The following is a 119,382-nucleotide window of genomic DNA, read 5'->3' as shown; positions in this document are numbered from 1 at the left end:
CTTGAGACACCCCGGTCGTTGCTCATTGGCGCATTGGCAGTGGGTTGCCTGTGCATGGACGTCGGCATTTGTATAGAAAGGCGTGCTTTCGGATGACCCTCTCCTTGCACACGACGGCAAACAGCCACCGATTTGTCAGCATCTGTGCGTGTGGTAGATGAGTTCGTGTGGATATGTGTACGTACGCATCTTTAGATGTACACTCCTGTATGCACCGGAGCCTTTGTACGACGGTGGGAGGACTTGTGATGTGTCCATCTCTACGCTTCCATTTCACACATCCTACACACAGGACGCGCTCTTCATTCCAGGCGATGCCGCGAGGGGACATTTCAAAGAAAAGCGTGGGAGTCCCGTCTTTGTGTGAAGAAGGCGAAAGCTTTTAGAAGTTAACTCCTGTCTCCTGCCCGCTGTTCGACTTTACAAGGAAACAACACCAGGACACGATGGCGGCGTGTTCCACAATATATCCTGCAGGCGTGGCTTCTGTCATTAGACTTCTGGTTGTCTGAGTACGGAATGGCGTCTCTAGAGTATATCTGGATTCGTTTGTATATAGGGACGTCTATTTCCGCGCAGTTTTATAACCGCAACATTACGTATGTGGAGACGTGCATTTCAACATGTGTCTCCCGGCACGAAATTTCGTACATGAAGTGTCACGTTTACATGAAAGTCTTTCGATACACGCATGTGTGTTGCCGAGCTCGCACCTCGGGGGAAAGAACTTTTTCCTACGTTTTTTAGCAGTTACACATCGAGGGAGAGGCTTACCGGCTCCTCCAAGCGATCCTTTTTTGTGTGCAGTCCGTGGGGGCCGTGGTAGTAGATCTTTTCAAGGATGACTCGTAAGGGGGTGTTTCCTTTTGGTCAAGTCGTGTGTCTCGGGTTCTGCCAGAGGCCCTGTTTCAGTTCAGATCAGCTGAACCGTAATCACGACAGCAGCTTACCTAGCGGGCAAACTGTGGCGAAACGAAAAGACCCAGATCTGTCGCTCGGGCTCAGACGTCGGTGATTATCCTCAGTGAAACGAGATATTTGCCAGTTGATAACTGACACACGCTTCAGAGGGCAGCAACGGCTGTACGTCTTTCCGTGCTCAAACAGTTCCGTTCCTGCGCCCTTCTGTCTCAGAGATGCGCGAAAGAGCTCTCTCACCGTTTGTGCTTCTCCGCCGAGTCCGGGATCTTATTTGTAAACGGCAGGTGGAACTCTATGGAGGTTCAGGGGGGCCGTCTTCTGTGTATTTTCAAGCACAAAGCACGCCGTAGCAGTATTGCCGTGTTTTGCTGTGCTGTGCGTGGCTAAGTTTGTGTAAGCATGCCAGCGAGCACCGGTAGTCTTCGAATAACGCAAGTCCGTCGCGCGATGCGTGTCTGCTGCCGCCGTTAGTGTGTAGCATGTCCACATGTGTTTCGATACGTGCGCGCCATTGTGTTCTGGAACAGGCATCGCGAGTGGCGGTGCCCATGGAAGGATAAATTTTGTCCAGGTAGATGCTGAAAGGAAGGAGCGAACTCAGTGGTCGTTTGGAAACCTGCGCCACAGCGTTTAATCTTATGTCTCTCGTCCGCTGTCACGGAATCGGGAAATGTGTGTTCACGCACTGAAATGGCCCAGGTCTAACTCTTGACGCTGTGGAGGCACAGCTGATGCCAAACGTGGCGGAGCGTCTTCTCCGGTCAGCAATTCCTTCCAGCTCATAGAGAGAGAAAGGGTTCAGAGCAGCCGCAAAACCTTATCTCAGTAGCTGTCTCCGATACGGGTTGTCATTTTAGTGCGTTTCGCCCCAGGCAGTCAATGCACGGACCGGTAGTCCGAGCGCGCATTCCAGCTCGACAGCGAGTCCCGAGGCACGCTCTTGCAGTCTATGGGCAACTTGGACTCGCCCTCAAGAGCCATTACCCATTTATTTAAAAATCATGTGGACCCTCACTGTGGCCTAACTGACAAGCAAGTTTCACACACTTACAGGCGCCAAGCGGATATGTGCCGAGCAGCGAAAACGCTGCTCGGCACATATCTGCTTTCCCCCTGTGAGAGTGCACTGAAGACGAACTTCTGGATCTCCAGAAGCTGAAATCTCCAGTCTGCCCTCGACAAGTCTTCGGGAAGGCAGCGGCGGCATTAGCAACGAATTTGCGTCGTCCGTGAGGCCGCCCAGTGCAGCATGTGGTTTACGACTTGCGACCTTACAAGCGCTCGTCGGCCGGATTGAACGGGCTAAGAAGATTAGCCAGGCGCTGGGTCAGAGGCTTTAGCGCTCTTCGCACGAGTCTTAGCCGGTTCTGGCACATAACAGAGAATACAACAGCCCCTTACATCGCTCGGTATGCGGTCTGCCGGCCCGAGCGTCCTGGCTTGGAACGCATCTATGTCTGCAAGTGCTGGTACGCCGGGGCCTTCTGAATTCCAGGATACTCTGCCTGCCGACTTCAAATGGAGTGCGAAGCCATAGAAGCGCTTCGAGCATCAGAGTCACGCACTGACAAAAAAAGGGTAATGGAGTGGGCATTTGGACGGTTGGAGCAACTAACGAAACTGCCACTAGAAGTAAACAATACATGAAGCAACTGTATTGGTTACATGTGTTCAGCAAAACACTCATTTTTGGCTTTGTTTGCCCGTTTTCTTCACCTGGAACGATTTCTGTTCTTGATAACTAACGCAGGCACCCCGTAGCAGGGTCTGTGTTTCAGATTCGATCACCGACAATGACTTGTTTATCAAGACCATCACAGCATCGAGGTGATCCACGGATTCATTGTGCGGGACCTGCAGAATGCAAAAACTCGAACTGTCATAAACAGCGGATCAGATGCCTCGTCTTTTCTCACAGAGTCAACTCTGCTTATCTTTGATTACTGGTAGCTGCCCGATAAAACTTCGGTTTACCGCCAGTATGCACCAAGTTATTGACATGTAAGCTGAATCATGGAGGCTGCTTCAACGATCCAAACTAGTAGTGATTTGTCTAACGAGGCGTATCTCTGTGCAACGCAAGTTCATGTACCGCACCGCTGCGGATCGTGCGAAGCTGCTTTTTCTGAAATAGAAGACGTGTTCGAACGGGGCAATTGAAAGTGAACCATCTACACAGTTTGCACGGGTACTCAAAGCAGAACGAGTGCGGTTCGAGCCATATCGATTCGATAAGGCTGTTCGATTTCGCCAAAAGAGAAGGGGTATCTCATTCGTGTAGCGGCAGTTTGCAAACAACTCTGATTCCTACTCTTCTGGGCCACTTCTGGTGGCTATCCGTGCAAAACAGTTTTGCGCCTTGTGTTTTGGTCTTGCGTAGTGAATCAAACCCATCTCTATCCATATCACAACCTGCTATTTTCTCGTCCTGCGCCACAGAAATTTCGGGTGAGCTTACTTGACAAAGGAAAAATATGTAAACTTTCTGCCCAGCTTCAGCGGGCATGTCATCTCCGCCGACTTCCCTGGTAACTCCTTCCGTCATGCGGGTGATGTGCCCCTCTCGTTTTGCGTCTGTCTCGTACCGAAACGGCGATGCTAAACCCGTGTGTCTACCGAGTTCGTCATTGCGTGCTACCTCGCCAGGTTGATTTTTTGCTTCTGCTGAAGGTCTAATAAAGGTCACACTGCACGACCCGAGTAGCGCCGGTCCATTGGTTGGAGGCTGGTCACTACTGGTGCTGCTACCATATTCTGAACACGCGTGCAGCAATGTTGGTCGGCACTCCAGCTGCGAAAAGCAAGTGTATATGAGTGCATGGATCAGACCTTTTGCTGTCAACGAGGGTTTGGGAAAAGAAGGAGTAGAAAGAGCGTATAGCAGATTGCCGCATGCATCCGTGATCTGCACATACCAGCCTGCGACGGATGGTACCAAATCAGGGGAACCTAACTTCGCACATGGCTTCAAGCGAATCAGTCTGGTTTCAGAAGAAGAAGCTGCCATTTCTAAGTGCGGCAGTCTGTGCCACCCCCTGGTCAACTACAGTTTCTCGACAAGCAGTCACGGCTGGGGTTGACAGGTTACAAGTGCTCTCCAGTCTGTGAACCGCCTCTGTCGCCTTCTGCAGCTTTACCTTGACATGCACTTAGGTTCACAGCATTGGCGCGAATACGCTCCTCGGTGAAAACGGTAAAACCAGACTCGCTTAGCTGGGTAACTGAGCCCTTATCGCGGGAGAGTGTCGCGGCGCCCATCGATCACCGGCGAAGCTGAGATGCACCGTATCATGTTCGCTTAGCTGTGAAAAAAGGCGAAAAACATACGAAAGAGTATGCTCACTGCTGTGGAGCGGATTCATTTCGGCCGTCGATGCTTGCGTAGCGACTACCCCGACTCTGAGCAGAAACGTGAGACTTGCACCTCCGAGGAACCCCTGCGAGACAGTCACAGGGATCGTCTTATACAAGAAGGCTTAGAGCGTAACACCGTGAAAGGACATCTGGGCCAAAACCCCCGGACTTCTGCAGTCTTCAGGCCCCCCCCACAGAACTCGTGTAGAAGCAAGCCCTGTTTCTGTTTCAGGTGGCTGCTCTGCATTCCAACAGAGATTGAGCAGTCTGCCTTGACTCAAGTGAGAAACGGTTCCAACGGAGCAACCGCGCGAGCGTAGCGGGTGAGCCGTATAGTGAAGCTCAAGCACGACATAAATCTGCCCTCCCGCTAGTCCCTCTATTGACAGACACTAAGTGGAATGTGCCAGCTTTGGCTTTTTGCAGGGCGGCAAACTCCACACCTGCAACAACCAGCGGGAGTGCTCCGCGGTTCCGTCGTGCAGATCGTGTGGCCTCTTCGTGGCGCCTCTACCCCGTCGCCCCCAGTAGCGAAATTCCAGGCACACACACACCGGAGTGCAAGACTTTCAAGAATCCAAGAAGTAAAAAACATGCCTGCTCCGAACCTCCACGGAACCCCACTACCATTTACTGCAGACGCCGCGCAGGGCTGGGCCGAGCCTTCGCATGCGCGTGACCTCGACGGCCAGGTTCGCCGCGGAGTGCGCCACGACGAGCACAGTTCTCAAAACACCTATCGACTTTATTGTACTTTGCCTCCCTTAACGAGGGTTTCAACCTGACGCATCGGCCCCGAGCTTGTTGGTGGTTTGTCTAAATCTTCATAGTGGCGTCAGCCAGGTTTGACTAGCAGCGTCGTGAAGGACGAGCAGCGGCGTCGAGTGGCCTAGTTAAGCCGTGCGCACCGGCATCCACCCAACTTTTGTCCAAGCCGACCTTTGTTTTGAACTGTTTTCCTTGTTTTTGCCCTTTCAAGCCCACTTTTATAGAACGGGCTAGTTACCCAGAGTACGATGTATGCCGGAGACATTGGAACGGTGGAGTGACCGTAAGCTCCCTTAAATTCGTGAGTTCCGCATGCGGACAGAGCTCGAATCCACAGTCACTCGGCGGCCATGGGAAAAAGTTGGCCAACCACCCAGCTGACCCTTTTCCCTTTTGGCGATATGAATGATTGAGATGAAAGTAACTCAGCTCTTTCACTTCTCGCTTGCATAGTAGGTTTTATCCACTGTTCTGCTGATATAGTACGAAGAGAATGACGTCGCGTCGCTCCTCGGCTGTCGCCGTCAAATCTGTTGGGGAAAGCGGCAACAGACAACTTGCCATCGCCGGCTCCAGCAGCACACCGGCCTTTCTAGCCATTGACTCTTTCATCCGGTTTTTCCTGGGACATGCTTATCCCCTTTTTTACGGAGAATGAGTTGCCTAGAGATTTCGCCGTGGACAGCGTGCAACGATTCTAGACTATCATCCGCCTTGCCACTCATCCAACTTCACCGGCCCCGCTACAAGCGAGTCACCCCCGATCCAGTGATTCCCGTATCACGCTTTTCGAGAGCTTTTGTTCTCAGCATGCCACGATCGCTAGGGTCCGTCCACGCTGGTGCTCGCCTATTTTTTCCCTGTGCGTATGTTCTTCGACGGACTGCTTGCGACTCGACCGAGATGCCTCACGGAATCGTCTCGTCCTCTCCAATGTCGCATCTAGCCTTTGGACAAAAATGAGCTCTGGATCGGGGGGTCAATCTGGGCCTGGGCACGTGTCTGGTGCCTCGGCCGCGGAGACTTCACGCACGATAGGAGGCGAGTCGGCATTCCTGCCAAAGAGCAGGTGCGAACCTGTCAGCGGCGAATCTTCAGAATGGTCATCGGAGGATGAAAGCGCTCCTCCTTCGCCGCCCTTCAAGAGCGCGGTCACCTACGTCGGCACAAACTGTGATGGAAGTTGCCTTCTGATCGGAACGACGGAGGGGTTCCTTGTGTGGACCGTCCAGCCACTCCGGTGTATGTACACCTGCGCGTGTGGCCCAGTAACTCTGGTGGAAATGCTTCTCCGCACGAGTCTCGTTGCCATAGTCGGTGAGCCTTCACTTCAACACGTGTGCATACCGAGTGGACTACAAAAAAGACTCTTGTGTTTCTTTTGTCTGCTATCGTGGACGGGGGGCTGTTCCGTTACTAAAACAATTCATCGGCATTGATGTTTCATAAGCATCTCCACAACATAAATACTAAAAGTGCATGCCTGATGAGAGTCCGTTCCTTGAATACGCTTTTCAAGGAAACCATGTTACCTTTCAGATACGCCTTGCTCAGGAAAAAATAGTTTGGAGTGTCACTCTGGTCCACATATTTGGGGGGGGGGGGGGGGCTTCCTGCTGGGTCCAACCGGGCGCGTAAAAGTCTTCCTTTCTCTCTGTTCCTCCGGTCGTCGCTCCGCTCCGTTTCTCTTCTTCCGCTCCCTCCTTCGGCTGCCTTTCTTCGCCAACGCACGGCAATCACTTCAGGTGCATAGGCGTGTTAGAATGTCCCTGTGCGTGGATGTGACACGTGTCTCATCGAAAGCAAAGTTCTCGTCTGTTTACTCTACATTTCTGAGGCATACTCCGTGCAGTGACCTATCCTCGCTCTTGCTTCCGTGCTTGCGTCTCCTTGGCCGCAAGTTGCCACCGCATGCTAGCGGGATCGGAATTGATTTTCCGGCCGGTAGCCTTCTCTCTTCAAAGCACCTCCCCTGAATCTCCTCGTTTCACAGTGTCCCCCTCAGCACTGCCATGCGAACTCCAGTGGTGCCGGGGCAGTACGTTTCCCTGTTTGTATGTGCAGGGAGCGGACTGTCGCCGACCTCAAGCCGTCGGCTCTTGACCCTTTTCAACTGCCGCGTCACCCCGCCCTCAGCTTCGTCGCTGTCGCCTCCCTGTAGCTCATGTGCACTTATGCCCGGGGAAAGCAGCTTGGGCATGGAGGCCGTTAAGGCGTCTCTGGTTCTCCCAGACGCGGTTGCTGCGCTGCGTTTGACGCCAGAGCGTCTGGTGGTCTTCCTCCACCGAGAAATCCACTTTTTTGCTCTACAAAGTCTAGAGCTTCTCCACATCGTTCGGCGCGACCAGCTCTTCATTCTGGAGCCGCTCCCGGCCCCGCACCTGCAGCACCAGTCGCCAGCAGAGAAGGCCGTGGACTTCTTCCGTCCCGCCGCTCTCGCCACTAAGGCCCTCGCGGAGACAGTGGTGCAGGCGATCGCCTCGACGGAGACAACTGAGGGCTACTATGGGAAGCTCTCCAGAGAAGAACAGGAAGAAGAAGACGAGGAGGACGACGAAGGCGAACTGTGGGGTCCTGGACTGAAGCCTGCAGTTGTGGTGGGGTGCCCCAGACGGTCAGGAGACAGGACACACCCTGGAGAAAATGAGCGGTCGAGTCGACGCGCAAGAGAGGGGATCCACGACCAAGCCGAAGAAAAATCCAGAAGAAAGAAAGCAGTTGAAGCTGCCACCGAAGCAGCAGGCGGAGGAAAAGGGGGGCGCGAAGGAGACGCTGTCTGTGCAGTCTGCTGGACTCCTCAACACAGCTTCTTGGCCGTCCCCGGTGCAAAGAGACGGTAAGACAGGGACAGGCGTTCGACAGCCTAGCAGAGAAAAACACGTGCTTCTTTCCTCAACACATTGCTTCCAGATGCAGAGGAGTTGCCAGTGCTCAGCCAGGGCTCAAAACTGAGGTTTCGCCCCGGATTCGGCGTCCATATATATATATATATATCTGCCCGTGTCATAAACATGGGTACATACGCGTCGTGAGTATGCTCAGGAAGAGCGTCTCCAGCGTCGCTGCAGTGAGTCTGAGACCCGCCTTTGCAGCCAATGATGTCCCTGCACATGCGCTGTTCTTGCCCATACACAAATATTTACAGGTGCATATAGCGACTCATGTACCGGCATGGACACACGACCGGTTTTTAGTCAGCCTCCCGAAGGTTGGAGGCATCCCGCCGGTCCCCGTTCTTTCGAGCGTTTCAGGCCTCTGCATGCGAATCAAAAACTCTAGAGGTCTCTCCGTGGGAGTGGCGAGTCCGCTGTATTCACTCGGTGCGCTTTTCTCTTTTCCACATCCCGCCAGGTCATCAGGGACTTCCTCTTCCACTCCACTGCGTTGCGATGCGACGACGCGGCTGCCGTCTGTGGCGTCTTTGTCAGCTGCGGCCGAGCCCTCTTTTCTCTCGTCCACCTTCCCGTCTTTTTCGGCGTCGCCTCCGGGGGTTGTCTTCCTTTTCGATCTCTCTTCGCTTCGCTGTCTAGGCTGGCGCACAGCTCACAGGCACCGCCTCACTGCGATGAACTTCCACGAGTCGGGGTCGCGACTGGCGACGCTCTCCTCCAGAGTAAGCAGACCGCATTCGCTTCGTGAAACAGCTTACCCTTTTCCAGAGCCCAAGCGGCTCTAGGCGACCCCACAGAAACCGATCAGCCACTCATATACGCATGCGTGTGTGAGCATCAGGAACGTAGAACGCGCTTTTGGAGACTGTTTAGAAAGGCCCTTTGCGAAAATAGGCTGGTGAACGTACGCTTGAAAAGATTCAGGTCGGCGTAGGGTTCATCTGACCGGTACCAGCAGACCGGTCGAGTGTACGTACACCGGGATAAGGCTGAGTTTTCTGTGATGCGGCTGGCTCCCGTTTTCACTCCAGAGTGCGTTTTCGTCCACGCGTTTCCGAATGCCTAGACGTTCGGCCGTCCCTTGGTTGGGCCTGCCTTTTCGGCCCACCTCTCGCTTGTTTCATCTAGCATCAATGGTCTCTATCTCCTGTCCTTTTTTCTCTCTCGGCTTTTGAAATCTTCAAATCTTCGACGCAGGCGACGCTTGCGCGGGTCTTTTCCGTCCCTGATTTGACTGCGATCGCGACTTTGCGTTTGAGTCGGCCCTCGCCACAAGGCTCCATCTCGCTTCCTCTGAAGAAGAGCGTCAAAGAGTCTTCTCATCGTCCACGCCAACTCCGCGCCGGCCGCCGAATCGAGTACACACTTTCCACTCTTTCTGTCTCCTGCTCGTCCTCTTCGCCTTCTTCGCCCTCGTCTTTCGCTTCTTCGCCGCGATCTCCAGACGCGTACAGCTCGTCTGCCTTGTTTCCGCAAAAAGGACGAGACAGCGGCCCGCAGCTTGTGGAAACGGACACGTTGCCTTCACCGGTGAGTTCTCACCCTTCTACGCCGTCTCTGGCAGGTCGCCCCGCTTCAGGCTTCGCGACGCCTCTCAGTGCGCGTTTCCTCTCCCCTCGAAGTTCTTCTGTACCTTCAGCGTCTGGGGAAACCGCCATCGGCCGCGACAAGGATCTGCTCTTTCAGGACGCGCCGGCATTGGGAGTTCCGCCGCCATCCACTTCCCGTTCTTCTGCCTCTTCCTACACTTCTTCCTCGACGCTTTCTTCTCCCGTGCATCCTCCTCCCTGCGCGTCGTCTCACTATTCTTCGTCGTGTTCCTCTTCTTCGTCTTCCCCCGCTTCTTCCTCTTCTTCCTCTTCTTCCGCGTCTTCGTCTTCTTCCGCGTCTTCAACTTCTTCCTCTTCTTCCTCTTCTGCCGCTTCCTTTTCGTCTTCCGCCTCTTCTCCGTCTCGTTTTTCTTCCTCTTCTTCCACTGGCATTCCGGTGTATGGGAAGTCGAAGCGGAAGAACGGACGAAGAGACAACCGCGCCGCTTCTCTGCGCCTCGCGGAGGCGGCAGCCACGGTAACCATCAAGCGAAACAGAGACAGAGAGACGACCGAGACGGACGAGAGTAAAGACGAAAACCAGAGGAAGGCCGCAGATGCGATTTCGAGCGAAGACGCAAAGGTTGAAGGGACAGTGCGGAGCGAAGAGAGGAGAGAGACAGAAGGCGCTGCCTCAGAAAGCCTGCTAGGAGCCTCTTGTTCGGCAACGCTTTCTAAGGAAGCGTGCAGCCACGTTGAGCAACAGCGAATTCGAAAGGGGAACACCAAGAAGAAACAGAAGGCGAAAGAAGCCCGGGGGAACCAAGGCGCAGAGGAGAAGTTGCAAACCATGGGGACGGCTGAACAAGCATGCGAGGAGGCGAATTCAGGAGAGGGCGACATACCACTGGGAACCGTCGAGACGCTCAGTTCGGGAGCGAAACAAAAGATGTCAGAACGCGGTGAGTCTCCAGAATCACCAGACCTTCCTCGCGAGGGCGTTACCTCGCCTCGGGGAGCTGTTGCCGTTACCGACAGTCCATCGACGCCTCTGCACGAGGCGACGGAGGGCGCGTCGCGTCTCCCTCTCCTCCCGGCCAAAGTTTCCTCGGCTGCCTCGCCTTCGCGTCCTTCTGCCGCCTGTCCTTCTCGGTTGATACCACCGAGTGCGCTTCAGCACGCGGCAGTGGACCTTGAGACGGAGGCGGCGGCCGCAGGAGCCGAGACAGGGAGATACACCCCAAAGCTCGATACGCGAGACAGGCTTCTTGCCGCCTCTGCGCCCGTTTCAGCCTCCAACGGCCCTCCACTCGCGTCAGCCGTGTTTCCTTCTTCGCCTCTAATGCATTCCCACGCGTTCGCTGCCTCGCGGTTCGCCGTCGACGCTTCTCTGGAAGGGACTCGAGGCGAGGAGAAAACGCGATCTATCCCAGCCTCTTCTTCCGTGTCGCTTCCGTCCTCTCCCTCTTTTTCCGTCTCTTCCACGAGACGCCGGAGTTTTCCGGTGTCTCGCTCGGCTTCCTGGGCGTTTGCGTGCAGCCGCCGGCGCTCTGGAGGCGAGCGCAGCCTCGCGTGGCCTCGCAGCTCGCCACGGGGCGTCGGCCGCATTCCGGCCTCTCGAGGCGAGCGCCTTCTCGCGTGCTCGCTTCTCTCCACGCATCCGTTTTTGCCCCTCACCCAGGAAACGTACGCCTCGAACGCGGCGAGCGACTCTGCCTGGAGAGACGACCCCGGCGAGAGGCGCGACGAAGAGGAGACGGAGACAGGAGACACCGGCGACGGGGACCGAAGCGGGGCCGAGGGCGCAGTGGTGCAGAGAGAGTGCACGGAAAGCGCCTGGGCGGAAGAAACGGAAAGTCGTTCGAGGGAGAGGCGACACAGTCTGTCTGAGATCTCGCAGATAGGCGACGAGCCAGAGAACGCACAGGAAGAATGGCGGCTGCTGCAGGCGTCGTCCAGTGAGTACAAGGAAGGCGAAGAGGGGGAAGACGAGGGAGGAGAAGAGGGAGAGGAGGAAGAGAGAGGGAAGCAGGAGGGTGGAAGGAACCGTCTCTTCCAGGACGACGGACGCGAGAAGGAAGAAGTGTTCCTCTATGCAGACGAAGGTTCGGTGCCTTCGCTTGGGGCGGGTGGAGAATCTCAGACGGAGAAGGCCGAGGGGACCAACGACAAGGAAGACGAAAACGGACGAGCGAAAGATTTGAGACTTCAGGCAAGAGGCGCATCGCCCGCACACCGGGAAGACCTCTCCGGTTCTCACGCAGCGAAACAAAGAGAAGCGACGGAAGAACGAGACGAAGAGAGAGAGGAGCGAGAAGCAAAAGGAAGGAGAGACGAACGGAACGCACATTCTGACTGGAGTTGCGTTGGAGACGCTGACAGCGAGGCGAGGACTGCCGAAGGAGATCGAGTCGGCGAGAGCGAGGAAGGGACGAGGGGAAACGTGGAAAGAGCGCCAGGAAGAGAACCTCTGGCGGGGACGTGTTCTCGAGAAGACGCTTCGCAGGAAGATGCGCCTACGGAAGACGCGGCTTTTTATACACTTTTGCCGTCGCCGAAGAAAGAGAACAAAAGACACGAGAAGGGGCGACGGCGGCGAAACGCGACAGGGCGTGGAGTCTTCCCGTCTTCCCTTTCGGCTTCTGCTTCTTCTGCGCTCGGCGCCTCTTGTTCTCGCGACCTCCTTTCGGCTTCTGCTTCTTCTGCGCTCGGCGCCTCTTGTTCGCGCCACCCCCTTTCGGCTGAGAGCGCTGCAAAGGCAGAGGAGAAACGCCCGAGTGGAGATGCGGCAAACGGACAAGAGGACGAGCCCGCACACGTTCTGGGCTCTTCCGCGACTACAGCCGCAGGCACCCATTTCGCCTCGTTCTATATCCTAGGCGAGCCGAGCGGGTTCGATCTGCACAGCGGGGCTGCATGCGCTGTTTCGAGCGGCTCCGGAGAGCTGGAAGGCGTCGAACCGTCGCGAGGCATTTCAGATGCAGAAGAATTCGCCGAGGGAATCCTCCCTTCCATATTTGTCTTGGATGCGTCAGGCAGCCCGAACCCTCCGAATCAGACAGCGCGACAAACCTGTCCCAATCTTCCCCCTTTCTCTTTCTCTTCTTCCTCTTCTTCCTCCTCTGCCGCTTCTTCCTCTTCTTCTGCCGCTTCTTCCTCTTCTTCTGCCGCTTGTTCCTCTTCTTCTGCCGCTTCTTCCTCTTCTTCTGCCGCTTGTTCCTCTTCTTCTGCCGCTTCTTCCTCTTCTTGCGCGTCTTCCGCTTCTCTGTCTAATGCAGAGGAACTGTCCGCGTGGTCAGCTGTGCATGCAGCCCCTTCTGCGTTCCGAGAAAGACGAGGCGCTACCGACGAAGACGGGAAGCAAGAAGACGCGCGAGAAGGTCGACAAGCCGAGCGAGAACACGCGCGCGTGGCTGAACGCGTCGTGGTTGGCTGCATGCGACCTCTTCCAGGCAGGAAGGGAACTGAGGACGGAGATGGAAAAAAGGGGGACAAAAGAGACGCAACGCCAGAGCCGCGAAGTGTGGGAGTAGAGAGGAAGGACATTAGATTCAGCAGCAGTCCTCGCGAGACACACATCCTCGGCGCCTCTGAGGGCTGGGATGATGCCTGTGTTCTTCGTGAGAAAGACGCTTTCGCCCGGGAGCACGGCGAGGAGAGCCGCAGCGACGCCCCAGAAGGAAAGGACACAAAAGGAGGAGAAAAGGGGGAAGGCGCGGAGCCCGCGGGGAGAGGAGCGGCGCTGGCTCGCGCCGGTGCTCGCGGCGACTCACACAGGAGAGGGGACACCGACCCAGACGAGTGGATGGTGCTAGGGCGACGCAGAGAGAAGAGAAACGACAGAGAGCGCGAGAAACGCGAAGACGACCAGTGGTGGGGTGTCATGGCAGCCCATCCTCACACAGAAGAGCAGAGACACTCTGTCCCAGTCAAGGAGACAGAAGTTCACGCCTACGGAGGGGTGTATCGGAGGCGCGTTGAAGACGGGCGCGAGAGGAGAAAGCGCCGAGCAGACACGCCTCCAGAAGAAACGAACGACCCTGCGCAGTCTGCGCTGGAAGCCGTGGAGCAGGAACAAGAGGAAAGGCTCTTGTCAGACGGTCAGTCGGAAGCAGGCGCTCAAGAACGAACAGGCGGAGAGAGAAGATGCAGCAAATGCCGGCGACAAGTCGCGATCTTGATCAACCAGGAAGCCTGCTTAGCAGCTGCAGTTGCTTACGACAGAGAGCGAGGGCCGAGACTTCCACACCTTGCGTTTGATGCCGCAGGCTCGATGCTCACAGCGACAGGTGAGTCGCCAGGAGGAACAGAGGCCGCAGAAGGACACGGAGAGAAAGACACAAAGAACGAAGGACAGGGACAAAATGACGAGAGAGGGTCAAGAGTGGGAGAGGGCCAGAGATCACGGCCACGAAGAGCGATGAGGGAAAGAAATCTGCAATTCGTTCTGTGCCTCTTTCTGTACATGTTGCTTTCTGTGTGTCTGTCTGTTTTCTAGGTGGCGACGGGTTTGTATACGTTTTCCAGCTGCCTTCAGCTTCCACATCTTCTGGCTCTCGCCATTCAGGTGTCCATACACCGCAGGGTGCTGCTGTGTCGTCTTTCGCTCCACGCACGCCGGAACCTGACAGTCGCGTTTTTTCGTGTCCCACGCAGCCTGACCCCTCTCTCTCGTCGCGAGGTGGTGGGCGCTTCCGCAACGCGACGCCATCGTCTTACCAACTTTCTGCACAAGCGATGAGTGTCATCGGGGAACGGCACCACGCAGTTTCGTCTTCCTCTGCGGCCTTCGCGTCTTGCTCTTCTTCTGTGGAGGTTGCGACGCAGCACGGCGACGAAGGGGAGAGACGCAGAGGTCGACGAGAGGCAGGCTCGCTGGCGACGGCTATCGGAAGTTACGCCACGGTAAGGGGGAAGGAAGAGGGAAGGAGTTGAGCGGGGGCTGTTTAAAAGGAGAAAAGAGAAAAGGAGACGGTGAAGACGTGGAGCGGAGACGTGGAAGTTGCCGAGGCCGAGGCGAGACGTGAGCGCGACGCCACGCAAGACAAAGGGCGAGACAGAGAGAGCCAGGGAGAAGGGTACTGAGAGAAAGCGTTTACGGGACGACACGAACGGAAGACGAAGAACTCCAACCTCAAGACCTTGACGCGAAAACAGGAAGTCATTTGTCGTGTCTCCTGTCTCTGCAGTCTGCTGTCTCGTCCCTTCTCTCCTTCTTCGTTCCGGGGGGCGAGGCACTGGTGGAGGCTCAGAGCTGCTGCTTCTACCTCGAACTGCCTCGCTTCAACAATCGCCTGTAAGGAACACACCGCCGTCGAAGATTCCTCTTTCTCTTTCTGTCTCCTCGCCTCCAATACGGTTTTGCAGCGCATGTGTTTCGTTGTTTCTATGGAGACACATTCTGTGCATGACGGGAATCCAAACAGATATGCATACGTGTATGTATATGTAGGACAGCGCGAGCGGTAGAGAGCAAAATAGATATCTAAATATGTACACCGGCAGTTGTGTGTGTATGGGCAAGTACATATATATGTGGATAGAGACATATGTAGTCAAGCGTGTCGACGGATAGACAAGATTTGCAGCTAGAGATGTAGCGACGAACATAAGCAGACACGTATTCTGGACTCTTTTGGACTCAGCAGCAACTGCCTTCTGTAACAGACATTCAGCCTCTTCAAGACTACGCTGGCGGTATTGCTCCCACTGAAGGACGGTATACACATGCACATATTTATACATGTATATTGCCACAAATAAGACAATAAGACACTTGCACTTCAATACACGAATAAATTTGCACCTATGTACATACGCATCTGTTTCACCCACGATGAACAGGTGTATACATTTTAGCTTTTGTATTTCCATGCAGATATGTTGATCTCTGCGATGACGGGTATATCTCCGAGTTTGGACACTCCGCACTTTGTTTGTCATCGCCCTTTTTTGTGATCGTGAGAAGATCTCTGGTCGGTGTTTTTGCTTGTAAAAGCGGAGGATCCCACTTGGAGAAAAATGCAAGCGTTCAAGTGTCGGTTTGCATGTGACGCTCAGCTCGCGCCAATGCGTGGCCGTTCTCCTCGGTGCCGACCCCACATCTCCCCAGGAACTGTGTCCTCGCCCTTCTCGAAGTGTCTCCTCTGTCCCCGCGGGTGTCTCCTCGGGCCTCCCGGGAGAGAGAAGCATCCAGGTGAGAAGGAAGAGAGATATGGACTTCAAAGTCTGGAACGTTTGGAGAAGACGCACCTCGTGTGGGGCACAGTAACTTCAACTCAGCCTGGAAGAAGAGACGTATGCAGCGAAACTTCCCCCGGTCCTCTGAGGGCGTCTCTCTCGAAATGTAGATCAGCGCGGGCGCTGCGATCTTGATTTGCGCAAGAGGCTTCGAGCCTTCTCCGCGTGGCGTGATTCGGTTGAAGAATGGATTCCCGACTTGCTTTTGGTGACCATATGTCCTAGTGTCTAGACAGCAAGGTTCCGTCTTTTTTTGCTCTTTCGTTTCTCAAGGTTCTTCTCTCGTTTCGATCTCTCCTTTGTGCCTCCCAGGTGCTCGTGGCGACATACTCGGGTTGCGCGTACCTTTACGAATACACTTCCCATAGCGAAAAAAACACGCATGCAGTTCCTGCCGCTTCAGCAACATCGACAGTAACGTCTTTCCCCTCGGAATCCACACTTGCCTCTCACCCACCTGCGAAAATATCCTTTCTGGAGAGCGCATTCGTAGGGCGGAAGACTGCCGGAAGCTGTTGCGCCCGGTAGGTCCGGAGAAGACAAGGAGAGAAAAGAAGAGAGACGGAAGGAAGGAGAAAGGAAAGAACGAACCACAGAAGACAAAAAGACAGGAGCCCGTTCGAAGGAAGCGGAGAAAGGAGGGAAGAGCGGCAGGCAGAGACCGTGACAAGCAGCGGTGGACGAGGCGGCGAAGGAAACGAGACAGAGATTGGTGCACAATAGAGAATGAGAGAGAAACTGCGTGTGAAATGTGAAATGTGTCTCGCGTGTTGTGTGTATTTTCGACAGGATGAGACGAGAAGTCCTTCTCCAGAGCTGCGACGCAGGGCTCTTCGACGATGTCTGCACGTAGCTTTCCTTACGTGCAGTTTCTTGGATACTATCCGATCTACTTCTTGTCAAGTTCATCTTAAAACTCCATATATCTATATATATCCATAAATATATATATATATATATATCCATAAATATATCCAGATGATGATAACTACATACACGTGCTTGGTATCAAATAGCGACACATAAGTATTACGCATACACAAGCATACAAATATATGTATATGTAGAAAGTGTGTTTAGAGGTGCGATTTCTTTCTGTCCATGTCTCCATCTGTTTGTGTTCCTGTGCGCCGCCTCGAAAGATCCTGTTCACGAGGGGTTATCAAAAGAAACGTTTCTCGGACGCGCGTGAAAGAGACCGCGACCGTGAGAGAACGAAAAAGAACACATGCTGAAGGCCGCAAGGAGGGAAGGCAGGACCAGAGAGTGTTTTTTTCTCGTGTGCGTAGACAGCGCGATTGTACTGGCCTCCAAACGGTTTTTGTTGGGTGGAAAAAGTGTCTGGCGGTGCCGAAAGTCGACGCAGGGAGCGCCTTCAAATGGTGCCTCTCCGGCTGTCTTTCGCCGTTCTTTCCTCCCGCTTTACGTTTTCCCTGCCTCCGTCTCTCCGGTTTCTTCCTGTCCCTTCCTGTTCTCTGTTCTTTCGTCTTCCCACCGCCGTCGCTGTGATGCGAGATACTTCTTTCGCGCTGTCCCTAGTTCTCTGCTAATTTACGGCCTCAACAAACGCGTCCACGAGCTGAACGGACGCGTCTTGTCTTTCTCGTTCTGACGCCACCGGCTCTCTTGCGCAGCACCCAGGGAGAGCGAAGAACGCGGCGCAGAGCCGCGAGGTCTCATAAGACCCGACGCCTTCTCTACGCCTCGTCTTTTTTCTGACGCGTTGCCCCGCAGAAGGCGAGGCGAGACACTCGCTCGCAAGGTTACCGTCCGCGCGCCGTGGCCGCTACGGAGGGCCTTTGGCGCACTGCATGCGAGAGACTGTTTGACAACACGGTTTCTTTACGGACAGGAACAAGAGCCGAAACAGAAAGAGCCAGAGGGGCAAAAAAGGGAAGCAGAAACGAGCACGAACCGGCGACACGCCAGCGCGCGCAGACAGCGCCGGAGAGCCGCGCGAGTGCCGCATTTCCAAAGAATTGGACCGAGAGGAGCTGAGACAGGAGAGAGGAAAGAGATCAGAGCTTAGGAGAGGAAAACAGTCGAGAAGAGAGAGACGAACGCGTGGTCGAAAAGCCAGAGAGACAGAGACCAGAGGCCAGACGAAGACAACCGGAGAACACGAGACGGGAAGACGCCGAAAACGGCTCTTCTTTTCGCGTTTTCTCTTTTCAGCCAGACTCGAGGCCCGTCGTCTGCTGCACGAGGGCCTTCTGCTTCGACTTGCGCAGTGCCGGTTTCTCTTCCTCCATTTCCTGAAAAGACGCAAATGACCACACAGGCGCACAAAGAGCGCAGGCGGAGAAATACACCCCAAACGACGAGACGACAGAACGGGGCATCGCCACTGCTTTCCTGTCTCTCGCGGGTGACCGTTGCCTCCATTCGTTTTCGCGCTGTGCCTGAGCGTGCTTGTCTCAGGAGACTGACCATACTCGCATTCGAGTAGTTGGTTTCTCTCGCTGCCCATACGAGGTATAATTCATTTATTACGCCTAGGCCATAACTGATGTGGAAGAACCTTATTGTAGGATATTGAAATCCAGCAGTTTTAGCTGAAACTACGCGCGTTCTCTCTCCTCGCTAGGTGTCTCGCGCGTACCGCATCTTCGTCCTCTTCGACGAGAGCCTCCTCTTTCTCGGCTTCGGCGATCTTTGCTCTCCGTCTCTCCTCTTCTCTGCGAATCTGTCCCTCGCGCAACAGTAGCTTCTCGCTCTTCTCCAGCTCGTTGTAGTCTTTCTCTTCGTTTCGCTCGTTCGCAGCCAGCATCCGCTGCATGTAGAAACGCTCCTTCCTCGCTTGTTTGATCTCGTCCACGCGTTTCATCGCCTTAATCGTCTTCACGTACAAGTCTCTGTCGTATCGAACCGGCGTGTTGCGCTTCTGCTCAAACTCAAACGTCGCGTCAACCGCCAATTCTTTGCCTAGGAGAAGAAGCACACACAAGGGGGAAGAACTAGAAAGGCATTCATATATACATACCATATATATATCTATATATATCAAGAGAGAGGTTGTCGACGGAAACCCGCACACAAAACAAAAGGTTCGGGCCGCGCCTCTTCCTGCGCCTCTCTTTCTCTCGTCTCTGTTCCTCTTCCTAATCGTCTTTTCCTGTTGCTTCTTCTCTGCTCCCTCCTCTGTATTTTCAGGTCTTCACCTCTTCCAGGTTCCCATCTTCCCTCTTCTTCTCCTGCCTCTTATTCTCCTCGTGCTCCTTTTCTCCCTCGTCCTCGTCTCCGTCTCCTCCTGCCGCACATGCTCCGCTTTCCCTGTGTCTTCTTTGCCTCGCTCTCGCTGTGTGATCTTCTGTTTCTCCCTATCTTCTCGCTCTCCCGGCTCACCTGCAGCCTTGCGGTACGCCTTTGTCCACTTGAACTTTCGCGGGTTGTGCTTCGCTTTGAAATGTTTGTGGCATTTGGAGCGGCAAAAACGAAACATCTTCGCGTCGCTCCGCACGAAGACCACCCCGTGGCCTGTGCGCAAAAGGCGGGAGGCGCGGCAGAAACGCGCGAGTATAACGAAACGCACCCGCAGACGTAAAAACACAGATATACACATAGAGGGGGACGCAAAGGACAAACACATCTTGAGAGACCTCAAAGTGCCCTAAAATGTGTGGCCAGGCCTACAAAAGAAAAATAGATATGTTTTTGTGAAAACGTACGGTTGTCATTCCCGTCAGAAGGCAGGCGATACAAAGGGATAGACCTACGTTGCATTGCGCGTGCACTCGCGCGCAGCAGTGGTACAAAACAAAACCTCAATGAAGAGACAAAGGGGCATGAATTCACAGAAAGATACATACACAAAAATGTATTTATACATATAAATATATACGCTTGCATCTACATATAAAATGATACATATACACAGAAATGTATACGGGTTTACGTAAAGATATATATATATATATATATAGACACATATACAGAGAGGCATATACCAAGATGCACGCACAAAGCGTTGCATGTGAATGTAGCTAGAGCGGGATAGATATAGGGAGGAACAGAGAGCTCATGAGACGAAAAACAGAGGTTTGCGTACGTGCATGCAAATCTAATAAGCATAGACCCAAGATCGATTCGCAACTCGCTGCACAGAGGCATGTAGGCAGGAAACGGAGCAGGAACCTAAGGAAGCGGATCTTTTCTACGAGACAAGTATGGATACTTGACAACATGTAAAAGAAGAAGTGAACTCGCTGAGAGATGGAGGCCGAGCGTGCAATTACTTTGCGAAAGAGATTGAGGGAGAGGAAGAGGAACGCACCGAAAGAAAGAGAAACACATAGGAGGAAAGCGAAAGGAAGAGAGACGAGTAAAGACGGAGATAGAAGAAGAGCTTCGACATGGACCAGGTTTCTTGGGAAAGGGACAAAAGGACAGTCCAGATACAGAGCTGACAGAGAAAGGCGCGCTTGTGTCTCTGCAACGGAAGCCGCCCGTACACGTACCGGGGTAGATGTTAGATGAGCAGAACCAGCACTTTTCAATTCTCATTTTGTCGACGGAGAAAAAGACTTATTGTTTGGGCGCTCTCCCCTGCCGTCTGCCGAGATGAGGACTCCTGGTCCACAGAGGAGCACAGATTTCGTCCCGATGAAGAGAAGAGAGAAAGGGAAAACGAGGCCCGTAAAAAGCCCAGGAAACCGTGAAATGTCCATATATATATGACAGAAGATATAGAAATGTACAGGAAACGTCGACCGCTTATTTTCAGTGTCTGTTCACAAAACGGGTTTAGAGAGGCGGATGGACATGCGCACGTCGACATGGAAGTCAGCGTTCGTGTTGCGCATGGGAGAAAGGCATTTTCACAAGCCCAACGAAGGCGCCTTTTGAAAAGTGAAGATGTCTCCGAAACACGAGAACGACCGCGAGAAAGGAGCGATTTAACACTGTTGAGTGTTTGAAAGTCGGGAACGCAGTGGCAAGAGAACACAGGGCGGCAAGCATGCCCCACAGAGTGACGGATCCGGTCGCCTGTCCTTCTCTGGACCCTCGCTTTTTCCTCACAGACGAGCGTCTCGTTCTCTAAAAAAAACGAGAAAACGCACACTTTCACTGCTTTTCTCGCCCTGTGACCCGAGACTCGGCGCGAAGAGAACCGCGCAAATCGTGGGCCCACAGCGAGAGCGGAAGGCGAAACGGCCGTCAGTGCCGCGAAACGAGAGGCTGGCCCGCGGAAGTGAACTGCGGTCTGTACCGACCAAGAAAGGCTGAGCACGACGAACCCGTTTTGTCTTTGTGGAGCAAATCATCGCTCGAACGAGAAAAGAAGGATTCGCGAGATTCGTCGGAAAAAGCGACGGTGCCAGCTCTTGGGGGCTGCCGGTAAAAGCTCGTGGAAACGCGGAGACACAAAGAAAGGGAGATCCTCGCGCTCGCGCAAGTCTCGTCAACGCTGAGCCAGCTGTCCGCGAGAAACGGACAGAACGGAGGAGGGCGGTCCCTCCAGCCTTACAACTCTCTTTGCTTTCGGATAAACGCGTTGCGGCAGAACACACAAAGAAAACCGTCCGTTTTCCTGAGAACTTTCCGCAATTTTTTGCTGGAATTCCAGCGCCCCCGCGTTTGCGGCGCCGTGCGTCGGATGTACGTACAGCTGGCACACCCTCCCGCACAGACAGCGCGGACGAACGCGAGCGAGAAGTTGAAATTCGCCGCTGCCACAAGACAAAAACGCCGGGAAAGGGACGAAAGAGGATCTGCGATGGGTAAGGTGGATCCGGATCTCTCGAGCTGATATTCGGAGACTAACCTGTCACGAGGGGTTCATCCTTCGGCGCTCTCCGATTGTGCATTGATGTCCGGAAATGTGTGCACCTGCGAGACACGCAGAATTCGTCGCACGAACGACGCTCGCGTCTTCTCTGAGAGCTTCCGCTGTGCGGAGGTCTCCAAGTTCTTCGCGTTTCCCCTTTTTTCCACCGCGTGCGCGCCGAAAAACAGGCAACCCCCTGAGCCTCGTGCCGACACAGCGCTGGCCATCTGCCACCGTCCGCTCTCCGTGTTCAGGCTCGTGAGCGATAAAGACCACTTCGAGAAAAAGGAACGAAGCACGGATACGAAGAGAACGGAAAAGAAATACTAGCTCGTAACCGTCCCAAGAAAGGAAGCGAAGGAAAACACCCAAACGCCTCAAACGCAAGACCCCGAGACGGGCCTATATATATATATATATATATATATATATATGCGTATGTATGAATGTATATATGCATATGGATGTGTATATGTATATACATTTTTATATATGTGGTATATGAATGCGTGTATCAGTCGATGGAGAAGGATTTGGAGACAGATCTGGTAAACTTGCAATGGACATTTGTTTCATGCGGCGTACAGAGCTTCTCTGCTTTTTACTTTTTACACCCGTCTGGAAGATGAGCGGAGGGAAGCGCGTCTCAGAGAGGTGAACAGAGAGCAATAGATCCGGACTGAACGAAATAACTCCCAGTGCGCTTTTCTCGACAGAGATGTATACCCTGCAGATCTCGCTATTTTGTGGAGGGTTTGTTACAGGGGAAACGTGTTGGGACTAAGTATCTGACTTAACGCAAAACATGGCAGCTGTGGTGTGTCATGAAGAGACGATCTGGGAGGACCAGGTCGTCTCCACTCCCCTCGCCTCGCCTTCTGCTCCCGCGTCGTCATCTTCCCCTCTTGCGACTTCCACACCTTACTCCCCTCATTCGACGAACGGGTGCCCGCCTGAGAGACAGTTGCCATCATCACGTTCCGACATCTCTTTCTTTCCGAAATCGCTTCGACATTCCTCTGCCGCTCTGCCTCCTTCCTGCTTCCCTTCTTCCTCTTCTTCCAGCTCTTCGTCATCTTCCTCTTCTTCTACTCAACGTCCCACACGACAGAGGAGACAGTCTCTGACGCCGTCTTCTTCCCTTCGTCTCCTTCCTCGTGCTCCTCCGCCTGTCGTTCCTCCCGGCCGTGGCTGTTCCCCTCCTCAGCCAGAAGACGTGTGCGCGTACTCTCCGTCTCGTTCTTCTCGGTCGCAATGTCTCTCGTCTGAAGCTGGGCCAGGCGGCCTAATTCAAGCCCCAAAACCGAGCACGCATGCGGATTGCCCGAATCTGGGGGTTGTGCCGGCTCTGGCGCGCGGAACTCAGGCTGCGAGGGAGCGGACACTCGGAGGCGCACCGAGAGTAGCCCTCGAGGTCGGAGGAGACGAAGCGCAAAAGAGAGAAGCGCGGGCGGAGACGGGAGACCCGGCGCAGCGGGAGAGAGACGAGGAAGGGACGGTGTTCGAAGGCGAGAGAGGCGAGGGCGAACAAAGCGTCGAGGGAGACAAAGGAGCGCGCGGGCCGAGCTGTCGAGACACCCGGCGTGCGTTTGGAGACAGCGAAACCGAGCGAGCGAGGAAGGAAGACTTTGGAGAGTTTGCCATTCCATTCTCTCGGAGCAGAACCCCCTCGTCGCCTTCTTCGACGCACTCGCCTCAACCTCGCGTTTCTCCCCCTTCCTTTTCGCATTCTTCTCTCCCTCCGTCCTCTTCCCCTGCGGACTCTCCAGATCTCCTCTCTTGGGCGCAGAGGCTGCATGCGCAGCTGCGCGAGGCGGACCCTCTCGAGTCTCTGCCTTTTTTGCGTCTCTCTGGAAACGTGGATTTCTCTCCAGAGAACACGGAGCAGGCGACGCCCAGCGCCTCAACGGAGACACGAGAAGGCAGTCGCGCCACGGAGGGAAGAGGCAGACGGCCGGAAGCGCCAGAGGCGGTCCCCCCAGCTCTGCTGGAGACGGTCGAGGCCTTGGTGCACGAGCTTGAGAGAGAAAAAAGGTAACACATCAGCTAGTTTCGGTCCCCTCCTTCCAGTAGGACAGCACAATTCCCTGTTTCTCCTTCCACAGCCTAGGACATGAGCGCGCCTCTCTGGTCAACTCGATTACGGGCGGACGCGTGACTCACTCTCGACGCGCGTTTCAGCGCGGGGCAGCGAACGGCTAAAGCGTCAAGGAGCCTTGGAGCGCTCATTCGGCCTCGCAGGGTGTATCTTCTCTCCTGCGTTTCCCCTCGTTTTCAGCATGCACTGGGACCAGGAAGACTTTTTCTTTCGACGCGCGAGCGACTGGCGTTGTCAGCAGGAGACCCTGGCTGCTGTGGCCGAGGCCGAGAGAGAAGAGAGACGGAAGCGACGAGCTGCCGAGAGTTCCGCCCTCAAAGTAAGCGCGCTTGCTCGCGAACAAACAAGCCGGATCTTCTCCCTTTCAGCAGGCGCATCGCTGCTTCCTGGGGTCCCGTCCTCTGCTGGCTTCGCTTGCTTAACCAGTTTTCTTTCTTGTCTTCGTCGCCATCCTCGTTCTCGGTAATCTGTTCTCTCCCGCTTCTGTGCCTCCCTCTCTGTCTTCCATTTCTTTCCTCTCCCTCTGTCTCCGTTTCCTTCCCCACTGAGTGCTTCTCTCCATCTCTTTCTCTCCAGGCTGCTGAAGCAAATCGCGATGCTTTGCGGCGGCTGCAGCGCCTGCATGCAGTCGCGTCTGAGAAGAACCGGGCCCTGACGGGGATCGTGCAGAGGCTTCAGGTGGCTCTGAGGAAGAAAGAACTGCAGTGTGACACGTGAGTGCGCGGTTTTGAAAATGCTCCAAGAACGCAACAGCAAGTGGAAAGCGGCCTGGCGTCTTGTCACTTTTACGCGCTTCATCTGTCTCACTGGAAAGAGGCTCATGCACATATGTAAATAGCTCTTTCTGCATGTTCCTACACCTACAGGTATGTATGTATGTGTATATGCATATAGTTATACGTGTATATTTGAATCTGCATGTTTTTGTGCGTGGACGAGGCATGCTGTACAGGCAGAATTGGACAATATTGCGCAGCGTAGTCGAGAGGGCCTCTTTCCTTGTCATGTCTTTGCACAGTGTTTCTGTGGAGCTCTGGGCGGGGAGGCATCGACTGGATTTCCTGCTGCCGGAACCGCCTTCTGTGTAGATAGGGGCTTTGCCCAAGCCTTCGTGGCAGTTGGCGAAGCGCCCAGCAGCCGAAAAAGTCGTGCGCGCGCGATGTCGGTCTCGCGTGCCCCACGAGCGTGCGGCACTCGGCTGGTCTCTCTCTCTCGCAGGCCAGAGACGCAACAGTGCGCATGCGTCCGTTTTCGAAGACCGTGAAATCCCTTCCTGTGTAGATACACCGCCACCAGGGTTTTTGCGGCACCCCGATCGAGTGAACTCGCGCGCGGTGTCTCCGTCGACTGTGGGCCTTGCTTTTCAGACTGGCAACGGCTCTTCGAAAGCTCCTGCCGATGCCTCCTCAGCAACGCGCTCGGCAACTCACGCCCAGCTTCGCGATCACTTCCCCCCTCGGTCGGCGGCCTTCGACAACCCCCTGCCGCTCGTGGAACCTCCCGCCTCCTGGGTCCGTCCTGGGGCCCACCCGAGAGGGGGACTGCAGGACTCTGTCTCTGCCGTCTCCGTCTCAGTTGCCTTCTCCGTCTCCTTTTTCGCCGTGCTGCTCGGCGGCCTCAGCCGTGTGTTGTGGGCGGCCGCGGAACTGCTCGGCTCGGCGAGGCGAGGAAATGCAATCGGAGAGGATACGCGGGTTGGAGGAAGCTCTGGAAGTTTGTTTTGCGCGGGAGACAGAGCTCGTTCGCTTTGCCCGCGAACAGAGAGAACGCGTGAAGGTGCTCGAGGCGCAGCTGCAGGAGACTCAGAAACAGACGCAAGAAGAGAGGAGGGAGACAGGCGCGCGTGGAGAGAAGGGAGCGGGGTCGCTCACCGGCGAAGGGGACAAGCGGGGGGCCGCGAAGAGCGCATGCGGTTTAGAGAGCGAAGTGAGCACGCGATGCACGAGTCGGTGTACGAGTGCCTCGACGCCCGCCTCTCTAGTTCCGGGTGGAACGGCAAAGGACAGAGACAAAGAGGGGAGGCGCGAGAGTCCCGTTTTCCCCTCAGTTTCTCAGGCAAGCACACCAAGGGAGGAACCAGAGCGCGACGGCGTTGGGGAGGCAGAAGGGGAGGGCGACGAGCGGCGAGTGTTTGGAGTTTCGGGCGGAGAGAACAGCACGCGATCAAAGACCGAGAGAAGGGAATGGCGCGAGGGGTGCGCAGAGACACGCAGACACAGGGACGAGACGCAAGTAGAAGGGGACAGTGGAGGCGGGAGCGAGAGGCGGGGGAAGAAGAGTGGGGCGGACGCAGAGAGACAGACCCTCTTTCCCGGATGCCGCCGTCGGGAGGAGGCGAAGGAAAGGCTGGGGAACAGCCGTGAGGAAAAAGAGGAGAATGACCAGATGCGTGGCGTTTTGTCGGATCTTCGTGCCTTGGACTCCGACGAAAAGGCTTCTCGTGTCCAGAAGGCGAGGCCGGAAGAGCGGAGACGAACAGGACACTGCGCGGCGTCCACCGCGTCAGTCGGCAGCGGAGATGAAGGAAGGGGCTTTTTCTCTGACCCTTTTTGTCACGACTCTTCGTTTTCCTCTTCTCTCTCGATCTCGGCTGTCCCTGTCCGACCTTCGCCTCCGCCGGCGACTTCTCCGTTTCTCGCCGCGCCGACGGCAACCGTCCCCCGCCCGCAAGATGCAGAGAAAGACAGAAGAGAAACAGACGAGGCCTTCGACGCGTCCAAGCACGAACCTCTCTTCTCTTTCCTCGACGCTCTTTCGAGCTTAAGGACAGGAGAGATCTCGACGAGCGTGCATGGGTCTGTCACTCCACGTGCGATGACCCCTCAGTTGGGCACTTCAACTTGTGCAGGGGACGGCGCCGTCCGTTGCCGTGGTCTCTGCGATTCGCGCGCCTCCCCGTCCTTCAGCGAAAGAAATTGCCTCCGCATGCATCCCGAGACGTCTCTGATTCCAGAGTCTTCTGTGGGACAGGAGACCTCGTTCTCAAGACAGGCGAGCCAAGGTGCTCCGCCCTCATCCGGGGGGTGTCTTCCCGAACGCAGTCAGTTGTCGGCGTTGGGTTCCTCTCTCCGTTCGAAGTTCACTGTTCGCGTCGAGGACCCGAGACACAGTGCCTCCGGTTCTTTTCCTTCATTTGTGTTTCGAGGAGAGTTCTCTCGAAGCGACGAACGCGTCTCTCCAGTAGGGGATTTTCCACCGGCGCAGATCCCCGAAAGGGGCGAGACGGTTCAGGCAGATCTCGCCGCCAGCCCGCTCTCCAGGCTGTCTGAGGGCTCCGATTTTCCCTGGTCTCGTGGAATGGGAGACGCGTCGCCGAGTCCGTTCAAAAAGAGGGGTAGAAGGGAGAGAGGCCGGGCTCTCAGTTTCGTTCCTTCCCCGTCTCCGAGCCCCGTCTCGCCGTTCAGCAAAGCCAGCAGCCCCACGAGCAGTGTGGGAGCACGATGGAGCTCAACCAGCCTCTTCTCCGCAAGCAGCAGCTCCGGAGGCGGCCCGGGCCTCCGTTAGGAGGGACGGAGCGCGAAACTTGAGAAGAAACACGAAAGGGTGTGAAACGGAAGTCCTTCGGGACCGCAGCGGGGGAAAGAGGGAAGGTGTAACGCGCAGAGAAAGCAGGATGTTGTGGGCGAGGGAGGCGCGGCGTTGATGTTCCTCAGCTTAGATGTCGAGAGCCGAGTTCCTCAGCGTGCCTGTCCATTTCCACCAAATACTTTCGAGCGAGGCTCCGGGTGTTTACTGTGTCGCAGTTGATGTACGGGGGACCGCGTGGCTTTTACGTCAACCCCCGTTTTCAACAGGCAAAGTGTGTCATCCTGTCAGCATGCGCCTTTTTTAAAAAGTTTTTTTCTTGTGAAGCGGGGAACCGTGTATTGAAGTTTGGGGAGTTTCAAGGTCAACGGTAGCCCGTATGCAAATGTGGGCAACAGAACTCGAGACGGGAGGCCTTCCTTTAGTTTCCAGTAAATGGGTGGGGTATTTGCGGGATAAAGCCAGCGCGGTGCGTTGTCCAGCAGTGGAGAACACGGGAACACTCACAGACTTCGTCACACGTCGGAGACCGGTACCTTCGATCCCAGAGACGCGTGGGAGACTAGACAGCCAAGTCTAAAAAAAATTAAGAGAGAAGGCAGCCACTCCACGGCCTCTCTCCTGACGGTTTTCTGTCACGTAGGTTGTTAGCACAGCAAGAAGCTTTTTCTGGGTCACAGTGCAGCTAGACGAAATCTAGGCGACTCGACGAAGAGCATTCACAACTTTGGAGTTCGAACAGAGGCAGTCACTCCCGACACGTCTACGACGGCCTTCGAGACCCGCTGGAATCGCGCCTGTTGCCCATGCCTGGTTTCTCCTTGGCACGGCACGCGCTTCGTCTTCGGAAACCTCTTAGGAGCTGTTTTGGCGCTTGTTACGGCCGTGACTTAACGCCAGAGACAGCTAACTTGAACGTAATGCGAGACGCACTGCCTCGCGTGGTGTACCGCCGCCTACCTCTCAGCCCTCCTGCAAGGCTTCCGACGAGAGGCCGCGCCGTCCAGCACTACACATTGTATCCAGTTCGTTCGCCCGTTTCCAGCGACATGCGGTGGGCTGCAGCGATCGACCGTTTAACGCTAGGCTGAAGGGCGTAACGGTGCTCTTCACCGGACGTTTATGTGTTACACAGCTTGCATACTACGTCGCCAGGCTCCGTCCCGTTGCTCCCGCGCGCACCCAGTTCGGCTGTCTCCAACGTCCATTCGCGAGAAAGAGCTTACGCTTATTGTCGAGAAGCGCGGCAGGAGTTACAGGCGAAAAACAACGTGGGTTGCTGGAGCAACGGCTCTCGACTCGGCGCTAGCCAGCCTCTGCATGAGCTCGAGCAAGACATTGACGGTGACGATCTCTGCATCCCTGCACACCTCCGGTGGTGTGACCGGAGGGACAGTTCCTCTCCAGTTTCGGGTTCCGTTGGTTTTCCTGGAGTTTAAAAGAGCATATGAGTGCCAAGCAAACGCGTTGAAGCTTGTTTTTTCGAGCTAGTGCGCCGCAACTCCGGCCGACCTGCGGCACCGACTATAGTCCGGTAAACAGTGGGTTGCGTTGCAAACCACCGTTCGGTAGCTGAAGCCCCGTTGTTTTGCCCGGCCTCTCCGCTTGGTGCCGTTTTGTGGAACGGTCTTGCAGCAGCCCACTTTCGACACAACACTGACGCGGAGGATCGTTTTTGGCCAGTCGGGTGGGCTGAAAGTGGTGAACGTGTATCGGTAAAGGACATCCAGCTTACTCCCGCCAAGACACCACCTCGCGCATTCATCGAAGGTACTGTTTCAGCAGAGGTTCGTCGTAAAGTGTACGCCTCTCAACCTGGCCTCACACTGGCTTTTTTCTGGCTTTGTCGTCTTTTAGCTGCAAATACACGCCAAACACCGAGGCTGGATCGGCCCCTTACTGCTCAGTCGGATTTTTGATCCTGGCGCGCCTCCCGTTGGAAGGACCCCTGGATCCTGTGTTGTTGCCTTGCTATTGGCCGCCATCACGTCTGTTTTACCGAAAACCCCGCGGCCGGCAGAGGCCGTCTGTTGCTGTAATTATTCTTTCGGCTGACGCATTTTTGTTCGAGAATGCATCGCAAAGAAGGCGGCGGATCTGTGTCGGTGCGTGAGTCGACGTGTTTACTGCCTGGGTGTGTCCGCCGATTTCCTCTCCGGTCACACTGCTGCGCCCGCCAGCGTTTTGCCCGGCCGTCTGGCAAAGCGTTGCGGTGCTGTCCACATCAGAGCATCAGAGAGCCAAAGGCTGTTTGCGTCTCTTACAGATTGGTCTGATGCAGAACCATTCTTCACGTTTCCTCTCTGGGTTCTGCTGCGTCGTCTCAGTCTATCGTCAGCCAGCTAATTGAGCTGCCATGCCCCGTGGTGTTTTTCGAAAACGAACCCGTACCGGTCGTTCCGTTGTGTAGTTCCGCAGTAACGACACAGGATATCATTTGGGCACTTGTCTCTTGTTGGGGTGCCTCCGTAGCCACGCTTACGTGGTGTCTGTCTTTCCCAACCAGGACCATCCATCTTCGACAACCTCAACTCGAACACGAGGCTTCTCGTCTGTCTACTGGCTACCCACATTCTCCATAGACCGGATACTTTGCCTAGTGAGGTAGTCCGGGGGCTCTTAGCGTCCGTCCCTTCCTCGTCGGAAACGACTTGTTCTGGGAAGGCCGTGCGCTTTCTCGCTTTGCTGACCCAACCATTCTTTTCTTGCTGGGCCTCTGCCCTCTTGGATTCCTCCTCTCCTCCCTCTTCTTTGTGTCCCTGCTTCAGTTTGAGTGGATCGCGCCCGGTCCTCCAGGACGCACGCCTGTTTTTAAGAGCGTTCGGGAGGCGGCCGCAGCGTCGTCGCAGGCGTTTCGGGGCCTCACTCTCAAAACGGGAAGCGCCCCGTCGGTCTGTGTCTTTTGAATTCTCAAGATGATTATGGAACACGACCAGGAGAAACTGCTGGACGAGGCGTCCGCAGTTGTCAAGGAGCAGGCGCGCTACATGAAACGCGCAATTGTACGTACACCCCACAGGCAGACTGCTTGCGGCATCTCGGGAATGTGGCTGCGTTTTCCTCTGGATCCAATGTCTCGCGTACCCCATTTCCGTTCCGCTCTCCAGTGAAGTCGCGCCGAGAGGCATTCCCAGTGACCTACATGATTCTGTTCCTCTAAAATGCCAGGCGCTTCAAAAGGGGTGTGCGTTTCGAACCGGTCGGCGGGTACGGGGTTGTCGGGGTGTGCAGAAGTTCCGTCAGACCAAAGGCCGCGTCGGTGCCTCTTTGAGACTCTCTAAGCAGGACATTCACAGCTCGCCGGCCACGTATTGGCTACTGAGACTCCCGTCGTGAGGCGTGCGCGCCGCTTGCCGTGGGTTAGCCAGCGAACTGCGGACGCCGCGGAAAGAGAGTCCAAATGCCCGGAACGGGTGGTTTCGCGACAGTGGAAGGCTTCATGGAATTTGCGCACAGAACCGCAGTGAAGGTTCAGAAACAACCTGCGTCGACTCCGCTCTCCGGTGCGTCCCCGTGTGTGTTTGTACAGGACAGCGATAACCTGCGCGAGGCGCTAAAGCACGCCTCCAACATGATATGCGAGCTGCGCACGTCGCTCCTCTCGCCGAAGACCTACTACGAACTGTGTAAGCTGGGAAGTTCTGCAGACCTCGCCCCACTGGCGAGACCGCCTGCCAGAGGGGGTTTCTCCCCTCTTCCCGAGTGGCTGAGAGTGAACCGTTCCGTACCGGACCCTGTCGTCTCCAGAGAGGTGACCTTCAGGAGTTCGCCGCTGTCTGGGCTTCGGAGGATCTGAGGCATTTGCAACTTTTTCCTGCCGAGTTTCCCATGTGGTGCGGGAATTGTATAGTATCGCTGTTCCTCACGAATTCGTGCTGGTGGTCAACGGGAGTTGGTCTTCCTCGAGTCCCTCGTTCCCTTACTGACAGCACGGCGACGGCGCTAGGGCAGCGGTTGTGGGCTTTTGTCTTCTTTTAGACATGCTCGTCTTCCACGAGCTCCAACACCTCTCCGCCTTCTTTTCGGACAAGTCGCGCCACAACAGAAAGATGTCCGAGCTGTACGAGTCCGTTCAGCACGCAGGGAACATCATTCCGCGTCTGTATCTCCTCATCACTGTCGGCGCAAGCTACATCAAATCGCGTGAAGCGCCTGCATGCGACATTCTGCGAGACATGACGGAACTCTGCAAGGGCGTCCAACACCCGATGCGCGGCCTCTTTCTTCGCTTCTACCTCACGCAGATGTGCAAAGACAAACTTCCCGACGTGGGCTCCGAATACGAAAGGTACGGCTCTCGCCGGTTCGCCGTCAAAGTCGTCCTTTCTGCGCTGAGCAACAGCCGCGTCGGAATCCGTGCTGGTCGTTTTTCTGGTCGTGTCGCTTGGTTCCGCCTTGATCGTCCCTCTTTTCGTGCTCTCCGCCTCTCCGTGCGGTGTGCGTCCATGTGCACCAAGTCCCCGAAAAATTACGCCACGGAGTGTTTTTTGACCTTGCTTTTTTCGGTTTCTTCTGGCGGCCGCCGAGCCTCCTGGTTTCGAGTCCAGGCGACAAGTTCTTCCGGGTCGTCTCGCTTTTTCTCTCTGTTTTCCTGACGCTCTTTAGCTCTGACGCTGGCGCACCTTGTTTCTCTGCATCCTCTCTGCGTGGTTCCTCAGAGAAGGCGCAGGAACGATGAACGACGCGTTCGCGTTCCTGCTCACAAACTTCACAGAAGCCGCGCGCCTGTGGGTTCGCCTTCAACACCAAGGGAGTGCGCGTGAACGTCAAAAGCGAGAAAAGGAGCGGCACGACCTCCGCGTCCTCGTGGGGTCCACGCTCGTCCGCATGGCCCAGCTGGACGGAATGAGCGTGGAATTCTACAAGGAGGAAGCGCTGCCTCGCCTGCTGGAGCAAGTCGTCGGCTGTCGAGACGGCATGGCTCAGCAATACCTCCTCGACTGCATCATTCAGGTCTTCTCCGACGAATGTCACTTGCAGACGTTGGACCCTTTTCTCCAGGCGTGCCTGAACGTTCAGCCCACGGGTAAGACGCGCGCAAGGCGCTCTCGCAGCGAAGGCACACTGCGGTTCTGTGATCGAAAGACGTGAGGTGGCGGCTCTGGGAAAACGACGCGCGGGCTCTGTGGTGCTTCCTTGTACAGTCGACCTAAAGGCCATCTTCGTCAATCTGCTCAACCGTCTTGCGAACTTTGTCCAGTCGGAGCCCGAGGTGAGAAAGGAATGGGTGCTCATCTTGCGGCTCTGAAATTCCGAGTAGCATGCTTATGCAAGAGGCGCCTTGCCGCCAAAAACCCGCGTCAGGCAACGCACCTTTCACACCACGAAAGCTCGATGCTGGCGCGCGAGTCTGCAACTCCCTTCTTGCTTTTGCGCCCTGCCATGGCCACGCAACGCGGTCGGCACGGTGGTGCATGTGGCTGCGCAGGGTGCGCAAGCCCTCAAATTGCACGTGCGGCCACTGCCTCTTTCCTCCTCTCGGTGCCCCGTTGTGTCTTTTGTCGCGACGCGGTCTGTCTCCGTCTCCTTTCCGTCAAAACGGGGCGCACACGGTTATCCTTTTCTATCCGTCAGCGTCCAGCCTCCTGTATCTCTCTTTCGTAGAAGTGGCGGCAGCCTCGGCTGTTCTACCTTCCCCTTTTTTCCTTCGCACTTTTGTCCGGCTGCTCCCCACGCGCGCCATGTTCGCTCTTTTGCCTGTCTGTCCTCCCTGTTGCAGAGTGTGCCTGCAGACGTGGACGTTTTCGCTCTCTTCCGGCGGTACATTCTCGAGCTTCAGGACCGCTACCTGCTTTCTCTCTCTGAGTCTAGTGCGCCTGAACCGAACGGCCTGAAAGGCGTCGCGAATTCGCTTGAGTCTGGCAGGCAAACGTCCACAGACTTAACGGCCCTTTTGGAGCTCCAAATGGCGTTTCTCTCCTTCACACTCACTCTTTTCCCTGACCGGGTTGAGCACGTCGACGGCATTCTCGCCTCCACGGCGCTGCTGCTGTCTCGGTGTCTGCCCGAGAAGAGAGAAGGCGGCCGCGAGGACCGAAACGGTGACCAGCCGCGCCTGTCCCCGGCCGGTGTCGAGGCCGTCGTCGAGCTCCTTTCCTCTCCCTTACGCACGCTCTCCTTGTCCGTTCTCGAATTGGACCACTTCCCTTGCCTCATGGGGTATCTCGACTTTGACACGAGGAAACAGGGTACGCGGTTCTTCAGCGAGACTGAACGGGTCAACCCCGGATCCGCGAGGAGGGAGGAGAACCAGACGAGGAAGGGGAGGCGACGCCCTTCTCGGGGGGTTGTGTCCCTCCCCGCGCGCTCTCGCGGCTTCGCGAAACGTGCCTAACGCGGATTTTTGCGGCCCCCGCTTCTTTGCATGCAGTCGCGGTCTCCATGGTGTCTGCGGTGCTCGGCTCGAATGTCGCGCTGGACCAACCGTCGGCGTTAACGCGGTTCCTGGACTTCATTTCCCCCCTCGTTCTGGATGCCCCAGACACACCGCTGGACGAAGAGGAAGGCAGCGCCTCCTCGTCCTTCAGTGCTGAGCAGCAGAACGTCAGCAAGCTCGTTCACCTCATTCACAACCCCGACACCGACCTCCACTTTGCTCTTCTGTGTATTGCGAGGGAAAAATTCGGCGAAGGTAAAAGCAAAGGAGAAAGGCGCTCTTCTCCAGTGAAGAAGGGAAACGCACAGCCAAGAGAACAAAGAGACTCTCGCGCTCCACCACGTTCTGTCTGGGGAACTCGTAGCGACACAGAAAATTCAAAAGACATGGATCGGCATTTGGAGAGATATCGAGACGTGGTTGTGAACTGAGCGCGGGCTCGTCGGACCGGTGGGCAGATAGACAGACACAAAGGGATGTGCGTAGTGATCTGTCTCGAGTCTAGCATTTGCGGATAGCGGTCGGCGTTCGCGGCTTTTCAGAGATATGCTAGGCGCGGCGTGTCATGGCAGATGCCTACGTTTTCGGCGACGCGCGTTCGGCGTTGCTCCGCTGTAAAGCGCACCAGTGCTCTGACGAGTTCGTCCTCTCCTCTCCACCCCTGTTCCTCCGCTTGTTTCCTTTCTGGCCCGTTGCGTTTTTCTTCGCTGTCGCGACTTTGCAGTCCTCTTTCTCTTCCCTCTCCATCTTGCCGCGGGCTTTTTGTTCCCGCGTCCCTCACCTGTCGATCGTTTTCTCGGTTCTTTCCTTTTGTCGTGCGCTAAGGTGGTTTGAGGCGTCTGCGGTACACTCTCCCGCCCCTCGTCATTGCGGCGCTTCAGCTGGTGCCGCGCATTCTCGACCGTGCCGAAGAGCACCAACGCGGAGACTCAGATCTGCCCGCCCCGACTGTCTCCGCCAAGAAAGTTTTCCAGTTCGTCCATGGATCCTGCACGCAGCTTGTTCAGTGCAACGCCCAGGTAGGCTCTGTCTTCTGCACTCCCTCGCTCAACGCTTCCTCTTTCCTTCGGGACGTGTCTGTGCCACTGTGCAAAGAGAGAAGCATACCTGTCAAAGTCGTCATGCATGGCAATCGATCAATATCCAAACATGCATGCATGAAGAAGAGGTCTAGCCAACATGTGGACGCCTCCATGCAGGCAGATACTCGTGACGAGTCCTGTATGGACGGAAGTTGACTTATGTAGATTTCGAGGTGATCCTGGGCCTCCAGTTGGCTGTCCTAGGTGTTTTCCATTCGCGGCATCTCTCTTAGGTTTCCCTTTCGCTCTCGCGGCACCACACCTGTCTTTGGTCACTAGCCACAAAAAACACTGGTTCTCTCCGCCCGCCTCTTTTTGGTATACCCGTATCCCTTTTTTGGACATCTCGCATTCTTTCCTCCAGAGCCTGATTCCGTCTTTCCTGCCGCTCGCGTTTCCTCCCTTCTCTCTTTATCCTGTCCCGTTTCTGACTCCGTCTCGGCTGTCTTTTCTCTCTGCTGCATCTCGTTCTCCCCTTGACAGTCCATCAACATCCCTTCCCACCTGTTTCTCTCCCTTTTCTTCTTCACTTTTTCTCCCCTTCACTTTTTCTTCCCTTCACTTTTTCTTCCGTTCACTTTTTTTCTCTCTGTATGTGTGTCGCCATGTCTCTGCTAGGCAGCGCTTCGTCTCTTCCTCATGGCAGCGATCGTAGCCGACGGTGCAAATCTGCGTTTCCCCGGCTCCTACGAGGCGATTACGTACGAGTACCTGACGCAAGCCCTCGTGTGTTACGAAGAAGAAATCTCCGACAGCAAGTCCCAGTTCAATTTAATCTCGGAATTTGTGGGGTCTGTCGTCGGTCACATCCACACCCTGGAAAAAGAAAACTACGAAAATATCAGCGCAAAAATTACACAGCACGCGGCCAAGCTGCTCAAGAGGCCCGATCAGTGCCGAGCGATCCTCACGTGCTCGCACCTCTTCTGGAACAACGTAAGTCGCTCGTGTCCCACTTCACGATGTATTTTCTGGCTTCTTCGATACTTTTTGAAGATGCCTGGAAATCCTCTGTGCGGCCCTAAAACGTTTTCGGAGTCTTGTTTGACAGTTCCTTTTGCGTGTGTCGACACACTCATCTCGGGCACCGACTGAGAATAGCGAGTCCGTTTCTCGAACGGTAGAGTTTCGGCCATCCCGCTTTGTTCTCTCTTCGTCTCTCACGAGCTGATAATTTGCGTTCTGTGAGTCCTATCAAGTGTTGCCTTTTTAAACTTGACGGGCATCCATCGAGAAAGAGGCGTATACCGATATCTGCATATATCTTTCCGTAGCGTTTTACTTTGTCGTCTGCAGTTCCCCGGCAGACCGTCGAGACGGTCGTAGGGGTGCGGCACCTACTTTTTGTCCCGCTGTCACGCGGTGTTTCGCGTTCTCTGTTCTTTTGTTCTTTCTGTGCGCCCTGAGAGCCGAGAAGAATGCGACGCCGTAGTTGTTACAGGAACCCCGCGTCTCTCTGGTCTTTTTCGTAGGAAAGCGTTCGCGACTCTCGAAGGGTCCTGGAGTGTCTGCAAAAGTGCTTGAAAATTGCCGACATTGCCGTCCAGTCCTCCACCTCCCATGTTTGTTTGTTTACCGATATTCTGGACAAATACATCTATTACTATGAGCGGGACAACCACGAGGTAAGGACTAAAAGCTCTGGGCGCTCGTTTCCTTTCTTCCCGTTCCCGATGTCTCCACCGAGATAGAGAGAGCGTATCGACTTCAAATGTTCGCACACATAAGATTCATATATATATATATATATATATATACATGTGTGCACAGCTGTCTCAAGTTGCAAGTACGAAGGGACTAAAAGTGTTTGAGTCTTTCGTACTTTATTTAGTTATGTTTCGCTCAGTCGCTTGGCAAAGGCTGTGTATGCATGTGTGAACCCGATGGTATCTGCGCAACTTCCTAAATCCTGATTCGTGCCAAAGTGTGAATATGGGTAAACATATTTATCACAACGTCTGCACGTGAAGCGAAAAACGCGTCTGACGGAAAGGCCACGTTCCCGGAAGGCTTTCTTCCCATTTTTGAAGAGAGGGCCAGGGACACGCAGAGACTCGGGACCAGTCGAGGAGAGAAATTGCGCTGTGTTGCTCGGCATTCTTCAGGTGACTGTGGACTTCATTCAGAACCTCCTCGCGCTTTGTGCAGAACATGTCAACTTCGCCCTACAAGGTCAGGATCCTGTCGGCGCCGGAAACGCACCTGTGTTACTCCCTTGCGACTGAGAGACGCTTAATTTGTATCGTGCGACATATATTTAGGCTCTCGCGTGTGTCGACGTCTGCAGGCCGTGCGTAATCGTTGCGGGGTTTTTCAGAGCAAAGTTCGAGTGTTCCTTGTAGCGTCGATACCTCTATATCACTTTTGGTTTGGGGGCCGTACTCGGTCGCCGCGGTTTGTGGCAGAGAACAGAAGCACATCTGAGCCCGTGTACTAAACGGCGGCCGGATGAGTCTCCGTTTGCTTGTCCGGCGCGCTCGAGGTAACCGTGAAACGGTTTGATGTGTCGTATCTCCTCTTGTCTTTTCCAAGCGTCTCCATGTTTTTACTGGCCTGGGGAGGATCTTCACGTAGCTAGATGTGTGGAGACTGATGCGTGCCAATGCGTAACAAGGGGGTTAGAGAGACAGACAGGAAGACATGCAGATACAAGCAGATGGTCCACGTCGGCGGGCAGCGCATTCAAAAGCATATGTATATGTATGTATGTATGTATGTATGTATGTATATATATATATATATATATATATATAAACAGGGGCATAGATACATGGATAGGCAGAAGGACGCGGTCGAAGAGTCCAGGTACCCAAGCATATCAGTTTGATAGCTTGACTGTGGATGCGGCAGTGAGCGGTGGAACGAGCGCTAGATCCATCTGGGGGCGTGGGCGGCTCTTCCTTTGCGAATGGCGCTGACTCACTTCTCTCGCGATTGGAATGTCTCTGTCGTCGCAGAGGTCGGCCAGGAAGAGGCTCTCGCGAGTTTCCACAACACAGTGCGCTACTTGAAGCGGAAGAAGGAGACGGAAGGCGCCAAATGGAGAGGTGAGGCGTTCCGGACGGTGTGGAATTCTGTGGAGAAAAGGCGCGGCCTTCAACTGAACCCTAAGGTCCGTGTGCATGGCCTGAAAAGTGATCACAGATGAGTGCAGGTAGAGCGGACGATGCAACGCAGAGATAGCTTGCTGCTGCGAGGTTCGGGCAATGGTTTTCAAGTTGACAGTGGCATTAGCTTAGAGGGATCAGCTTTAAAACGCTGACGAAAAAGTTTCCGTTTCTGCGCATCTAAACTTGTGACCCCTCGACCCTGTGCAAGTCCCGAACGTGGAGTCCGCGGGTCCGGTGTCTCGGGTGGATTCCAAGCGCACTTTCGCACGCCGACGGTGCGTTGACTTCTTGTCGCTTCTCTGCAGGCCTCACTGGACTGAACGAAATCAAGGTTTCAACGTCCTAAGCAGAAAGATGCGGGTCAAGAAAGATGCAGTGCGATGTTGATACAGCGACTCGCTCGCGTGGTGTCGACTTGCTCTTTCGCTGTGTCTCCGGGATGTCTTTTCGGGTTCTCGGCGCCTTTGTTGATCAGGTGTCTCGTTTTTTTTTCGCTGGGGAGGATTCGCGCATTTTCGAACACAAGTGTTTCACTGACGAGACACCTGGTGAAAAGTGAAAGAGAAGGGACTGCCGGGACTCCCGGCGCGACATTTTGGAAGATGCGAAAGCTCTATACCTGCTTTGTCTTTCGTAAAAGAATAAAGTGTCTCTTGGCGAGTGCATGCAGGCACCATTTTCTTCCCGGGTGTGACACTGTCTCGGAGATCCAGCGGCATCTGGCGCGACTGGGGTTCGACATGCGCTGCCGTTTCACCTCGAAGAATCAGAAGACTCAGTGTTTCTAAATAGACCTCAGGGCTCGTTTTTCCCTCTCTACTGTAACCTTCCCATCGAACGCCGCCCCTGTGCGGTGTTCGCCGTAAGTACTTCAGTTCGTCGACCTCTCCTTGTCTCTCCTCGTCTTTCCTCTGCTCTTTCTTTCCTCTTTCTCGTCCCCCTGTCTCCTCCTCTGCGGCTCTGCTGTGTACCTATCATGTTACGTCTGAATAACGAGAACGGCCCGTGCTTCCAACTATTAGCCGGTAGCGACCTACACGTTTGTACCGCTGTTCGAGGTCATGGATATGATGCCAATGTGAGCGCAGCGGGAAATACACCTGCTTGGCAGCAGTGACACGCACAGAAAGATTCCCCAGGAATTTTATCGTCCTCGCTCCCCAGGAAATATCGTTCTCACACAGGTGGAAGAATTTCTGTCCGCACCCAACAGATGGGCCTTTGATTTCCTCATACTCGCAGAAGCTGTCTACTTTGGTCAGAACGTAGGATGCACAGTAGAAGAAAGGACAGTGAGAACTGGAGAAGCAGGGAGGGCGCATAATGCCACCCAACCAAGTCGCCGCTCCAGCCCCCCCTACCGGCCCTCCTCCCCGAACTGCAGGCGACTAGTAGTACAGGCATGTAGACAGATTTTGAATTCGTGACTTAGAAGGCGGCGCACATTCTTCTCGACAGCCACTGAGCAAGGGCCCCTGATCACATTTCCGGATTTGTCATCCACGGGGGCGCATACATCTCAGCAGGACAACGAAGTCAGTGGGCTGCCATCCGTTTTCAGAAGCGTGTGGGGCTGCTAGAGGTATCAAGAAAGCGAAGCTTCCTGTGTCTGCAAGAATAATGGTGACTACTGTCACTTTGGTCCAAATCTGTGTCAAGTGGTGATTAGGTCCTCTTGGCGACAACCCCGATGGACAGCATACATGCCTCCTGCCGATTTGCCTGACAACCATGCGTAGTCAACTAGGTTGTAGTGGAGCCACGCACCGCTTTTCATGCTAAATATATGAAACCAAGGTGAGAATATAAAAGCGTCGGGTAAAAAAACGGGTTTCCCTCTTCAAATTCCCCCCGAGAAACGAACCTGATTGCTAGCGGTGATGTGCCTGAAATGACGCTCGCCCATCGAAGCTCGCCAGAAAGGAGGGTCAGTGATTTTTCGAGTGTTTGTTCACAGTTTCTCACGCATGACGGAAAAATTTCATACTCAGCCAATTCCAATGCACAAATGGGAACAATGTGACAAGAGAGAGAGGCGCGAGAAGACAGTAGTAATAGTCATCCCGAATGGCTTCAACAGCGGACCGGCCTTCTTGTTCCCCCTCATGTACTGGCCTAGTATTCGTTTCCGCCGTACTACCCCAGTCAAGCTTAGATATGACCATGGCGTACAAGCAAGTCACAAAAATGAAACCTGCAAAAAGCAGAAGAAACGCTCCCGTGGCGGCAACCATGCCAGGATCAAGGATAGGTAGGGAAGGTTCAGCTGCCGCGACGCTAGCGAGATCGAGAGCGTCGTCAGGACGGTCCGCCCCCTGGTGCAAGTAGAACTTCGCACCATCCTTATCGTGTGCTCTTCCTTTCTCTGTTGAGCGAAACTGCCAGGGAGGGAGCTCGTCTGCTCCCCTCTCGCAAAGACGCCACTTCTCCTGCGTCTTCTTTAATCCGCCTCTGCTCTCGGCCTTTCGGAAACGCCTTTCGGGCGCGCTCTCTGGAGGAAGAGAAAACTGTCCGGTGTTCACACACGAGCATCCGGAACACCGAGATGAACAAAAGCCTCGGCCCGCATCGGCAGAAAAAACAAATGCGGTCACCTCGTTCGTCCTCGGAAGACAGTGGCCGCACAGGACCTGTCTGGAGGGATCCGGGTCACTGCGAGGGGAGTCCGTTTGGACTGCTCTCTCGCGTGTCCCCTTCATTATTGTCTTGCAAAAAACGGAAATCGCAAGAGTAAACAACCACGACACAAGAATTCCTGGGGACACGAAAATCTGGAAGTCGTCATCGACTACCACCGCCGCCACCGGACACGTCAGTGCTGAAGCGGTCGCCAGGCGCCACAGCAAGACGAAAACACATTACATAACTTCGATTGCACGCGTCACATGCACAGGTGCTAAAACGGTGTTTTTTCTATTTGGGGGTAGAAGAGAGAGGACTTGGTTACATCGACCCAATTGACAAAACGGTAGCGAACCGCATGTGCATGCAGTTTGCTGGCATTCATCCAGAATTGGGACGAGGCGGCTTAGCTAGCTAAAAAACATGCGCAAAGAGTGCCATGGAGAATGCAGCAAGATATTTATTTGCGTCGTTTCTCTTTCTTGTCGTTCTTGCTTCTGTTCTTTGCCTTTCTAGCGTCCTTGCTTCCTGCGTTTTTCCGTTAGCCTGTTACAGCTTAGTGGGTTCGGCAGTAGTAGTATAGTACCACTGCGCGCCACTGCCAGTATTGAGGGTCTGTCTCAGACGGGCCTTTCTGCAGTTGAGAGAAGAGAACGTAGGAGTCTTTCTGAGCTACAGATGTTTCGCCAACTGCAGCAGCTCTCGAGACTTTTCGACCAAATTGCTGTTGTGAAGACTCGGTCCAATTCAACCTTGAGGAGATAGATGGTCGGACGGTTGGACCGGATATTCTTGGGTCAACAGCGAAACGAACAGATGGGGGGGCTTCACATTTTAAAAGGCTACCAGTCATGCATTGAGTGACAAGCAGAGGTATTGGGCCCTCTGTCGTAGGTGAAGCAGCCTCATCGAGTATCTGTCAGTTGTGTCACGCTGTCGCGCGACGTACGCTGACTGTTGTTGCCCCTGGAGTTCCCCATAAAAGGCCATTCATAGTATGGGAAACGCAGGCCGTATCACACCGATCACAGAAAAACCGTCTGGATTTCTACCGTCTGGCTTATTCTGGCCGTACAGCATCAGCCATGACTTTTGGTAGCCGACAAGTATCACGGATGTCTTGTAGTGCCAGCGACATGGCCGAGCCTATGGGGATGCGCATCAGCTAGGACGTTCCGTAAGTACTAAGGTAAGCGGGCAGGTTAAGTACGACTTTTAGCAAGGCCAGTCTTAGAGTTTTATTCATCAGCTACTAACGGGGCCTGCCTGAGTTGATACCGCTGGTAGTGTGTTATTGAAATGCATGCCACGGCCAGCAAACCACTCCAAGAGCGGCAGCAACGCTGAGTTCCCTTGCAGGAGATATACTTCAGTGTAACGAGTTGAATGTGACTCTTGTTCCTGTTTCAAGTGAGTATCTATGCGTATCCTACATCTAACCCCGTTTTCGGGCCGTCTCTAGTCCACCGTGGAACTAACACTACCACATGGATCGTAAGTCTTCACGACTGCATTGACCATTCGTCGTCTCTTCAGTGGTTCCAATAAATCTGCCCGTGTCTCGTCCTTCCAGTAGTTAACAAAGGCCACAGGCGCTGTCACCTCCGATGGCTAGATCAAGTATGCTGGCTCAAGCAGTTGTCTTCCCGGTCAAGCGAATTCGAAGGGAAGCAGGTCAAACGACTGCAACAACACCCGTGTGCCTGTCGATCGCCCTTTCGACCCGTGTTCTGATCTCGCGACGCGGAACGCGCTCGACAGTTTATTGCCTCGAAAATGTATCGTGGCTCCGAGCGTAGTCTGAAAGGCTGCAATGAAATTCAGAATCAACGCCATATGTTGCCATTCTTAATACAGTGGCAGTGGAGAACATCCATCCCGCTGGGCATTCAGGGTGTGTGCAGATGCAGTGTTGGTGGCAGCCAAACGAGTCAGGCCAAATGAAGTCAAGAAAGGGGTAAGCTTCAGGCTCTCCGTGTGTTTTCTGCAACTGTAGTTGAGTGATTTGTTCTGTCGATGGCCCTGCGTGGCAGCGGCGGGTAACCCCGCGTGTTGACCTTTCGCCACATACCCGCAAAACGTCCCCTTTGGAAGAGCTTCTGCCTGAAAACTCCTGCTCTTCGTTTGGAACGCCATGGTGAACACGTAAGAACGTCAAATATAACGGTATGCTCCTGAATATAACGGTACAAGCTGTAAACAAAGGACTCCTCAACTTAAACTGAGGAGTCAAATAGGTACAAACCGTACAAGGATTAATTGTGTCCAGCTGTGCATCTGAGTTGATACTCGGTTATATATTTCAGACGCTAACTTCTCGGACCAATTTTGACTTATTAAACCAGAATGGGATCATAAAAGTCCTATGTATGGTAAGATTGAGCGTGGACTATCGATTGAAACAATGTGCTCCAACGCTAGTCCGTGCAAGGTTTGTCGCAAGTGTGACACTGTCTCGTGCACCTGAGCGGTTTGAGGGATGGCGAGTTAGCAATGAGATAGGTCAGTTGGCAGGCGCCATCGTTGCTGCCTTGTCAAACTTTGCATGTGCTTGTTATGTGGCTTAGCAATTGCAGCAGGCCTGCTGCCCAAAGTTAACGCTTAAGAAAACCCTACGATGACGAAGTTGCGGGATAAAGCATACCCGAAGAGAGACAGCGAAACGGGAGTGGCCAAGCAAGTGAACAATTTACGTGTTATACTGGCTACCGAGCAGCGTGCATAGGGCAACACGTCTCGGGCAAAAATGCCCCAGATGCAAGTCGAGGCCTCTTAAGGTGAAGATAGCGAAGGCAAGTTCGTCAGGACCTGTCTCAAGAGAAGAACGGGAAACCGGATGAACGCTGCTGTAAACACAATAGTCCAGAAAGCCGACCGTGAATCGGACAGTGGCCGTGGCCAGGGAGGTTGCAACCGGAGACCCCAAGAAGCCTCACCCCAGTGAAGAGAATCGGGGGCGACAAGCAAATCAATCGCTGCCAATAAAATCGAGATACCATGGTACCGACTCCCGTCCTGCCGCACACAAGGAAGCAGGACCTAGGATCGGCTGCTTCACCCCAGTCCATTTGATGGTGTGTCGTTGCGTCGCTGCCTCTGGTCCCTCATTTCTGCCTCTGTGGCATGTTTATAGTATCCGTCGTTGCTGCAAATTTACTTTCGCAGAATTGCAGCTCGCGTTCTAAGGTTGCAGCCCGCCTGCTAGTGATGCAGAGAGCATGGTGTGCCGACACCGAACAGCCGAAGTCGGTACATACGATTGTGTATTTTTGCATCACGGTCCCCTCAGTGCCCCCACTCGTCACGGGTACGGCACCAGAGCCCCAAGAAAGGGTCATGTGACCAATATATTTTGTTGTCGGCACGCCCACGGTATGCTGCGATTTGCCGTTCGGGAGGCTAAGTCGCACACTCACAATGTGCTGGCCAAGCCCTGTGCTGCCCTAGCGATAGCGTTGCTGTCGGAGTAAATTAGTTTTCCTACTAAAACGAACTCGACCGGGCGTGAACCAAAGCCATAGCTGCATACAGATTTCGAAACTAAAAAAACCATATCGTTGCCTAACTTTCGTATAAGACCGACCCCTTTTCATATTCATGCCTTTGGCGCTAGCAAAGCCCTCTCCACGGGTGGTCCTACTTCTTTTTCCCTTCGAGTCGGTGATACTGCCAGGCGTCAGAACATCGTGTCACGGTCGGTGTGCAACGTTGCCAGAAAGGTTCAGTTTTACAATGTCATGGGTTTGATCCACAGCACACACCCCTTGTTGGTGTGGCATCACACAAACGGGGGAGAGACGGAAGGCCTGAAAGAAACACCACCCGCTCAAGAGAGTTCCCCGACGAGGAAACGTATCAATCGAATTGGCTGAGGTCGTGTCAGACTTGAATGCTATCATCTAGGCTATGGCCGGGCCCAAGAGCTACTACCAAAATGCAAGGTACCTGGCACAAAGCACCAGTGCTCGGTTGTCGACATCCCCCCCTTCGGGACAGAACGGCGCAGGCTTTCAGGAGCGTTTCATCCGTAATCAGCCACTGGACGCCTCGGGCGAGGCGCTCCGGATCACCTCATAACCGATTGTGACGAGAAATAATAATAGTTCCCGTGTATAAGCCGCGGCTTATACTCGCGACTTGGAAGGGTATTTTACCCAGGGTAACTGCAGACCCATCGACGTGGTACATTCGGCAAAACATCGAGCATACAACACCTTTTGTGGATCTGCGCTCTTCTATATGTGTCTGTTGGGTTCCTGCGCTAGAGAAACTTGTCTGTCGTTTTCCAATATTTTTGTTGTCCATACTTTCTCTCCGTGGTCCCCAGCCAAGCAGCAGCCGCCACCCAACTAGGGCTGGCTCCCCTAGTGCCTCCATACGTCACCCCCCTCTTTTTTCCTGAATTTTTTGCGGCGGCAGAAACGCCCTTTTTTGCAAGAAAGGTGTCTCGCTAATGTCAGCGAGAGAGCAACCAAAGAATAAACGTTTCACAGAAAGTGGCAATTCTGAAACGCCCCCATAGCACGGGAGTTGGTGGTTGCCGGGGCTAATCGGGACCAGCTGTCAAGTGATGCTCGTCATGTATGTGTCCGTTTTGTTGGTAAGCGTAGGCGGACTCGGCGTTTCGTTTTACACACTCTTTATTCAACAGTCTGAGACCGTTGTTACCTGCTGGCCTTTCTGTTCTGTCCTTTTCATACGGTTTCCTGCGTTTGTTGTACATGTAGAGCGGGCATGATCTCGTGATCTGCACCAGATCACGCTGCCGATCCCTGCCCCTGTTGCACTGTCTTGTTACGCATATCTGCGTTTTTCTTTCGATTTTTCCTACACACGACTGTTCATTTATAAGAGGCTTTCCGAGGCAGGGGGAGATCCTCTTAAAAGCACGCGGTTTTGTAGAGACTAAAGCAACTTGTTGAATTCCCCGGCCGGGGTTCTCACGGGCGCCTCCTATCAGGTCTATTGCCATGTCGTTCCCTTTGGAGACTTTCTTCTCCATATGTCGTCTATCGGATGCCCAGCCTTTTTGTGCTCGTCGTCGTCAAGCAGTTTCATGGTCGTCTCTACATCTTGTCTGTGTTCCTCGCTATCCTTCGGCGTCGCCTTGCTAGCGTTCCCACCTCATCATGGTGGCTTCATCAAGGGCGCCTTGCAGAGTCCCACACGGGCAGAAGAAGGCAATGGCATAACTCACAATCGTTTTAGGTATGTAGTTTAGTGAAGCAACCGGCTGTCACGAGAATGAACCAGAACATTTTTCGTCCTCGCTGATCGTATTCGAACCAGCGGAGGCCCACTGTTTTTGTTTTCCGGTGAAGCTTCCACTTCCTAACCGCCACTTTTGCGGTGCATACGTCTGACAAATATCGATGGTGGAGCCGCGCCACGAAACGCACAAGACGATGCTGGCCGGACCGATCCATTCAGTCTGCTGTGGCGGGTCTGACCTGTGAGCATGTTTCTTCTCAATGGACAGAGGTATTGAGGACATGAAAGACGTTCCTTTTTGGCGAACTCGGTCGAGGATTCTTCTCTGTCTGTTTTCCAACCTTCCTCTTCGATTCGCATGAAAACAGCCCATACGATGGATCAACTACAGTGTCCACCCCTCGTTTGTTCCAAGTTAATGCCTCTTCCCGGTCACCCTCCTTCCGCCTCGTCCACGTGTCATGCGTCTTCTCTGTATGCTGCGGGCCTCGTCGAGGGCTCGCTAGGCGGAAGTTCCTCAGCTGGCGCTGAAGGAAAGGCCTCGTCTTCCCGAGCCGCCGATGGTTCCTCGTCGTCCGCTCTTTTGAATGGCGAAGCATCCATGATGACTGCAGCGGCGCCCTCGCCCTTTGCTCCGACAGCGTCTTTGTCGGTTTTTTGTGAAGCTAGCCAAAATGCAGTTGAAACGGCTCCGCAGCTCACCGTCGCAGACTGGAGCGGCGGGCGTTCCGCCCAAGCGTCCAGCGCGACTCTGCAGCCTCCCGCCTCAAACTCCGCATCGGCAGCCGTCCAGTCTGCTGCAGGAAGACGAAGAGGCAGGAGCCCTGGTCGTGCCTTGCCGCCCTCGAGCTCGCCAGTGGCGGGTGCGTTCCATCAGCCGCTGCAGCGTGAGATCGTTCTCATGCACCGCCTGACTCAGGAGCAATTCCAGCAACGCCTTGCAGATGTGAGACGGTATCGGCGGACGCTGCAAGTCATAAATTTTCGAAATACCGTCTTCCCCTCTGCCTACTCGGCTGCACTCTTCCTCTCCGCCGCCGAGAAAGCGCCTCAACTTACTAAGGTCCTCATGTACTACTTTGATAGCCTGCCTCCGGCTCAGTACCGCGTCTTCTGCTACGGACTCGCGCGCTGTCGACACATACGACACGTGGACGCCAATGCGACGGGCGCGTCGGGCCTCTCAGCTTGGAGAACGCTTCTGCTGCTGAACAGACTCAAGACGTTTCCGGATATCAGGCATGTGACGCTTTCGGGGAACGAGCTGGAGTCTTTCCGAGGCGGGAGGCGACGGTTCCCGCCTGCGAGCAAGGCTGCGGGAGAGTTGTCTCGGGCTTCGAGCGATTCCGAGGACTTGGATGAGGAGGAGAGACAAGAGGAGGAGAGCGAATGGGCGCGAGACTCAGACTACGCCGTTGCAGATGAAGCAGAGGACGCAGATGGAAAGACGCGGGAAGACAAGAGGGACAAGGCTTCCGAGCAGGAGATTGACGTGTGCTCGGCCCAAAATGCACACCAGTCGAAAGATAAGAGGCAGGCCAGTCGTGCGCCTGGCACGGGAAAGGCAGAGATCAAGAGGAGCCGGACTGTGCCAGGAGAAAGGGGAAAAGGCACGCAAAAGAAACCACCCGTCGAGCTCGCATCGGGGGATGACACGGAGCTACCCACGAAGACGAAACTCGTTGAGCATACCGCTTCGGAGGCGTGCTTGGACAGGGCATCATCTTCGGTTGAGGAAAGCGAAGTCACAAACTCCCGCGACGTCGATGAAGATTTGGAGGTCGCCGCGAAACAGCTACTCGCGCAGGTCCTGGCGGACGTGCGCGCAGGTCGAAGGGCGGTGCGGCGACGAAGGCATTTCCCACGCACAGATGAGAAGAGCGAACACTGCTCCATCCCGACGAGGCTCGACGAGAGGGAGACGAGCTCGCTGTCTCCGGCGGTAAGCTTCATCGGCGAAGAGAACGAGACACGTGCAGTGTACGCCCTCCGCGACTTGATGGTAGGCGGCGTCGTCTGCCTGCAAATCAAGGAGTGCGCGCTGGCCCAGCAGTCCCAACTCTCTGTCTGGGTCCTCAACTCCTGCCATCTTCTTCGCCTTCGCCAGTTCGACCTCGGGAAAGGCGACAGGTCTCTTGCGCTCGTCCTGCCTGACGAGAAAGATCCCCCCACAAACGATGAAGTAAGGAGCGGGAACGGGACACGGCGCCAGGGGAGACAAAAGGACAGTTCCTCTCACAGAAGAAAGAGGGTTCGTGTGGAGCGATAGAATCAGCGGTTGGTTTAAACTCAGGGGGCGGCGATCCACCTTCCGACGCCAAGCACCGAAATGGTAGAATGCAGCCGGCACTTCAACTGTATCACGGCCCGATACCATGCGGCCCTTTTTTCAGTCTGGCGCCGCGTGATCCGCATTCTATTATTCGTAGAGTATCCATAGCGATGCGGCTACCCTCATGTACACATGAATCTGCATGTGTATCCAAAGTCTCCCATAAACACAAGGAACATACATGTATATATATATATATATATATATATAGCGTGTGTATAGTGTACTGGGGGGTATACTCTTTGGCGTGGTACGCTGTTGTTTGTTGCGAAGGCACAGGAGCTCCTTCCTTCCCTACACAGTCCAAAGCAGCCCCTCGGGATGTTCTCATATCTCGCGTCGGTCTCCCACTGCTCGCGCATCTGCCTGATGTTTTGCCCGAGCTCTCCCTTGAGGCCATCTCCCTACACGATTCTATGTAGCACTCGCCGACGAAGACTGCGTCTTCGCTGTGTCGGCAGCACGCCTGCACTTCCTGTGTGCGTCTCGTGGGTGGTGTTTTCCGAGACGTGCGGTTCTTCTCAAGACACACCATGTTTTTTGTTTCGTTTCTCTTCTTTCGGGCTGCCAACTATTTTACGTGTTTTGTGCTGATTCGCTGACCGTTTCTGTGTATCTTCACTCAGCTCCTTCGGCGAATCTGCCGGATGTCACGCCAGCTCTGGACTCAGCGGAAGCAGTCGAGCGACATTCTCACGCCCTTCCACGGTCAGTCTCCCTACCCTCGGCAACAAGCACGGCGCTTTGTATTGGATATGTGTTTTTTCCTTGTTCCCGTGTTTGCTCGGTGTTGACTGTCCCCTGTTCGTCTCCGTGATTCGGCGACGTGTTTCACTTTATCCTCCGTTGTATCCGTTCTGTCTCGTTCTGCCGCTACTTCTCTCGTGCTCTCTGCCTACGTTCTCGGCCCTCACGGCATACGTTGCTCTTCTCTTTCGCCTCTCGCAAACAGTCGCCCTTTGCATGTTCTCATGGGTTCGTCTCTATTTTGATGGGTCCGAGTCGTCGTTCTGTTCGCCTTGTTTTCCGTTCCGTTTTCTTCTCTGTTTCGTCTCGCAAACCTGTGTAGTTGTGCTCGCCGCTTTACGGCTCAAATTCCGGACGCAGTTCTTCGCGGGCTGGGCGGAAGTTCACGGAGGCATGAGGGCCGCTCTTCGTGTGTTCTGTGGCTTTTTTGTCTGCAGCTGTCGACGACTGGCAGGAAACAATGCTCCCTTACTTTTGGCTGTACGCGCTGCTGGACTGCATGCTCCTCTACGCTCACAACCACCCTTCATCTTCCGTCACCCCGTCTTCTTCGTCTGGTCCCTCTCTTCCTGGTTCTGATAAATCTGGTGAATCTCGCCTCTCATCGAGAGGAGACGGTCCTAGTCTGCCTTTTGCAGGTGCCTCGTACGCCTCAAAGTTGAAGTACCCCCACCTTCTTCGACAGCCACGTAAGTATCGCCTGTTTTCGTCATCCTCGCCTTCTTCCTATGTTTGCTTCCCTTTTTCTTCTAAGACTGCGGGCAGTATACCAAAGCAGTCTGAGGTTTCAGTTCGAGGCTGCGTAGCGAACACGAGAAGCGAAGGCAGGTGTTGCTTTCGCGATGTTGTCTACTCCCTTTTTCACATATCTCTTCTTTATACGTCTGCCGTTGTTTTTCGCTCCTTGCGTCTTCTTTGGTCACCTGTCTCCCCAGCCTCGTTCGCCCTCGCCACGTCCATTTCTTTATCTGTCTCTTTTTCTGCTGCGTTTCGCCTGCTTCCCGCATATGCTTTCATCTTGCCTTGGTGGAAGGTGAAGTTCTCTCCACCTGTTTCTGTCCTTTGCGTCTTTCTTCCTCGTGCCATTGCCTCTCCGCCGCAAACATCCTCCGTTGGTTTTTTCTTCTGCCGCGTGCCTCCCCCTCTTGGCTCTCCTCAGTTGTCCGTGTCTGGATGCCCCCGCAAGAGCCCCTCCAAGGGAGCGGCACGACTTTGAAGCTTCCCCCTGGATCGTCCGCCTTCTGGTGAGATCTTTGCAAGTGGTGCATGGAGTAGACTTTCTGTGCAGACAGTTCGCTCGTGTGACAGTTTCTGAGGACCTGTGCGCCTACACGGAGGCGTTCACTCGTTTTCGGGAGACATGCTTGTCGACTGGCACGAACGGTGAACGAAAGGTCGAGTGGTCCGCAACTCGATATTTTGTTTCAGCATTCTTTAGTGGAAATATTTTTCTTAGGGTCGAGCAACAGGCGCGTCTAGACACGTTTCCTCGAGTGCCTACAGCTCGAATCAACAGAAGAGCGTCTCTTGCTGCTGACATGGACTGTCCCCTGCAGGCTCCTATGACGCAAAACTGCGTATGTTCCCCGGCATGAATGCATGCCCATGTCTCGACTTTTCCCCTGGTATCGTGTTCGTCCACTACGCAGTTTGCTCCATTTGTCTTTTTTTTACACTGGGAGCTATCTTTTGTTGTCGTGTCCATCCTGTGCATGTGTGTGTGTGTGCAGTTACGCCTTGCTTGTGGGGCGCGTGGGCGACCGTTGTCTCGTGCGGTGGTTGTCTCGCCGTCAATTCAGTGAATACTTGGAGAAGGATCAGCTGGCGTGTAAAGAGAGTCTGGCTTTCCCATTTCACGGACGGGACGCATCGACTTCTTCCTCGACTCGAGCCACAAATGGTTCGCCTTCCTCCGCCTCTTCTGCTTCGTCTGACCTTGCTGCGGTCTTCTCGCGCTACACAGCGTTGAACCCGTTTCCGCCTCTCTGCCCTGTGTGTGTTCCCCTGTCGTCTTCCTCTTCTTGCCCGTCCTCTGACGGCTCGTTCGCGCCAGGTGTCTCCGCAGGTGGAGCCCATCAGTCGCAAGTCCCTCGCGGGCGCACTTCGTCCCGGCTAGCTGCGGTTGCGGCGGCGGGGGCGCTGCACGGCGCCGCGTCGGCCTCGTCCTTGTATTCGGGCGGTCCGGAGAACTCTCCACAGATGCGGCGAAAGAGAGAGTTGGAATCGTTTTTTGGCCGATTCGATGCAGCCGTGCCTGTCTCGCGAGTGGAGCCTGCAGCCTTTGCCTGGGACTGGATCCAGGGCCCCTCCGAGGAGAAACCAGACGCCGAGGACGCGCGAGACGAGCGGCAGGGAGCAGAAGGCTCCAGTTTTGACCGCGAGGAGCTAGTCACCAGTGCGAACAGGTCCAGTTCGACACCTCTCAAGAGCAAGGACGGCGCGAAGGACGACCCTGAAGGCAGAGAGAGAGGTGACATGCCTCCGATAAAGACCGAATTCGTGGGCAAAGAAGGCTCAGACAAACGAGACGACAAAAGGCAAAGGGGCGTCGCCAAGGGAGGGGAAGAACGAAAAAGCGAAGAAGGAATCGGCGTCGGATCGTGGGTCGAGGTGGATGTTGGAGGCGAAGAAGATGCGAGCAAACCGTTTGTGACTGCTATCGGAGTCGTCTGCCAAGTAAGCCGTCAAGTGTGCGAGCGAGAGAGAGGCCGTCTAGTTTCAGACGCGCTTCCTGCGCCGCAGCTTCATTTGTCCTCGTGCTGACCGGCGAGGACACCTAGCGCGTGCCGCGCATGCGTCTCGATTTTGCCTTTTTTCCAAGGCCACCGCGTGACTTGCCGCACTCGCACGTCCAGCCCGCATGCACCGCTATGCCCTCTGTCCCTGGATGCCAGTGCTGCCTCGGTGCGGGGTCGTGCCTGTCTGTGTTCAGTCGCCTGGCGGTGGCTGCGGTCTTCTGTGGTGGTTCACGCCCATTTTGCTTGCTGCCGGTGTATTTGTTTTCGTTGGCGGTGTGGCGTCAGCCTCGCTTTTGACATACCTCGTGCTAGTTCTACGTTTCCGTGGGAAAGCCAGCCTCGTGTCCAATGTCCACTCCTCTCCCTTCAGATCGACCAAGCGCCCGTGGGGACGCCGCCTTTGACGCTGCCGCCCTGGCAGGCCCCCAGTTGCGCCTTCAATCCGCAGGTTGGCCTCGCGGTGGCTGCGTCGCGTTATTCGAGCTGCGGTCGTTCCACCTCAGGCGCGCATCGGAGTCTGCTGACCGGCCGTCTCCGCATCAGTTTGCTTCACACGAAGCCTGCACAGACCGGGGCTGCGCCTTCGCAGGTGGGCAAGGGCGCGTCCTCTCGGACAACTGCCAACCCCGTGGGGAAGCACGCGGCCTCTGGAGGGGGCGGAAAGGGATGTGACGCAGGCCGCCTCGTGACTGTCTCTTTCAACCGCGTTCGCCCCCTACAGGTCCTCATGGCTCCTAAGGACGCCTGGACTCTCTCTGCTGTCCGACAACAAATAGCAAAGGTGAAGGACGACGCTGAACAACACGGAGCTGAAAAACGGATCTGGGGATTTGGCGGCGCCCTTGGATCCTGCGTGCTTCTCCCCAAAGAGTGGGGGATCGACGCCGCAGAGCGGGACTTCGGTAGGTCCTCTCTGCCTGTGGAAACTGTGTTCTGTCGCGGAGCAATCCGAGGGCGTGCACAACACTGGCGGGAACCGTCGCGTGTAGTGGGCGTGACAGTCTCTGAGACAGGATTATTTATAAGCTTTTTCTGGGAAGTATCTACTGTTTCTTGAAGTGCCCACCTTCTGACGCACACATGCACACTGGTCGTGTTTTCGGTAGTGTATCTCGTCGGTTCATGTGGGTGTCGTGACGACGCGACTTGCCAGCTAGGCTCTTGCCGAGAGAGGCAGGTCAACAGCTGCTTGATATACTGCGAGCTAGAAGGCGGGAGATGCGTGAGAGGACGGCCACCGGTGTCGCAGCAGCCGGAGAATCACAGGGGCGGGTTCAGGAGCTTTAGCAGAACTGGGAGAGGTTCTTCGTTTGTTTGAATCTACAGTTTTACCCTTGTCCCTTCTTCCGCAGGTGCCTCTCGGGCGTTCCCTGTTGCGTTGAGTCATTCGTCCAAAGCTTCCGGCCAAAGTTGTCCGGAGACTCCACCAGCGGCTCCACTGGTTCTCCACTCCAAACTTCTCCACCTTTTAGAGGCCGATCGACTGGAGTTTGTCCAGAAGGCCATGCAGCACCCACGCCAGCTAATTGTACACTTTGGCTTGGGCACTCCGTCGGTTCCAGCCTCCAGTCCTTCCTCAGCAATTCATAGCCGCCGGGGGCATGGAGGCTCGAGTCAGCGAGGCGGGGGTAGTGGGGCCTCTGCGGCCTGTGGACCGTCGTCTGCGGCCTCTCGTACGTCTTCGGAGACATCACAAGAAGCGTCTCCTCGTCTCGGGTCTTCTACCGCTGACAAGGGTTCGACAGACTCTTCTCAAACATCCAGCCTTTCGACTGGAGTCGGAGTGAACCCGAACTCTGGGCTCATGGCAAGTGGTGCCGCGACGGTGATATGCGCAGCCAGGGGAGAGAGTTCCCAGGCTGGAGAAGAGAGAAAGGGGACGGCATCGACTGTAGGCGGCCACCATGGAAACACGGTTAGTGCAGGTTGGAATGCACACATGAAGCACTTGTCACATGACACGATTCCTGGGTTTAGGCGCCTGGATTATACGCCTTTTCTCTCACCTCCCTCTCCGCAGGCTGGCTTCTTCACACTTCTAGATGGCCGCGGTGGCGCTATCCAGAGTCACACCGGCCAAGGGAAGGCGAGAGCCGAGGTCCCAGCTTCTCTTTCCTCGGAGAAGACTTCGGGGGAAGGAGCAGATCGCAAAACGCAGGGACAGTCCTTACAGGGTGTCGATTCAGGCTCAGCATCTCAAGCTGCGTCACAGTGCCCCTCAGTCGGGGAGGGAGCATCGGCGGGGCGCTCTGCCTCTTCACGCCGCCCCTCCAGTCCTCAGCAGTATGAGGTCTTTGACCCAGACAGCGCGTGCCGACAGGATTCGCTTTTCGCAGCATGCAACGGTTCAGCGGCCGAGGCGCCGCCGCCGGACCGGAAATCGGGGCCGCCAAGTTTCGGGGCGCCAGGCCCTGGGACGTCTCCTCAGGGGGTCTCCTCTGCAGGCCAGAAGAAACGGTCCACGGGCGGGACGTCGAAAGAGGCAAAGGGAGGACTCGGAGGTTCGAAGACGACCGCGTCTTCGCAGGGAGGGAAGGCTGCGCAAAACAAGCGTTCGCGATTGGCGTACTCTCCCACGACCGCTGGGAAAGCGCGCTCTGTGGGAAGCGACAAGTCGATGTCGCCGCCTCCTTTTCGGCTCGACAGAGAGCGCTCGCCGTCGCCAATCGACGGCGCGACCTGCAGTTTACGCAGTCAACAGGTGGTGTTTCTCGGCGGCAGTTTATCGGACGCTATGCAAATCGACAGCTGCGCAGCGGCGGACGCTTCCGTCTTTCCTTCTTGTTCCACATCTGTGTTGCAGAGGGGTCTCTCTCGATCTGGAGAGCGGTCCGCTGTGTCGAGCGTCGCCGCCCGCTCCGAGGCCTGGGTGCCTTGCTCGAAGGACCGAGGCGGAAGTAGACTTGCTGGAGCGAAGGTAGGAGAGAAATCTGGGAAAGGTGCAAAGAGAGGACGGGAGGCGAAAGCAGAGCGGCCGGGGTCACCTCGAGCGCGATCTCTTGACAGTTCGGGCGCAAATCTGGTGCTTTGTGTGGTCATTTCCGACGACGAAACGGCCGGGAGGAAAAAGCTGTTTACGGGAGAGAGTGACAGAAAGGCGAAGCCAGGTCCGGAGCTGGGTTTGGAGCTCTCCAGACAGGGAACGCAAGGCAAAACGCGCGGAGGAGATATCTCTGCTTCTTCCGGGTGTCTGCCGACGCAGGTGATGGCTCGAGGCCCTCTGGCGGGACGTTTCCACTTGGCAGCTGGCGAGGGCGAGGAGGCCAGGACAACACGCACGATCCCTGGGCGACGGAGAAGAACTCACTTGGAAACTGCAGAGGGGAAAAGGCGAAAGATAGACGAGGTGAGAAGAGAACAGGACGCCGACGAGGCACAGCTGCTATGGCGCCTGTCGCTCCCGTGTCCCGTTCTCTCACCGAGAGAGGAGGAAGGGGAGGTGCGTCTCTCTGGGATTGACATCGGTGAGGAAGGAAGCCGCACCGAACTGTATGCGTTGGACCAGGCCATACGCCATACCTCTGCGGAAGGCTCCTCGCAGGTTTCTCGACACGCAATTGTCCAGGACGCGTCGTCAACTTCGACGAGCCGTGAATCTTCGCCGGCGTCTTCGCGGTCGTGCTCGCCTCCAGCTTCTCCTGTTGCTGTGTCGTGTGGGGCTCACGCGCCCTTCACGCTCCACCTATCGCGTGGAACGCCTGAATCTTTCACGAAGGACTGTCTGTCGTCTCCCGTCTTGGCTGAGAATCCCCTGCTGCCCCCGGCTCGGCAGCCGCTCGCTGCGGCGGAGTGGCAACTCATTAAGAACGCTTTGCATTTACTGCGAGGGCGCGGGGTATGCGGTCTAATTTGTGAGGCAGGGGGACCACGTCTGTCTCCGCGTGTGCAGGAAGAAACAGAGCAGCACATCTGTCTCCCGCTAACCGCAGATGTGTGGCACGTCGACGAGGACCGGAGCGATAGCGTTCACTCCGCTACGGCTACGAACGGAGTCGCGCGGGATTGCATTATGGGAGGCGAAGGGGTCTCAAGCAACAGTCTTCAGGCGCGGCCAGAGGGAGAAGGATCGGTTCTCTCCGAAAACCGCAGGCCGTCCAACGATCGCCGTTCAGGTGCGGAAGAGGCCATGGCGCGTTCTGAGGAGCTTCCTAGGGAGCGACCAGCCCGGCCCTGTTTCTGGCGGTTGAATGATGACTCTCTGAATCAACTCCGGTGTTTCTTGGAGTTTTCCGTCAGTCGTCGACAGTTCCGAATGCTCCAGGAAGAGCATTTCTCGTCGTGTCCTGCGGCTGTCAAACGGCGGCCTTCGCAGCACACACCAGGACAGCAAAGCCCTCTGTTTTCCTGTTCCTCACACGACGCAGCTGGCATCCCACAGAACCCCTCGACAAGCTCTGAGGGAGACGCCCTCCCTTCTTCTCGAGAACTCGGTGAGAGAACAAATGGAAATGGTGCCGTTTTTCCTCGCTCGTCTTCGGCCGCGTCTGTGTCTCCTCAAGGAGAGGCGATGCTGAACGGCTCGGCTTGTCGGGCTCCGGAAAACCGTGGGGGTCTGCGGCAAGAATCTGCCACATGCATCTGCTTGGACTGCTGTACGTGCTGCGTGTCCGATCGGGCGTCGCAGCGCCACGAATCTTCAGATATCCTCGGACCTTTACTGGTTGCGGTGTCGCCGCGTCCTCCAGTCGCTTCTCGAAGAGACAAGAGTAAGTCCAGCAGATTCTCAGGCGAACGTCCGCCGCCTCCGGAGTCCGCCCCAGCTCGCGCCGCAGTGATGCGAAGTTCGAGGGCCGGGACGGAGACGGCGTCAGGTGTACCGGGGTTGGAGAGTGGCGTGTCAGGGACCGAGACGGCGGGTGGAGACACTTCGCTGGGGACAGGCTTCAGCGGGGGACCTACGGGCAATCCGGGGGGCGGCGCCGTGTCTCGCGAAGGCTCTTCAACAACGGCAACGGCAGAGGGGACGGCGACTTCGGGAGCGGGAAAGAAAAGAGGGCGAGGAAAAGGAAACGCAGGGACCGGCGGACACAGTCACGGATGGAAATCGAGTTGGGATCGCGTCGGAGGGGTCAGTGGGGAATATCGCAGCGACACCCAGGACATCTACCGCCGTTATGCCGAGGCTATTCTGGAGCAGCAGGCTCGAAGGCGTAGGCGACAGCTGAAGTGTGACGGCCGGCTGGGGTCTTTCGGCTGGCGGCGTGACCAGTTTTTGCGGCAGCTCAGAGAAGGAGGAATACGAGACGACGTCACTGATGCCGAGGCCGTTGAAGGGGAACACGAGGAACCGCACGAAACGGACGGTGTCAGTTATCTGGGCGAATCAGTGGAAGATCGTTTGTACCGCGTCATGTGTCACCTTGCGGAGTCAGGCGACCTCTGGGGAACGCACCGAGGTCGGGAAAACCGACGCTTCGGAGTCGCTCCAGGCTCGTCAGATCCCACTGCTAGCGGAGCGGGAGGTGACCCGAGTGCCAGCTATTTCGTGGGAAGAAGGGACATGCGGCGTCCCTGGGAAAGTGCAGAAGTCGGGCTGTTCGTTTCAGGTGATGACATGAGCGGTCTAGACACAGAAAAAGACGAAGAGGATCCAACTGTGCAACGCCGGCTGCGGCGAGAACGCCGAGCTGCAGCGAATGAGGCAGCAGCTGCGGCAGCCGCTACCGAGGACGGACCGCCGGGTTCTGGAGCTGGTGGCTCGGTTAGTGCCCGTGGCGGTTCCGTTCCTTCCCCTCAGGATCATTCTCGGCAAAACAGGTCTTCGTCTGCGACAGCAGGAGGTACGGCTAAAAAAATACCGACAAGCAATCGCCGAGTCGGGAAATCCCGAAAGGCATCGGGAAGCCCATCGGAAACTCCCTTGCCTACTGTCAACTTGCCTCCGATTGCAAGTTTGTCAGAGGCGTATGCTGCAGAGCAGCCGTGTCCTGTTCACCTGGAAGAAGTGATGGACGCTGCGATCCCTTCCGTGGACGGGGACGGCAGCCGTCGGCGTGAAGATCTGCTGACGTCCTCGGGGTCTCCGAACGCGCCTCCTCTCGGCGCTGAGTCCTGTCGGGCCCGACAAGGGCGCGAGTCTCAGCAACAAGGTGTGTGCGGACCGTCTAGTGCTTCCTTTACTTCCAGTGATCAGGCGTGTGCTCAACAGGGAGTGCATCGAAGGCCGTCGCGAGAGCCAGTCCACCTCGGAACAAGTTCAGGAATCCCAGGGTCCGCCTCCCAGGCTGGCGCACCGAGTGGCAGTCAGGCCAGTGATGGGTGGAGTACTCGGACGAACAAACGGACGACTGGAGATGGGGATCGTCAAGCAGAACAGGATGGATTTCTGACATCGCCTGAAGTGGAGGCTGCGACACAGGATCCACAGATTCCGTCCGAAGCACTCGGAAGAGCCTCGCAAGCGACGTCAGACAATGCTTTCTCGAGCGACAGCGAGTCATCTGTCAGCACTGGTGGACCGGCAGCAGCATCTGAAGGGGGATCCATCAGTGAGACCGTCGACGTTTCGTCACCCGCTGCGGTCGGCAGCCCGAGAACAGACGGCGAAGGCAACGGGGAGAGTCAGGGACCTCGAACGGAAGTTCCCTGTGTGTGGAAGCCGGCAAACTCGTGCGGGAAAGGCACGCGCGAGCCCTTGGAGGCAGGAAGTCTCTCTGGAGATCAGAACAGTTTGTCCCCTGAACACAGGAGCTCACGGGAATTAAGAACTCAAGAGACGCCGCCACGAGAGTCGGTGCAACCCACCGCCGCTCAGTCGTCTTCTCGAAGAGAACACGACGGGAGTCGACAAGGGGCGCGGCGGGATCTGTCGCCTGCTGCGGGTGTTGCGCCGCCTCATGTCAGAGTGTCTTCGTCTTCCCCACGTTCTGTAGGCCGAGAAGGAAATGGAGCAGACTCTGCGACAGGTCACCGTGCGTCGACGCCCGCGCGGCGCACTCAACTGTACGAGTCGCGGCTTCACGGTTCAGGTTCCCCCGTCGGCTCCAGGTCCGGGCATGCGAGTCCTCGCAGGCAGGCGACAGCAGGGGGGACCCAGCACGCGAAACTTGGGAAGGGCGCGACAGGAGCGGTGGACCATGCCATTACGTTGGGCAGTCTTCAGTTGCAGTTGCAGCACGTGCAGCATCAGCAGCATCAACTCGCGAAGTATCGAGAACAGTTTCAACAGCATATCGCGCAGCAGCAGCTCGTTCACCTCCGGCAGTGGGTGCGGCACCCAGCTGCGCCTGCCTACTACGCGGTTCACGGTTTTCCACGCCACGGGCCGGTCTTCGCCACTCAGGCTGCGTTCGGCAGTGGGGGCGGGGGTGGGTGGGGAGCGGGAGGAGCCTCGTTGCACTACTCTCCAGTGCAGGTGCTGCAGTGCGTGTCGGATTCGGCGCCTGCGCTAGCCAGCACAAGGTGCGTTCCTCGATCGCAAGCAGGTCCAGAACTTGTTGGTGTCCACGCGACGACGCCGCTGCCAGCCGACGCTGGGCCCCTGACTGTCGCTGTGGCGGATGTCCGCGCTTCGGCTGTGCCGACCGTTCGAAAAATCGAGCTTCGACCTGTGCAGGCGCCCGAAGGTCCGTGCCCACCCGGAGCACTAGGAAGCGCGGCAGCAAGTCCTGTAGGTGTATCAAAGGCAGTCTCGGTTATCGATCAACGCTCCTCTCTTGGCAGGGAAAGAGACCCTCGAGGAATGGAAAACGAGATGTCCCCCGCCTTTGCGGAGGTGGGACGCCGAGCCGCTGCAGGGATGAACGGGACTCATGGAACCGCGGCTTTGGATGGAGAACGCCTGCCAGAGAGAGGGTACGCTGTGGAACAAGTCATCGACTTGACCGAAGACGAGTGAGAACAAAACGTCCTCGGCGTTCATGGGACAATGGTAAACGTAAGTGCGCAAGTCACGGGAGAAAGGGGCGCAGTGCGTTCCTAACCATTCGTGGCATCTCTGCATCTGAAGATGGGGCTCCTAGTTCAACCCGGAAAGTCTCGGAGCAAAAAAACGGAGCGATGCTGTGGATCCACTTTCCGAGCCGTTCCTCTCGTATGTTCAGCGCTTGTCCGGGTGGTACTTTGCCTGTTTCGAGCATCAGGTTCCTCAGGAGTTTGCAACAGGCACATGTTTGTGACGTGGAAGCCCAAGCATTCTTCGCGGGCGTCCGGTGTTACTACCGTGCTCCTTTGAGAGAATCTGGCATTCGCAAGAAAACAAACGCGGCTCGAAAACGGGCGCGAGGATCCTTGCAGTGTTCGCAGGTCTGCTACATGTGTATCTGAGCCGCGAACGAAACGCCACGGAAACGCCTTTATTTCCCGGTCGCCGATGAAAGGACGCTTTTATCTGAATTGATTTTTCCGGTGCTGAGCACACGCTGTACACGAGACGAGACGGCAGAGGTTGGTCTGACACCGTGATGCTCCAATTCCTAAGCTTCGGTGCGTGGAACAGGCAAAACAGGCGATCGCATCTGATGGAAGAGAGAGGGGCTTCTGTGTTCGCGCAGTCTCAGCACAAGAAGTGGCTACGTTAGTCCTAGTTGAGTTGACGCATAGAGATGTGGATTGGTAGACGTCAAGATACGCGATGACTTAGATCACCAGATCCGCTTGGCAGATACACAGGAAAACGACAAAAAGTAGATGTCCCTTGGTGTCCATATTTGGTCCTTCCTCATCTGCACGGTGTACAAATTGTAGCTCCTTTAACGCAGTGAAACAAAAAGCTTATGACATTCTTCATCGGGGGCGAGCCGTAGCCTCCACCCACTGCCGCACTATGTCGCCAAGCACCGTGGGCAAAAGTCGCACATCCTGGACGACGGCATAAAACGGAAACGGGAAGTCATCCAGCCAAGGCACCACGCGTATGTCAGTCCCCTCTTGAATGACTTGCTTCATGTCGTAGATACTTGTGTTTCGCTCTCCACTCCGTCTGCTTTGCGCTGATCCATCTCCGCCGGTACCCTTTTTGGTGCCGTCTGCAGTCGGCGAGTCGGCGACTGCCGGTGTGGCAGCCGGATTGTCAATGATCAAGACGAGCGGGATGTATCCTCGAGAGATAGCCATGTTAACCCACTTGGCTGCATATCCTTTGTTGAAGCGGCCATCCGTTAAAATCAAAATCATGCTTAGAGCACCGTCACCACCGCCCTCTCCGCCGGTGTCTCCCTCCAGCAAGCTCACAGCCAGCTTAAGAACATCCGCCACCGCTCGGTCGTGGCTATCTTTTGTCTCTTCCATAAACGTGAAGGTCTGGGCAATGCGTGCTCCATCAGTACCGCCCACTTCCGTCGACAGAGGCACAACAACCTCCGGTGCTTTGCCGCCGAACGCGCACACGCCGATCTGTCCAACCTGAACACATGAATACGAGCATCCCATATGCGCAGCCTGTATTTCTCTCGAAAAATAACGATCTTCATAGATGTCCCCATCGGAGTGATTCTCTAGAATATGCATATATACATATGCATATGTATATATATATATATATATATATATATATTGTCAGCGTCGGTGCAGCCCGAAGTATGACTCGACGGTGCACGGAAGTCCAAGTAGGGCCGCCGCACTCCTAGGCGTGCACCCTGTCAACAATGTTGCCAGTCTTGTCCTGACCCAACTCGGTGGAAACAGCGACGCCTTCGCTTGCAGTATGCTTGTGCTCTTTCTGGGTGTAAAGCGCACAGTCAGATCGTGTTGGAAATATTCACAGGGGCGCAGGGCTGTGTGGATGACGCCGACTCTGCGCTTCGCAGCTAATAATAGAGTCACCACAGCCCGCAGACGCCGATTATGAAGTCATCCCGCCCGTTGCCCTCAGGCCTCCTAAATTACCTGAAGAAGGCTGAAGGCGCTGCACAGTGTCGCGAGAGCTTCCAGCGCTTTCCGCGCTACGCGACCTTCCATCATGCTGCGCGAATTGTCACCCGCGACGACGATGCGGTAGTTGCGCTTGGTCTTCTTCCGACGCCGCAGCCAAATCTTGTCTTGCTGGTATTCGCTTGCAATGAATGCAAGCACCCGACGCATGTGCAGCTTTTTTCCTGAGCAAACAACAAGGCGAGAACAGACTGCGGCACGACTCCTCACACGCTACCATTTTCGAGACATATGCCGTGGCCTAGCAAACAGCAATTACCACTTGACACCACGGGGTTTCTCCAGCAGAGAGTCGGCACCGGCGTCTCAGTCGCAAACGGCGGTGTGAGCAAAGTCTGGCAAAGTCTGTCGCGGGCCCCCTCCCTCGAAAGCCACCCGGTGACACTGCACAGAGTTGTTCTATCCCGATGGTGGTACGCGCGTCCCTCCCTGGTGTTCCAAGCCGCTCCGGGCGCCTTGTCTCGCAACAACTACGTGTCAGCCATTCCGTGGAAACTCCCACGCGAGCACATCCGACGAAGAACGGGCAGACAAGACAGAGAGACTGATTCCCCTCTCCCTCTGGCTCAGTGAGAAAGATGCAAGACGTTGAGAAGGCTATGAGGTCGACACATTCGACACACCGTCAGGCATGCTCACCGGAACGATACCCCCCTTCCCAGCCTCCCGCACGCGTCGGCTCCAGGGCCAGTCTGAGAGCCTCGCAGAGCGAGGCTGCTGCGGGGGCAGTGGCTGTCTTGTGAAGTTGCCAAAGCTCTGCATGCACACAACCGGGAAAGGAATTGCACACAAGACCCCATCGCCACAGAAGCCGTTGACTTTGACGGAGGTTTGCATCAGCACGCTGGAGGGAAAACCCTAACGCCAGTTTAAGACACCGAGGCAAATGCAAAACTCGTGTTGTGCTTCCCTTTCATGTTCTCCAGTGGCATTAAAAGCAGCTTCTGTGTGACAGTCCTGGCGCGGTTCAAGCGACAGTGTTGCCGCGTTGAGCACTACCGTCGCCAGCGTTCCTTTTCCGTGCACACCTCATCTGTCCCGCTTGAGAAGAGGGCAGTTTCCGGCTTTTTGAAAACGTGTAGTGAAGCCAAGCTACGGAGTCATGCGCCACTCACCCTGTGCCTCTTCGTCGGTCAGTCTCCCCCGGACACCGTCGAGTTCCTTGCTTCCAGCTTCATCGTCATTTTCCTGGTTCTCAGTCTCTTCCTCTGCGTCTCCAACAGCGTTGCCCTCGACCTGCTCCTGGCGTTCTTGAACAGGTTGCGACTGAGTCACCGTAGGCTCACCGTCCCCGTCGCTTCTGGGCTGGAGCTCCTCAAGCAGCGCCTCCGGCGACCTGTCGTCCTGGCGGTCTTCCCTTCCACGCTCCTCAACCGATTCATCTTTCTGTTCCCTTTTAGGTCCGTCGTCGTCTTCAGGATGCTCCGCACCGGGTGCGACGGGGCCAGATGCCTTGCGTATATCCGGTGGCTCCGGATCACCTGGCGATGCCGGTTCTGCAGCAACGCACAGGCAGTGGACAGTCGACGTGAGATGGCAAATAGCGAACACAGGTGCTACTGCAAACGCTTCGTCCGTGTCTCGCTGTCGAACCACAGCCAGCGAGCGAGTCCCGCTCCTCATGACAAGAGGCTTCTACGAGGAGTTCGTATCCGCCAACGCCTTGCCTTTGCATCTATCTCTGGATACGAGTAAGCGGGCGGTGTTGCAAATGGGTGACGGACCTTCCAACTACGTGTCAGAAGAGATGAGTTCCAGAGATCCTGCAGAGGTTACCTGTACCCCTGCGAGAGCACCTGGAACTCCATTCAGCTCGTCGTCTTCCCCCTGCCGTTCAGATACCATTGGGAGAAAAAAAAGTTACAGCGAGGCGACCTCAAACGGGAAACACGAAATTGCTCGGATGTGCGCCGCCCAAACCCTTGTTCCGACCCGCTAACTGTGAGCCCGCACTCACTTTCTGTCAGGGAGTCGCCCTCTACACCTTCGTCAGCCTGGTCCTCCGCCATGCCTTCATTCTGCTGCTCCCTGAGCACACCGTGGGAAAACGGCAGAAAGCGAGAACCCTGTTTAAAATGTATTAATGGGAGAATGGCGGCAACACGCTAGCAAAAGAGGCTAGCGAACAACCTATGCGATCGCCGTAAGTCAGCTTGCAGATTGGCCGTGACAAAAAAGACGTCACTAAGGGTTCAGGAGGTGTCCCACGATTCGTGTTGAGTACTGAAAACGTTATTCGGTCTTGCAAATTTCTCGTCAGAGGGGTCATACCGGCGAGTTTGCTTGGAAACGCTGTCTTGCAAGTTTGTACTCTCGGCCAGTCCCTCCATCTCCCCTTGGTCGTCCTTTTCACAGAGTGCACCCTGTTCCGCTCGCATAGGCTCCTGCGCGTCCTCACGACCCGCTGGCGAGGCATCTTCGTCTTCATTCTCTCCCTCTTCCAGGCAAGGGCTTTCGGGTGTGCTGTCTTGTTGCTCGGCGAGTCGCACCCGCTCCAGCCACCGATGGATTTCCTTGCTGCCGCCTTCCAATGGGTTTGCTGGCAAAGACGGATGCTGAAGAGACGCAGACGTTGAAGGCGATGCGTCCGAATTCCGGGACGTGCTCGCCGTTTGCAAATTCTCTGTGTCCTTCTCGGCTCCAGCAGCGGCCTCAGTCGATGCTGCATCTGCGCCACGCGTCGCCGGCGCTTCGGAGGCCTCAGACTGCTGAATGGCACTGTGACGCAAGAAGAGCGCAGTCGGCACGAGATACAACAGCGGCGTTAACACAGCTCAGCCGAGAAGAGCAAGACAAGCTACGCAGGAACCTGCCTTCTCGCCGGCGTCTCTACTGGCTTCAATCAAGTGGGGTGTCATCCAGACAGCTCCGCAACAACAGATAGAGCGTGGGTCTCGCACGCAGACACCAAGTCTATCGAGACGCACAGGTACGCAAAGTTCCTTCTCGTGAGCGCCGAGCGGGACTTCAAACGCGAAAGGAGTGTCTGCAGTCTAATGTCAGACCTTTTTCTCACCTATCCTGGCCCTCGACCCCGAACGCTGCCTCCTGAGACGGTCGCGGAGCCGACTCTGGCTGCTCGGTTTCTTCTGGAGGAGGCTCGTCGTCAGGCTGGAGGCCCTCAGGCGCTAACAGACCTGCATGCACAACGGTGCACCCCACGTTGATCAGGATCAAGTTGAGAACCGCAAGGCACCGCCACAAACAGCTACGGGAGGTTGGGGGCGCAGGCAACACTGCCTCGCAACCCCACGACCACTCAGAAGCCCGACTCAGAGCAAACGTTTCCACACGTCTCCACATCCGCCCAATGATTCCCACAGATGGGCACAACAGCTACAGCTCTGTCACTATGCTCGCGCCAACCTTCGCGATGACCTCGGGATTTGGACACGCGCATGACGTCCTGTCACCGCATGCAGTCACCACGCTAAGGCACACACTAGCCAACATGGCGGCGGCCTCAGCGGCGGGTTTCTTCAACGGCACCATGGTTGTTCCTTTCCATGCAAACGAGTCGGCGGTGCACGGCAAAGTTCGGCTCTCGAGAAGCACGCATACGTCACTTGTGCGCTGGAATGGATGCATGCAGAAGGCCTGTGGCATGGATGTACGAGACGCGAACTAGTCCACAAGATCCACGATCCTCAATATCTGCACAGAACCAGACTGCCAGCCTGCCGCGTCCGCAGCGCTGACTCTTTGAAACGCTCAAAGGGTGCCCACGCATAAATGCATGCCGGCGGGCGCCACGCTGTTTCAGCTAACAATAGCAGCTCGAGTCGACATGCGTATGACTCTTGCCCAGCGACAAAATGCTGGCGACCCAAATCTCCAACCCCATCCCTGTCCACCGTTCATCCGGGGCTTTCCTGCGGACATCTCTTGCATGCGACCGCACCGCACAAGCATGCACAAGCGAAAGCGAGACGAACACGTGGGCCCGCTGCGATTCCGGTGAGACCCTCTACCGGTCGTGGGTGTGCATCCCGCTGGCCTGCCACTGCCACAGAGAAACGAAGACGTGTAAGATAGATACTTGCAACAGTCGCGCTTGGCCTCAGCAACAGGAAAAGACAGGTCCCGCTGTCTTTCCTCCCTCTCGAGTGCAAGGAACCGTCATTAGTATGTTCCCGTCTCCTCAGAGAAGACGTATCCTCTGCCAAGGAAACGGAAACACTCAGCGGCCTCTTGTGTTTCCTCCTCGGCAGGCGACTTGAAGCACCGGTACACCGTCCTCTCTTGCCGCGTCTACATGGGCAAGGCCTCACAAACTGCCAGGGTGACGCCTCCGTAGGTCACCCCCGGATACGTCCTTCCACCGGCATCGGGCCCATCAGGACGCTGCGATCAGGCTCGTGTCGTGCGGAAACTTTCCCGGTAAATTAAAGTTATAAAGCCAACTTGAACCTTTTTCCAGGAGTCGGTCATCTGCCCGCGCACGCCCAACACCCGAGAGACGTGCTTCTAAAAGCGCATCTTCGGTGCCAACCGTCACCTCCGCACTTACCCTGGTGATGGGGATCCTGCTTGTCCGCGTTTGCGTCGTCTTCTGCATCCGCGCCTTGCTCTCCTGAGTCTTCCTCTCCTGCGTCGCCTGGGTCAGCCTCTGGCTCGTTGCGTCCTGTGTCGCCTTGATCACAGCTCGTAGTTTGGGCCTGAGACTCTTCGCCCTCGGCGCCGTCGACGGCTTCCGAGTCCTGAGGCTCGGCTTCTCCTTCAGCATCGGACTCCTCGCCCGCGTCGCAGACCAAGTCCGCATCGACGTCCAGATCCTCCTGCTGGCCAGTTTCGCCTTGCGCCTCTGACCCGCGATGGTTCATTTCACCGGCTTGCTGTTCCGCTGCCTCGTCGCAACTCTCCGACTCGTCTGCATTGTCTTGTTCTTCCTCGATGTCGCCCTCTCCGCCCGCGTCCTGATCTTCGGATTTTTGAGGGAGCTCATCCTTGCCAAGGCCCTCCTGGTCATCGGGAGCCTCTTCCTCTTTGTCGCCCTGGCCGCCTTCAATCTTGACCTTATAATCTTGCGTCTCCTCTTCGCCTTCCTCTGTCTGGTCAGCATCGCCCGACGAGACCTCCTGCAAAATGGCACGCACACAGGATGCGTCGGAAACGGCGCTTCAAACCACAGTTAAAAAACAGTGAGAGCAGAGCAGCCCCTCAAGCGCCAACCGCCAGCCTTCAATCCTCCACATTGGCGCGCGTCGTCCTGAAATGTCTCAGCAACGGCGCTGGGAACTGTTCAGTGGCTCTTCCCTCTAGTTAGACGTAAGGTATCTGCCACTCTTCCAACACGTCAGCGAAGAGTTCTTCATCGAATCGTCAACGCACCTGATCGTCTGCTTCCTCGTCCAACGGCATGTCTTTCTTCCCGTCTTCCTTGTTGTCTGGGTCTTGCTTCCGCCTGCCTTCTGGCGTCTCGTCTGCCGCCTGGAGTTCGGTCTCTCCCTCCTTTTCCCCACCTTCGGCCTCAATTTGTTCGCTCTTCCCCTTCTTGCGCTCGTTATTGGCTGGTTCATCGCTGTCGTTGTCCTCCTCGTCACTGCCTTTCCCTTCCCACCTCTTGTTCTCCAACTGGCCTCCTTCATCTAGGTCCACGTCACCCTCTTTCATTTCGACGTCTTCCTGCTCCTCTTCGCCTTTCCGTTGCCTCCCCTCGCGTTCGTCATCTTCACGTGGTTTCGCAGTTTCCGCTCCGTCGAAGTCAAAAGAGACTTCCATGGCGTCATCCTGCACACACACCAGTGCAGCGAAAGAGCGAAACCCATGACACAAAGCGGAGCGTGATGAAGAAAAGGGAAACGCGGTTGCACTTCGGGGCCTGCGGGGGTCAGTGGGAGAGCCATTCTAAGGAAGCGCAGCAGACAGTCCCCTCTCGCTTAAACGAGGAACCGAGTGGTTCTGTCGTCCTGTCCTCCGCGAACTTGCCTTATCCTTCTTGTCGCCATTCTCCTTGGTGTCGCGTTGTTCGTTCTCGTCTCCGCCCTTCTCGCCGTCAAACTGCCACTCGTCTTCCAGCTGGTCCGTCACATCCTTCTCGCCTGTCCCGTCGCCCAGTCCTGTGCCAGCAACCCATTCGTCCCTCTGTCCATTTGTCGCTTCTTCTTCCTCGCCCTTGACGTCGAGGTTTCCCAAGCCACGCTCCATGAGAAGCTGCATTTGTTGCGCCGCAGCCAGACCGATTCGACTCGTCCCCTCCAAGCAGTCAAAGGCGACCAGGACGAGTGCGAGTCCCCTCAAGACCGCCTGGCATGCCAACTTCACGGCCGCCCCGCGTTCTTCTGCACAGCCGTCCGTAGCAGTGGGCCGGGCTGCGAGCGACGATACGGGGGGAAGGTCGAGGGAAAAGGCCTGAAGAGCGGAAGCAAGCTCCTCGAAAGGGAACGCCTCCTCTAGAGACGGGACAGGAAAACGCTCCAGGACAGGATGAGTCTGAGACGATACGCCGCCAAACAGGGATGTATCCACCGTCGACGCGGCACCGGCTTTCCCAGACGTCCCTAGAATTCCCCCCAGGCGTTCCATCAGAGCTCTGCAAGCATCGAGCTCGTAGGGAGCGCACGCCTCTGCGTGGGTATCATAGGCGAGAAGGGGAGCCTCAATCCAAGCTCGCTGCTGTTTAAGGCAATCGACGAGGCCGCTCAAAGCAACAGACGGGAGGTCGGCCGCAAGAGCCGTGTTGGTCGCCTCATGAAGCAGGCGCTGTTCCACGGCGACGCAGCGCTGTCGCAACTCTCGCAACAGAGACACCCGGACACGCACAGCGCCAATGGGGGGATCAGGCGTTTCCTGCGAGACTTGGCAGCGGGCCCGAAGCACGTCTTTTGCGGCGGTTCTTCCCTCAGCCATGTATCGAGTCACTCTCCACTCAGGCGACTGCAGGAGGAGTTGCTGCGTGTTCCTTGCTGCGTCCACACAGTCCTGTAGAAGGACATGTGAGTCCTGAAGTCGCCGACGTTCCGCCTCCCACTCTCCCCTCTCGACCGGTCCATCAACAGTCTCCACGGCATTCTCATCCAGTTCCCACGGCTGTCCACCGCAGAGCGCGTTCGGTATGCTCGATCCACTTCGGTCGCTCTTCATGGCACGTGCGTCAGTCCCTTGTCCTGTTTCCCGTCCCTCTCCTTGATTCTGGCCTTCCCCTGTTCGCGCTGATGGTGCACAGTCCCTGTAGCGCCCAGCCTCTTCAGGAGAGAGGAGAATCAGTCTGCACTGCTCCAACGCCTCTCTGGTGCGTTCCAGTGCCTCCAGAAGGCGTTCGAAGGCTTCCCTAGTGAGCGCCACGGTCGGCCCCGCACAGCTCACTTCAAGAAAATCGATCGCGCGCTGCAAGCCCGCGGCGGCTGTCCAGCAACGGCGCCGCTGCTGACTTTGTTGAAGGAGTAAAGAGGCTAGCAGACCTAGGAGAAGCGGACGGTCCTGGACCACATCCCGGTGAGGAGTCGAGAGTCGGAGGAGTTGCCAGAATACTTGCAATTGCGGGTACCAGTGTCTGGAAGCTGACTTCCAGGTTGGGACGAGGAGACTGGGAAGTAAGGCCACGGAGAAGTTTCGGTGTCCCTGAGCGGTGACCTTGTCGAGTGAGAAAGGTGGCGCCTTGTCACTGGGAGACTTTGGGGAGAAAGCGAGACGCGCACCAGCACGCGCGGTAGGATCGACAGCCTCAAGGAAGCAGCCGCTGGTCAGCGGATGTGGAGACGCAGAAGGAAGCCCCGTGTCGTCCGAAAGCGCCAGGACTACCAGCGACGAAGACGCTGCCGTCCTTAAGACAGGCACCTTCAAGGTAGACTGTAGAGATTGTTTAAACGTCAAGTACATCCGCTGCAGTTGCTGTCGACTAATGGGAGGCTCTGCGGCACTCGCAGCCTCCTCTTCAGTTTCACGGCCGGCGCCTGCGGCTGCAGCAGTTTCAAGACCGTCTCGAGCTCGAGAGAACTCGGATGACAAGGCTGCAAACTCATGCGCGAGATCTGTCATCGTCGTATCTACCAGCGCAGCGCCGCCAAACAGTTGGACAATGAAAGGGTCCGATGAAAGCGACGGCCTCAGAGAATTCGAGGCTGGATCGACCTGGTTGGAGCGGCCACTCTGGACGCCGAAGTCAGTTCGGAACACGTCCGAGAAAAGCGGAACGGTGCGAACCACATCTGCGAGGGCGGTACCAAGACGGGAAGTCTGCTCCGGAGACGAGTCCATCTCGTCGGCGGCGTGAGTTCCAGGGGTAAGGACAGTCTCAAGCGGTTGATTCAAAACAAACGTCACGATTCTGCCGAGAACAGCTGCAGCGGCAGGCGTCGCCAACACTGTGGGACCCGCCGCCAGAATGACAGTTTCCTCAAATTTCTTAATAGCCTTTCGCAGCTCGTAGTGAGTCCGGTGAATGGATCTGGCGAACGAACAAAGCACAGACAAAAACGACCGCATACCGGCGTAGTCTTTTCGGCCAAGGGTGGCGCAAACAGGGCTCCGCCTTCCACATCGAAAGTGGTATGCCGGACCTGGCAAAGAGAATCCCACCGGTCGAGCTTCCGTAGTTGGAGCTATCTTTCAAATAAAATGTGACTCTAAACCCCGCTAAATTTCCTGACTGCGACTGTTTTACCATCACCGTCGTGCCTACAGTCCCGCTCACACTTGGACCGAAATCGTCTGTCGCTGGACAATCGCTGATACAGAAAGGTGCTGCAGACTGCATACCAGTGTCTGCCTGTGGTTCATGCCAGAAAAAGAGTCTGTCAGGCAAACGCCACTCACGGCAAACTAGTGGTAACGCTGTACAGCTTGTACACAGATGGAGCTTGGCCAGATTTATAGATAGATAGATAGATAGATAGATAGATAGATCTGTACTAGACTCAACTACACATGGCGAATGTACTTTACAGGGATTTGCCATTATCGACTATGCGAAGATCCCTTGTGAAGCTGGGGGAGAAAACAAAGCCGTGCGCAATAACCCTTCTGCTATGCGAACTTCCACTCCATTTTCAAACCGTTATCTACGTTCACACGTCCGCTTACTCTTTCATGGCCACGCGGTTGTTGATGTCCCAGCGTGTGAGCTTCACCAATTCGTGGACTCTGCGATCCATCTCCTTGCGCGCTCGTCGCAGTTCCGCTTCCACTGCAACTGTCCACCCCGAAGCAACAGTGAAGCGGGCCAGGTGCTGCAGCAGCGCCCCAGAAATCATCTCCTTCGACATCTCGAGTTCGCAGTCCGTTCTTTGAGGCGTATCCGAAGCTTTGCTCTGCACTGCGGGGCAGTCGGAGACATTCTGTGGAACTGTGTTGCCCGTCTCTGCTCCAAATGTTCCCTTTCGGGCCGGGCGTTGCTGGCGGACAGCGCCGTCCCGTAGGTAACACAGATCCCGGCGCATGGCTCCGCAAACCTCCAGCATTTTAACGCGAGTCTCCCACTGGCCGAGAGACGCAGAGCGAAGAAACTGGAGAAGAAGTTCGAGAAGAGCGCCCGCACCGGCTTTTTGGTGGAGAAGCTGCGCGGCAATCGCTGCTGGAGATCTATCCTGCGACTCAGATGCCTTCACAGCGTCGTCGCCGGATTCGGAATCGTGTGATGGATCGCATGCGGCTTCTGCACACCACAAAAACGGCATCCACTGAACGGCCACGTGGCTTTCTTTCTGCTCCCGGAATTCGCGCAGGAAACGCCACTCCTGGAGTTGACGCTGACGCAGCAACACCACTTGTCGCTGTACTGCTGCTACGGCTGCTTCCCATCTTCGGAACAACATCCGCGACACCAAGAGTCTCGAAGGCGCTTCGGCTTTCTCGGGTGTCGCGGTCTGCGGTGTTTCACTTTGATCTTTTTTAGTCGCAGACGCCTCAGGCACGCCGCTGCGCCCTGCCTCGTTGGCCAGTCGCTGCCGCTCTTCCTTCTCTGTCTCCGTAAGGTCTCGCAGTTCCCAATCCGGACACTTTTGCTCAATCAGCATGGCAATGTGGTAGGGATCTATCGACTGTCGCCAGGTTTCCGCTCGATCGAGGAGGCCCTCGAGCATGTTCACTGCTATGGCGGGAGGCGTTCGCAGAAGTGAGAGATTCGCGATCTTTTCCACCAGAGCCAGGACAGATTCGAGAGCAGGGTGTTCTTCAACGACATGGAGGAAAAGCCGCGCAACTGTGTCCAGCCTTTCTACGGCTGGCCACAGAGCACGAAGGAGGCTGGGATGCCCCGACGCGTAGAACGAGCATGCAGCGGACAGTTCGCCGCGGAGGCCTTTCTTCGATCCCCACGAAGAGCCGCCCGACAGAAGCTGTGAAAACCGCAGTTTCCGCGCGCGTTCACGTTCACGTTGACGTCGCTCCAGCGCCAGCTGCCGCTCGACCGCTTCTGGCGTAGGCGCCGCCAGAGTCGATTGACTGCCGTCGCCCGTCGCATCCGCTTGGGAGGCCTGCGCCGAATCCGTGTTCTGCAGGGTTTCTTCCTCCACGGCGAGGTCCTTGTCGAACTCGCCGTGCTCGTCCAGAAGGTCGTCGTGAAGGAGTTCCTGCAGCTGCCGTTCTTCGCGCTCGAGCTCGCACGGAGAAGACGGAAGCAGCAGAGAGGCGACCCGGAGAATGAGGGCAAGCAGAGACGGCCCAGATTCAGAGTCCAAGGCAGCCGGAATGCGGACAGCCGGCAGGGGCTCCCCGGTGTGGGAAGTGAGCGTCAGGAGAAAGGGTGCTGCCGAGGTCGGTGCACGCGCCGTCGCCCGTTTACTAACCATCGACAGACAGAGCGCGCCAATCATTGCTGTCCGCCCGGAATGCAGCCTTTCGTCGTGATCTGCGACACCGGGGGCCTTGGCGCCGCGCCCATTCCTTGTCCCTGAGCGGTCCGCCAGCTCGTCGGCCACGAGGCTAATCTGCTCTCCCTCAACTTCCATCAGTTGCTGCCACAGCTCTGCAGCTCTCGCGTCGAAACGCTTACTGCTGTTCTCCTGGTCGCTTCCCTGTTGTGAATCGCCGGTCTCGACAGCCTCGGTCGTGTCACACCACTGCGTGTACTGTGTCCCGCCGCTCCCGTCACCCTCTCCATTTTCCAAGTTGTCGCTAGCTGCCTCATCCTTTGGCGCACCTGTGAGTTCGTCCTCCCCTGACGGGAAAAGTTCTTCGACTTCCTCTCGCACCGCGCTCTGTCTCGCGGCTTTCAGAGCTCCACGCCGTCCAGCGACGGTCGCAGGAGTACCCTCGGGCACAGCGGAACGGTCCTCAACAAGTTCAGCTAAACGGGCGAGGACATCCGCCCTGCTCGTCCCCTGGTTTTCCTCCGCCTGTGCCCGATGCCGCAAAGCGATTTGGTGATCTGCTAGCTGTCTTAGAGCCCGCAGAAGACAGCGCCGTTGCGCTGCGGTACAGCCGTCTCGATACTGTGTAGCCACAAACGTATACACAGGCCACATGCCGGAGGCGTCCTTGGGGGTAGCATCGGCACTCCTGCTTCCCATGTCGACGCGAACCGGCTCACAGGTTGACTGCGCCGAGGCTCCGTTATCCGCGGATGCCCTCTCGCGATGCACCAGCCACAAAGCCTGCTGCAGCAGAGGGATACCTGATGAATCACGCTTCCGGTCGAGTCCATGCTTGGGCCCCTCAGCGTCAGACACGGAGACGAGATCTGAAGCGTCGCGGATGCCTGGATCCACCTGCGTTGTCTCTGACCCGCACTGAACAAGAATGGGAAACACTGTCTCGGCACGGGCGCCCGGCACCTGTAAGGGCACTCGGCCAAAGTCAATCGTTGCGCAGCACCGATGCGTCATCGCCACAGGAGTCAAACCTGGTACCAAAGCTGCCGCAGCACCGCTGCCGTCTTGCATGGAAAGCTCCCCAGAAAATGCCTCAGAAGCCGCGTGTCCCTCGATATCCTCACCCTGGGCCCGGACCCCAGTTGCCACTGCAGCTTGTGTCGACGGAGGGGGGACAGGAAGCAACCGCCCGATGGGAGACGGCGCCGCAGTGCGCAGCAAACAACTCGTCAAGACAACCTCCTGAAGACCGTGGAGGAAGAAGAAGAGGGAAAATGCGAGTCGGTGCGGGAGGTGTTGAACCGGATGTTTGGAACGTAAAGACGCGATGAAGGACAGGCACGTCGAACTGAGCCCTCCAACAGCAGACATGAAAGAATGAAGAGCGTCAACGGAGGGAGGTTGCAGTAGGGAGCCTGTGTTGAAGGGGCGTAGCTTTCCTCCACTGTGAGACTCCGGAACCAAAAACGGCTCAAGGAAATTGAGAGGCAGCGCCGCCAGCCTGTAAACAGTCACACAGCAAGAACCAAACAAGACAGAATGGGGGCATGACCAGTTCAGCCAGCGCGAAATCGATCACGCGGGAAGTGGAATCAACGCGCTATCCCTCTCGGCATCTAGCGGCGATTTCTGAATCGTCCAACCCTCGCCTTTCCCAGTGCATTGCGTGCCACGCCAAGCAGCACTCGAGGACGCCTTTGCACGAACTATCTGGGAGCATACGAACGCAACCGCTTGATGTGTGCATGCCGACGGGCCGCAAAACACAGAATCGGGAGGGCAAGAGAGACACCAATCAAGTGGGTCGTCACCTGCGGATCATCATTCTTGAGGAGAGCGTTTCGCACGATGACAAGTTCTCTAATCACAGCCACTCGGGAGTCGTCAACATCAGGCCAGCCTGGGTACAGGGTCAAAGCTGAGGTTCGGCACTTACGTCTCTGGTGACAAGGAAGTAAGGAGAAAGGTTTCTGCCTTCTTCTGCATCGCTTCCGTGTCCTGGTCACGTACAGCGGCGGCATCTCGAAACGCTGAGATGACGCAGTCGGTTGCTTCAGCTTGTCCAAAATAACTGCCGCGTTTGGCTTGTTCACTTCCCTCCCACGTCCCCGGCACGTAGTCCACTTCCATCGCAGTGGCCCGTGATGTCCCGTCTGCACGCACGACGTCCTCTGTCATGGTGGCATCCCGGAGACCGCCAGTCTGGCCGGTCAGGCAAAGTGAACTCTCCACCTCAGGGCAACACCGCAGCTCTATCAACCTCAAAATGTCGTGTGGAACCTCAAGCATTTCTCCCATTAAACTGCCGCTTTTAATCTTCTGGTCCAGCTCGGCAACGAAACGCTGCATACGTCGTTGTTCTTGACGCAAGACAGCCGTTGCTGCAGTGTGTGGAGAGTCGGACCCGACGCAAGCGTCGCTTCTGGGTGTGCTCGGCGCCCCCCCAACGCCTTTTTCCTTGCCTGCAGAGTCCCCTCGTGGGTGGTCGGGATGCATGGACTCCAGGCCTGCTGTCTCCACTTCCGGAGGTGCATTCACTCCGGCAACAAGCAGACCCATGAGCCGCCAAGCCTCCATGGTTGCGTTCACTTGCAGAATGTCTCTATCCGCCTCGTCAGCTAGCTTCTGCATCGAGCAACGCTCCCTCAGCGCCTTGGCTGATCCTGCAACCGCCGCATGCGCTCCCCACAAGCCTAGCGTCACTCCTAGGACTCCGCGCCAATATCCGCCCTCGTGTCCATCGGTCGGCAGCCCTCGATCGCTCTCTGTGTCGCAAGGGGCGACCAATGCGGCAAGAAGATTCGCAGTTGCGCCAGCATAGCGCCTAGCGTTCGCTGCTAACTGCTCCTCTGGAAACGCTTCCTCTGGCAGCTTCACGCGGCGCACTACGGGCGTCGAGGCACCAAAGGACGCTGGTGCCTGATTTGGAGAGTGGCCGGCGTCCCCTGCCGCCAGCAATCTCAGGTACCTTGAGGTCTCACGGGCGTCCAGCATGCTCGGGCTTCGGTGCCGACTAGAAGCACGCGGCGGTTCTGGACAGCCTCGTTGTGGTGCGTTTACCTTCTGCATGATCAATTCGGTCGTCTGGTTGCACAACGCTGCTGTGGAGCAGCCCCGGTGCCGCGACCCTTCCATACTCTCCTCCAGACTCTCTGCCGAACGCGAATGGCCAGGCCGCTGATCAGCATCCTCCGTTTGCACTTTCTCAATATTCTCCGGCGCTGAGGACGCAAGTGCCGTGAAGAATCCAAGAAGGGTTAGCCATCTGGCCTTTTCTTTCGTCACATCATCCAGCGGCTCCTGAAGTTTCGGCTCGATAGTCGCCAGCGTGTGGGAGACGTTCCGAGGTGCAGACGAGCTGCCTTCCTTCTTGTAGGCGTTCGACTCCAAGCTCCGGAGGCCGCGTTTTGCCCCGGAAATCGCTCGTTTATTGGCCTGCGTCGCAAACCAGTGCAGTTGGCGTCTCAGCCGAAGAGCGGCGGCAACCAAATGCCGAGCGCTTGCAACAGTGGCGTGCTCCAGCATCTCGGAGCACATTTCGAAGGTGTAACCTGTCCACGACGCGCTGTCTAGCATGGCGGGGACTGAGGCCGCCACCTCAAGGTGGGAAAGGTGAAGGCGCCCGTCGTTCACGGCCGGCAGAGCGGCTGCAGCCGCGGCTGGGAAACCGCTTCCTGCCGCCGTTTTTTCAGGGGCGAGTGTCAGGGCACCACTGATCGGATTGCCTTCCCTGTTGGTATCCTCTAGGAAATTGGAGATGCGACCGGCAAGATCCGCAACTGCCTCAAGGGTCCGAACCGGCAAAAGGCCAACCTGAAGCAGCTTGGCAGATTCTCTGCCCGCTTCATCTCCGTCTGCCTCGCTCCGAGGTTTACAGCCACCAACGCCATCCACCATCATCTGTGACGGGTTCCCGCGCACGCTTCCTGAGACCTCAGCGGCGAACGACGCGACATCAAAAAGCGCAGCCAGTGTGCATGAAATCGCTTCCAGACCCAGTCCTGTCGCGTCAGCAACGCACCGCCTTCCTTGTGAAGTCTGCTGGTGCCTTCTACGGGGAGCCGAACTCTTCGCTCCTGAGTCAGCGCGCAACTCGCTTTTCCTTAAAGGGGCCTTCGCTTCCAGTTCCCAGCAGAAAGATACAAATGCCGACGAGCCTTCCACTAACGCTGGCGGGAAACAATCTCGGATGCCCGTCGTCCACTGTTCACCCTCGTTTCCTATCTCCATTGCGAGCTTCGGCATGCCCAATCCTCGTGCTCTTCTTCCCGAACCGCTGCACCCAGTTGATTGGAAGAACAAGGGCGCGACAAGTTGAAGATGCTGGACAAGCTCCTGGGTGAGACTAGCGACTGGGGCAGCGCCACTCCCTGTTGAGGTGTAGGAACACGTGTCATTGGCGCATGCTTCCTCGTTTCTGAGCTCTTTCCCTGATTCACCTGCCAAAGCGAGTGCGCCAGCGCGCCAAAGCAGCCACGCATGCTGCAGAACCGCGAGTCGGGTGTGCAGCCGCGTGATTCGCGCCACGGCAGGGCAGCCGCCTTCGGCCCAGGGGGAACTATTGACGCCCGCTGTAACAAGGATCTGGCTATCAGCGGACAACTCGAGCGCCTGGCCGTGTCCACGGATTCCACCCTGGTCGCGTGACCGCGCCAGCAGCAAATACCCAAGGAGCTGCCGCTCGATGTTTCGCGCACGAATTACCTGCCCCTGCTCGTAACACGCGCCAGACGCTCTCAGTAAAGCGCCAAACGACACTGCATACTTGAGGAAACGAGGCGTAGGAGAGGAGAAGAGGTCGTGCAAGGACGCTCGAGTGGATACGGAGGCCTGGCCGCGATCACCGATCGGGGCATTCTCGCCTACGCAGGCGGCTCTGTCCATCGCTGGCCTGCTCACGCGTTGAAGAAAGGAAACCAAAGATGGCAAAGTAGGTGCGGAGTGCGCGAACGCCTCGACGGCCTGCATCGCCAAGTCAAAGCTATACGGTTCCGAGCTGCTGGATGGTGCCAGTGACGCAGAATCAGGAAGTGCCGCGGAGACTGACGACGCCATCACGGCTGCCTGTTGCAGAGCACGAAGCAGCCACGAAGCAAGGGAATGCACAGGCGGCTGCATGCGACAAGTCAGGAAGACTGACGCCACGTGATTCGACGTCCTCATGCTGTTGAAGTCTGTGGTCCTCCGGCATGAAGAATGAAGCTCCAGGTTCGCAAGAGAGGTCCCTCTTCGGTCAGGCTGAATACTCCACTCGCGCGCAGTCTTCTGTGGGCAACCGGCCAGCGACGCCTGCTCTCCTGAATGAATGTAAGTCCAACGGCCGACCCCCGCCAGCTCTCCGAGAGTTAACACTGACTGTCGCAGGATAGCGTCGGAAAAGGCATGTGGGCATACATCCATCACGTGGAGCACAGATGGAATCAGGCTGCGTAGCAGCAGAGCGACTGCGGGTTTAGCGGCTGCCCACGCTTCGTTGGCCCACTTGGCGTCCGCCGTCCTGCTGACGACTTCCTTCCTTTTGTCACGAAGCAACATCCCTTCTTGGATACCAAGGCTGTGGGCATCCAAGCGCGACGACCCGCACGGGACCGCGGCACGGCGTGAGTCGACGGCTGCTTCGAGGTTAGGGTCTCTACGGCTCGCCCACGGACAGGTCGCCACGAGGTCGCTGAACGGATAGGCTTTGAGGAGGTGCTCGAGGAGGTGGATGAGGCAAACAAATGACTCTGTCAGTACGGCCAGACCCGCAGTGTGCTTCCGAATCGCATCACGCATTTGCAGCCCGCTCCCATCAAGTCGCCGAGCATCAAGAGTGACAACGGAGCAACGGCGAGGGTTTGTAAAGTGCACGGTAATTTCTGAAACCAAGTGGTCATACGCCCGCATAAGTGCATCGTGTAACGAAAGGAGAAACGCCGGCGTCACGAGAGAGAAAACAGCATCTGCATGTCCTGCAAAGCTCTCCGCATTCTCGTGGTGGGAATACCGTTTCATCTCCCAGTGAAAAGGTATTCCAGTCGCTTGCATGTGCGACAGAAGCAATACGCAAAACGCTGGCCCTCGTCGAGTTCCTGAAGCGCAAGCGCCTTTGCCGACGCCCTGGCTCCCTGGTTCAGGACACACTGCTGCCTTTATCTGGCTTTCCGGGTATGATTCCATTTCTGTTCCATTGCTTGGCCCCGCGGTACGCCCAAAGACAGGTGGGGTGTCGGAAATGCCGCAAAAAGCAGAAAACCTAGGGGAGAGAAATTTTGTTGCCCAAGCATCAAGATCTGTCCGCGTTTTAGCTTCAACAAGTTGCCGAGAGGCGACTAATCGAGCAGGCAACAGCAGGGAGCGGAATGCCGCCTCGAAAGCTTGTAACAGGCTGCGAAGGAGACGCATTTCCTCTACAGATGTAGCAAGCGCATTGTCGCTTTCGCCACTGGCTGGCAGCGTCATCCCCGCTCCTTGGTCAACCGCGGTGTGCTTGTTGTCAGGCATTTCTCCGACATACGTTCTTGGTCTTGTTCGAGACTTAGCTTCGCGAGACTCTACACCCTGAGCTGCCGCTTCGTGCGACACATTCCAGCACGCGAGTGTTTTGTACGCTTCCAACACTGGCGGGAGGCCACTGACTAGTCCTCGCGAGACGGGAACCTCATCCCCCTGAAGGCGCTGACGAAGTACAGACATTGCAGTGAAGGCCCTGCCTGCGGTTTCGACGCTGCCCGACAGAGCCTCGACAGATGCGAGCAGGTACTCCTCTGACAAGGCATCGACAAGAGACGTGAAAGAGTGCAGAGCCGCTCCAGATTCTGCCTCTTCCTGCGGCCTCTCCGACCCACTGTCGATGCGTTCCCGTTTCCCACGGGCGCGACCGCGTGGGGTCTGGGGAGACAACGGCCCATCGCCCCCTGGACTGACACCGACCCGACCTGCACCCTGGGCCAGATTTGTCCTCGTGTGGGGCTCGCTGTACGCAGTGCAGACTGCGGACAAGAACGAAAGACGCTGCAACAGCTCCGCTTTTGACGCGGAGTGAGCAACGATCATCTGAAGCGCTATGGCGACGTCGCCTAGGGTCGCGCCGTCCGTCTGGAAGCTTCGGCGGGAGTGCAGGAGGGCCAGAAGCAGCGCTGCCTCAGTGCGGATCTGCGTCGCAGGTCCAGTTGGCATGTACCCAAGAGTGGCTGTCGCTGAGGATGTTGTGCAGAGGTATTGGAGGGCCGGCTGGAGAAGGCTGTGCGAGGAACCCGGAAGCATGATGCCGGCGGAACTGTCCGCGTGGAATGCCGCACGCGATCCCTGCCGCGAGGCCAGGTTTTGAGAAGCAGTGGCGTGCGGGCCTTGCCTTTCGACGCCGGGCAGCCCAATCCGAAGCCCAGCACAAGCCGCCTGTGACTCGAGAGACGCTTGAAGAAGCAGCAAAAGAACCAGCCTCCAAACGGGACCATCGCCAAAGACATCGGCATACCTCCACAAGAATGAGGTGAAGAGTTGATTGAAATCGATGGAGTTCAGGAAAGGGTCGGAAGCCGAGCACGTCCCGTGGTCTTCGGCAACATCGTCAGCAACAAGCGTGGAGTTGTCGCAAGAATCCTTCTGGTCCGCCTCTGCCAACCGACAAGTAGAAAGGTACGTTTGACACCAGCCCTGCAGACAACCCCACGTCGCCCGGGTTCGCGCCTTCTTTCCAGAACTTGATTGCTGCACCATCTCTGCCAGTCTTCGGAGCCCTTCAGCAAGGATAGGCTCCGCAAACCCTTCGCGTAGATGTTGCAAAAACCTCCGGACGGATTGTTCCTTCTCACTTGAGCCATGTACCGTGGCTCCCCATTCGTCGTCCGTGACGCTGAGAGATTCGCCCGCCTGCAAAGAGTCGCCCTCGGTGGTGTACCCGTAGATGGTGCCCGACGACCTTGAAGTGAGTTCCCTACGTGCCAGCTTCAGGAACATCTGAATCTCATTGCCTGCCAGCTTCTCCATGAGACCAATAAGTCTAGCGTGTGTTCCGCCCATAGCAGCCGCGAGCAAATACGTCCCCTTGTCGCACCCGTCAAACTCTGCAACAGCGATTCTCGTTGCATCCATGTGTCCTGCCGCATCACAAATCTCGCCTGGGATGTTGTCGCCCCGGTGCTGGACTCTGCTCCAGTCCAGGAACTTTCCTAGAAGTCTCAAAGTAACAACTGCGGACCCCGACTGACCCGGCTTCCAACCCGGATCGGTGGCGAACCCGACAGAAGGAGGTGCCATACTTGCCTCCAGCAACGGCTGAACCCAGGCTGAACCGCATCTCGTCAAGAAGCCGGCAGAGCAAACTCTCTGGGTGGCGCTGTGTTCGTAGCTTTCTGCGGGGAAGTCGTCGTCGGCGCGCGAGGCTCTATCCCGTCCATCAAACCGAAGAAGCGCTTTCACGAACCGACGGAAAGCTGATGTCGCATCGCCGCTAAGCTGCCTCGGTATCGTCGGTGACTGCTTGAGTATGGAAACGTCTTTGCACGTCTGAGTGCGGCTGTCACCAAGGGAATAAGTCAGGGCGAGAGCATCACTTGTCCCGGCATCTGCGGTCGTCTCGACATCTTTGCCCTCTATGACGTCCGTAACTCCCTTGTAACCTTGCGTGGCGGCGCCTGCTGCTGACTGAACGAAAACTTCCAAGCAACGGTTCCTGAGCGCGTTTGAGAGAGCCTTCGCCCGTTCGGTCTCGGCTGTCAAGAAAATACGGAATTGCGAATGAGGCCGCAACCGACGAGGCCGTCCTGACTCAGTAAGAAGCAGCTCGCCATTTTCTTCCAGCAGGGCGTTCAGCCGATCTAAGACAGCTGGTGGACAAAGGTGTGCATCACGGAGCAGCATCCAGCTCCCCCGTTCAACCGCCGTCACTAGTGGGCTATCTTGCCACTTGAACCTCTGCGAACCGCCTTCCGCTGCACCAGTGGACGGTTTCGACCTAGATGCCATCAGCTTCACGAGACGTCGATTTAGACGCTTTGCGTCCAGTCCTAGGCAGCGAAGACTACCCCACACACAGCTACCTCGCCCTGGGGACAGCTGAAGGCCCTCTGAGGCAGGGCGTTTCGGAGCTAATCCAGAGGCCTTCATCACAATCCGCAGTACGTTTCGGCATGCCTCACCAAGAGATGTGAACCCGTCCCCTCCTTGCTGCTGAGCATCCCGGCCGTTGTCGGTTACACTCGTCCTAGTAAAGCCTCTGACGAATTCCAGTCGTGCTCGACCCGCCTGCAGAGTGCTCAGAGTCTGCTCTACGTCGGCAGGCCACACCTCTTCCTCTGGAGAAGTAGTACACTGCTGAATAAATCCCAGGGCAAGAGAATCAACCTGGGCAGCAATCTCAAGCAACTCTCCGAAATCGTCTACATTTTGGAAAGCACCGAAAAGATCTGAAGAGTCCATCGTGGGCGAAAGCCGCATCTCACACAGCGGCTCACGAAGGGCGCTGGCTAGCCAGCGAACGACACTCGACTTTCCTGAGAGCAGAGGGATACCACATACGAAGAGAAAGGCAAGCACGGGGTGAGGTGAAGCGAGAAGTCGACTCACAAATGGCGACGCGGCTGACGTGGTAACAAAACACTTGGTTTACACATTATGCAACCAGCATTTGACTTCTTCCGCCTTCGACTAGCATAAACTCGCGGGATCGCTGGGCCTACAGGCCTCGCTTGTTACACTGTCCTTGGCCACCTGCACTTCAGTAGTTAGTCGTACGCATGACTCGTCGAGCAAATCTAGCCATCATAAACGCCTACGGGGCCCAGCACCCTTCATGTGGTTCGCGAAAAAGGAGACAAACGCCCAGTATTCCTTTGAGTCTACCCGCACTGCGCTCACCGCTTCCCGGATCGCCGACTAGCAGAACAGGCCACTGCGCTTTGACCGCGCAGGCCACAGCGCCGATGAGCGCTCTCTGAGAATCGAGGAGCACCACCATGGTGTCGTTGGAAGGTGCGGCAGCCGGAGGCTCCGCTGCTTCAGTGGCGGCTTCCGATCGAGAACGTCCACCCTCGGCGTCTCTACATGAGGCCGCCGCCACAGGTAGGGCCATCTCGCCTATCCACAAATTGCCGCCACTGCCGTCGAAGCGCAAGAACTCCAAGAAACCCTGGTTCCCCCTAGCGCTAGCAGCTGTTGCTGCAGCGCTCGAGCCGAATGACAGGCGCTGACGCGACATGTCGCCCACCACTGACTGGGTCACACTTCCTCCTTCGAACAAACGGCGTCCCCAGTAATTCCACCACTCAAGCCGTTCGCCATTTGAAAACCGGTCGCTGTCTTGGGCTGCACCGTCTGCTGCTTTCTGCACCCTGCCTGGGTGGATCCCTGCCATTTCAAAACACTGTTGAAGACAGGCAGATGCGGCGTCAACATCTCTCTTGCAGCGAAGCCGGGAGAGGAGTGTGACGGCAATGGCGACACGGAAGTCCCGAGAAGGAAGCTGCACAGAAGAGACCAATAAAACAGCAGATTCCACAAGATTGTCAGCAAACCAGTAGCTGAAACACCATTGTCAACGATGACGAGAAAAAGTGGGAAACCCGCCTTACTGCGATCCGTTCTGCACGCACCTACTCTGCACCATCTGTGCACTTTTGTGTCACCAATAGTGAATGCCGAAGCTCGCCGGCGGTCAGTGGCTAATATCTTCAAGAATTCGCTCGATTTCGGCAATTTACATATGGTCACACGCGGACTAAGGCCTTGTCTTCCCACGAACGTAGCCGGAGTGGACATAATTGCACCAGAGTTAATGCTCCAACCCAAACGACCCCATTCCAAAGCGGGTTGTCATAAAGGTACCCTTCCCAGCTACTCGATCCGCCGACGCCCCTTACTCCTTGTGAAATAAGGCGCATCACTTTGACGACATCCCGGACGTTCCATTCCCATTCTTCTCGGCCCTGAAAGGCTCCGGCCCACGACACTCCTCGAAGCGCCAGCACCGATTGAACGACGCATGAAGAGAAGACCGTAGACGTCCTCTCCAGATCTGACAAAGCACCGTTCTGGCGGATTTTGATGATGTTCGATGCGATCGCCCTGAGATCGCTCGGTCCCAAGTCGTCTACCGACAGCTTGTAGAATCGATTCAAGAACGACTGTGGCAGGCCTTTTCGGCCGCTCACTCCCCTGGTCTGCGGCGCACGATTAAAATTCGTTTTCCAACCAATTTTCTCCTCCCCCGGCAGCTCAGCTTCCACATTGTTGTATTCTTCGGCACCTGCGCGCCCATCGGCGGAGGCGCTGTCCATCCCTTCCTGCCACGTCTTGCCAGACTCCATTCGTGCTGCCGCAGGGTTTTGTGTTGCGAACAGACAAAACGATGGAGGGGCAATGAGCGGCGCTGGAGAGCTCGGAAGGAACAGGCAACGCCGATGGTCCAGGAGCGAATTCAGGCCCTCCAGCGTCGCTTGGCTTGCCAAGTTGATCTCATCGAGCAAAATCCAGTCTCCGTTCCGCACCGCACGCGTCAGCACCCCATCAACCCACCTGCAGCCAAGGCAAACGACACGAACCGCAGCGAAGATATTTGGCAGATACAGCGGCTCGCCGTCTGCTGGAACGTGGCTAGCACCTGAGGAGCACGAAAGACTTTGTTGCAGATGCGAGCTGTCTTACCGGAACTGTGAAGAGGTGTCGGTTTTGGTGCTATCCGAGTCTGCCCCACCCTCGCGCTCGCGTGAGGTATCCTGGTTTTCAGCAGTAGCTTTCGCAGCATTTTCGCTAACTTCCGCTGGCTCTGACGGCTCCTTTCGATCTTCGTCCTCAGAACCGCAGGGGACGAACATTCCGACTAAATCACTCAGCTCTGAATCTTCGCTCATATTCATGCGTACAAGACGACGTCCACACAGTGCTGCAAGCATTCCCAGAGCAAAGGTCTTTCCAGCTCCGGGAGGTCCCTCCAGTAACACAGCATGTCGCCCAGTCGCGGAGCGCCGCACCGGATGGCGTGGCACTGCCTCGTCCTCTGCAGTCTCCCTCCTATCGTCGTCTAGCGGTGCCTGAACGTCTCCTTGCACCAACAAAAGGCATCGCAAAAGTTTCCCCAGGGTCACAATAGTCGCCGGTGACCTAATGACGAAACCAGCTCGCTCTGCGACTTCAGCACTGGATTCGCGCGCTGTCGCGGCGGCCTCACAAGCTGAAAGTCCCGATTTGTGCTCAGTCAACTGATCCGCAGCCGCGCCTTCGCGGGTTCTCTGGGTACAGGACAGAGGCGTCTCCACCTTGGCGTTGTGCTTCCCTGGCAGCCGGAACGGGCCAACAGCGAGACTGCTGAGCCACCGCTTCGGCACCCCGCTTGGCAACGGGTCTTGGTGTGAGTTCCCCTCAGCCATTTCTCGCAGTGCCCGCCTCGCCCACTCAAAGCCGTCTTCTCCAAACGAATCGACGACCTGTCTCCAGGAAAGCGTCAGGGCGCCTCTCTGACGAAGCGCGATTATCGAGGACAAGAGCACCTCCCTGCCGGCACCTCGAGAGGAAGACGTCTTGGTACCGGACAGCGCCGTTTCCTTCAGCGTGCGAAGCGGGGTCGCCTCTTCAATGTCCGTCACCCCCAGAAACGCCTGAAGCTTCGCCGCTTCTATCAGGAGCACCACCAGGATGGCCCGACGTGCCAGTTTCTGACTTCCCTGGCTTACGATGCGCGTCTCAATTGTCCGCTGAGGGTCACAGTCTCCGTCCACAGCGTCTCGCGCCACCGGTTCACCGTCACAAGGCTTCCCTCCGTGCAACAGGAGCATCTCCAAATCCACCAATTCATTCCTGCTAACACGCACTTCGTTGCCAACTCCAAGACCATCTAAAAGGGTCGTGCACCCTCCGTGTACAAATCCCTCAATTAACGCCCACGCCGAAGCTTGAGTGACCAGGTGCGCGGCGGAACTCCTGCCATCGGCACTCGCTCCAACTACCATGGCGCGCTCCCTCTCCCTGTCCAACGACTCGAGAAGTCGGGTCTGTTGACTCACGAACGCGTCCATGAAAGACACCCAGCTTAAAATATCACGCACCGACGTGCCTCGCTGAGCGTGGCGACCGAACCATGCCAATACCTTGAGCACCGCCGACGACACAGCCGTCAAACAAGCTTCTGTACGGCAGTCCTCGTCAGAGACAACCGTCACCCCCGTGCAGCTTGTTGCGTTGTCCGTCTGTTTCTGAGGTAGCCTTGCAGACGGCGATAGCGCCATACTTCCATTGGCCTCTTGGCTGATCCCCTTCTTGGCATTAGCTCCCTCGTCGGCAGCGAGTCGCGTCTCTAATTGGGCAAGCTTTCGGATCACGAAGTCGCACGCCGTCGATAAGAGTCGACGGTTAACGAGGGCTACGGCGTCCTCGGACTCAAAGTCAAAAGAAGGAACATAGATTTCAGTCAGTCTGTTCCGGAGAGCTGGAGACAATTCTCGCTTGCCGAAGTCGCCCCCAGGATTCATAGTCGCGAAGAACCTGAAACCTGGGGCAGCCTTGATAATCTCTACATCTCCACCTTTCTCGCTGAGCACGATTTCTCTGGAGTCTTCCAGGAGACAGTTCAGCCTCTCGAGTACCGCATCCTGAGCGAGAGATATTTCATCCAGAAGAAACATTTGGCCTTGTTTCATCGCCCTCACGATCGGGCCATCTTCCCACTCGAAAACCTGCTGCGTCCTGCGTACAGCCGCAAGCCACTGTGTGCAAGCTCTCATCACGGCGTCGACGTAGACGCGACATTTTTCACGATCGCTGTCCGTTTCAGAACTCGCGTTTTCCTCTTTGTCTGCCAGATCTTTACCGTCTGAGTGTCCACTTGGTGCAGCACTCAGACGAGCGAGGCAGCCTGGGCGTGTCCCGGCCTGTTCGCTCAAAGAGTGCGGGGGCTCTGCCGTTCCGGAGCTGTCGAGTTTCTCGGTCGCGACGTCCAATTCCGAGCCTACTGCCCGTTCTCTCCGTCGCTTCGCCTTTCTCCTGTTTCTGCTCGCTTGTTTGCTGCCAGCATCTTCGGCTTCCTCGTTCTCCATGTTTTGCCACTGCCTCGTACTGACGTCCTTCCCACTGCCGTTCTTGTCCTGACCCTCGGTAGCGTTCGCGGTCGATGTCTCAGGATCTCGGCTTCCTCTCTGCTGGTGACGCGGCGCGGCCATATTGCAGACGGACACCGCTTTGGTCTCATTCGTCCCGGTAACTTTGGTCTCATTCGTCCCGGTAACTAAGGAGCGTCTGAGCGCCGCCTTGATTGCCCGACATATCATTTCTGCACATCTGACCCAGTCCCCTCCAGCAGCGCTCACGGCTGCTCCGACAGCTTTAGCCGAGCCACCCAGGAACCGGAAGGCGTCAGCGGTGTGCGCGGCAGCTGACTTCCTGAATGCTGCCGGGAGACTCGACGGCGATGCATGTGAGACAGGACTTTCGGCGATGTCACATGTAACATCCTTTTCGCAGCTGAACGTCAGCAAACGTTTCAAGATACTTCTGCCCTGTCGCTCCTCCTCCTCCGCGCGTCGAACTCTCTCCCTGCCAATTGGCTTCATGCCTCCGAGCAAATCTGCCGCTTCCATTTGCAAATAGCAGTTAAACATGCTCATCAGATTAGTGTCCTTGTTCGCATCCTCGGGGCTGTGTACAGCCTGGTCAGGAGCTGAGTCCGCCCCCGCCTCGCGGCACTTCGCAAACTCCGCAGCTGCACTCGCTCGGTGACCCTCGACCCACGCTACCAGCTCACACGTTGCAGTCTTCCCTCCGCCAGTCTCGCCAACTAAAAGTGCGGGTTCATCGAATGCAACACAGCGAAGCAGGAGGGCTAAGAGGCGGCACGAACTTTCTGTGAAGACGAAGGGAAAGCACGGAGGCAGCCGCGATTCAGTGCTACGATGGTTTCCACTACTGCCCCCCCCGTTTCCATTCGTTTCGGAAGAACCGGGCAGTGCTCCAAGCTCCTTCCGAGGCGTCTGTCCTGAAACTGTCGCCGGCTCGCGCGTTGTCGTGCATTTGTTCGAGGAGTCTTCAGACGCGGATAACACACCAGCAATTTTTTTCTCTAACCGCGTGCGGAATCGCGAAACGTAAGGGTCTGCTGTGTAGTCGACGGAAAGGCGCTTCGGGTGGCGAGCGGTCGACTTGAGACAATGGCGCTCAATGGCCTCCTGCACCATCTCTCGCTCATCTTGGTTACGCAAACGCTCCCCTATCAGGATCCACCCCTCCACCGCCACTTCTTCCATGGACGAAGGAGCCGGCAGCGAGGCATGCGCTGCGACAGCCTCCGACTGTTTCGTTTCAGAAGCGAGTTGTCCCTTGATGCGATTTGGCATAGCCGCAGCACTGCCTTTCACGCAGCCCCGCTCCCTGTCTGATCCGGATTCGGCGAAAGTAAACGGAGAGTTCCCGACTCGGCGACCCCACCGAAGAAGGTCGCGAATCGTCATGAAACTGTGAGATCCGGAGAAAACCTGCGCATGAAAAGGGACGCAGAGCATCGAGAAAAATCTGGGGCGGCTGCCAAGGTGCTTCCGAAGAAACGCAGCAACAGTTCGTAGGTTTGCTCTTTTGACTGTTCAGAAGGCCCAGGCCGCACGCGGCGTGGGCGTGCCGCTTCAGGGTCAGTGGCGCATGCTCAGCTACGGTAGCTATAACGGGCAGGAGTCACGCACCTTCAAGGCAGTCCCGCTAGAAGCATCATCAAGTACCTTCGCTCACTCACCTTCCTACAACGATCACAGAGGCGTCACCGAGACTCACGCCACACTAAGTGATTTGCACAGATCTTGAACGCACACCCTCCATGTGAACATTCTCCTGATGAGTGACGGCTATCAAACAGCAGACACGCTTAGCCGATGCCATGTTTCGAAGCACGAATCGGCTTGTATCACGATCCACATACTCAAGGCGTGCGAATCGGTAGTTTGCATTCGATCAATCGAATCACGGTCCACAGAGTGATTCGTATACCGACTCATCAGAGACCAAGAGGAGAGCAAATCCGAACTCTCTGCCCACGATGGGCGCACTGCATCAAATCGTTATGGTGCCCTAAGACGTTCAAACACGCACGACCAGGCAACAGACCAGAGCTGCACTTACAGAGCTGCGGGAACGCTTGGTCGCAAGTTCCGTGTACGTCCGTAGAATCGCCTGAGCCCGCGAGAGAGGTAGTTTGCACCGATGTTGCAGCATAACGAGGAGGTCGGAGGCTGGGAAGTCGGTGAAGAAAAGCTCAACGAAGCGATTTCGGAAGGCTCGCGACAAATTCTTACGACCGCCGTACTGTCCCAAGCAGGACGGATTTTGCGTGGCGAACAGCTGGAAGTCTGCGTGCGCCTTTACCGTCGTGTTCGTCTCGGGGATAAACAGTTCACGATTGTCATCGAGCAAACGGTTCAACCCTGAAGGTATTTGGAGACATAACCCGCACGCTAACGCTGTGGGCTCGCAGATAAATCACTTGCTCATGCCTTCTACACCAGTGAACATGGCAAATTCAGACCGTCGAATGGGCGCAGCTTCGCCCCTGCAGAGCAGTGTCTCCTACCGTCTCCCTCCGCTCACTGTCCGAAGGGTTCATGGTACGGTTGTACAGAACCTTGGTGAAGCACAGCTGCTTGATAGCTGGAACGTACCTTCGAGAACCTCGCTGGGCGCGAGATTCAGCTCGTCGATTACAACCCAGGAACCTTCCCTGGCCGCCTTGACAAGAGGGCCCTCCTCGAAGACGATGTCTCCCTTCTCGCCACACACGTACTGTCCCGTGTACTCCTGAACATCCGTGTGCTCATGATTATTGATTCGCAGGAACGCGTGACCTGTCAGCTTAGCCAGGAACGACACAACTGTCGTCTTCCCCGCAGATGTTGGCCCTTCGAGAAGAAGAGCCGACCGGCTACCGGAGAGATGCCGAGCAAGTGTCCGCAGCTGCGCTCGAACGGAAGGCGTCACGACGTAGCGTTCATGAGCCCCGTCGACGTCGATGGGCAGCGGGCCTGCGCCGCAAGAACACAAGTTGCACGCGGTCGCACGTTGCCGCATAGCTGCCACGCGGGGTTCTTAACGCGTGCATATTCAGACTGGCTCGCTGCAGTGCTGTGCCGATAAGCCAGAACTGAACACAAGTGGCCTTCGTTTTATGCTGGGCATGAAAGTGTGGTGAACTCCACTCTTTGGCTCACACGGCGGTCCACAGCTTATCAAACAGGTACGCCTCCCGCGGCCATCCAACCGAGGCATCCAGAGAGGTGAAGCGTGTTTTCTAGCCCTATCCAGCAACAGATGCGCTTCGCTATGAGGCAGCGAAGCCTCTGCAGGACTTCAAATGCACGAACGCTGCAATGGTAATATCTAAACGTACCAGCTTTAATAAGATACCCCTCGACCTTGACATACTCCACCTTGCGGCCGTCACTGGACATGACCAATGTCACGTCAGCCCGCCCAGCCAGACTTGTATCTTTTTCCCTCGGTTTCGCCGCCCGAGATTCAGAACTTTTAGTGCCAGCGCTGCCCAGTGTGGACTGCAACAGTTCCTCTACGACCCTGACGCTGCTAGACGCAAGCGGCGTGGCGAAGGCCGACAGCACACCGTCAGAGAGCGCCACATGAAGCGGAGACGGCGACACAGGCCTTCGCACCGTTGCAACGCAGTGCTTCAGTGCGCGGACAAGTGTCCGGACGGAAAAGGACGGAGGTCGCCGAGAGCCATCCAAGATCTGGTAGTCGGACGCAAGCTTACGCAGCTGTAGGTACACCTGGGCAAGCGAGCGAGAGGGCGGATGTGGAGCAAGAGGAACTAGGTAGCTGTCGACGATTGCAACCACGTCCTCGATTTGCGTGATCTCGTCGACGTAGAGCTCAGTGAACCGGTTACGGAAATCAAACGGAAGCTCCTTTTTGCCTGTAGCAGCGCTTGTCGGGCCCTCAATAATGGGTCCCCCCTTCCCTGTTGCATTCCTGTTTCTGATGGGCGAAGCTATCGATGTCCCAGACGGACTGGACACGCTGCTAATACGCGGCGGATTCATACAAGCAAAGAGCCGGAAGTTCGGGTGGCGCTGAACGGGAGCCCGGCTGCTGTCTTCCAGTACCAGAAAGGGTTCTTTGGGATCATCTAGGATTCCCAAGAGACGCTGCAAAACATCTGCTGGCGCCAGATTTATTTCATCAAGAAGCAGCCACTTGCCCGTTCGGATCGCATCGACGAGCAGACCTTCACGAAGACTGAAACGAATTGGGGACCTCATCCCATGCGTTTTTCCGCCTCCAATATTGCTTGGCGTTGAGCTCGAAGACGTGGGCGTGCCCGCCAAGGGTGACGCGTCTGTCTTGAGACCCACTGAAACGAGATACGAAGAGAGCGACAGTGGAGTCGGCGCACTTTCCCCGACTACCTCTGGGTCACGTAGCAACCGCTCGCATTGATTCGCGAGTTTCTGCCAGCGGATGGATGCAACAGCCGCGATGGTATCTTCGCCATGCTGACGGTCGCGGTCGGCATGGGCCACCTCTGCGGTCGCGCCGCCAATGTGCATCAGCCCTTGCCTCTTGTCCTCTATCTTCAATTTTAGTCCCTTCGTCGGTCTCCTTTTCCCTCCTTCCCGAGACGAAGGACCGCCAGCCACTGCCCCGTTACCATCAAATGAATCTTTCGATGCTCTCGCCACGGCTATAATGAGTTCCAGAACTGCAAGGAATGCTCTGCGATGCAACAGCCGCTGTCCGTTAACCAGCAACTGCGGCATCTCCAGCTTGCCATACTGTCGTTGTGGGTCATCACTACTCCCTCGGATGTCGTTCTCGCTGTCATGTTTCGCCAATGTCTTTTTCTTTTTCCTCTTCTCTGTGGGAGTTGCATCGCGTTCAAGATTCTCCTCGCTCCCTCGACAGTCTTGCGCACCAACTGGCATCAAACCCGTTCTAGCTTGCGTTTGCAAAAGCGATATGCATTCTTGCCACACTTCTTTGATTTGCCGTGCGGGATCTTCAACAGGTCGCCACGACCCAATAAGATCCGCGGCCTCGCTTTGCTCGCTGAAGTTGTAGACAACGAGTTCATTGCCGGTCAGCGCTCCAACGTAGGACACTAGAGCTGTCTTCCCGCATCCCGTGTCTCCTACCAGCAGCAGCGGTTCGCCGTGAGCGAGAGCACCAGCGACCTGCTGCAGGAGACGCAGCTGCGAATGCGTTGGAGAGTACGGGGAGCCAATGGAACCGGTCCTAGCAACGGTTTCCTGCGTTGATGTGACACTGTCGTTGCCCAGCCGAGCCTCTGTCGAGTTCAGCACGCTGCGAGTCGGCGCCGCCAAATTTGGCCGCTCGCTGTGTGACAGGCGCGAGGACACAGATCCTCGGTGGCTACACTTGGACGCCGACTCCCCCGAAGACGAGTTTGCCGAGGTCACCCGCATCAGCGTGTAAGGCCCCACGACCACATGATCCGGTTTCAGCTGAACAGATGGGACCTCCTCCTCGAGCAGGTAGGCGACGAGGCTCCGGTCCAGATGCCACACAGCCCCAAAACGAGCCGCAACTTCAAGGCGATCCTTTGCATTCCCTATGCAGGAAAACAGAGTCGCCACGGCCGCCCGGAGTACCCGTAACCGAACTGCCTCCGTCAAGTGATTGCCTGAAAATGCACCCTGTGCCGATGGGGCGATAGCCTGCGCTTCGATCTCCAGTCGTCTGCAGAGCTTCAGGAGGTCGCGTAGCTGAGGCAGCCGCCCTCCAGCGGCGCGGTAGAACTCGGTCGTCCTTTGGCGCTCCGTTGCCCAGTACTCGTCGCTTGGCATCGCCGTCCCGGGCGAGGCACTCGCGGTGCCGTAACACGACGCCTGGACTGCTGCAACAACGCGCGCAGCGATCGGGTTTACAGCCGGGAATGACTTTTCGATGATGCGAAGAATGTCAGCCTTCGTCGGATGAGGTACATGTAACGTGATCCATGGCCTCAGCAAAGGAGGTGTTTCTGGTGCTGAGCGAAAGAGCTGGAGCAGGACCGCCTTCGCGTTTCCCCGGCCACCAGGAGCACCATCTTGAGTTGCGCATGCAAGGGTTGATGTTCGGGGGCACCTCTCCATTTTTCGAGATGCTGGAGTCGCGCCATCAAGTTCTCCAGCAGGAACCCCCCCCAGAGGCCCACTGCTTCCTCCATCAAAGCTAGAAGCGGGCGGCAGCTGGTGAGAGAATGTGGCTGGGGAGCGTAGTGCCTGGAGAAAGGCCGAAAGGCCGCCAGTTCCCACCACCTCATTAGGCGTAATGGTGGCGAATAGAGCAAACCTGGGATGTGCTTGCACTACGCGATGCTGCTCGTCGATCACCAACCGTCCTTCCGTGGCGACGTTGGCCAGGAGTGTCAGCACGTTCGTCGAAAGCCTTTGAACTTGTTCGAAAATGCACCAGCGGCCCTCTGCTACGCAGCGAGTAAGCAAACCATCCTGCCATGTGAAAAGACTCCCGCCGCCCCTGCTGCATACCCAGGAGCCTAAAGGTACACACATCATACCAGGGATGCATTATTTTACGGGACAACTTTCCATGGAAAAACGGGTGAATTCCTTACTGAAGACGCTGCTGAAAATCTACACTATTGCTACTTCTCTACGGTCTGCTCGGCCTATTCCCCCACCCGCCGATCATTCGCCCACGGAAACCCGATGGCACAGCACGCCGTCAGAGCCACCCTCTACTTCAAGACACGCTCGTGACGGGCACCACCTCGCCAGCTTTTCATGGATGCTCATGAGAAAGAATCTGCTCACGCTGCGAGTGTCTAGTGATCTCCAGGGAAACAGAGATTGCAGCTTCCAAGACTAGACATGCCAAGTAAACTGCACCGCGAAGCGAGACCAATCTGTGACGTTTCCATGCACTGCAACAAACGACGCCTGCCGACCGCGAACCTCGGACACGCCGAATCCCAGTGGTTTGCTGTGAACAATTAATGAATCGTCTGCGGGCATCAGATAACTTCAGCACTCCCACACTGGGCCAGTCCGACGGAGATGGTACTAGGTCTCCACTTACCGACAAGAGTCTTGGCATCCGTCTGATCATCCAGGAAAAATGGAACAGGCGGCTGCGGCTGTCCCACAATATCTGCAACCCAACGAATGAGCGACGTTTTCCCAGATCCCGAGGGCCCGTGAATGAGAATAGCAGGTCGTGAACGCCCTTGCGCGTCTTGACCGGCGACGCAGCAACAACGCAGTTTGTCGACCAGTAGCCGGGCTGTGAGCGTAGACACCAAGGGTAAAAAGGTTGTCGTTGGTGAACTAGTCGACGGTTTCCTAGTCAAGAGCTCTGCTTCTGGCGACCCGTGGAGGCTCTTCGTGTCCTCGTTTCCGCCGGCCAAAGACAACGAGGAGGACCAAAGAAGACGCTCGAACATGGCAGTGAACTCTGCGGCATCGGCAAAGCCTGTTGTCGCCAGAGAGGCGGCGCGTCCAAGAACAGGGGTCCGTGCAAGCGCCCGTCGTTCCAGGAACGAGGAGAGGAAAATCAACGAGGGGAACATGCACCCATGCAGCGCACTGCATGCGTCGTCGAATACCGGAATGGCATCGCCTGCCACTCCGAAGAACAGCTCAGCCTCTCTGAAGAAATCAATATCGGGGCCATTGGGCTCAGTGCCCACATTTGATTGACGACCGTGAGGTTTCTCAATAGCAGCGCTGAGCAGGCGTTTGGACTCCTCACTAGTCCGTACCGATTCGTAGCCAAAGTCGCTCGTGGCCAAACTATCGTCTGCGCCTGTTTCTGAATGACACACTCCAGAGCTGCGGAGGCGAACATGGCCCGTATCCTTAACTTTCAACAGCGATAGGAGACAACGTGAAGCCAAGAACGCGAGCAGCGGATCTCGGGAACTCCGCAGAGCTCGGCAGATTTCAAAAAGGACGGGCGACAAACGCAGCTGCGCTCGTAGACTAATTGCTTGAACCCCGTCCCCGAGTCCCTTGGACATCGTTTGGTCCCGGGTTTTCGTTTCCGCCCCCGTGTGGGTACGATTCGCCGCAGTCGCGTCATGGCCGCCTCGACCCAAGAGAAGTCGTCTGATAGCAATTAGGCACTGTCTAGCCCAGAAATGATCCCGCTCTGTCAGTGAGCCATCGTGCACGGCCTGCGAGCCGCCGCAGGCCTCCGTCCTCTTGGGCGTGCTCGCGCAACCCCTTGCACGACCTCCGGAGGCGGCACCCTCGCTCTTCACAGGGACAGCACCGCTTTGCTCCGCCTCGTCTGTTTTCGCGTGCTGGACAGGGCAGAAAGAACTGAGGAGCCTCCTGATTGCATCCTCTGGATCCGTGACACGGCACGTCCAGTCGGCCGACAAAAATCGCGTCGGCACTCCGCTCCGCTTTCTGCTGTCAGTTTCGAGGGGCTCCTCGTCATTCGGTATGCCTGTCAATGTAACTAACAGCGTTCGGCCGAGGTAATCGGCCGCAGCAGTGCCCAGCAGCCGATCGGAAAGCAGGCGAGCAGCTAGGATGGACAGGCAAGCCCAGCGAGTCTCTTGTGAATCCTCGTCTTCGTCTTGAGTAATATAGGGAGAAGTTGCGTCGAATGCGGAGACACAGCTGTCTGCCTGCATCTTTAACCTTTTCATGCACTCGGAGGTCTGCTCAGGCGGCTTCCCACATTCCGCCTGAGCAGAGTATTTACAGCTTGGGAACGAACCGCACCTCTGGGGCGGCAGGCTTGTTCCTTTTTTCTTCGCAGACGCATCTTTTTCCGTCAGGGAAGCCGGAACGTTTTCACGGCCAACACAGGGGTTGCGCCAGAATGGAGACTTCGAGAGAAGAAGCGAAGCAGCGATGACAGTGGAAAGCCTCGGGCAGTAGCGGACTGCTGCTTCAGATGTTACCGGGCTGAGAAGGAGGTCACGTAAACAGGTCAGGAATTCCGTCTCGACGGGAGAGATTGACAACGAATGAGAAGAAAGGGGCGAAGCCCCTACCGCGTTTTGACGGGGGGACGACCCCCCTGACTCCAAGCACCTCATCAGCGCGTGAAGCCGCGCGTAACAACGATGCGTGTAAAACTTGACATGTTCTGGTAGTCGGCTGAAACATGAGTCTTGAATGTCGGCGCATCCCGACCCGACGGTTGTCGGGTACGGTTCAAACGAAGGGTGAAGGCTCCCAGCACTCAAAGGCGCTGGATGCAAAGGATTCTCACCCGCCGCCGCATCGGGAGGATACGGCGCACTTTCACACGAGGACTCGGCTGGTGAAAGGGCACAACCCTTCTGCCGCTTCCGCGCGACACCGGAAGCTGTCTCCGCAGAGTCAGCGTCTGGCCCTCTCGCCAAGTTTCCATCTTCAACGGGTCTTCCCTCACTGCCTCGTTGTCGTCCCAGCCTCCTGGTGGTTTTTGAGCCGCCTACTCGGAGCTGGTCGGAAACGTCTTGGAGAAGGGCGCGAACGAGGGGGAGAAGAGCCGCTGCGGTGCCCGCAGCAGCGCTGAAAGCGTCGGAGGCCATGGGTCTTCTCCACTTCCGAGGCTCCCGAAAGGTATCTGACACAAGGTGAACCAGTCAAAAAGAAGTTGTAGACCTAAGACCACCCCCGAGTAAGCAGACCACGCAGGGAAGCCACAAGAAACGCGCCGCGGCAAAGGGAAACGAACGGAAACAGAGAAGTAACTGGTTTTCTGCGGGTAATCCGCCAGTACGCTCAGGACGTCGCACGTGCTCCCCGCCAAAGTGAAGGAAACAAACGCGGCAGAACAAACACAAAGTGCGCTCTCTCGGCGCGGCACAGACAGGTCCACGTGATGCGTTTCGGAGACGTCTACCAGCAGAAACTCGAACTCCAAAACTCCCATACGTCGAGGACGAGAAAGACAAAACGAGTGGGGTCTCAAGGAGAGACGATTCCCGAGTAGGCGGCCGAGTAAGAGCAGTGTATCCCCAGGCTCCCCAGACGCAATGCAGAGATGCAAGGCGCACTCGAGGCAGCCGCACTGGACGCTCGAGCTGAGAAAGCGGCGCCCAGGGAGTCGACGCCGGTGGCCAGTGCAGAAAAGGAAGGCTAGGGTGTTTCACGTAGTGCAAGAAACAGGAAAAAAGACGCAATTGTGGGAAAAGGGTCATCGGGAAAAAACGGAGGGAGGAGTCACAGCTGGGGTAGCCGGTGGCCAGAAGGCTCATGCCGGCACGTGTGAGCTTCGAAGGAAAAAATTTCGTGAGACAGTCGAACTCAGTAGCAAGAGGATAAAGACGACAAGAGAGCCGGATCAACTTCCATCTGGTGTTTCTGTGTGGAATTGTTCTGCTCTTTTATGATGAGAATCGCTGTCATCCCGCACTGTGGGGCGGTCAAGTGTGACAACCAGCGGCGAAAGCTGTTTCCTTCTCCATGCACAACTTGCCAGAGTTGAACAACAAGGCCAGATTAGTACTGGGAAAGCCTACGTGCGCTTGGGCGAAAAATGGCGTTAATTGACGACTCTTTCTCACGCTTCCCTGCTGTCAGCGTTGTCGTCAGAAGAGGGACTCGAGTGTCGATGCTAGCATGAATGCATGCCAGCATGCAATTCGGGGACTTTTGAAAGGATCCGTCCGCGAAAGAGAAAATACCTTTCTCGTTCTTTGGTATTCTTCCCTAAAGCTAGTCGACATCAATGGAATCACCTGTAGTTAGGCTAAAAGGTCAGATCCCGGCCAATCCAGTTTTTTCCTGCTAGGTCGGTTCAACTTTTCTGCCGCCCTGGTTTACGTAGCCACCTCGCGCAGCTTGTCTAATCTCCGGTTCAACAACGTGTGAGAAGACACAGGACCGTGCCCTGGCTGTTTCTGTCACTACACAGTGATAGAATAAATTGATCCATTTTGAGAGGCCTCTGCATTGCCACGCGTCGAAAGGCTCTTACTCTCATCAAAACTTTATCCCTTGGCTTCTCTCGCCCTTCGGTTCTCTCGCTGGATTGAACAAACTTTGTTTCGACGCGCCTCTCGGTATTACTTGTGTTGCCAACAACTGGATGAGTGACGAAACCGTCCCTATGCACCGGTTCACGTCGATCTGTATTCGTTTACCCTTCGTTCTGCCTCTTTCTCGACAAGGAAATGTCTCAGGATTACCTTGGGTTTTCCCTTCCCTCAAATGGCGACTGCCTCGAAAGCTGGGCAGAAGCATGCGGTCGAGGAAATGCCACATCTCCTTGCTGTACTAGGTGCATGAGTCTTGGCGCTGATTTCAAAGAAAATGGTGCATGCGGAACAAACGCCCAGTGTCTACTTCCTGGCCTCTTTGCCACAGGCATGTACGCCCTCGTAGAGGCTGAGGGCACTCGCAAAGGCGGCCTTGCCTTTTTTTGTGCCTTTCGCGAAACCAACCAGGAAGAGAGCGAGAGCAGAGAAAATCAGAAGGATGACCCAACACATCAAGCGACGTCGCAAGCTTCAGCGGGGCTGCCGACCCAGCACCAATCCCGAAGTCGCTGCAGTGTTCCTGATGCACTTCAAAGCCGGTCGACGGACAAAGACGTAGTTCCCTCGGATGAATGCATTACTGTCCATCAAGTCGGCACTGCGGACGTCGGGGCAGGCATTCTGGATATCAGGTGGCTAACCAAGGCCAGGACGCCGCTCACAACCACCACTGGCGAGCAAGCGGACCAAGCAATTCGTTCTCGAACATGGCTCCCGTCATTCGCATCTGACGGAGCATCGAGGCGCGGAAGCGATGAGGTGGGCGTTTTTTGCAAGGAATGGCCAGTGCAGCGATACAGAATGAGACTGGATCCATTTAACTGTGTTGAGCTGGACTCTCTACAGGAGGGCAGTGATCGAATCGCAGTCCGCCGTCACCTGTACACTCGTCGCCCAAGCATGCCTCTGTTTCTTGTGTTTTCACGCCCGCTTCCATGTCACTGGTTGGATTCGCTACCAACAGGATGCTCTTGTGTGTGTATGTCCAGGCTCTACCCACAACTCCGCAGTTCTCTGATTCTTGCTCCTCCGTGCTCGCGGCCATCGGGTCGGACCGAGCTCTCCATATTCTACAAGTCTTCCTTCACGGTTCGTCAGCTCCAACCACAAATCCCAACGATGCGTTTTTGCGCAACTCCTCTAACGAACGCATTTCTCCAACCTTGGAAGAAGCTGTGCTGCAAAATCCGGGCGATGTCCTAAATCAGCACTCGCGTGAGCCATGCCAGAAAAGTGGGCTAACCCTACCGGAATGTCGCTGCGCACGTCTTGCGCGGATAGTGTTGCCGGAGGCGGATGCTTCCGCGACTCTAGCCAGTGGTGCAGTCATTGGCGTTGGGATGGACAGCTTAGCAGACGACGGCAGGTAGGTTGCTTCGTGAAAGGGAGCCTACACGGATTTCATTCCTGGGAGTTCCGGTTTGTACTGCTGCTTTTCAAATGTATGCTGAGTTGTGGTATATGTCGCTGTCGACAAACTCAGGCTCTAGTTAGCGGTAGGTCGTAAAGGGGCAAGATGAAAGAGGCGAAACGGCGCCACGTCAGTCCCATTCGATATCTGTGTCTCATTTCGGACGGGCCATACGCATGGGCCGCCGTCACTGGAAAGAAGACATCGCTTCCCGTTCTTTTAAAGTGTCTTCTACTGTCTCAATCATTTGATTTTCCCTCCTAGGTAGCACCAATCACGTTAGAAGGATACTGTTCCCTGCGTGTTGCAGTCGAGCACGTTTCAGCCCCCCCCCCCCCCGTCACTGCTCAGAACACGTGCTGGAGTTTTCGAATCCATGATCGATTTTCACTAGAGCAGCATGGCAGCAGACAAATTGCTCTTGTACAGGCTTCTCGCGGCGTGCTGTTCTGACGGCCAAGTTAGCGTCATCAAGGATCTGGAGCACCTCGATGCTTCTTGGTGAGATTTACGCCTCGAGACTACGTGTGTTTCTTGCGTTCACGTTCCGGCGTGGTCCGCTATTTCCCCATCGTCTCCTGACGTTTACTCTGGTTCTCTTTCCGTGAAAGGTGTTCGTAGTACTAGTAGTGAAGCTTTTGTGTCAGTCACCCTGATTCCTGGGTGCTTCCACCTAGCGGACCTGCACAACGACAGCCCGCCTATCCGTTTCCTAGACTATCGATTTAACGTGCGGTCACTGTCCTATATTGAGGCATTTAGACTCTTTGGCACCGCAGCCACCTACAGCGCTCTGTTTTCCGGCCTTCACACTTCACTTTTTGTCAATATCACAGCGTACGCATTGTTTCCGTAGAGTCAAATGGAGAGTTCGTCGGTCGCGTTGTTGTTGTTTTTAGGAAGGCACACGATGCGGAGACGTGGTGCGTCTCCTTCGACCCTCACGAGCAGGGCAAGATTCTGGCAACCGGTGAGCATTCAGTTTCACTCGATTAATGAGGCAGGCCTATACGCAAGAGTCTCCTTGTGGTTAAAAACTACCTACTGTAGTCAGCGGAACGTCAGTAGATTCAATTACATGCAGTCGAATACACCTCTACTCGAGTCAGATCGTGGACGAAAGTGGCATGAGATATCCGCCAGAGTTGGTTGCAGCTCTGACTGCTTTATCACTTCTTGTGACGCGGTTGAATTCTGTGAGGCTACGAGGGCCTGCTACCGTGGCCATAGCAAAGCCTTAAGCTGTGCGCGAAAGTCGCTAACGACCCGGGCGTTTGAGTCACTGAAGATATCGATCTCCACCAGTGTCCGACAGTGCCAATCTCACCGGTCGGTTGCCGTGGCGTCTCTCACATGAACAGGCAGATGGTAGTGGGTGACCACCCACCATGCGAAACCAAGATGCATGTCGATATACACTGTCAAAGCTTTGTGATATGATACGGTTGTGACGATGCAGGCTTGGAAACCTGTCTTCAGCGGGCACCGCATGTGCCCAACGTTACCACTGCCGCATCGTTCTCAAATGTTCAGCACACATACCCAACGCGAAAGGCTCAACAAGTGGTCTGGATGTAGTGCATCCATGCAAGGATCGGTTTTAGTGTCCAGTGTTTTGTCTGATCTGGCAGGTGCTGATGACTGTGCAATCCGTTTGTGGGACCTACGATGCAGAGAGTCCACAACGATCGAAATCAATCACAGCGAAGACGTAACTTCAGCTTTGGCGATGGAGAACCGGCGCAGCCACACAATGGGTGTAACGTCAGTAACTTTTTCTCCTGACGATCCAAATTGGTTACTAACCGGCAGGTAATGCATGCTTATGTGTCCGCGTGTCTGATATTCGTGTGAGACGCGCTATTTGGCTACTCTGTGTCATAATCGCATCATTGCTTTTTTGTGCGATTTGGTGTTTCGAAAGAGAGAATCTATGAGGGGGAACCGAAAGGCATGCTGACACGTGCGACTATTGCGGGCGGAATAGAATTCAACTTGGGTGTTGCTGCAGCGAGCGAACTCTCCGCGAACAAAACATGACAGCAATTTTGTTTCTCCGAAGGCCAATAAGCGATTTTCCTCAGACCCTGTTCAGACGTACGCTTTGTGCTTCTGCAGCTACGACGAGACAGTTCGTATTTTTGACCGTCGGCAACTCCGCTACCCTCTGAACTCCTTCCGTGTTTCTGGAGGAGTCTGGCGCCTCAAGTGGCACACAGCAGAGATGCTGGCGGATCGATTGCTGCTTGTGGCGGCATGTCATGGTGGTAGTGAACTCTGGCGCATTGGTGACGCGCAATCAGGTATTGCTCGACGTTTCGTCGTCTAACTAGAGGCTACGACAGTAGGCTAAGAGACTCCAAGTGACTCGGGGGATGATAGATACCAGGCTCCAACATCATTCCAAAAACAAATTGCCTCATATGCGTGCAGCAAATTAGCGAGTCGTCTTCTCAGGTGTAGCATAGCAGTAAAGACGCCCTTCGAGTTCTCTCTCCATTCAGACGCCGGCAAACTCAATCTGTGCAGTGGAATATGGCCTTGTTGTGCTGCAGATATTGAGAGGCTTGGAGTCTTCTCCGGACACCAATCTATGACTTACGGCATATCAGCCCTATCGATTAGAACCCTTCAGCGCCAGAGTGTGCGACGGTGGCCGGTAGCTAATTGTCTGCCTGGCCGCGCTGTTCGCCCTTTTGTGTCCTCCCATGCCAGACAGCAACTAAGTGGCAGTATTTTTTTGTCTTGCAGTTTTTATGACCGTCTCCTAGCTATTTGGTAGTATGGGCCGTATGTATCCGCGGCATGAGCCGCTAACGCTGGGTCTGGTTTCACGAGATAAAGGGCTATAAATCTCAAAGGATGTTCAACCAGAGTGGCAAATGTCAACGCCACTCTCTTGGGGTGACGGTCGGGTAATTGGTATCCAGTGAGAAGTATATCACAGGACCAGAGAAGGTCCGTGAGTGGTCCTCTGCTCAATGAGGACGTGGGGTGGCTCTGATGTGACGTCTCCAGTCATTTAGTGGCAGTGCTCCGTTGAGAAATGTAAGCAATGGATGAAGTACATCACTGTCTGTAGTTTTAAAATGTTGTTTGATTCCTATTGAATTCCTAAGTAGTAGGATTCCCTCATAATCAAGAACATATCACGCAGCTAGTCGTAGCTTCCACTCTGAGGACGAGCGTTGTGTGACCGGAGACGCCAACAGCAACGTTCCTATCGATCTCGAACACACACTTCTGCACTCTCCCGTGGGCCGGCCTTTAACATACAATCCATTGTCACTTCCGTTTCTTTTGTCCGGCTTCCAATACGGCAGCTGTTTTGTGTCTCATAGTATCGAATGTGCTGTCACCTCTTTGAACTCCCCCTTATCGGCGTCGGAGCCGGTAGTTAACAGTCTGCGGGCGTTCATTTCACCGCGTGTGCGAACGAGGGTATTCTGTCAGGACGGTAACCACACTTTTTCTTCTTCTGCACATCACTGATAGTCACTGCCGGTTGCTGTCTCGTTTATTTTTAAGGAAACAGAAAACTATCGAACATCATGGTGTCAACCGTTTAAGCGACGAGCCACATGTTCGGTTAAAAAGCAAATGAGCAAGCGACGTCATGGACGTATTGACAAGGCGGACGAGCCCGGTGGCCCACAAACTGCCCTGGCCTGAGCATGTTTCCTGTCTGCTCCGCAATTAGGATGCCCGGCCCATGCACGAGTATCACTACAGACGTACTGGAGATCCCCTCTTATGGGGATCCAACTGCAGGGGATAGTCAGGTAGTGCAAATATCCATTGTAATGTCGAAGTACTGTGTGGAGGTGCAATTTCAAATGAAATTTTGCCACACCCGTGGCAATCCCCTCTCGGACAGGCCGGTTGACAAACACGAGAAAATCAAGACAATAGTTTTTTGGGTTTGGCTGGACTATTAGGTGATGACCAGCTCAGACCGACACCAGGGTGAGCCACACAAAAAACGCTGTGACTCAAGCGCGGAGTTATATAAATGATATTAGCGCAAGGAAAGAACCGCACGCCTCTGTCCAACACTGAGTCGCTAACTCAAGTGCAGTGAACAGCTTAGACCTGCGAGCGGTTTGGTTAACCGGGCCTGCTATGGGGACGCATGCAAATCCGTCTGCACATTTACCTAAAATGTTAGACTGGTTGAACTCGTCTGCGGAAAAGCCTCTAACGTTGTAGGTACATAAGGTAAAAAAGGTAGACAACTGAAGGCCACGGCCGCATTTATTGCCAAGCTGAACTGTGGCCCGTCCCCAACCGGGATTCCCGCAATAACGGAAAAGTGAACCACAAGCCAGGTTGGCAGGCATTGAATCAAGAAAGTTGTGGTGTTGCTGGTACTCACGGTATTTCCAGGGCACTTTCCTAATCGTTCGAATCCCAACAGCGTTGTGAAGTTGGAGAAGGATCGCGAGAGCACCGCATATACAGCCAGTTCGCAGACTACAACAAGGCGCGAATGCTGAATAAGCAGTGGTAGCGTCACTCTCCGCCACATCTGAATTTTCTTGTTGTTAAACCTCACGTCGCTGTATGTCAACACGCCGATGCATCACTTAATGTGTTGTCCTGACGGACACAGGCATGCAGGTCACCAAGCGTCTAGGTCGTGCGTCAATCCAGAAGAAACTCGAGTCGCTGACCTGAAATCCTTCCTCTGTCTTTATTTCACGAGGTCACAAAATTATCCTATCCATCTCTCGACCGTTTGCTACAGCTACAGCTGTAGCTCGACGGTCTCAGACAATGGCTAAATTCCAGTTCGGCGGGACCTGAAGCCAATTGTAATACAGTACCCCAATTACCAAGCTGAGTGTAGTCAAAATATCGAAAATGTGCATATGCTTTATCTCCGCAACCGCCAGAGGGACGAAAAAAATGATTGCCTCTGCTAGTTCAACCAGATAGTCCGTCACATTGTTGCCGACGGTGCTATTTATGGTTTGTTCCTGTACCACACTATGGTCACGAACACTCGAGGCGACCTGCCGAGCATTGTCGCGTCGACACACCTGGGTCCGAATTTTTCATCACTAAACAGCGCCACGGATTTTTCCTAGTCAAAAATGTTCTACTGCCTTTCTGCGGCCAGAAACCTTGGCTGGGATTGTATAGCTTTGTAGCACTTTTTAACCAACAGGTTGACTTTTGTTTTCCTGGACCCAGGTCTCTTCCTGTACGATTCGCCAACAACTGGGCTTAACCAATATTTCCGACCGGCGTAGAAGTAACGGGAGGGGATACATCGTATATTGGATATATCCACAGTGTCCGCCGCTGGTGAGATCTTCTACATTTGTCTGGTTTAGCCTAGATTACTGTCTGAACCAATAACAATGTCGTGTGACGTTGGAATTTACGGTCTTGCAGTAATGGGCCTCGGCCTGTCTCTGAACCTCGCGAGTCGGGGCATAAGAGTCTCTGTGTGCAATCGTACTTCTACAAAGATAGACGTAGCGCTGAAAAGGGCGAAGGAAGAGAATCTTGGAGAAAGTATTTATGGAGCGCGGACGCTGAACGACTTTGTGAGTCACTAGTTTCCATCCAGCCTAAGCTGACAACGTATGCTGAACAACAATAATGATCTGTCATTCTCAGTCTGTTGCTACAACTGTTGGCTTGTTGCTCAGGTAGACTCGCTGAAAACGCCGCGACGAATTATTATGGTTATCGAGGTAAGGTATCTATTTTGACCCTCTAAGACGAAAAGTGTCCACGGTGTCCTACTTTTTTTTGTACGACTCGCAGGCAGGAGCTCCAGTCGATGCGCTCATCAACCACCTGCTCCCTAAGCTGGACAGAGGTGACTGCCTAGTGGATGCAGGAAATGAATTCTTTGAGCTGTCCGAAAAACGGGAACAGCGGTGTGCTTCAAAAGGCGTCCTGTAAGTAACTCGTCTGCAAATTCCGTAGATGTCCGCTTATGCCCATGGTTGCTTTGTTCTGTCCAATGCCTTCTCTATCTCGCAGGTTTATGGACGTTGGTCTGTGTGCTGGAGAGGAAGGTGCCCGCTCTGGACCTCCACTGACACCTGGTGGAAGCCAGGAGGCATGGAGCCTGATGGAGCCTATTTTCGTTCAGCTCGCAGGAAAGATTGACTCGTCAAAGAACATTCCTCCTCCAGGTGCTCTCACCGTCAATGACGGGGAGAGGCAAAACGCATGCGTCACTCATCTAGGTCCATGCGGCGCTGGGCATTACGTCAAAATGGTCCACAACGGCATAATGTATGGCGATATGCAACTCATTGCAGAGGTAGGACATCTTCGTATCCCCTCTCGCCGTACGAACGTTTTATACGGTGGTGTTGTATTTCGATTGCACATTCCTCTCAGGCCCACCAACTCCTCAAATACGGCTTCGGGCTGAGCAACGAAGAACTCCATGACACATATAAAAAGTGGAATGAAGGCGAACTTCATTCCTATCTCATTGGCATTACAGCCAGTATTGTCCGCAAGAAGGATAGCTTTACCGGAGGTGAGGTATTGCCTCTCATCAAGATGTTCGCTTGGAAGCTCTCGTCATGTAAACTGTTGGTTTAGTAAAAGCATAGAGTCAGTCCTGTAGTAAGGTATAAGATAGTAGCGAATCTAGGACGACTGTCTTCTTGGGTCTGTTTCGTATTCTTGTTCATATTCACATAACTCGAGTACTGTATAGATGGCGTTATAGTTGTTTATCTACCGTTTGGATGTCTGGTTTATTTTTATACCTACTTACTATAGCCACTGCTTTCCTCGGATCCCCCCCGTAAGAGCATCTTATCTGTTTCCTCAACCAGCAGCAAGGTGTGTGTTTTGATTTGACTATTTTTTACAGGTTATCTCTTGGATCTCATAGCCGACACAGCCGGATCAAAAGGAACAGGCAAATGGACCATGCAACAAGCAGCGGACTTGGGTGTGGCTGTGCCGACAATTACAGCTGCCCTGGATATGCGATATATATGTTCAAACCTGCCTCTACGGCAGGAGATGGGCTCCGTTTACTCCGACAACTGGCCTTCGATTCAGAAATCCGCACATTCCACGAGGGAAAAGGATATCGGTAAGATACCAGCTGCTCTTTTGATGGAGAAGTCGCATATATCACAGTCATAGTATGCATCTTGTCTTTGCTGCCCGTGCACATTTTTGTTACCATGTTGCAGAGAACATCAGAAGAGCATTGGTTTGTGGAAGAATCTGCTGCTTCGCTGAAGGCATGCACCTCTTGCATGTTATCTCCCGCGAAAAAGGATGGGCGCTAGATTTGTCTGAGGTGTCACGAATTTGGCAAGGTAAGACGCGATGGACAGCAATTTTTTCCAGTTTTACAGATTTCCCCTTCTGCCACGTCCGAAAAATGGTTGATTACATGGTGGTACGATTTTTGTTGGTGTATGGCTTTCTATTATTCAGCTGGTTGCGTGATCGAGTGTGACTTCCTGAAAGTCATGCAACACGCTTTCCTGAAGAACCCCAACTTGGAAAACATCCTCCTCTCTGAAGAGTAAGTCCACGTTTCCCTTTTATTTTGTCGCTCTCGCGACATTTTGTAGACTGGACTGCTTCCATCCGTCAATATGTTTCTACAGGATAAGTGGCACGATCCAAAGATACCTGCCTGCATTGCAAGAAGTTATCAGCTTATCTTTGGGAAAAGGAACCTCCCATCGGGATGCACCGTCTGTCAAAACTACCCTTCCTCTTCCCGCGCACTCTGCTTCGTACAACTACCTGGCCTCGAGTTGCGGCCTCCGCCTTTCAATGAATCTCGTCCAGGCTCAGCGTGATTGTTTTGGTGCCCATCACTTCAAGAGAACCGATCGAGAAGGAAAATATCATGTTGACGACTGGGAGGCTTAAGTGGATTTGTTACTGCGTTTTTCCATTATATAACCTATACTTCAGAGAGCTTGGAATCGGAATCTTGAGTGAGAGAGTGGAGTGCATCCGAACGTATCAGAAACAGCCGAAGTAGTGCGGGTGTCGTCTTTCAAGATATGCTGCTTTCGTAAAGTTCTCAATCAGTTTTCGTTGGCTATGGAATCACCGTTTTTATCACCAGACTAACTTCGTAAACCGTTTATGGCCCACGAAGGCGATGTGTGACCGGGTCTCAGACTGTGTCACATTGGATTTCATCGACCACTACGTCATCGGCGCACTGGGCGGCCTTGGGGGGTGATTGTTAAATGAAAATACCTGAAAAGGAAAAAAGGGAGGATGCACTGTCGAAAATAGAGGGAGCTGTATCGCTCGCACCCTTCCATGTCAGCTGGAAGTCCAAAGCATTGCGCCGTTAGTAGGCATACACGCACATACTTTTTTCACGAAGAAAACCATTCGTGACCTGCAAGGGACCCTGCATTGTTCAGATATTCAAATCCCATCTCAATCAGAACCATCAAAATTTATAGACATCTGTAGGCGCCTTGCGTCTGCCCTGCCAAATCCTGTGTCTGGGTACTGCCTTATACAAGTTCTTCAGTGCCTAGAGTCAGGCCATGCAACCTTTCCCACGCGAGGGCTTCTCGATATCATCACAGAGTGTTTGTTGTACCCACGTACATTTTCCTCCAAATCGACATGAGCGGAACTGCATTCTAGATGTCGGGTCGTATCATAAAGGATCAGAACTCAAACACAACTTATGTTAGGATATAGCACTATTGCCCTCACTTGACCCAGCGTCCTTTTGCATTTTATACGATCGAAAATGGTAATGTCATATGGAGCATATCCGTCCCCAGCACGATAAATCGTTGAAAACTCGTAGTCCCTGTCTGGTTATTTGCCTCTGTCAGATTGATTGTCCCATCGACAATCTCCATTATATTTTCTTAATGTTACACCGTTCACGATTTCTGGTACGTTCGTCCTACTCTAACAAGGATAAGCGAAGTCAGCTAAGAACGAAACAACAACGAGTCTGTAGCTTCAGTTGTTCTCTGATTAGTCTTTCCCACCCTTGGACTTATGAGTCTTATTACTGGGCGCACAGCTTTCTGGGTATCCAATACAATCTTCAGTATTGAATTGCATAGCTGTTGGCTTCTCCTATGCATGATGGAACGCTTGGAAATGCACAAACTAAAGGATAATCGTCATGTGACCGCACAATAGTATCTGTATGCGTCATAGACAGACATACTGGGGCTAAACTCGTAGTCCAAGATGTGGAGGTAAATGAAAATTGGATGCAGAAGGTAATGTTTACAACCCTAGAAGCACGACCTAAATTGTGGAAATCACTTTAACAAGACACATGCATGTCAAAGTTGCCGATTTACAGGCGGGGGCTATGTTGCTGTCGGGCTGACCTACACCAGTTTTCTTTCCGCCACCCATCCTATATATGCTACACAAGGCTCGTGTTCTGTTCAGTTACACTCATTAACCTGGGACTCGACCGTGGCGCCAGAGCATATTTAAGTGAATGCGCCGGCAGCTGGTGAGGCCTACGGGGGATCTCCGGTTACCAGGCATTTGAGCAGTTTGGTGATTTGCTATCCAGCACCGATCGGCTCCAACACATGCTTGGCCATGTTGTTGTAGCCGTGCCATCGCCAGCGAGCGAACAGTGAAGAACTGTTTATTCATTCCACCTCGTCGCGTTTTGTCTCACGCTGTTTGTTGCTTAAGGCATCCAGGCAAGCAGCTAACGAGCTAACAATCGTGTCTTGTCCTGTTTTTTGTAGCAGCGTCCCTGGTGTGACTTCCGTCGGACTTTGGGGAAGCTCTATGAATATTTCTGACAGCCAGCGCACTTTATGAGGGAGCGCAACACCCTGAAAGATTACGACATCATCATGAGCACGACAACCATTAGGTTTCAGCTCTTTGGCAGGGGGCTGCGAGTTGAACCGTTGAACTGCTTCGGATATAATGTTAGTGGCACAATAATGGGTGACTACATAGCTTCTTCTCTTTCATAGAAACTCACGCTCGCACTGCTCCTTGAGCTTAATCGCATTGCATTTGTGTCAGAGGCACGCAGTAGCAGGGTAAAGGAGAGTCATAGGGGCTGAGATATTCCCAATCAGTAGCGCTGTCGGATAGCATTCGATTTCCACCATGCCAAGCTTCCAGAAAGTCAGGGGTACGACTTATCCCTGTTAAGGTTTCCGTCGGCCGCTGCGGCCTCACTTGCGGCAAGGTTCTTCTTGCGTGCTTGCTGCCCGAACTCCTCCATCAATTTGACAAGCAAGTTTTGCTGGAGATATGCTGAAGCTGAGCATACCAGGTAAGATATACACGTAATATGAAGAGCAACAGATAGGCTCTATCGGAGCCCAGCTAGGTACTTTGACCGGTGACATGGAACCACATGTCTACCTCTCGAATGACACCCCTCGACGGAGGTAAAGCATACTTCAGTACAGGGACCTCGCAAGGAGCGTTCTTCCAACTTTGCAACTTGTCTGCCCTATGGGAAACCCCGCCGAATGCGCTGAAATTTGCAACTAACTTTTTCTTCCGGGAGTGAGCCAGCTGCTGTGTTGAGTAGACACTGTATATCGGAAAAAGACAGAGCTGTCACACTCTAATGCGCCTCAGTGAGAGTTCGGGATCGGTATATACGTGATGAAAATGCATCAGCATCATGCGAACCTGTCAAAATTCTCAGAGCTGGGAAAAAAACACAGGAGGATTAGAAGCTGGAAGATGGGATCGTTATTAAGCACCAGGTAGCCCTGGACACTGGATCCATGAGCGTGAACTTGGTACTTCTGATGAATATATTAACACGATTTTGCCCCAATTCTATTCTGCCATGAGCACTCACATCTTGTTACTATAAAAACCGTTTCCGTTTGCCACGGGAAGAACGAGAGAGAGTTTACTTCTAAATGCATTTTTACGTTCTGGCGCTTTGGCACCAGTTGGCGATGCAGCAGATCATTCGTCGGTGTGAATACCTTGTTCAATCATCATGGGGACCCGTTACACTATATAGTCCACGTGACTTCTGGTACCATGAGGATATACTAACAGCGAGAACTGAAGTATGTTTCAAAGAAAAGAGATGCTTAGCCGGGAACTGTCTCGAAATTGAAGAACGCGATAGATCGCCGTCACGGCACAGTCGTGTCCTGCTGGTTTGACAACGCAGCTGGCCACGTTCTGCCGTCTGCTTGTCGACGCACTTGTTTCTCACGACAAACCTCATGTCTGTTTATTCTAGCTCCCTTAGGCGCCAGCAATCTTTTCTGCATCACTGCCTATGAGCGACCATATTCCATAATGTCAGTAAGAGCAGCACCACCAGGTTGGCACAGCACACCCAAACACTGTTTTTTCAAGTCTGAGGTAAAACAGAGTTGAGAGCCCTATGCAGCGAACGAGCGTTTGACAGGGGAGCTTGACAGCCAGAATCTGAGCATGGTAAAATAATTTGCACAGCACGCATGCGTCACAGCCACTCCGTATAGTCGCCATGTAAAGTTGCTACCACAACCCCTCCTGTATTCGTGATTACTGCAGACGACGTGCCTAAGACGTATGACTTGATCAGCTTAAGCGAGGAGTTTTCGTCTGTGCTTCTGGCTTTTGCTGAAGCAGCTTGGGCCCCCCCCCCTTTGCGTGGTTGTTCTAAGGTCAACATGCACCATTCCCACAACAGAAAAACACTTGCGGAGACTAGGTTGCTCAATGCTGTGGATGAAGCGAGATAACGATTTTTTCAGAGGATAGACTCTGTCTTCTAAGGTATGCTTCATGAAGCTCAGTTCATGTCTTCTGCCACCAACTGATTGATGACAACGTCGATTCCTCCCTCGAAACTGAAACTGCTTCGGCTAACCCCCACGTTATTTACTTGACTTTCCGCCACCCGGTTAGGAGGACGACCGACCCTCGCGCAGACAACCATCCTCCAGGGTCCCAAAACCTGAGAGGGCAAAGGTCGACTGGGGCCTCCATGCAAGCTACTTAAAATGTTGGAGGGTGTGGAGGCCTATTGGCCAACCTCCGCAGCGTGTCACTGTCTCCTTCCATAACGGATGTCATCCCAACCATCGCGCACTTCACGGGCCTGAGTCTTATCGTGTATGGTAAGCAAGGCTTTGCCCCGGTATGCCCCTTTTAGATCCTCCTACGACCACCAAAAACTCTAAGACCTTAGATGTCCTGCCTCATGACGTAAGCAAATCTGCTCTTAACCGGCAGTGCCTTGATTTAGGCAGCAAAGAGCGAAGTCTTGTGAAGGCTCTGCTGTACGGGATGGACTTTATCGCCTTTGAGATCCACGTATCTTCTCCCGTACACTGAGGTTCCTTTTCCGCGTCCATCTCAAGGCGTTGTGAGAGCTGTGTGCTTGCTGCAGCGAGCGAATAAGAGTAACAGATGCTGGCTTGTGGCGCTGCACCTTCGGCAGGATCCCTAGACAGGCTGCATTCCGGACCCACCACCGATCGCAGTCATCGTTACTTAAAGAAAGGCGAATATCGGTGACCCGTTCGGTTCGTCACATTCGAGTTTCGCCTAGGGGTATATACAGCGAAGTCACGATTTTGATCCAAATCGAGCTGAACAGAGGTATTCCGAGTCTCCGGTATGGAGATGACCATAGCGTCCCTGCGACCAGTCAAGAACATGAGCCGCTCATATGTTTCCGGCCCAAGACGTTAAACGGGCCCAGTTAGCACGTCTCCGCATCGCTGTGCTTTCGCATGTCGCAAATCAGCTAACAGAGGTAAATTGAATTTTGACGTCTTACAGTGTCTCATTCATGGGTCTGTCAATCGGCCCACCGGATTCCCCATTGGAACAAAAACCGTGGTCTCGGACTCCGAGTCTTTGCCGTCCCGTTTTACTCGTCTGTCGTAACCTGCTGACGTGTACTATCATGAAAGCGTACCGGATGTAACGTCTTCGAAGCGTGAATGAACATGGAAGTGCCAGGAGTGAAACTTGTTGGCGCCATTAGCTAATGTTTTCGGAAAATCTGCGTCGCTCCAGCGAGTGAATATCTGGTGAGAATGAGGGGTAGAAAACTAGAATAGCCAGTATTGGAACGCAGAATATACGGAGTGTCGCTATTGCCTTAGCTGTAGTTATATGCAGAGTCGGAGACCGGTACATTCCCTCTGATGGCAATGTGTTTGAATTGGCCAGTGTTGCCGTTGCCTCCTAGGCGTGGTCACCACTGGGTTCCTCCTTTCAAGCTGCTCTTGCTTAAATACTCGCATCTCCGTCACAGAGGCCAGTATTTAGTGACGAGCACTACTTAATTGGCGAAATCTGTAGATCATCGGTCGCGTAGAATATCATTGGAGGGTACGATCAGTGGGGCGTTTCGCCGCTACGACACTGTACCGAAACGGAAATATAAGTGTTAACTCCATCTTCCGTCTCCAGCTGTTTCTGCGTGTTTAAACAGAATGCTGTGCAGCGCATCACCGTGTTTGCTGGGCCAGCTACCTTCTACCCTAAAAGCGTGCATCATTGTTCCCAGTGCCCGACACGGGTGTTGGTTGTGTCAGGATCCCATTTCACTGAGGTATTCGTTTTCTATTCATCTGAGGAGGGTAGATCGGGCAAAAACGCTTCAACGTCCAAGGACTGTCGAACGACTGCCGCTCGCAGAAACCTATCCTTAGAGAAACTCCACGGAAGGAGTTATGGTGAAACTGCTGACTCAATTCAGTGGTCGCACTTTGGTAAGGAATGGAGCAGCCAACACAACCTCATGTTAGTTTTTGTGGAACCCGTGCCTTCAAGCTTGAATGAGTCCGGCAATCTTGGCGATGATACATTGAGGAATGTACAGAGACGTCTACTTTCAACAAGTGTCCTGGAACTCTTGTAACGTCGGATTCATCATGGAAATCTTGCGTAAAGAAGGGTGCACCGTATTCTTTTTCATCTCGAATAACCTGGCGCCTGGGTTTGGCATCACGATAGTTCAACGTGTAGGTAGGTTTGGAAAGTCTGTCATCAGTGTAGCTTTCCAGTTCTCTTCATTTGTCTCCATTTTTCCTGTGTATAATGTTGAGTTGAAAAAATTGGCCCCATCTGGGGTTTCACCCCTTGGCGCGTTCAAAAGCGACTCAATGCTGCAGAAAGGAAGTCTCAGAAGGTAGGCGAAGAGAACGAAACGAATGAAGGCGCCAGGCCACCCGATGAATAATAGAGTGCTATTCGCCTCGAGCTGGCGGAGTGCCTCTCGTTTCCTCGTCCGCCATATAAATCCTCTCGAAATGAGAGCTTCCTGGTTAAATAGGAGCAGGGCTGGGCATGTCGCTGTTCGTGAACTTAAAGAAGCAGCAGACCAGCATGAGATATTAGACCTCGGCGTGGTGAATACGAAGCCGCAAAGGCTTTGAATACCACACAGTGACGTTCGTGGAAGAAGGAGCGCGAGCCACAGCGTATCAGAGGGGCGCTGCGTTTTCTAGTACATCTTCGCACAGCTTTAACGTAAAACTTTTTGGGGACCAAAGCTGTTTTAGCCATCGGCGCGGAGCCACCAGTCCCGCGGCATCGCAATGGCGTCGGTCGTTCGACGCTACTAGGTGCCACCAGCAAGCGCCTATAGATAAACGTTAACTTTAGGTCCCATCGAAATGGATGGCAAAGCCGGCCTCTATGAAATGGCATGTTGATGCCGATGCAGCGAACGGTTTTACCGCCTGGCGATTCGAGCTAGGCCGCCGTAAGTTGCCATGACAGATGTTTCCCCTGATACGGCTTCTGTGTCTGCCGGCATGAAGGTTCGGACGCCGTTATCTCGCTCTCAGCTCGGTCACAGAAGCATGGTGCGCCGGGCTTTGCGTATCTGACTTTCCATCCGCTTCTCAAATTAGGGGGAGGTTAGTCCCTTTCCCCCTGCGATCCCGCTTCTGATACCAAGCAGATAGGGGAGTTCTCGTGAGGCGAAGTACAGCGTGGGAATGTAAAGCAATATCACGTTGTGGAGCCACGCTTGGCTTCAACCTACATAGACGTAGTCCAAAAGCGTGAGCCCACTGGAAGTCTGTGGCTCTCTCGAAACCTTTCTTCTCACGTTCGAACTCAGAACGTAACAGGCGTGAAACTCCGTTTGGAGCCGGAGCGCCCGATTTTGGGGCGCGGAGTAGAATCTGAGCCATTCTGAAAATTATTGCTAATGCTAGCTGAGAAGGAAATTTGCGAAAGCACTTGTGGTGATGGTCCGGATGAATCGACCTGGAGACAGGACTCGATACCGATATCGCAGACGGTCGGTCTTATCGTATCGCTGGAAGAGTGTGTCGTGGAGAACCCGGACCGTGTGACCTGAGCGAACGTTAACCATGAAGAGGCGCAAACTGAAGATTCCGCGGCAGCCCGTCCAGAACCCGAGAAAATAGGGAGGCTTGCTGTGTGAACGCGATGCGCCTGCTACTGCGGTCTTCGCTTACTTGCTTCCGTGCCCGAACGACAGTTTCTGGCGCTACCCGCACGCCGACCATAATCGAAATGGCCTTTGCGTTGCGACAGGCAAAGTCTGATCGGTCTGACATTCAGACGGGCGGTAGGTACCTGCAGGCCACCAGACGTCAGAAGCTACCGTACACAGCCAACCATGCGCCCTTTCTCGACGTTTTCCCTCTGAAACATCGGCACATTAACAAGCACACCGCCTGGTTCGACGCCGACGAAGATGCGCGCAGTTTGCATCACCAAAAAAAAACGGCCTGTATTGAATTAAGCTGCATCGCGTCGTTTCGGAAACAGCGGTATCGGACTGGAGGTTACTGGACACTTCGGGCTACACCACACTCATTCCAACAGTGCGCGCCTGAATCCTGTCATGCTTGTGTGATATTTTCTGGCGAGTAAAGGGCACTAGTGCGCGTTCTCATGCCTTCATGCTACCCCTCACACCCGAATTTGCTCGTCCTGGATCGGTAGCACTAGTCTGTCTCCGAACTCGACTGCCACGGGAGCAATACGGAATCTTCGTGAACTGGACGCTAAAGAGCTGGTGGTGCTGGACATAACAGCGTTCTGCTTCTGGCGTATTGTGAGGAAGAAGAGAGTGACACTGACGCAATGAAAAAAGCCTGACGATATTTCAGGCACCTACAGGCGGGAACCGAGGCCGCAGCGTTCTGTCTCACTCGGGCAGCAACTCCTGGTGAACACTTCTTCCCATACAGCTTTCACACAGAAGCGTCCAGCGGGCGAGTTTCACAGCTGGTCCATATTCCGGGGTCGACTCTGCCAGACATAATTAAAGGAGAGGGTCAAAAATGTGGCTCCACTTTGAGGCGCGATGAACGGGCAGATGCTTCTGGCGGGCTAAACATGCTGGTCTGCACAACTCCTTGCCTGCTCTGTCCGTAGGGCACCGCCGTCCACTCGCGCGACTTCGACAGCTGACTCATCGCTCGCATTGTGCGCCTGTCGTCCTGGGAGGGAAACACGGGATTTGCATTCGTCTCGCTCCCGTCACAAAATAAGCGGACTCTGAAATGAAGAGAAAAATTGTCAACAGCGTACATGATCGAATACTGTTTTCGCCTATGGTATTGGTTCCGAGCGTGCTTGATTGTAGCAATTCGGTCAGTTTTTTTCTTGCGGCTAGGGCTCGTTTCCCAGCGTTTCGGTTCACGTTTTGGGACAGAACGCGAGCAACGCAGTTCTTGTGGCTCTACACATTCGCAATGAAGCTGTGTGCGCATAAGCCTCCGCTTAAGCGCGCCGCCGATGAGCCGTGACAGGCAGCGGCAGGCCACTGCAGCGCGGAAGCGATCTACTCCTTTGCACGCTCATTCGCAATGTTCCCCGGGATTCTGTCAACCGCGGCTAAAAGAAGCGGGGCTGGATGTCATCGCCCGCGGCACGGAGAGACGAGCTGGCAAGAAGGAAGTTCTTTTTTAGGGATATGGCGACTTTTACACCTTGTGGCTCAGGATGCGCCAACAGGTTCCCTGTGAGTCTGCTTTCCTAGCGTGACATCTGGGGGATTCTGAAACGTCCTTTTCATGCGCAGCGGCTCCGAAGAGCCGAGGGAGCTTTCTTTCGCAGCGTGCTCGCGTCACCGCCAACGCTGGGTGGGGTTTCACCTGGAATTCCTCTTTCACCGCTTAACACATAGAGGCGTTCGGGCTCCAGCGATTGTTGTTAATATTCACTCCTGGAAAGTTTTCAAATCAGCTGCGCGTTGTTATTATTGCAACTGCGCCTTCATCCCGTCATGCTTCCTTTTACAGCGCACACAAGACCAGGAGGTCTAGAGTGTTGCTCAGCGTCAACGTCTTCCTCGGTTCCACGACTTGCTGCGCCTGTACGACGCGAGTCAGACAGTCCGAAGCTGAATGCCGATCCCATATGCCGGCGAACTTGTTAGCCTGGATGTTGGTTGCATAGTTTATCTGCGGCGTCCTGAAGTCCGGAGAATCCACCAACCAATTTTCGCCGCTAGATTCCACCGTCGATAGCCACTTGCATAACCATCGCCAAAACTGACCCTCAATTGCAAAACGCAGTAAAGCCTCGCCAGCACCCCGTTCAACGATACGGAGCACGGCGTTTGTCGGCGGTGCCTCCGTAATTCGAGAGTGACGTGTTTCGCCGAAATTGCTAAGCATTCCGGCTAACAGAGCTTCGGAGCGCTACTTCGTTTCTCGTGAGATCATTCGCTACCAGATGATAGTGATCCGGTGTCCGTCAGTACCGGCGCCAGGGCTTTCCCTCTTGCCGATGCCCGCAGCAGTGGCTGGTCGTACAAAAGAAGGCGGACCGCTGCAAGTCCGCGAGGGCTCGCCCAAGCGCCCATGCAGCTCACTGATTCGGCACCGTCCGCATTCGATGTTTGCCTCTTCCGCGTCTCCCCTGGAATCAGCCGTGGCGCCACTATGCGTGCTGGCATGAAGGTGTCTTCGCCGAAAGCAAGACGCCCTTTAATCCTACGCCAACGTGACTTCTCAGGCATGACCGAGATATGCAGTTTCGCGTCTGGGCCTGCCTGCTCAATCTTGTCATCTTTTTACCGATTACCTGTGACGCGGTTTGTGCCCTCCAACAGGAAGGATGCCCCGTCCCACAATGATGACCTCACGGCGAGCGGACTCGGTCTTCTGCTCACAGTTCCCTCGTATACACGCGGATTTTCCGCGAACACCGGACGACCGAGGGTACATGGTACCAATGGTCCCTTCAGGGCGAAAAGCTGGAAGATTCCAGGCACATAGACTGTCGTCCCCGCGAAAAAGCAGACTCAGATATGGCGGCGTTTGGTAGCGCCCCACCTGTCAAATGCTTTCCCTAGCCAAAGGGACCCTCTACAAATAGCGGTTGCACATGGGGCGACGGAATATTGTGGCGTTTCGGAAGTACGCGTGATTCAGCGGACACGACGGCGACGAGGTTTCACCGGTGCTGCAGCACGTCGCCAACGAAAAAGGCATTTACACTTATCGCGGAAAAAAGGTACACGTGTCGCTTTAGCAATGAACGGATATGCTGTCATATCGTGACGTGGTGGTGGATCTGCCTCGTGTCTTGTTGCAAGCTTCGTTTTCGGTGGCCGACAGCCAGCAGCTGCGGGGAGACTCCCGATTGTCGTTGTCGCTCTGCTGACCGTTCTCTTTCGGCAGTTGTCTCATTTGACCACCAGAGATTTTGCCTCGAGACGATGAATCCCAGCATTTCGTGACAATCGCAAATGCCCTCGAAATAACAGGTCTGCTTGCTTCAACGCCGACTGAGGAATGCGGCTGGAGTCGGATACTCCTGCAGCCCCGGCATATGCAGAAATGAAGCGTGCCTCGGGAGCACCGCCGCGGTGTGCCCGTGCGGTCACTGAGGTTCATGGGGCAATAAGAGATATCTGAACATAAGGGCATCTGGTTCTGCCTCAGCTGGCAGAGGCTCTGATATGAAGGCAAAGCTTGTTCGGTTCTTTGTGTAGGCGACGAGATGGAGGCAAGCTCTGCTTTTGCCGCTCCGCCTGTTTAGCTAGAAGTGGTCGACTCCTTCTCCCAGCACCAGGAAAACGTTAGGTTGAGTTCTGCGGAGATGCGCGTTGCGAGACGCGAGGTGGCTGCTATGGCGTAGAAACCAATCTGCTGCCTGCCTCGTGTGAAAGCTTTAACCGTTCTCCAGATGGGTGTGGGTAGCAAAACCTCTGCTACAAGCAGTTGCTTCGGAAACACGCAACTCGCACTCGCGATCTTGTGGTTTCACATTTGACAGCCATCCACTCACTTTGCTCCTGCGCGGGATATCTTGATCTTTCTGTCGCGCGCATTCGTCTGCGGCACAAACGGCCAGAGGATTGTTCCTATCTCACGCTTGTCTGCAGCCGAATCAGTAGGCTCTACCACATCTTGTCGCATATTTTCTCGAGGTTTTCTCATTCGCTCTACGATGAGCCGGATCTCTCTGCAGTCTCTGTCGCTTAGGCTTAAAGTACAGGGAAGGCGAGCTGCCTTCTTTTTTCCGGAAATGCATTCAAATTCACGCCCTTCACCGACGCTTCCGATGAACGGTATTCCGCGTGGCATCCATTCGTAAGTCACAGGAAAAGGCTGCCGACAGCGAAGAGAAAGGTAGAAAAACTGCGTCACAGCTTCAGCCTGTTGACAGCGGCAAAAACTGTCTTGCGATCCCACGCTAGGCAGAACGTCCGTCCCTTAGGGATTTACCAGCATATCAGCTTTTGGTTGTAGTGATACGCGTATGCTTCGCTGCAAGGTATGGAGATGCCCGTTCCCTGGACAATGCCATGTCACATTGATAATGCGTCGATGCCATCGTGGCTATTGATTCACGCCCACGCAGACAGTGCCACGGCATCGACACATGAAACAGACAAGCACTACTAGATTCATTCGAACGACAAAACAAGCTATAGAAAAGCACGAAATGTAATACAGTGTCCAGGATTAATTTTGGACCGCCTCTGGCGTAACAGCACGGGTCTCCACACATCCCACGATTCCATACGCGGATATAACATGTTTCTCCCGTTACGTGCATCTGAAGATTATGCCGCACCATTTCCTTTAGCATATAGCCCTTGAAATATATATCATTTTACAAAAGCCTTCTCGTCCTGCATCACTATCGATTTCTTATGATATGCAGGCGCTGAAATATACCCTTGTTGTTCCCCGTGGACTTTTTTAAGGGAAGCATTGTCTCGCCGGACAGCTAGAACAGATACACATAACAGGGGTTCTCGGAGTTGGCCGCGTAGCCGTCGGCAAACAGGGGGAATGATGGATCGTCTTCGTATAGATGTCCCCGTCAGCTGCAGCATCAGTATCCCTTGGCTCTGACAGCATATCTGGAGCACATATCACCACGCCCGGGATCACCCCGGCATGCCAAAACAAAGCCCCATGAGTCCTGACAGGTCGACTGCCTTCAAAAACCTGCGACAGCACAAAAGGATGAAAGATAGTTCCATTCGTTCCAACCGACTGTTGTAGACTCCTCGCGGACCTCACACTTGTTGGATAGGAAGTAACGGTGCCTCGGATCACCTTCGTAGCGAGCTCTGTACTTCACCAGCTTCGAATCCGGAAACGAATGACCAGTCACATTGCCTCTAAATTTGAGGCGGCGAAGCAACTTAGGCGACTGAATGCTGTACAGCACACGGCAGTAGTACCAGCTGCCGCCAACGGAAGTGACTGCCACATATAGGGGTCGCAGAACAGCGAGCCTCCTGCCACACGCGGTTGCACCCGGGGAGTAGAAGACGGTTTTTCCTTCTTCGTCAGTACTTGCTGACAGAACATTGCAGGGCAATAGCAGGGGTAGCAAAATGAGCTTAAGCACTCCTGAATAAACAGAAACCGTAGCTTCTGTCATCGCATCGATTTCGAAGCACACGCCCGACTTTTCATTGTTTTTCGCCTCCACACAGCAGGAACATGTTTATACCACTGTATGATTATTAATACGTTACGATGTCAACTGCCGAATTGATGAAGGCCATTGACTCAGAGTTAGAAACGTGGCTTCATACAGAATGGCCGCATTTAAGAATGTGATTCGGACCTCTGTCGGTGGGGGAAGGCAACTTCATGCAAGCAGTTACCGTCAATAGATACGCTCGTCCAAAATCATAGGGTAAGACCAGGCGCTCCGTCGTACGGTGACCCGGTGCCCTGCTCAACGGACTACTGTTGCTTTCTC

General features: G+C 55.1%; 9 protein-coding genes across 9 annotated transcripts; 6 read left to right on the top strand and 3 right to left on the bottom strand.

Annotated features, from left to right (window-relative positions):
- Nucleotides 1–6,287: 6,287 nt before the first annotated feature.
- Nucleotides 6,288–16,556, top strand: NCLIV_017710 (conserved hypothetical protein; the record flags this gene model as incomplete). Its single annotated transcript, XM_003881963.1, has 9 exons — nt 6,288–6,356; nt 7,083–7,879; nt 8,403–8,656; nt 9,211–13,752; nt 13,962–14,368; nt 14,653–14,759; nt 15,524–15,659; nt 16,016–16,227; nt 16,493–16,556. 9 exons carry the CDS (start codon nt 6,288–6,290, stop codon nt 16,554–16,556), a joined length of 6,588 nt encoding a protein of 2,195 aa, XP_003882012.1.
- Nucleotides 16,557–17,874: 1,318 nt separating this feature from the next.
- NCLIV_017700 (putative 60S ribosomal protein L24) lies at nt 17,875–20,206 on the bottom strand (the record flags this gene model as incomplete). Its single annotated transcript, XM_003881962.1, has 4 exons — nt 17,875–17,958; nt 18,306–18,628; nt 19,049–19,180; nt 20,161–20,206. 4 exons carry the CDS (start codon nt 20,204–20,206, stop codon nt 17,875–17,877), a joined length of 585 nt encoding a protein of 194 aa, XP_003882011.1.
- A 2,069-nt stretch (nt 20,207–22,275) lies between these two features.
- NCLIV_017690 (conserved hypothetical protein) lies at nt 22,276–27,072 on the top strand (the record flags this gene model as incomplete). Its single annotated transcript, XM_003881961.1, has 4 exons — nt 22,276–23,504; nt 23,749–23,887; nt 24,145–24,281; nt 24,936–27,072. The coding sequence occupies 4 exons, from the start codon at nt 22,276–22,278 to the stop codon at nt 27,070–27,072; spliced, it is 3,642 nt and encodes a 1,213-aa protein (XP_003882010.1).
- A 2,936-nt stretch (nt 27,073–30,008) lies between these two features.
- Nucleotides 30,009–38,007, top strand: NCLIV_017680 (hypothetical protein; the record flags this gene model as incomplete). Its single annotated transcript, XM_003881960.1, has 13 exons — nt 30,009–30,095; nt 30,623–30,719; nt 31,072–31,381; nt 31,752–32,119; nt 32,238–32,305; nt 32,813–33,281; nt 33,464–33,724; nt 34,295–34,488; nt 35,170–35,487; nt 36,024–36,176; nt 36,657–36,723; nt 37,509–37,598; nt 37,967–38,007. 13 exons carry the CDS (start codon nt 30,009–30,011, stop codon nt 38,005–38,007), a joined length of 2,523 nt encoding a protein of 840 aa, XP_003882009.1.
- A 1,615-nt stretch (nt 38,008–39,622) lies between these two features.
- Nucleotides 39,623–40,360, bottom strand: NCLIV_017670 (conserved hypothetical protein; the record flags this gene model as incomplete). Its single annotated transcript, XM_003881959.1, has 1 exon — nt 39,623–40,360. One exon carries the CDS (start codon nt 40,358–40,360, stop codon nt 39,623–39,625), a length of 738 nt encoding a protein of 245 aa, XP_003882008.1.
- A 5,552-nt stretch (nt 40,361–45,912) lies between these two features.
- Nucleotides 45,913–59,148, top strand: NCLIV_017660 (conserved hypothetical protein; the record flags this gene model as incomplete). The annotated part of the gene is made up of 7 exons (XM_003881958.1): nt 45,913–47,676; nt 48,453–48,534; nt 49,011–49,262; nt 49,733–49,817; nt 50,304–51,249; nt 51,682–52,213; nt 52,664–59,148. The coding sequence occupies 7 exons, from the start codon at nt 45,913–45,915 to the stop codon at nt 59,146–59,148; spliced, it is 10,146 nt and encodes a 3,381-aa protein (XP_003882007.1).
- Nucleotides 59,149–60,035: 887 nt separating this feature from the next.
- Nucleotides 60,036–95,384, bottom strand: NCLIV_017650 (hypothetical protein; the record flags this gene model as incomplete). The annotated part of the gene is made up of 20 exons (XM_003881957.1): nt 60,036–60,653; nt 61,137–61,345; nt 61,821–61,937; nt 62,297–62,677; nt 63,139–63,209; nt 63,453–63,899; nt 64,198–64,318; nt 65,692–66,259; nt 66,513–66,911; nt 67,074–69,567; nt 70,203–73,430; nt 73,866–81,402; nt 81,767–82,370; nt 82,768–83,422; nt 83,552–87,366; nt 88,001–88,302; nt 88,537–88,896; nt 89,262–92,312; nt 92,930–94,547; nt 95,289–95,384. The coding sequence occupies 20 exons, from the start codon at nt 95,382–95,384 to the stop codon at nt 60,036–60,038; spliced, it is 26,691 nt and encodes an 8,896-aa protein (XP_003882006.1).
- A 1,587-nt stretch (nt 95,385–96,971) lies between these two features.
- On the top strand, nt 96,972–101,029 carry NCLIV_017640 (putative WD domain, G-beta repeat-containing protein; the record flags this gene model as incomplete). Its single annotated transcript, XM_003881956.1, has 6 exons — nt 96,972–97,595; nt 97,826–98,202; nt 99,147–99,217; nt 99,879–100,059; nt 100,366–100,550; nt 100,803–101,029. 6 exons carry the CDS (start codon nt 96,972–96,974, stop codon nt 101,027–101,029), a joined length of 1,665 nt encoding a protein of 554 aa, XP_003882005.1.
- A 2,584-nt stretch (nt 101,030–103,613) lies between these two features.
- On the top strand, nt 103,614–106,128 carry NCLIV_017630 (6-phosphogluconate dehydrogenase, decarboxylating, related; the record flags this gene model as incomplete). The annotated part of the gene is made up of 7 exons (XM_003881955.1): nt 103,614–103,802; nt 103,908–103,952; nt 104,026–104,162; nt 104,248–104,533; nt 104,614–104,758; nt 105,682–105,772; nt 105,858–106,128. 7 exons carry the CDS (start codon nt 103,614–103,616, stop codon nt 106,126–106,128), a joined length of 1,164 nt encoding a protein of 387 aa, XP_003882004.1.
- Between the last annotated feature and the right edge of the window lie 13,254 nt (nt 106,129–119,382).

Source organism: Neospora caninum, chromosome VI (genome assembly GCF_000208865.1).
Source record: "Neospora caninum Liverpool complete genome, chromosome VI".
Lineage (NCBI taxonomy): Eukaryota > Apicomplexa > Conoidasida > Eucoccidiorida > Sarcocystidae > Neospora > Neospora caninum.
The sequence above is the reverse complement of the archived record's forward strand: the minus strand, read 5'-3'. Positions and strand labels throughout refer to the sequence as shown.